Source organism: Lytechinus pictus, chromosome 8, assembly GCF_037042905.1.
Source record: "Lytechinus pictus isolate F3 Inbred chromosome 8, Lp3.0, whole genome shotgun sequence".
NCBI classification, from domain to species: Eukaryota; Metazoa; Echinodermata; class Echinoidea; order Temnopleuroida; family Toxopneustidae; genus Lytechinus; species Lytechinus pictus.
The window spans coordinates 11,879,594-12,023,772 of record NC_087252.1 but is presented as its reverse complement, the minus strand read 5'-3'; the positions used below and the strand labels follow the sequence as shown (position 1 = coordinate 12,023,772).

Sequence of the window (144,179 nt, the reverse complement as noted above, 5' to 3'; positions counted from 1 at the left end):
AAGGCGTTACAGGGGTTGGACATCCACCATCCTTGGGCGAACTAGGATGGCTTGAAGTCTGTCGCACGGACCTCTTTCACGAAAGTTGACCCATTGTGGACTGAGGTGATGAGTTTACCGGACGCTTGTCAGCCCATGAGATGAAGGTTAGCTCCCCCTCCTTCAGGACGAGTGGCTTATCACCCCTTTTCGGCTTGTGGGCCTTGATAGCATCAGGGACCCCTCTCTGGTTTGCTCTCAGTGTACCACAGGCACCAGTCTGGTTGGCAGCTAGTTCTTCGTAGAGGCTTGGTGATCTAGAACAAGGTTTTAGGGAATAAAAAAAAAATCAACTACACTGTAGTGTTCACGCCCTAGCCTCTGACACAAATATATATTTTTTTTTGTCAGAGTGGCAGGCCAACACCGCTAGCCATCTGTCAATCGTAATAGAATTTTCGAGATCGAGATACTGGCGAGAGCCCATGACCTACTTCATATGATTGTAAAAGTTTACGATCTTGCTGTGAATTTGGTATAGCCTATTTGAACTGATTTTTGTATTAATTTTAGCCTTGTCACAAGTGGATATTCAAAATTAACATTTTGTAATCTATTTTCCTCATTTAGCTAAGGGAGCTTAAAATTATTTTCAAGTGATTATTTTAGTAAAGCTGTGAAACCGAGTTCTTTGCAGCGAGCGATCTGTTGTAAATATGCTCCATAGGTTATCACTGGTGTAGAAATCTATTCTGTATGACCGCTTGCCCGTGGTAACGTAAATTACGCAAATGAGTTTGGGGTAAAGGTCAAGAGCCACACCCGTCGCATTAGGTCAGGCAAGGCTACGTGCGTTTGGTTGGGAACCCGCCATTACGTTTCTTGTGTTGATTCGGAAATGTTCAGTTTCAGTTCCTGCCAGCAAGCTTAACAAAAGCTGAGATGTTTTTTTTGTCAATCTTTTTTTGAAGCCAGTGTTTGGTAATGTCTGTTGTCGAAGATGACACAGCTAGACCTACACATCAGTTCCAGTACATGGTTTTGCTTGGAAAACTCACGTGCGGTGAGTTTTCGTTGGGGTTTAAAACTGCTGATAGTATGACGTCAGAAGGACATTCAAAGCACTCACATGCACACGCAACGTAGACGTCAGAGGGCGCTGTCTCCGGTGGGACGCTACGAAATCGCTATTCATTGGATCTCTATGATGTGCTCGAAGGATTAAGACGTGTTTTGTTAGGCCTCTCTCATCCTCATTACATAATACACATAAGCATGGCTCACTATACGAGTAAGGGAGGGAAGACAAGCTCAGCGAAACGTGCAAGGTCGGGCACGCCGCCAAGCCCGGAGACAAACCTGTTGCCATCGATTCGGATACTCCTTGACAGTCAATGGGAAAAAAATGATGTGAGATTGAATACGTTGCAAGAGACTTTTGGCCAACGTTTGAAGAAACTTGAGGAAACGATAATCAATCTCAAGGAGAGTATTGAATTTCAGAGTCACGAAGCTCAGGATATGAAGGCAAAGATGGAAGTAATTGAAGAGGACGTTAAGTCAAAGGAAAAAATGCTCCAGGATGAGATAGATAAGCTTAGTACCTACGTGGCAAGAGAAAATCTAATATACAGCGGGATTGAAGAGAAGCCCAATGAGGATGTTAAGAAAGTTCTTCGGGACCTCCACGTGAATTTTCTTAAAATCCCACCTGCGCTGGCAGACAACTTCGAATATCAACGGTTACATTGACTTTCAGGAAAGCCAGCCGGAGGGAGGCCAAGAGCCATTAAGGCTCGCTTCCTAAGATACTCCGACAGAGTTTTGGTACAAAGGCATGCCAAAAATTTGAAAGGGACCAACATATATATTGCAGAAGGTCTACCGAAGAGGATTAGGGAGGCTAGACACCCCCAAATTGTGGCTTTGAAAGTCGCCAGAAGAATGGGGAAATTGGCATACTTTTCAAGAACAGATCCAGTCAAGCTATTTATCGACAACGTACATATGCCTCGAAATCAACAGGAAGCTTTTGTGCGAGACTTCGAAAGCCAACGAGGGAAAGACGTAGACGAAAGAGTGAGGAAGAATTTGCCTAACATGAGGATTCCGACAACGATGGCGGGAGCTGCATCGACCACCAACATGACCACAGGGATAGCAAAGCCGACAACAGATTTCAACGAGGGTGCTGCAGCGGCTGCTACTGATGGGGAGATGATGGAAGGTGCAAATGTAGCTGCAGATCATAATTTGATGGTATTGTGATTTCATCTGTCATCTTGGTTTTTTTTTCTAATGCATAGATTGAAGGAAATTTGCTTTGGAGAAAGTATCTGAAATTTGTCACAAGTTACCAGCGATCATGGAGGTGACATGTATTTATTTTGTGAAACTCGTTCCCTCTGGTCGGGTCGGGTTGTTCATTTTGTCGATTATTCAAGTGAAATAACGATTCAGTGTGCTTTATTATTATGGAGGTGAATTATTTTCTCTCTCAACTGATTAATGTTTACCGAGTGGAGGATATGTATATTTTACTATGTACGAGCCTGCGAGGTACCAACTCTACAATCAAGCTCAAAAAAGGGAGTGTAACTCGAGAATTGAAGATTTTACTGTCAACTCATCACAAGAACGAGACTTGGCAAGCAACTGCTGAATGAGGAATGATAAATCATAACATAACTGAATGAACAAGAGTAGATGAGGTATATTTCCTTTCTTTTCTATTTGCTATTTATTTTGATAAAAGAAAAACTTTACAACTGGAAAAGATCAATATCTTCAAAGATGCAAAAAATACGTAAAATTGATTATGATATTGCAAGAAATTGATTAGAGTACCGAGTCATAACACACCTTGACTAGATTAGACAGTGATGAATGGAAACAAGATTTCATAGTAACAACATGAGGCTTATGCTTTCCTCCTTTTTTTTATTTATAAGGGAAACAAAAATAAGCTAGATTTAAGCATAGAGCTATAGCTCCATGATTTAAGTTTATATTGTATGTGCCTTAGAGATACCTGTTGCTGTGAATCTTTTTTCTGGAGTCAGTTATGATCAGTTCTGAAGATATTTTTTTTTTGTGTGTGGTCATTTTGTAAAAAAAAGCTCTATGGAATACATCCCAATGGGGTGTATATTTAAGCTGGTTTGGGGAAAAGTTAATTCTTCATAAAACTGCTGTTCAAATTGTAGTTGAAATTATAATAGCTTCATGATATTGGGGAATATTTCATTATATTCTTTTTGGTTTCTACAATACGAAGGAAGATCGAGATGTTTGGGAATTCAAAGCTTTTGTAAGGGTAAAAGGACCATTTCTTTTCATGATTGATTGAAGGTAATGATGCTTAAAAGCTTATTTGTATATGGAATGTTTTAAGAGAAAGAATGCATTTCAACGAATTAGTAAAGATAGATAACAATGCAGGCATAAATCACTGTAATGTTAAGAATGATTACCTTGATTGTATTACGTAACTGAATCATGCTATACAGTTCGTTAAGATAAGAAAAGAAAATAGCTTTGCCAAATACATTTGATGTAGACACTGGAACGTGTGAGGTGTTGAGTAATTCAAAAATAGGAGAATGAAACAATTAAGTCGAATTCGTAAAATGTAGAACCCTGGTTCAGGCGAGGTAATGTGCTATCCACTAGCTATGACGTGACTGTTTTTCATCAACTTACATTGGTCCGCGGAGGCTGGTGGCGAGAGTTTCTCGGGACAATCGGAGCTGACTGGGCGTGGTATTTGAGTGGTCAACTGAATGATTTGGATAATGAATGGGTAATTATCAATTTCTTTTATCATCAATGACGCGGTACGCTTTCTCGTCTCTGATTGGCCCGGGAAGGCTGGAAGGCGAGAGTCAGATATAGCTGGTTGGGGTGGATGTTTGGTCCGACGGCTAGGGAACGAGCTGTACTTTTTAAACAAGGCTCGTCACTAGCTGGTCTCTAGTTATCTTCATGAGCATGATGAGGTTCACAAACGGCAAAAATTATAATTAACTTTTGTAATTGATGTTCTTCCCAAAAGGGATATAAGGAAATTTACTCCTTTTTAAATTGACAGTAAAGTATCTTTAATGTAAGTACCGATAGATTGCATAAAGATTTTGAGATCTTAGGATTTACAGGTACATGACGAGGAATAAAGCCATAATTATAAAGGTATGCTTGATTTTAGACATTATGGAAGAATGGCATAGAATAAAAAAATGCCAATTGTTAAGATAAACAGCTATTATTCAATTCAAAAGGAAAACGGCTATTATTCAATTCTGTCGAATACTTGAAATGTTGTAGTACCCTGGTTTAGGCGAGGTAATTATGACGTGCACTTTTTTTTCTCAGTTATGATTGGTCCGCGGAGGCTGGTGGCGAGAGTTCATGTTTATAGACCTCGTCTCTGGTTTCTCGGGACAATCGGGGCTGACTGGGCATCATTCGCACTTTAGTCAACTGAATGATTTGGATAATGTACCCGGTTATTTCATCAATGACGCGGTGCGTCTGCCTGGCACTGATTGGTCCGGGAGGCCGGAAGGCGAGAGTATATCTTTTTGAGACCTGTCACCAGCTTCTTGTTGGTCAGCGGATGGATTTAGCTGGTCGTCTGTGATCTGGGCGGGGGCTGCGTTTGTGTCTTTGTTGCTGTGATGGTCGCGGGCGATGCGTCTGATCTGGCGGGGCTACGCATTGTGGCTGGCTACGCAGGCACAGTGCGTGGCCTTAGCTGGGTCGGTCGCGTCGCTTGCGTTCGGCGTAGCGGCGGGGACGGTTGCTGCGGCCTCCTCCTGGATTATAGGCTAGTCAGCACGGGGTTGGTGAATGGGCTGACGGCTATATATGGAACGATCTTTTTTTTTAAATAAATAATATGTATATTTAATAGGGCTCGTCACTAGCTGGTCTACGGCCATCCACATGAGCAGGGCGAGGTTCGCCAACAGACAGAAATGATATTTATATCGTGTATTAACTGATGCTCCTTCCCTCTTTTCACGTGAAAGAGGGATCAGGAAATTTCCTTGTTTTTATATATATATAAATGAATTGATAATACAGTAAGTTTGAATATATAAGTAGATTGCATAAATATTTTGAGACTTAAGGAACTATTTTTTGAAGAGGAACAAATCCACAAAGATATTGTGCTTGAGTTTACAAATTTCGGAAGAATGGGTTTTTTTTTTTTTTTTTTCTCTCACACAATACCTAGTTTTTGTATTCTAGGTGCTATTGAATAAAAAACTTTCAGAAAGGCTGGCATATTTATAATGCCATTTGTTAGGATGCAAGAAGGAAAGTTGCTAGTTAGTGAAATAATAGTAGATATATATCAATTTTGTCGAACAAGTACAATGTGGTAGAGTCCTGGTTTAGGTGAGGTTGTTTATGACGTGACTGTTCCGCGAAGGTTGGTGCCGAGAGTTTGTTTTTGTTTAGTAACCCGAGTTGTCTCTGGTTTCTCGGAACCATCGGAGCTGACAGGGCGTGGTTTGCAATTATGAACTGAATACTAGTATGAATATCTTTTAAAGTCATGGCGTGTCACGTCCTCTCGGCTCTGATTGGCCCGGGAGGCTGGAAGGCGAACGTATATCTTTGAGACCTCGTCACCACCTTCCTGTATGTGGTCACCCAGCTGGGCCCCATCTTGCAGGGAAAATTTTTACAGTGTCTTTTTATAAATAGGGAGGGGCATGCTTGTTTGTCAAGACAATGATGAATGCGTGAATATACATATAACTATAGGGAAATTTTGGAACAAGCGTGCATCTAAAGAGTTTGGCGTTGCTGGCCTTCCATATTGTGGTTAGTCAGGTCTGTCGCGGTTCTTTGTAGGACGAGGCCCAAATGTAGTTTATCAATAAGGGGTGGATACGGCAAGGGAACGAATTGTACTTTGAAAGAGGTTTCGTCCCTAGCAGGTCTTCAGCCATCTTTAAGAGGTTCGAAAGCAGATAAAATGTAGGCTAAATCTTGCAAAGGATGCCTTTTCCCCCTTTTCTTTTCCTTTCAATCTTTTTTTTCGCATGAATGGGAGTAATAATTTTATTTTTATTTCTGTTCAAAAGAAAAGAAAAAAGAAAGGATAGTAATTTTTTTTTTTTTTTTTTTTTTTTAAAGAAATCATTAAGATATTGCATAAAGATTTTGAGTTTTTAGATTTTATATGAAGAGGAATAAGAGTCACAAATATTATTATTTTTTTCTTTAAATTAACTGAAAAATATTCAAGTTTGTATATCTATCAATGAAATGTTAAAACCAATTTTTTAAGATAGGAAAAAAAAGGAAAACTGTTGTTATATTTGATATAAGTACTGGGGTGAGTGAGGTAATCTAGGTTTTTTTTTAGAAGGGAGTGATAAATTTTGTGAAAATGATTTTGAATCTTCTTTAATTTTAGTTTTAAAATCACAGAAGTGATGGGAGAGGCCTCAAAATAGGCCTATTCGTAATTTGCATTTTTTTTTTTTTAGGATATGAAGAAAAGTCTTTTTTCTTTGGGTTTCATGGTAGGGACAGTCTATGGGCATGTGTTTGAGTATGTTTGCAGAGGTGTATGTGCTGTGTTTGTTGGGGTGAAGTGGAATGATATGTTTGTGTGTTGTGTTTTCCAGTTCTGGTGTCTATCTGTATTTATCTTATCCCCATTTTAGTTTAACAGGTTATTTTGTCATTTAAAAAAAATCAAGCTACCAATTTGCAGTAATATCATTCTCATTCATATTCTTATTCCAAAGTTTTTGTCAGAGGTTTAGACTTTTTGTGTTAATTGATGTCGGGTAATTTAAAACTACTTTCGGTCAATGTCAGAGGGCTGAGAGATAAAATCAAAAGGAATAAAATATTTCAGTGGTGTCAGATGATGGGGGATATAATATTTCTGCAGGAAACTTTTAGCACAAAAGACACTGAAGGTAGATGGAAGGCTGATTGGAAGGGGGAAATGTTTTTCAGTCATGGGAGTAACCACAGTAGGAAAGGTTATCATTATGTTTAAATCAAAGGTTGATTTTCTCAAAGAAAAAATTATCATTGATAAAGAAGGACGATACGTTATAATTAAAGGGAAGTGTCAAGGTGAAAAGATTATATTGGGTAGTGTATATTTCCCCACAGGGAATAAAGAAAACTTACAATGCAATTTTCTGTCTGATTTGGACAAAATTGTATCTTCTGTTGTTAGTCAAGAATATTCTCTTATTGTTGGAGGAGATTTTAATATTGCTATGAATCGAAACTTAGATTACATGGGTGGAAGTAATATTTCGAAAAATAGATATAAAGATTCATTGGTGGATTTTCTTGATAGGCTAAATCTAATTGATGTGTGGCGGAAGCGGCACCCTAACAAAAAAAAATTTACCTTCAAACAAAATAATCCCTTTGTTCAGAGCAGATTAGATTATATTTTTATCTCCTCGAATTTAGAAAAAGACGTGAAAAGTTCAGACATTTTACCCTCTATCGCTCCTGACCATGCAGGAGTTCAGGTAGAGTTTGATAATTTAGTCGAAAGCTTTGCATATGGGAGATCGTACTGGAAGTTTACCAGCAGTTTATGCGCTGATAAAGATTTTGTAGACGGGGTAAAGATGAAGATTTCTGAAATAGAAAGAATATGGCGGGACCAAATAACAAGCAAGATTAAATTTTGTGATTTTATGAAAATGAAGTTAAGAGAATATATAATGGCATTTTCCCGTGAAAGAGCAAAACTCAGAAAAAATCACATTGAAAAATTACAAAAAGAAATTAAAGATTTAGAATATCGCTTGACGATCACTTTTCATATTGACATCCAAATCGAAATTGAATTTAAAAAAGAGGAACTAGATAAACTTTTCGACTATTCTCGTCAAGGTCTAAAGGTCCGTTCAAGAGCCCAATGGTCTGAAGAAGGAGAAAGAAATTCACAATTCTTTGAACAATTACTTAAATCTAATAAAAGGAGAAGCGCGATTAAGGAGATTTATACTGAAAATCAGGAAACGGTGCGAGATTGCAAAGGTATTATAAAAATCATTCGGGAGTTTTATAAAAATTTATATGCATGTAAAAATCTTGAAACTAGTGATGATATTGAAAATATGTTTTTTAATGATTTACCCAAATTGAGTAAAGAAACTATAGAGTTTTGTGAATATCCAATAACACATGAATAATGTTTTCAGGCTTTAAAGGAAATGAAATGGAATAAATCGCCTGGCAATGATGGTTTCACCGCAAAGTTCTACTTTACATTTTGGCCACTTTTAGGAAGAATCATAGTTGAAGCTTTCAATGAGAGTTTTGAAGTTAAAATGTTGTCAAATTCTCAGAGACAGGGGGTAATTACTCTAATTGAAAAAGAAGGCAAAAATCCTTTGCACATGAAAAACTACAGGCCGATAACTCTTTTGAATGTAGATTATAAAATATTGTCAAAAGTGTTAACGACAAGGGTGAAAGAGGTCTTAGGAGATATTATTCATTGTGATCAAGTGGGTTATGTCAAAGATCGTAATATTGGGGAAGCAGTTCGGTTAATTGATGATATGTTTTTTCAGTCTTTGTATCAACCCTTAGGTTTTTTAATTGCAGTGGATTTTGAAAAGGCATTCGATTGTATCTCTCATAAACTTTTATTCAAAACTTTGGAACATTTTGGGTTTGGGAAAAATCTGTGTTTTTGGGTCAAAACTCTTTATAATAATGTTATTAGTTGCGTGAACGGGGGGCATTCTACGGGATATTTTGAAGTTAATAGAGGAGTAAGGCAGGGGGATCCACTCTCTCCATATTTATTTATTATAGCGATTGAATTATTAGCTCATTATATTAGGAGAGATGTTTATATTAAAGGGATAGGATTTGGGAAACGGGAAATAAAACAAGTGCTGTATGCAGATGACATTACATTGTTTTTAAAAGATATGAATTCGATCCATAGAGTAAAGAAAATATTCTAAGATTTTGAAAATTTAAGTGGATTGAAGATTAATATGGATAAAACAAACTTTTTATGGTTGGGAGAAGAAAGAGATAGACCTGGTTTACCACTTCTTGGACATTGGTTACAACATATTAAAATCTTAGGGGTGTATTTCGCACGAGATTGTAAAGTCAAAGATGATTTGAACTATAAGGAAATCTTGAGTAAAATTAAAAGACTTATTGGTTGGTGGAAACAAAGAGATCTTACAATGTATGGTAAAATAAAACTTTTGAAAATGTATGCTTTTTCAAAAATTAAATTATGTTTCTTCCCTCATGACAGTCCCAAAAGACGTTTTTAAGGAAATAAAAAAAAATTCTTTCAATTTTATTTGGGGAGGAAGAGATAGAATAAAACGCAAGGTTCTATATCAAGACTATTCTGTTGGAGGACTGAGAGCTCCAAATTTTGAGGTCTTTGTTAAGACCCAACGAATAATGTGGATTAAACGTTTACTAGATGGAGGGAAAAGTTCGGGTTGGAAAGCAACTTTCAAATATTTTTTTAGCTCCTTAGGCGGTCGAATCATATTTTTGTGTGATTATGATACTATTAGAATGAATTTGAAAGGTATACCATTATTTTACATAGATATGCTGAAGGCATGGCACGAATTGGATAAGTGTAGACATTTTGGAGGGAAAAGTAATCCCATTATTTTTAATAACAAGCGTATATGCCTCAATAATAAGACCTTTTTTTATATTGAATTATTTCAGAAAGGTATAGTTAAGGTCTCGGATATAATAGTTGGAGGTCAATTAAGACCAGTTTCATACTGGTATAATCAAACATTTTCATCTGAAAACTTGCTCAAAATTCAAAAGATATTTTCAGTAATAGTGTGGAGGAGCCGTGGTGTAGTGGTTCTGACTCTCGCCTTGTAAACAGAGGGTCGTGTGTTCGAATCCCACCGCGGTCTGGCGTCCTTTGGCAAGGCGTTAATCCACACTTTGCCACTCTCGACCCAGGTGCTAAATGGGTACCCGGTAGGATATGAAAGTCATTGTAGCTTGTCCAGTACTGTGTGCGCCTCACCGGCGACTGACTGGAATACTCCCCAGGGAGTGGAGGATGTGCACACATTGTGTGCGGGAATGACTGATTGAATCCGATGACCGGGGTAATAACATATCTGTAAAGCGCTTAGACACGTCGTTCCGATGTATTAAGCGCTATATAAAAAACGGATTATTATTATTATTATTATAATAACAGAAGAGTGGATACAAGGTGATTTTATGGAAATGGATACAGATAACTTTGAAATTCAATTGATGATACGTGGGCATATTCAGAAACTATGTGATATAAAATCTAGACGAATATATGACTACTTCATTGAAAATTTTCAAATTGATTATGTATTTCATGTTACAGATGGGCAATCCGAATATGATTTGGGAATGGGGGAACTGAAATAAGTATTTCTGAGACTGAAATGTGCAATGCTATGCAATAAACACAGAGAATATCAGTACAAACAATTACAAGGGGCTGTGTACACGAAAAGGGAACTTTTTAAATTTGGTTTTGAGACAGATAATTTGTGTTCCTTTTGTAAAAAAGAAGTTGAGTCTTACCAACATGTATTTTGTTATTGTCCTGAAGTTAAGCGATTATGGGATGAGATGAGTAAAATATTTCAACTGAATGAACTTGGCAGTGACAATTGGAAAACAATTTTCATGGGGATATCTGGAAATACTACAAGAGTAACTTTAATAAACTGTATTGTATTCTTAATCAAGTATATTATTTTTAGTTCAAGAAAACAGGGAATATTGCCAACCGTACAGAAAGTGGCACATTTGGTTAAAGAGTATAGAGATACGGAATATCAAATAGCGTTTAAAAAGGGGAAGCTGGGGTGCACTTAAGAAAATGGGAACAAATCAATGCACACCTTTCTTAATACTAATGGATGTATTGGTTGCTTCATTTTGTTTCTGTTTTGTTTTGTTTATTTGTTCAAATACAGATAGTTATACCAGAGCAGGATGCATCGTGTGTGGGTGTACGTGTGTAGATGGATGTGTGAGTTCTGAGATGGGGAAGAGGGGGGGGGGGAGCTGTGGGTGGTTGTGAGTTTGAAGTGAGCTTGTGTGAGTGTCTGGGGAGAGAGATGAGGGGGGAGGGGGGTATGGGGGTAAGGTGAGTGTGTAGTGACGTTTTTAGGATAATAATCTTCCTCTAATTAACCTTATAAAATAATATTTTATCCCTTTTTTTTTAATCTATTTCTTGTACAATTAATATGTGCAAAAGATATTTATTTTCTATTCAGGGAAAAAAGTCATCTTTTGCAAAGTATTTTTTTTATTTTTTTGTCGATTGAGATGGGTTTTTTTTTTCTCTGCTTTCACAATGTTATAGAAGAAAGCTTGGCAGTTTTAATTTTATTTGTAATCATTTCAATAATAGTTGTAATCTCATTGATATTGATATATTTATTTGTTTGATTGTTTATTGATTGTACATTGTATACATGCAAAAAATCTTTATGAATTGTGATTGTAAACTTGATTTGAAAGAGGAAGAAAATAAAATATTATAAAAAAAAAAAAAAAATCGTCGAGGAGTCGTCGGTGGATCAGGACATTGCGCATACATGACATCGATATCGTTGGACTGTTGTGTTTTGGCATGCCACATGTACATCGAGTCCATCCTTGAACTTTTTCAGGTTTTCCCCTTGTATGAATGTGCTTGATTGAGTGAGTGTTTGGGTGATTTATTTAGATTTCATTTCAGATCAACTTGGCCAAAAAGAAATTTATTGTTTAATTTGATATGATTATTTTATTGATTTTGGAATTTCACTGATAATGTGACATCAAAGAATTGAATTTGAATTGAATTAAATGTACTCAAAATAAATTCAAAGTCTTAAAAGTATATTATTTGGTCTCTTGTCCTAAGATCTCCTTCTCTTATGTACTGGTTCTTTAACAGGGCCGTGACAATCCTCGTGAATATTTTTTAACATCTGCTAACGTTGGACGCCCCATAAAAAATCGTCTGTCTTTCTTATTGTATTATAATAACTACGACATGGTCAGAGAAGTTTACTTGAAATGGTAGACTAGGATATGTACCGCCCAGACAATCAGTCAGTCTGCCCTTTGACCTGAGAACATATCGTGTAATAAGGTGAAAAAGCTAACTTATGTGTTTGACTTTCGGCATAGGATATTTCGGCAACAATTAATTCAGGCCAAGTAGGCCATAGTCAGTGCTTACGACGAGGGTCTCATATTAGCTTGATATTGAAAAGGTTAAATTTTTGACCATTACAATTTAACTTCTTCAGCGACCTTCCTGTTGTTTCAGAAACAATGAGCATTAGACTACACAAGAAAAATATAAACCGCACACATCTGTCGATCGTAATATAATTTTTGAGATCGAGATACTGGCGAGACCCCTTGACCTACTTCATATTTTTTGTCAATAATTGTAAGAGTTTACGATATTACTGTCAATTTGGTAGAGCCTATTTGAACTGATTTTTGTATCAACTTTAGCCTCATGAATATTTTTTTAAAATCTGCGAACTTTGGACGACCCATCATATATCATCAGTCTTTCTTATTGTATCGTAATAACTACGACGTGGTCAGGGAAATATACTTGATATGGCTAGACTAAGATATGTACCGCCCAGACAGTTAGTCTGCCCTTTGACTTGAGAACATATCGTGAAATAAGGTGAAAAATCTAATTTCGGCAACGATTTAATTTAGACCAAGGAGGCCCTAGACGAGTCTGTAGTCAGTGCTTACTACTAGTGCTATCATAAACTTGTTCATTGAATGAGTGGTGCTAGGTTCTCATCCTCGTTTGATATTTCAATTTTAATGAACATGTTCTAATTGTTAACCATTGCAAGTAAACTTCTTCACAGTGACCTTCTTGTCGTTGCAGAAACAATTAGCATCAGAACTATAGAAGAAAAAAATATAATTGACTCATTCGAAATGATGAGGCAAAACGAAACTATAATAACAACCTTCACACGAAAATAGAACGCACACGTCACTTTTTTTTCTGGGTTTACGTCACACACACAATAATGAGGTTATGGGTCCAGTGTTACCTCTTGAGCAACTTCGACGAGTACGAGTAGAGATAGAATAATCAGGTTCACAAAATCGAGATCAGTCAATAAATGAATAAATAAATAAATGCTGATACGACGAAAAATTTGTAATAACTGTAAACGTGGAGACGATCTCGCAAAACGGTAGCGTGTTCTGCCAATTGATCGTAAAGCATGCTGAAATTGAAAATAAAGCCGTGCGAAGTCTAGTCGCGTGCCGTAGCTAGGGCTCGCGACGAGAAAAATCACGTGACAATGTCGGCCATGCCTCGATCGAGCGCACGCGTACGCTTGCGTCAATCCATCCCCCCCCCTTCTAATTCCAACGAAAACTTCTGGTAAAGTTGAAATGATATGCTATTTTCGCGATTTTTTTTTTCAACGTAGCTCAATATATCAGCGAGATAGATGTACAAAGTAAATGATGGGAGAATTTAGTACACAATAATTACAAAAACCTGAAAATCTTAATCGAAATATACCCAACAAATCTCGGCTTCTGTAGAAGCCCGTCGTAGCTAAGTGAACTCCCCGCTGGGCTTCTGTGGAAGCCCGTCGCACCCAAAGGGATATAGTTCTTGGTACGGTAGTTGTGAAAACTTTCGGTACGCGTATCTCAGATCATTTAGGCAAAAATCTACATTATTTCTAACATTTTATAATTAAAACCCTTTTTCCCCTCATTTTCCTCATGTATTTTGAAGGAACAAACGATAAAGTGAAGAAATGTATAAACAAAAAGACAAACACATAAAAAGAAGCTTGATTGGTAAAAGCACTAAATGCTTTGATATTATACAATAGAGTGGAGCAAGCACATGATATGCCTGATAACAAGTTTGATCAATAATAGACGTGATCGAGCAAATTATTCCCACTGTCTCAATATAATAATAAGCATTCATAAAACGTACATATGTGAAGGGGGAAAATAATGGCCTTTCTCTATTGTGACAGGTTCAGATTTATAAAAACAAAGACATGAATTATTTAACAAGGATAATTTATTCAATTGGACCATGTGGTCAAATTAACATTCATGTAGTTCTATTCATATTGACCAGCTTTATAGATTATTCGCGATTGACATTGAAATAACGCGTTGACACAACGAAACCATCGGAACCCCCCCCCCCCCATGATTTTAGATCCGACCTTTCTTACAATAGTTAGGTAAAACATGCAATAAATTGTTTTGAGGAAGATATAAATTCATTGTATAAACAAAAAGTTTCTATAACCTTCTAGGTATATTCACGGAAATTATAGCCAAATTCAGCATCGCCGATGTCTTGCCGCGATCGCACGTGCCCTATTTGACTGTAGTTCTCAACGCAGCAGTTGAAGCCTCCTCATTTGTCAATAGTTTCACCTCTTTGGCAAGCGGTTGCTATGGTATTTCGGTTAGCATAGCGATGACAAAGTATATTTTTCTTCCTGGCGAGGAGTCAAAACGGAAGTCAAACGCGTTTTTCTCTTGATTTTGATTTCCAAGAGCCCAATTCTTTTTGCATTCAAAAGTTAATGTCGCCATTTATATTTAGTCTTTCGGGTCGAGTTAATAATTAATAATAAAAGTGGATTTGAGAAATTCCGACTTGTCTCTCATTTCGGTGTGATGCATCACATGTATATTTAAATAAATTGGACATATATCGCGTGAAATTCACTCTGTAGTGTGCTCAAGGCGCTTTTCAAGAAATAGTAAAGGATATTAAGGTGAATTAAAGCAATGTTTTGGGGTTTAGTTAAAACAAAATATTTAAGAAGTTTAATTGCTATACAAAGTCAAATTTAACGTTTAATCAATTCAATTTTGCATCAATTATAATTGGATAAAGCATTGTCTGTGGACCAAATCCATAGGTGGATCCACCTAAATCAATCAGACCATGCCAAGATTGCAGTCCCTGAAGAGCGCCATCTTATTTCGAATCGTTATCTCACGTAGTATTTCATTTTAGATTAATGTATTTATAAGGTTGCGAAACTGAATCACTGAATAGTCGTTCCCGTGCTATAAATTATTGACAGTTTTTCGAAGTAAAGTTCTTTCTATTCATTCTCCTTTTGTGTTTTGCTGAACAATGGAGGTAATTCTTGGAGAGATTTGTCTTTTATTGAGCTTTGCCATTTCGTTTGGTAAGTTTGGAGCAAAAATTGATGTAGCATACAAACATATATTCAATGGATTATTTAGGGCTGAGAACTCTCAGGTATTGAGAGTAAGACTCACTCATTTTGGTCCTTCCTCACTCACTATGCTTAATTTGCATGCCTTTTTATTGATGTTGCTTATTTTGACCCCTAAATCATATAGTTGGTCTATATTATATCAGCATAGAACTTACTCTGAACTAGTAATTCAATACTGGGAACGTGGCAGCCCAGGGATATATACGTTATTATTCATAGTATGTAGAATTTCAGTGAGAATCGGGGCAGGTGTACAATGTATACGGGGCATAATTTGTCGTTAAAGAGAGCGTGTTGCTCTCATGTAGGTGCTATCCCGTCATGCCCGAACAGCTCATAAGATGACATAATAAACGGCATGATCGTCATACCATTTTGTGGACTTCTTATAGTATCCCACTACAAACAATCCTTGCTGGCTTTAACAGGGACGCCATTTGGGTCTCATTCATTATCCTTATTTTTTAATGACTTGGGGGCATAAAATACACCAACTGAGAACCTAGATAATCAATCCATTACAAACGAATCCCCTCATTGTAAAAAAAAAAATTATGCTACAAAACTGCTATACTGACATTGTAAGCGGCGTAGTCCGCATAAGATTTGTAGCCCATAATGACACAACAGGTCATTGTTTTCGTCGACTGGCTTATCATTCTATTCTGCCCAATCAACATCAATATTTTAAGGTCTTCAGGGGAAGAATTCACGCCACCATTGCTAAATTGCATGCAAATCCTGGATTTCGCTTCATCGAATCTCTTTTTCTTAACGCATACAGGACACCATGCATTTGAAGTGTCTATCCAGACTGACGTATCCCTTCCAGTCATCGGTGAAGACTTTACGATGTTCTGTTTGTTCACACCGGAATCAAGAAATCGGCGATTGGTCTGGACCAAGGGTGGCAATTTCGAGGTGGCCTCTCATTCATGTTTACCGTATAGGGATTGCATATTGTCAACCTATCTTGATCCAAAGAAGTTAAGCTTGTCTGCGGATAATTCGAGTGGAAATTTAACCATAAGAAACCTTGTCGAAAATGATAGCGGTACTTATACGTGTTCATTAATCAGTACGTACGGGGATGAGAAACCTGGATCCAGGAGCATACATTTAACGCCATTTTCACCGGGTAAGTTACAACAACCATAGTCTACTTGATATTATGCCTGAAAAGGAGAATTTGTTGTTAGATTGCAGCGGCGGATCTAGCTTTTTGCGACTCAGTGTGGTTTGATCAATAATGTTGGTGCGGCCCAATGACGATGAGCTGCGATTTACTTCGTCCTAAACCCCTCCAATAGATCTGCCACTGCTCTGCTTGCGGGAACCTCGCCAGTAGGGGGATGGGGGTCGGAAATTCCCTTTTTTATCATATCGAGAGTAACGGGGACCCTATAGATCCGCCTCTGGAATTTCATGGATATATTGAAGGTCGTTTTTATGGCCACTGTAGGAAGGGCAGAGGCTTGCACAAATCAAAGCCTTTTACATTTTCCTACCATAATATATCGAATTTAATAGATGGCATATTTGCCCGGTGTTTTGGCTAATTTAATGATAATAACAAATGTGATTTGTAATGCGCCAATTCCACAATGCAGAGTTCTCAAGGCGCAGTAACAGAAAAAAAAAGAGAGAGAGAGAGAACAGTACAAATACAAAGATAAATTATAGTAGACTTGTTAACTGCAAAAAAAGGGTGAACGCTGCATTTTTTAGTACAAATGTCCCACTTGGCACAAATGTTCCTTGAGTCAAAAGAAAAGGATTCATCCAAAGAGACACGCTGTATCTATGCAAATAAGCAAGTAATTTGCATAAATTTGCATATTAGGTCGATATAGTGATAACAAGTATTTGAGAATATGTATTTAACCAGAACTGCCCTAAAATTGGAAATAAAGACTTAGGGTAAGAAAGGGAAGAAAATTGACATAAAATGGTTGGGATATCCTTGTTTATTATTACCTAATTTACATGAATTATGCAAATTATAATTTAAAACAGAGTATTTTTTTCATGAATCCTGAACTGTTTTATAAATAACAGCAATTAATACACAATGTCAACATTCTACATGAAATATAATATATTAGCGAAAACATCGATATGCTTCATGACAGTATGAGTGTCTTAATTTGCTTAGAAAGAGGGCAAATATGTCAAAATGTATGACGTGATATTGCGCTAAAACGAGACCAAAACAACCTCTATGTCACAGTCACATTCACGAATCGGCCAATAAAACGATCAATAGTCTAGGTGATTGGTGAAAAAATGTTAAGAAAATGGTACAAGCATGAAAATCGGCACAAAGGTAGTGAAAGTTATTCTGAACATTTTTAGCAGGAGGTGCCAACGTGAGTTCACCGAACATAGCAATGGTTGATAGGTAACATATTTACCTTAGTAACTGAGCTTAATTGGGCTAAAGTAACATTTTCATAAGCGATATGTCATACAAATTTTAATCTAAAGCATGTTCCTTTGTATCACAACAGTTTTGATCCATTTATTCGTAGCAACGGTTGCTAAGGGACCCTCTTCCGTAGCAACAAGTTCTATATCTTAATTCAGATCATTATAATATACTCAAAATAGCTCAGAAATTAAATCTGGCCCATAGATTCATCATGTGATGAATGTTTCCATAGGTAGACCTAATGAGTACCATAGCAACCGTTGCTAAGTAACATTTCCCGCAATAACAATTATTATAGGGTATCTCTTAATGGTTATATTTTTTTTTCGCATCTTTTCTTTTAAAGCATTAATACATTAATCCCAAAAACCAAAGAACAATGTATGCAAGCCCATGCAAAGTACCAGTTGCTATTACGTTTTCTGTAGCAACCAATGGTTAAAGGCAGTATGGTAAGATTATTGATGTGTAAATCATAGAGGTACTAATAGATGCTTAAAAAGTAAAACCATGCACGTATTAAACTACCTCATGAAATGGTTTATAGTTCCAAAGACGATGTCTATGGGTTCCATATTATTGGTATAATAATACTTATTGCATATTGAAAGAACTTCACCTTTAACACCAATCTTTATCCATTTTGAAACCATATTATGGATTAATCTAAACATATGTAAAATATCGACCCTTGGAATAATTCCACAATAGGTGGTTTCAAACCGCCTCGATCACAAGAATCCCCTTTAAGTTACGAAAACTTTTAAGGCTAAAAAAATACCCATATTCCTGCATTTACACCGCCCCGAAACATACCCTTCAGGGGAGGGGGGGGGCGTCTCATGAAAGGACTTGTCAGACATTTTATCCGACATGTCCCTGTTTATCAAACAGTTACCATAGGAACAGTGCCTCTCAGCCAATCAGAATCAAGGAAAGATGTCAGATCTGACTACTTGTCGGATGAAAATATTGATGAAACGCTCCCCAGGATAAGTTCCTTAAGTTACGAGCATGAGCAGTATGTTCTGATAAGCAGGCAAGGCGCAAGATTCAAAATCACTAGCCCTGCAGCCACCCACGGCACCCGCGCCCAACGACACGCTGGGCTAAAAGTTCCTGTAAATTGCTTTCACATTGCCAAAATACCTGCGACCTTAGAAAAATCCCCACGAAAGTTATCGTTATTTGGCCAAGTACCTACTATATAGCGGGTATTTTCTTTCGGGGAAATTTCGCGTAGTTTGCTTTCACATTACCAAAATACCTGGAACTGACGAACTTTGAGGCGGTCTGAAACCACCTAATATCAACATTTAGCAAGAGGTCACTCTTGTAGAAGAACGGTTACAAGAACTCCCCAGGAAGTCATGGGTACTTACAACCTAAATAGCTCTGATCTTGGAGAGATAACCACGGAGAGATGACCACCAAGAATTGATTGAGTCATATACGTTTAGAATTACATGTATTTCAAACACATAAATCTTGTCAGAAATTAATTTTCAAATGAATGATTGGATACCACTTTATCCCTTGCTAACAGTAGTCGTTCGCTTGAAAGCCAACACACTTTGCCTTGGTTTACCCACTCCCTTCCGTAGCCTGCAATGAAGATCATATTAGTGTTCATGTTGTTCCCAAACCAAATGCCATGGGTAGGAGTTGATTTTGACCAGGCGTTTTGATCAATCCTGCGTAGCTGGGGGAAAGATCTGTTAGAATTGATTGGGACCCTTCAGTTCCGTTTCCTGGCCTGTTGGCCTGGATCCTGCAGCTACATGATCTATCATGAATTCTGCAGAAGTTGATTTGTACCCGTTACTTCTGATTCCAGGTGTTTTGACCTGGAACAATCCTGCAGCTCCACGATCTATCATGACGTGAAAGATCTTGCTAGAGCTAATTTAGATCCGTCAGATCCGTTTCTATATAGGCATGCTGGCCTCGATCCTGGAGCTAAATGACTTGATCCTGCCGAAGTTGATTTTGACCTGTCCGTTTTTTCTCCGGGTGTTTTGACCTGGAACAATCATGCAGCTCCAGGACGTGTCATCACGTAAAAGATCTCGCAACAGTTGATTTGGACCAGCCAGTTCTGTTTTCAGGCGTGGTGGCCTGGATCCTGCAGCTCAGGGCTCTATCATGAGTTGAAAGCTTGTGCAGAAGCTGATTTGGACCTTTCTGATATTTTTCTAGGTGTTTTGACCTGGATCAATCCTGCAGCTCCAGGACTTAGCATCACTTGAAAGATCTGTTAGATTCGATTTAGACCATCAGTTTCGTTTCCTGGGGTGTTGGTCTGGATCCTGCAACTGCATGATCCATTGTGACTTCTGTAAATGTCACAATGGGATCATAATGTAGCTCTGGGATCTATCATGACATGAAAGATCTTGTTAGAGATGATTTTGACATGTCATTTCCGTTTCTAGGCATGTTGACCTGGATTCTGCAGCTATATGATTGATCTATTATGGCTCGATCCTGCAGAAGTTGATTTGGACCTGTCCTTTCTGTATCCAGGTGTTTTGACCTGGATCAATCCTGCAGCTCCAGGATCCATGGCTTGAAAGCACGCGCATAAGTTAGTTTGACCTGTTAGTTCCAATTGCAGGTATTTTGGCCGGGATCTTGCAGCTTCAAGATCGATCATGACTTGATAAATCTTGCAGGACTATGCTTTATCACCTACGTATATGAAGTACTTATGATATCAGGTTGGCTCGACGCGATCCATACTCGGCCACAGAACATTAGCATGAAGTTCTGATATGCTTCTTCCTTCCATATACCTCCGATACTTCTTAGCATGTCCAACTCAGATGGAAATGATTCTGCTGATGGCACTACCACCTTGTCTCGCAATATAATTTCCTTATGAAGAGAAATGTTTCTTACACTTTGATTGATGAACAAGTAATTATCCGACCGAAGAGGATGATGACTGTAACTTTCTTGATATTTCTTTGTTGCATCTGCTATTCTTTGTCGAGCATACTGCATGTTTCACAGTGGTCTTGCTTTTCCGCACTTATGATTAACCAAGACAGTCTTAACTGAATTTTTGGACTAAATATATGCCCTACTCTGAGAAGGCATGTGCGACACATACAATGTATGTTCGATTAATTCGCTAGAAATCTATCCAAAGTCCCAAGCTATTGGAAACTTACAGTGTAAATATAATTGATTTATTTTTCTTCATCTAGAAACTGTTGCAAGATATCACGTAAAGTATGACTCAAGTGCCCAGAATAATGATAAAATAATAGAGATACATACAGTGGCAATTGCTTCTAATAAACTTCGGATTAGAATAATTTTTTTTTTTTTTTTTTTGGGGGGGGGTGTTAAAAGATGCTGAAATATAATGGGCAAGAATGATGAAAGAAGTAATTTCAAGCTGGTTGGAAAGCTCTGTACCAACACCTTTACATTGCTTTCCATTTTCCAACATACAATATCTTGCATATTACCGCTTCATCTTCATAATAGGATGCGACGTTAATGATTAGTGTCAATTACAGAGATAACCATTTATATTAAAATGTGTTGTTGTATTTTAATGTACTGCTTCGTGACGTATTCACAAGTGGTACATGTATATGCAGTCGATGCTTGAAGCTGTTTCAGGTCTACTGTCCATGCTATACAGTGAACATACATTCAATGCTGCTTGGGGGCTGTTTCAGGTCTACTGTGCATGCTATGTACATGTACAGTGCACATACAGTCAATGATGCTCGAGGCTGTTTCATGTCTACTGTACATGCTATACAGTGAACATACAGTCAATGCTCGAGGCCATTTCAGGTCTACTGTACATGCTCTTCAACTTAGTCAAAAATATCAAAACTTTACCGACAATTATAAAGTGCGTGGGCATTAATCGCCATCGCTTCCCAATGATGCTTTGTCATTTGGGAGCGATTAGTTCATACCTATCAAATTTCTGCTTCCCTTTGTCCTAAAAGTTCATGCACTACAATTCCCTGTCTCATTTTCATAACAGGCGAGATCCTATATAATCATTAAATAGTAAGCACATTCAATGACCCAGTGATGATTTTTGTCGGTGTGTTAGCTGTGCCATGGATGAATAAATAATATGAAGGAAAAAAATAAAAAAAAGTCAAATCATGCATATCAAAATTATGTTTGTTTTACCTAAATACCATTATTATTATGCAGATATTATATTATTTGGACTGCTATTTATTTTTCAGATTAATGAGATATTGTTTACTCCAAGGTTTCATACTTTGACCAATTATTTTACCATTTCCATTCAAAAATTATGACCAGATGTTGTATTTAGTAATATTATCTATAGTTGCTATGGAAAATGTGTTGCTTAGCAACTGTTCCTGTATATGGTTGGAACGTTGCTTGATATGTGATTGTAAAATTGGCAATTCGAAGTCAAAATATATTTTTTTAAATGTAGATAACACCCCAAAATGGTGGTTGCTACGGTAAATATGTTACCTAGCAACTGTTGCTATACGAGGAAAGATCAGGTTGGCACCCCCTGCTAAAAATGTTCAGCACTATTTACTCTACCTGTCAGCCAAATGTTATGCTTGAACCATAATTTGAACAATTCTTGCTAATTTTGCACGGATCATCCATACTACAATGGTATGTCAATCGAGATAACACAATCTCAACACAATAGGTTCCATCGGCTTCTCGTATCGCTTTTGTTGGTGTGTCTGCCACACCGTAATCTATGGTATATACGGGCAACATGCATTTTGGTATAAAATCGGTAAAACACTATTAATTTTGTTTTATTTGTTTCTAATTTGTTTCTCTTGGAAAATTGACAGGATACATTGCTTTGCAGGTTACTGCTTTAATGAAGCTCAGGCACATGAATCATGACGAATGTACTCCACCTTAATCCATATTTTAACTTTGTTAAAATATATATCTTTTGGAGACCCCGAAGTGGCAAAACTGCATTCCCCCGCGGCATTCCCGCTACTTTACATAACCAGTTTGACTTGTATTATCGACTTGTAAGCGGGGGCTGAAGCGCCCGCAAGATTTTCCGGAAGGGGGGTGTGCTGCGTGTGTTATTCTCCATAGATAGCACCCCCGGAATTCCGGCAGATGTGAAAAACGAAAAAAAAAAGTTACCAAAAAACTTCATTTTGTAGTGCAATCCTTTTTGTTTATTTGCTTGTTAAATTTCTTGATGAAAATTTGGAAGCAAAAAAGGTTCAATGTAAAATTTTGGTCCCAAGAAATTTAACAAGCTTCAGCCCCCTCTTCCCAGTGCCAGAGCCTCCTCTATATAATGTAGATGCTGCCTTTAATAAGTGCCCTTTTCCAGATGAGGGCTTCATTTAGACAATATTCTAATTATATATTGTCAAAACAAAATAAACGTTTGGGCAACTTCGACAGGCCACCGTCATGTACACGAACTTATTTTATGAGATACAAAACAATGCCTTCTATGTTTGTTTGTTCTTTTTTCAAGAGGAGAACGCAAAGAGGTTTTACTGTGTGTAGTAGAAATGCATCTTTCTTCCGAATGGGCTCTAAACATATTTAAATTTAACATAGAGTGGAATCAATAAAGGGCTGTGTGGCTGTTCTTCAATGTACCACAGCTCCTCTACACATGGGTGTCGATCGGTATTCTTGGTTGGGGGAATGATTGACACAAATGTTCTTGTGGATGGGGATCTTTCAACTTTACCCCCACTAAAATCACAAGTTAGGACATTTGGGAGTGGTTGATATGCATGGTGTTCTTGGAAAATTCTTCATTGTTGCAGTGTACTGTACTTGTATAATTTTTTTGAAAATTCAATTTATGTTACAAGTAAGCCTATTCTAAACTCATACGAAAGAAAAGAAATGACAAAAATGTCTGGACCATGTACAAAGTGATATGTTTATTGAGCATGATGTATACAACTTCTCTCTTAAATCTAACACAACTGGCAATATCTTTTTTCTTCTTAATGCATGATGATAAAATGCAGATTCGGACAAAATTAAGACTAGCACAAATTACAAAGTGTGTGGCTTCTCGCGTGCGCCATCGGGCTTACCGTCATTCCTTAGACGATTTTAACCCTGGATTTTAACATGTTTTAAATGCTTTATAAGTGCATGAAACTAAAACATAAAAAACAATCAACACTCAACTTTCATGTAATAATATTTCTCCAACATTTTCTTGAACCTTCAGTGTGTAATATCAGCTAATATATTTATGTAAAAAGGGAATTGACGTACCGCATGGGTGTGCTCATATAGAATGCAAAACTGTAATCCCTTTCCAAACTTAAAAGAGATTTCTTTTTGCTAAAATAAGAAAACTCAATCAAGTCTAGTTATTTAAGTCCATAACAATAACAATAATAACATGGAAAAAACATCCGATGTTCATTTCCGAAGATACGCTTTTGAGAGAAATGAATGACTATTCTTTCTGAAACCATTAATTGATTTCACCTATTCAAAAAAAAAATAAAAGTATGATCATATTATATTGAGCTCACTAAACCTCAATATTTTCATGAGAGGTATCTAATGCGGTCACATGATAAAATGTTTAATATTAATTGCATCCAACCGCATACAACGAAAACACCATACATATGAGCTACTGATCACCTAACGACCATTATGACTTTTTAAAAGTGATTTTTTGGCATTTGACATGGGCTCACTCTTTCATGACTATAGACACCTCTTTTCCACATAGACAGGTTATGAGGACATCAATGCTCTCCTGCAAAATATCATTGACCAATACTTGTCGTTCATGTCAAGGTATTTGGATATACAAGTAGGGGTGACTTTCGTTTCGTGCACGTCTTCCTTTTGGTACATTTTCTTGTTCAAAAGTTTACTGAATGCCGAACTTGATATATAACAATACTACCATGACATACATCAGTAAAGTGTGTATAACCAGGCAAATTAAGTTATTAGCCTATACTCTATAGAAACGCAAAGGTATTTTTCTTTTTCTTTGAATTTTCTGGGAATGAATAAGAAAAAGGGTGAAATAGAACAACATCTATTTCAGGTAGGCTCAATCATGTCCGAAATCTTTCGCCTCATGTCATACCTCACATGCAAATTCCTCGCAGAATTATTCACCACTGGTGGGATGGAACACCTTATCAACCAAAGTTGTTTTTCGTCGGGGTCCTTTCATGTCATGTGTTAAAAAATGTCATATACATAAACATTTCATTCTTTTTCATCTTGAACCTCCACCCATCTTTTAAATAATCCTGGAAAATAATGTTTTTAATAACAATATACATAAATTGCGAGGGAAACAATCTGATTGATGGCATACTATAATCATCACTATAATCATCAAGATAAAACTTTTAATTTTTTCATCCTCATTATTACAATTTTTTCTACCCTAAATTATTGGGGGGGGGGGGGAATGATAATACAGACCATCCCCCATTCCCCCGTGATCGACACCCATGCCTCTACATGTCAGAGTATTTTCTCTTCAATATATTCCAAGATATCAATACAAACAAGAGTAATATTTTAAGAGTTCTAAAGACACTAAACTATTTTTAATTCATAAAACCAAAAAGGGAAAGGGTATCCTAGGCATGCTCCTGTTGGGTTATAGCCTTTACTGTGCTAGAGCACTATTACAAACGGCAGAACAATAATACTACTACTACTACTACTACTAATAGCAATAATAATAATAATAATAATAATAATACTGATAATAATAATAATAATAATACGAAGTTCCACCACCAGATCCAGCTGCAGCAATTGCCTTCTGGAGCAACATTTGGAGCCAACCACACAATCATAGCAGACAATATCAGAAGGTTCCTCATTACAAGTATTTCGAGATGGAGATCTAAGTTGGAAAGTAATGGTGAAGTGCTTGGAGAGGTTGGTATCAAGAGAGGAATCTTTCAGGGAGATAGTCTATCTCCATTGCTGTTTGTGATGGCAATGACACCATTAACTAAGTACTCAGAAGATCCAGGCTAGGATATGAGTTCAAGAGCAAGGCAAAAATCAAACATCTATTATACATGGACGATTTGAACCTGTTTGGTAAGACACAAAGTGAATTGGAGTCTCTCATCAACACTGTGCGGATCTTCAGCGAAGACATTGGTATGCAGTTTGGGTTGGATAAATGTGCAATGATTACTCTCAAGAGAGGTAAGCCAGCCAATGACAACATCTTCCAAATGCCGAACGGATAAGAGATCAGATCAATCGAAGACGGTGGTAGCTATAAATATCTCGGAATACTAGAGGCAGATCAGTTGAAACACCAAGAAATGAAGAGGAAGATCGAGGCAGAGTATATCAGGAGAATTCGGAAGGTGCTCAAATCCAAACTAAATGCTGGAAACATGGTGAAGGCTGTTTATAACACTTGGGCAGTCGCCCTAGTGAGATATGCTGCTGGCATAGTTGAATGGAACAAGCTTGAACTCGAACACCTGGACAGGAAGACAATGAAGTTGCTAACTATGCATGGTATGTTTCACCCAAAGTCTGATGTAGATAGACTTTATGTGTCAAGAGGGAAGGGAGGACGTTGTCTGGCTGGAATAGAGGAGACTGTAAGATATGAGGAACAAGCCTATACTGCTATATTGAAGGCCAGATGGATACTATCATGACGGCAGTCAAAGAGTCGATGAGGAAAGGAAAGAATATGACAGCGAAACAGCTGAAGGCTTATCAAAGGAAAATGAGACTGGAGGGATGGAAAGAGAAGGTGATGCAAGGGCAGCATTTAAGACAGACAGAGGAGTTTGCTGGACCAGAGAGTTGGCAGTGGCTGAAACGAGGAAGTTTAAAGATGGAGACGGAAAGTATGCTAGTTGCTGCTCAGGACCAAGCAATTAGAACAAATTACCGAAGAGCCAAAGTTGAAAAGGAGCATACATCTCCCTCATGTAGAATGTGTCATGACAAAGACGACGATGTAAAACTTTTATGGGATTTTAATATCCAGACAGACAAGGTCATTGAAGCTAGACGACCAGACATCGTTCTCATAAAGAAGAAGGATAAGGAATGTCTGATCATAGATATTGCGATTCCGGGAGACTGCAGAGCTTGGCGTAAAGAGGAAGAAAAGATACAGAAGTATAACGATCTGGCATGGGAGCTGAAAAGGATATGGAAGGTGAAGACGAAGGTGGTACCAATAGTCGGAGCCCTAGGAACAGTGACAACAAGACACAGAAGCTTTCTGGCTGTTCTAGTAGTCGAGGTGTCCTTTGAAACGATACAGAAGGCAAGCTTGCTTGGAACAGCTCATATCTTACGGAAGGTCTTGAATTAGAAAGAGAGGTGAACAATGAGAAGAGGACCCATTTGATAGAATATAAAACAATAACCCTAGATTTCTGGAAGAAGTCCGGTTGTTGTTTAATATACCTACAGAACATCAAGTTGTGGACAATGGAAATAATAATAATAATGATAATAATAGTAATAATAATAATAATACTATTAATAATAATTATAATAATATCAATAATGATGAATGTAAATATAAAAATATAGATATAAAAGTTGCTTTATTATACCGAAAAACGCAATTTGCCTTGCCGATGGCTTTAAAACACGATATTTTTATTTAAAGTTCGAAATACGGAAAGGGGATGGGGTTAATTCGGAGGGCTCCCGTGGGCGTAGGCTTAAATAAACAAAAAAACTTTCTTCAGGATACATGTTGACTGATGTCTCATACATCTGTCTTTTTCAAGTCAATTATACAAGTCAAACTGGTTTCGTAAAGTGGTGGGAATGCCGGGGGATGCAGTTTTGCCACTTTGGGGTCTCCAAAAGATATATATTTTAATAAAGTTAAAATATGGATTGAGGTAGGACAAATTCGTCATGATTCATGTGCCAGAGCTTCATTAAAGCAGTAACATGCAAAGCAATGTCCCCTGTAAATTTTCCAAGAGAAACAAATAAAAAAAAATTAATAGTGTTTTACCGATACCGAAATGCATTTTGTCCGTATCTATCATAGATTGCGGAGTGGCAGACACACCAACAAAAGCGATACGAGAAGCCGGTGGAAGCTATAGTGTTGGGATGGTGTTATCTCGAATGACATACCATTGATCGCTTTATTGTCCGATTCGTGAGTTTGACTGTGACATAAAGGTTGTTTTGGTCTCGTTTTAGCACAATATTACGTCATACATTTTGACATATTTGCCCTCTTTCTAAGCAAATTAAGACACTAATACTGTCATGAAGCATGTTTTCGCTAATATATTCTCTTTCATGTAGAATCATGACATTGTATATTAGTTGCTGTTTTTTATACAGTTCAGGATTCATGAAAAAATACTCTGATTTAAATTATAATTTGCATAATTTATGTACAATGTAAATTAGGTAATAAAAAACAAGGCTTTCCCAATTATTTTATGACAATTTTCTTCCCTTTCTTACCCTAAGTCTTTATTTCCAATTTTAGGGCAGTTCTGGTTAAATATATATTCTGAAATACTTGTTTTTATTATATCGACATAATATGCAAATTTATGCAAATTACTTGCTTATTTGCATAGATACAGCGTGTCTCTTTGGATGAATCTTTTTCTTTTGACTCAAGGAACATTTGTGCCAAGTGGGACATTTGTACTAAAAAATGCAGCATTCAACCTCTTCACAAGTCTACTATTAAGGAAAAGGAAGCATTGAACAGACGGGTCTTAAGGTAGCGTTGAAATGTGTCAATATAAGTGCAGTCACGGATAACCAGGGGAAGGTTGGTGACTGGGGCCGCGGAACGGTTTTCAAAGTGGGGGGAGGGGGCTGACCATGCAAAAAATCACAATCATATGGTAATTTTTACGTTTTTGCACACATTTTTTGAAAAAAAAGTGTGTGGGGGGGGGGGGGGGCTAAATCCCCCCGCCGTTTCCGCGGCCCCTGAGAGAACAGGGCCATCATGAGCAAAAGCCCGTGCCCCCCATGTCTTAGCAGATTTTGGAACAACTAAGAAACCAGAGTTGGATGAACGAAGGGACCTGGCAGGAATGTATTTGTTAATTAGATTAGTATTGTATAGTGGAGCAAAACCATTAATAGCATGGTATACAAGGAAAAGGATTTTGAAAATGATGCGATCATTGGCCTTTAACCAATGTATAGATTTCAGAATGGGTGTGATATGACAGGGGCCGCGGAACGGTTTTCAAAGAGGGGGGGGGGGCTGACCATGCTAAAAACCACAATCATATGGTCATCTTAACGTTTTTGTACACGGTTTTGGAAAAAAAAGTGGGGAAGCGGCTGAAGCCCCCCCCCCCCCCCCGGTTCCGCGGCCCCTGTATGAACATGTTTTTTTTGGAAAGGGTGACTATGCGTGCTGCAGTGTTTTGGAGTTTTTGGAGTTTAGACAACTGGCTGTTGGGTAAATTGTAAAGCAAGACACTCCCGAAATCTAGTTGAAGAAATCAGTGCATGAACTAATTTTTCAGTTGCAGATTTTGACAAGTATTTATTTATTTATTTATTTATTTCTGATATTTTGACAGGGTAGCCCATTCACCAATAAGTAGTGGTCTTCCATGGGACCCTGAATAACAATAAACATATTTACAAAATGCATAACGTATGTACAGAATGTTACATCATTAAGATTCACATTAGGATTTGAATGTAAAACGAAACATTAACAAACTTAGCAGCAAACAAAAACGCAGACGGGCACTCGTTTGACGTTAAATAAAATATCAATAATTCAAATTAACTAAGGACATCTTGAAAATACTGATAATATACACCAAATCATCAAGGTCATGCTAACACAAAATAAGCACAACAGTGGATGTTCCGCAAGTTATTTATAAATTACAAGTTCTTTTAAACATTCTCTTAAATGAAATGACAGAAGGAGCTGTTCTAATTGAATTATCAAGCTTATTCCATTAAAATATTGAAGATACGATTGGACTACACTTATAACAATCAGTGCGAAACTTGGGCACGCGTAAATATCCACTGTCTCTCTGTCTGGTATGATGTTCATGTACATCATTTGGATTGGTTAAGTTTACCTGAAGGTAAGAAGGTGCTAAATTATGAACACATTTATATATCATCAAAACGCGACTGAGCTCAAATCGTTTGTCTAGTGTCATTCATTTAAGACTTGAGAACAAATCAGCCGACGGTGTGTCGTATGACTTGTTCAATATAATTCTGACTAACGTACCCAATGTTATGGAGCTGATTCCTTACAGATCTACAGATGTTGGTTATTTGCTGTGACAGACATTTCACAATCTAACATGACCCCCAGGTTACGATACGTCTGGGACACATTTACAGTACATCCCGAAAAAAGAGACGGATGACAATTTGACCTTTCTAAGTTAAGCCCGTGAACCAACTAGTCCAGGATAGAAGGGGTCGAACCTTGTTTTTTTAGATATACAATGTTTTTTTATGGTTTCTTGTCAATTCGAGGGTGCTGATTCCGAATCTGAATGATGCCACTCGTGTAACCTTGAGCATTTTCTGCAAATTGGCAAAATCCAAAATGGCCGCCAAAATATTCAAATTACCCGTGAAAATCATAAAATTGTCCACACATTGGCTATAAAATACATTCAATTGTGCTGCCGGAGTGATATAATAACTGAAAAAATGATTTTTGGCAAAATATTTAATGTCTTGATATTCAAAATGGCCGCCACAGATCCCTGTACAATACAAATTGGGAAAATTAATTTTCACAAATGTGAGCACTGAAATGCAAGTAATAATGATATATGAGTGAAGTAATGCCTGAAAACATGATTGCTAAAGATATATCTAACTTTGTATGTCATGTATGTGATAAATCCTGTATTTTTATATTAAAAATGGCCTCCAAAAGCCATAACACTATTATGTACAATGTGAATAGTGACAAAAAAAATCACAATAGTGAGCACTAAAATGCAATTTGTTAAGATAAACAAGTAGAATACTGACTAAAAACATTATTGTTTTAAAACGAAATTTATTATTGAACACGTCATGTATGTGATAAATCCTGCATTTTGAAATTTAAAATGGCCGCCTAAGGCCCTAAAATTATGATGTACGATGTGAGCGCTAAAACGCATGTTTTTGTGGTAAATTGGTAGAATACTGTCTTAAAATATAATTTTCAACGAAATACATTATTCGGGTATCATGTTTGTGTTAAATATCGTATTTTGACTTTCAAAATGGCCGCCAAAGACATTGACTGTATGATGTACAATCGATCTGGGAAACCAATTTTCACAGGAGTCAGCACCATAAAATACATATAAGTGTGATTTAAGAGTAAAATATTGTCTGAAAACATAATTTTTAACAAGATATATCATTTATTCTGCCAGGTAGGTGATAAATAATTTATTTTGAAAGTCAAAATGGCCGCTACAGGCCCTAACGGTGGACCTATTATGTACTATGTGAATGGGAACATACAATTTTAACAGAATTTGGCTTTGCCTGACTAAATGGTGTTGCATGTATGAGTGAAATATCGTCTGAAAATATGATTTCTAACGAAATAGATCATTTCTTATGTTATTTAGGTGACAAATGCTATATTCTAAAATTCAAAATGGCTGTGATATGGTTTTTTTTGTGGAAATTATCTTTCCCCATTAGAATTTTACATATTAAGATAAGGGACTATGGCGGCCATTTTCAATCTTAAAATGCAGCATTCATCACCTTTTTGACACAAGCTATGATATATTTCGTTAGAAATCATTGGGTTTAGACAATACTTAACACTTACATAAAAATGAAGCAATTTTCATATAAGAATTGTCAAAATTATCTGTCCCCATTTACAATGTACATACTGCTGTAGGCTATGGCAGCCATTTTGAATTTCAAAGTAAGGCCTTTATTACCTTCTCGACCAATATGTGATGAATTTAGTTAGAAATCATGTTCAAGACCACATTTTACCTATACATCACATAGTTATGTGCGTTTTTGGTTCTCATTCTGGTGATAATTAGTTTCCCTATATACGCATGTTACATAATTTAGTAAGGGCTTGTAGCGGCCATTTTGAAAGTCAAAATACAGTATTTATCACCTACATGGGAGAGGAAATACTATATTTCATTAAAAAATCACGTTTTTAAACAATATATTCCTTATACAACAGAATTATATGGAATTCATAGTCAGGCAAATCCTAATTCTTTCAAAAGTATTTGTCCCCATTTATATTGTAGATAATACTGTAATGGCCCATAGGGGCCATTTTGAATTTAACAATACAGCATTTATCTCATTCATGAAAAAGGAAATGATATGTTTCGCTAGAAAACATGTTTTTAGACAATATTTCACTCGTAGATTACAATTACATTCATTTTATTGTTCTTACTCTTGTGAAAATTAGTTTCTTCATTCGCTTTGTTCATAATACAGATAGGGCCTATGGCAGCCATTTTGAATGTCAAAATGCAGCATAATTACCAAAATTGCAAGGGAAATTATATGTTTTGTTAGAAATCATTGTTGTCAGACAGTGTTACACCAATATTTCGCAGTTATTGGCATTTTATAGTCAAGCAAATTCAAATATTGTGAAAATTATTTGTCCCCTTTAATATATTGAACACAGTATAAGGAGTCTATGACACCCATTTTGAATATCATAATACAGCATTTATCACATTAGATAGTATACAAATGACATAGTTTTGTTAATAATCATGTTTTCAGACAGTAGTCTACTCGTAGGTCACAATCACATGCAATAATAGTGCTCTTGTTTAAAATTTATTTTTCCCCATTCATATTCTACATAATAAAGTATACAGGGGTTATGGCGGCCATTTAGAATATCAATAAAATAAACATTTTGTCAAATATCGCTTTTCCAACGAGTATTTCACTTCTGCACAACAACTACATGCATTTTATAGTTAATGTGTGTGCAATTTTATGATTTTCATGGGTATAATTTGCATATTTTGGCGGCCATATTGGATTTTGCCAATTTGCGGAAAATGCTCAAGGTTACAAGAGTGGCATCATTCAGATTCGGAATCAGCACCCTCGAATTGACAAAAAAACATAAAAAAACATTGTATATCTAAAAAAACAAGGTTCGACCCCTTCTCTATGGGGCCTATCCTGGACTAAAATGAAAGGAACTCAGTTTTGGAGGGATTCAATTTTAAAGATTCAATTTTAAAGACAAATTCCAGTTCTGGTAACGATCTCAAAATGACTTTTTACAGAATCTAATATAATGACCACCCAGGTGTCTGTTTGTATGAGAAAAAAATATGTGCCAAAGGATTCTGGAAGAAATTGTGTAATTGCTGAGAAATAAGCAAAATAAGCGCGGATTCGGTCACTTCCTTCGGGTCTCTATTCCAGCATTGATAATACACTGTCCCACGTGTGCCTATCTGTGTTGGTGATCTTCAGTGTGAACATTTTTCAGCGTAGATTTCAAGATTTCACAAAGTTAAGTTTATGTAACTGTACCAGATCTAGATCATCGATGATATACTGACAATTAAGCTTGGTTTTACAGGCTTTCTCATGAAATCAGTGTTTACTGCAACTACTGGCATTTCTCTTTAATTCCAACAAGGAATGAATGTCAGATAGACAATTTCTCCAGAAGGGTGATTGCATTTATTGCATCAGCTTTGTTTGGTTTGATTGATAGATAGATGTGGATGTCATTGGCATATATGGGATACTTGATGTTACATGTATATGGCGTCGTAAGATATGTCCCCAACCAATCAAGTAAATCAAAAATAAAGTCGGCCCTCCAACGGAATCCTGCGGTACACCGTGAGTGTCATACTAGTAGATTTACAGTTGTTAATACAGACAATCGGTGAGTGACAGGAAAGATAAGAATGAAACCATTCATATGCCTGACCCCTAACACCAAAGGAACTGAGTGTATTAAGCAGAACAATATGACCGTTTGGCGTATTTGACAGTTAGGCTTATTTGACAGTTATTCCCTACAAACAATGTAGTTGTTACATGACCCAAAAGGTAATTACTTTTGTATGAGTAGGGGGCTGCTCTACGACGGTTTTATATTTTTTCCTCGAAAATATGATATCGATTAGATGGACAGCAGGGAAACGATTGAATAAACTAAGCAATAGCAATAAATATCCTTAGTGTCATTAATCTTAGAATGGCGATATAATTTAAAAATAGATATTCCATCCAAAAGAAGTAAACTTTCATTATTTTCAGACCAATGTAATTCAGCAATACAAAAATTAAGTAGAGATACATGACATTTATTACCTTGTATTTATTCTTCTGTCACCAGCTCCCCCCTTCGGGATTCGTGTAACAGACGAGAGATTGAATCATCCTTACTTTCATAACACGACTATAACCGTAACGGCTGGACATAAAGTTAACATCATATGTGAAGCATACTGGGCGAGGCCTCCTGCAGTATTGCAATGGCATATGCCCGACGATATAGTAACATTATCCCGTGATCAGTCTAATGCCATACGAGAAAACCATTATATCTCTCAGAAAACTGTAACAATCAAACCCTCTAGGAATGACCGAGGAAGGATATTGGAGTGCATTGCATCACATCCACTACTTCAAAACAATCTTCAACTATCAGTACATTTGAATGTTCACGGTATGTATCACCTAGGAAGGAAAGATTTGTTTCTCTAGATATTCAAACCATCCTCTACTTTCATTGGCTTTAGTCATTGTTTACTGATATAGCTTTCATTGCGGGTCTAAGTTAAGTGTGTTTTTTTTATATCTCTGTCTCTCGTATTTTCTAATTTTCAAAACATTTTCATTTGATTGCACTAAAGAAATAATTACTTTGAGTTGATTTTACGTGATATCAATAAGCATCGTGTGTCAATCCGCTTTCTTGCAGTTCTACCATCTAGTATGCTGCTCTTTGTTCCTAACGCTGAAGGCCATCAGGAACATGGAACTCGGTCAAGAAGTCTATACATTAACGAAAATGCAACAACTTCAATCACATGTAAGGCACTTGGATCATTCCCAGCGACTAAATTACAATGGTATTTTCCCGATGGCAACATTACCATTATTAACAACACAGAGACTCGTAGTGTCGTTTCCGATGATAATTTGTTTGACACAGAGAGTACTATCACAATACTAACAGGGAAGAATGACCATGGACAGTACATTCAATGCAACGCATATATGGATGTCAACATTGTTGATCAAGCGGTATCCAGGTTGATGGTGCTAGGTGAGTTCCGATGTATCTTGAATCATTTATTAGATATCATAGCCAAATATGTTCTTCCTTTGTGAATGATATTCCTCAGAAAATTAAACCCTATCAGGCGAACAATTTGCCTATCAGATGAACCCCATGTCAACATCGTCAAAACGAACGGCTTGACCGCACAATTTACTGGAAATATCACTGGTCATGTTGGGCATATTGAAGTTATTGGAATTGCGTGAGGTTATAGTAAAAATAAGAGCATCCCAACGTTTTATGACATCACACGAGTCAAGATCATTGCTTAGTTCCTGACAATGTGTTACTGATGATACTATTTAGGCCAACAAGACACTGTGTACTGTTTCCACGTGCATCAACGTCATATAATTTTTTTTTTTTGGTCTCGTAAAGATGATCTTCATGTACCACAACTTCACCTTATGCGAAATTTGTTCCCCTTATAATCATGTCTACAGAATATGCACCATGTCCCTTTTTTTCGCACCCTCCTTTTCTTTCTCTTTCTCACATTTATTTCCTTCTCTTTTGTAGTTTGGCCTAAAAATGTGTTACTCTTTCCAACTGGAAGTAACCAGTCCCAGTCAACGGCCATATACGTTCAAGAAGATTTACCGACATCAATCACGTGTAAAAGTGTCGGATCCTTCCCAGCAGTTGATCTGTCTTTTCCTCACGGCTCTGACATTATTCCCATCACAAATTCTTCAAAGACTTCAAGCCTTTCCCATGAGAAGTTGTTCGACACAGAGACTACCATCAAAATACGTCCGACGAAAACTGACCACGGAAAAAACGTTCAGTGTAACGCTTTCATGGACAACGAAGTTGTTGGCCTAAATATTTCTAAATTAAGGGTTTACGGTGAGTATCACAATAAAAAAAAATATGTTATCCAAAATTGCAATGATAGGCCTACATGGACACCTCTCGTCAAAGTGGTCAACTAAGAAGCAGAGTGTGTCTACTAAGATTCTGAATTTCATGAACTGCAAAATTAAGTCTACCAACAATCAATTCAATGCCGTCTGTTTTACTTCATTTGAACGTAGAACTTTTGTTGTTCATGGCGACACTTGAAAAATATATATTCTGCATTATCATTTTTCATAATGCTTCACCTTAAACAATTGTTCTTTATCTTCTCAAGGCCTACCAGATGACGTCAATATTACCATTCCAGTGGATCTGCAAGATGGTATTGAAACACTTGTAACATGCAGAACCTCTAATGGATACCCAGCTCCTCTCATTCATTGGTATATTGGATCAAGAAACTTGACAGATAGTTCATCGCTAAAGTCATCTTTGAATAGAGCTAATCGATATGATTCTGTAAGCACTCTGATCTTCGTACCAAAGAGGTTTGATGATGGAAAACGTCTTCTCTGCCAGGCAGTTCAACCTGAAACATTCCTGGGTCGCTTAGTGAATGAGAGCATGGTACTAAACGTATCATGTAAGTATTCAATAGTGCTAAACGTAGAATAGAATAGGATAAAATGTGTGAAGTTTTGATAATAGTCTGTATTATTTTGTATGTTAAAATATATTCGTGTCCTTTTTACTTTCAAATGAGTGGAGATGAATGACGACCATTTAGGTCCACTGGTAGATAAGGTATTATTCATATCTATTAAAACAGATTCGTTAATTTCAAATTGTTCTTCCTGTAACAGAAATGAGAAAAATTACTCTTAGTTAAATCTTTATGTGTATCTGATACTACCTAGTAATGTTTCTATACTATATATTTGTATTATGATAGATATGTTAGAATAGGTTGAGAGCTTCGAAATATTATTCAGTCGACTTACTGTGTCATGTACCCATTTCAACATAATCGATTACAACATGAAATGGTATGAAATTATAAATAATGATAAATAGTTTCATCGCATATGTCTCATCAACCCTCACGATAAATTCAGCCATCCCTGATCCACCTTCTTGGCTCATCGTCGAGCAAACCCAGACGACATCTTCAACTCTCTTCGTTGCCTGGCAACCAGGGTTCGATGGTGGGTTTCAACAGACGTTCAATCTGGAATACTGTCCAAACGACACACTGGCGAAGGAGGAAGAGTGTGGTGTTATTACCAACCTGACACAACCATTATTCAGACTGGATGACCTGAATCCATTCACCTGGTACCGGTTGACGATGTGGTCAGAAAACAGTGCGGGAAATAGTAGTATGGAGACAACAGTGGTTTCCACAGCTCGTAAGTTATTCTGTTTTTTCCAACTACTTGATAATTAAACATAAATAAATTTTAGCTTCAAATTTTTCATTCACCTGCTGTTAGTTTGACACGTACATATTTACAAAGAATCACTTTTCCTTGTATGCCTTAGGTGATAAATTATGTTAAGTTCGGACTCTGTTAATAATGTTTATTCTGTATTAACTCAGACAAAATTTTCCAAATTAATTGGATGACCCGTGAAATCTGTCTAAAGACTGTCACTCGAGAAGTTAATATATATCCATATGTATTAAAAAAAATAATCATCCCAAAGTGCATTCAGAACGGAAGCTTGTGTTTTCTTATGGGTTCCCTTTGCTCCTAAAATGTATCAATAATTATGCTGTACAGTAGGCCAATCTTTTTTATACATTACAATTTCTGCAATTTCTACCTCTATTTTGTATATTATCTATGCATTGCCTTTGATAGACTTAATTCATGTGTGATTAATAATAAAGAGAAAGATATACAGGTGTAGTTTCAGTTGAAAAAAAAAAAATGTGTCCACTTGATACTTCAATTTCTTTTTTGCATTGTAATTGAAACAAAACAGGTCATAATCTTGCCAGATTGAAAGCTACTTATGGATTGGCATTGAATTATTTTTCTGTTTCTTTTTCTCTGCTGCGCTTCCTTGTTTGGTTATTTACAGCTTTACAACCAGAGAACTATGGTAAGGGTATGTTTATTTGTACTAGTTACAAGTCTTTATTATTTTCTTCTTACCAGGAAACCATCCGCTTTCCCAGTACACAATGATTCAACGTGGCCTAAGTAATTTATTGAGAAAACATGATCACTTTTCATTTCCTACCATAATGTGCCACTTTTCAACATGTATCAAATACATTACTTTTATTTTGATTCTTTTTTTTTTCAGAATCATTTTTTCCTTTTGTGTTGGAGGACTTTGCTTTGCAAGAACCTCTTTATTGCTTATTTAAATCTTTTAATTAACAACAAAAAAATCTAAAAGTAAATACTCAAGTAAAAATTGACATTTTGCTACTTTGTGAAGAGTTTATTTTGACATGTTTTATGATCATTGACAATCCCTTTAGATTTTGATAATAATAATAATAATAATATGCAACATTTATATAACGCTTAATACAAATGTTTCTAAGCGCTGCATACTATTACCCCGGCTTTAGCACGGCTACCCTGATCGGGCGCATCGAGCATTCAAGGAATTCCTTCCTACCGGGTACCCATTTACTACACCTGGGTCGAGAGTGGCAAATGTATCATGTATCATGTTTGATCATGTATGCGAGGTGCTTGTAGCAAAAACAGACATGTATCTCGATTCTCATTGAGATGGAAAGGGAAATTTGTAGTTTTTTTTAAATATAATTTGATCCAATCCTTCTTTGATAAGTGCATAACAATACAAAAACTTATATTTTCTCTTTTCGTGATGACACATTCGGTCTGACATTAATTTCGACGCAATTCGACTAAAAGATGTTAATCATACATTTACTTTGTAAACATTGTTTTCCAAGTATTCGTCTTCTGCTTTGTTTTCATTGTCTTTTGTTTAAATAAATGTCTTAAGTAATAATGTATGTTTCTAAAATAAAACATGCACAACTGAACTCAAATTCTGGCTTGTATTTCTGTTTTTACTTAGCTCGACTGAAATTTTCTAAGAAATACATGCGTGCCCCCTTCCAAATGAAACACAGTGGCCAATACTTGATATCAAATTGAAATGTTAGTATTGAAGTATGACTGGGTTTCTAACAAAAACAAGTAACTGTTCCTACGTCTTACAGGTGTAACAGTCACTCGAGTAAAAGAGTGGCGAGTCCTTCAATTGTCAAAGGCAAATCAGTCGTTGGATGAAATCTGCTTCATTCTCCTGAAGACGTTCCAAACATCAGACTGTCCCCTTGTGAATGAGACAAAGTGCAATGACCCCGGTACAGAGATCAGAATTGACCCGGATGATGACGTAGTTGTGGTGACTTATGGAAGAGGGTTGTGTAGTGAACCAGCCGATATACAAGGTGAAGACCTGTAATCATATTTATACATTTATAATTTTTTTTTTAAGTACCTTAAACCCTCAGATTAGATTTAAGGAATTAAGGACTACTTGAATGATAGGTCTAATTAAATAAAAAATGAAAGGGTAGCCAGGTTCACCATGTTTATTTTTGAGCCTTTGCCCGTTTTTTTTTTCTTTTGGAGAAATTGAAAATTATATTGTTTTGGAAAGGTTTTTGTACAAATTATTAGAATAACAATATTTCCATTTGCAGCGATGCTTTTATAGCCACCATCTTGGATTTTAAAAAATGGCCGCCAAAAATTTGTGTTTTTTGCCAATATAGCGGCTTCTATAAGTAACCAGGAATCATGATTATAACAGCTAAACTACCATTCATGAGGTCCAGAAATATGTTGGTATTGAAAATCAAACGGCCTCAACATACCTTCAAGTGGAGGAAATTATAAACCAGTGTGTCATACAATGCTTTTATAAATCATTTGGCATGTGCTTCAGGTCACATGTTAAGGCATCAACTCCTTAGAAATCTTAACCAAGGTTAAGTTTTGGAAAACAAAATCATCATAACTTAGAGGATGTGTGTAATAAAGTATCACTGATCATCTTGCATGAGTTTAAGGTCACATTATCAAGACGAAGGGTCATTGAGGATTATTGCACTTTAACCATGTTGTGATTTTACTAATCAAAACTTAATGAATACTAAGACTTTTCATTTTCAAGATAGGCCTAATGTAGCAAGTCACTATTCTATAAATCGTTCATATAATGTTCATCAATACGTATCAGCAAACAGATAAGCGAATTTAAGATCTTCATGTGAATGGCAAAAAAAAAGAAGAAAAAAATATTAGGTTAGATCTTAAAATTTTCACAATTTTAAAATTATCAATCAGTATTATGTTAAACATGGATAAAGATTAATAGGCATCATGAATTAGTGTGATTCCAGAACACTGGGTCACCGTTAAGGTCATTTCAGATATATCAAATTGGATTAAAATGTATATTTTGTTCCTAATCTAACACATACTCATCAATGATCGTTGCATGAGATGGTTCTTGGATATCACAAATGATGTGTGATATTTTTTTTTAGTCATGGTTAAAGGTCATTTAAGGTGAATGAACTTTTGATTTTAGATGAATGGTATCTATTAATTGTTTTTTCAACCTTTCATTTTGCGAGAATGGTAATTGTTTTCAAAGTCAGTCTGCAGTGGCGTTTTCTTGAATTATGCAGTGCAGATGAAGCTACCAGCGGCGTTCCACGTTGTTTAAGTTGAAAACAGTTGACCCTCAAATAACCTTTGACCTAGTGACCTCAATATTTCATTCATCAGTGTGCCAATACTTGATAACCTTTTTTTTTCTATATGTCCTTACACTTTCAAAGTTATGACGACACGTTAGAACATCACCTAGGTTAAGATTTTAATATTGATACCACGAACATAGTCAAAATTCATTCACCCTAAAATGATATTTTACCTTGATCATTTGACCTTCTGAAACTCGTGGATGATCAGTGACACTTTATTACCCATATCATATTGTGGTATCAACATTACAATCTTAGCCAAGATTTACTTTTTGAAATGTCACCGTATAAACACTGAGAGTAAAATGACCCTTTTCATGAATATAATAGTTATCAAGTATCAGCAAAACGAATGGAATATCAGGTCACTTAGCAAATACCAATTGTCATTTATGGTCAATAAATTGTCAACTTGAAACTAGTTGAATTCTTAAAGAGAAATTCCAGTAGTTGCAGTAAACACTGAGTTCATGAGAAAGTCTGTAAGACCAGGCTTAATTGTCAGTATATCATCGAGAATCTACATGTAGATCTGGTACAGTTACATAAACTGAACTTTGTGAAATCTTGAAATCTACGCTGAAAAATGTTCACACTGAAGATCACCAACACAGATAGGCACACGTGGGGCAGTGTATTATTATTGCTGGAATAAAGACCCGACGGAAGTGACCGAATCCGCGCTTATTTTGCTTATTTCTCAGCAATTACACCATTTCTTCCAGAATCCTTTGGCACATATTTTTTATTCATACAAACAGGCAATTGGGTGGTCATTATATTAGATTCTGTAAAAAGTGATTTTGAGATCGTTACCAGAATTCGAATTTATATTTAAGGATTGCCTGCACTTCTTAATTCAAAATAGCAGCAACACTGGCTATGAAAACAGCTACAGCACTTGTAAGATGAATATGTTTAAGGAGGAGACCCACCTTCATTTGGTTAAATAAAGTTTATTGACTTCAAAATACTTTTGAACTTCATCTAAAACATGACATGTTTTTATTTCATTTCAGATATCCGATAACCATCTCATATAAGTTTAATTTATCGTGATTAAAGGAATGCACCAGGCTCAAGATGTTCATACTTCAATAAATAGAGTGACATTTACAGAGCAAAATGCTAAAAATTTGAAAAAATAGGACAACATATAATGAAGTTATTGAATTTTTAAGATTTGCATTATTCCGGTGAAGCAGACCTAGACACGTTTTCATAATATTCATCAGGTCGGATGATGATGTCATATTCCCACCTGCCATTTAGTATTTTATTATATGCAATTAGGTGTATTCAACATTTTTTTTTTACCAGCAATTAGAACAATTGGATTGACAACTGATTAAGTGCATTAGTTATTTAATGCTGCAACTTATTTCATCTTAATGGAGACACATTATTACACATGTATGAGAAAAGTTATGACTTCATGTAATAAAATATGAAAAAAGAAATGTGGCGATGTGACATCATCTGTCCACCTAATGAATATTCATGACCACGTGCATATAACTGTTTTTACAAAATATTGCCAAACTTTAAAATTCAAGTACTTCGTTATTTGATGAAATTTTTACTCTATTTATTTAGATATAAATATTCTCAACCCGGCCCATCAATTTAAGTATTTTTTAGATTAAAAAGAAAATTATTTCACATCCAAGTATATTGATCTGAAGTAACCTTCGACCTTGTACCAGTAACCTGAAATTATACTCATCTTATTTATGATATATCCTTACCGTTATATGCACGTTTATCCTGACTGATCTAAAATCTAGAAACCTGTCCATTTTTAGAAACTTTTAACAGACATTGAGTTGACCCCCGATTGACCTTAACCATATGACTTGACATTAATGCCAGATGATCATTTATTACCCATATCCTGTCATTTTACGTTGATACCTTTACATAGTCAAAGTTCATTGACCCTGAGGGATATTTGACCTTAATCACGTGGCCTGAAACACATGCTAAATGGTTAGTAGAAACATGTATGACAAACTGATTTAACATTTCCCTTACTGAACAGTATGTTCAGGTCGCTTAATTTGCACGACTTTATTTGAACTTTAATGTGAGTTCGAGTCTGAAAATACGTTAAAAATTATAAAGTATATCATGAAAAATATATGTTATTTCATGAATAAAGTTGTTATTATGATACCAATATAGTCATTGACCTAAGATATGATGGTTTGGGTGACAAAAACCCCTTTTTCTTGACTATTTTTGTAAAGAAAAGTGCAAATGAAAACATTGTTGTTGTGATTCATTATACAATAACCTTTGAAAAATGCATATTTTTAATATCTGCAAAAGAAATCCGGCAAAATTGCTCAGTAAAAATAAGAGTGGGCTATACATGGGTCAAAAATACTTTTTTTGTAATTTCAATATGACAACAGTTTTTTTTTTATTCCTTGTAATGTATCTCAACATGAAATGACAATATTTTTTGTCTCGGGTCCGAGAAAAATATGTGCCGGGCCAAAATCCAAATTGGCCGCCAAAACCCCCCAAAATCACAGTTTTGGCCACAACTTTTTTATTTGGTGGTCAATTTCTCTGGTTTTGGTGTCTATTCATATGTTTTGGGGGGCAGGCAATTTGTTTTCCTAAAATTAGTACTTTTAAACCATTATTTGTAGAGTTAAAAGGTAATTATACCTAAATTTTCTCTTTTTTGTAGCCCTTTTTCAGCAAAAAAGTAGGTTTAATCATCGTGGGGTTTTGGGATATTAGATGGTAGGAGGTCAACAATAGCAAGCAGCTTAGTATAGCTATATTGCTTTTATTTCTCCACTTTGGGTTTTTACGGATATTTGTGAAATATATCTTACTAAATTAAAAAAATGTCAATTATCCATTGGGGCTATACAGTATACAATGTACTGTACATGTGTATACATACTGCACTGCATAAATGCATTGGCCACCATGGCAGATAACAAGGCTTGTATAAACTATAGTGTCATAGAAATGAGCTCTCAGGTTTAGAATTAGATGCCTCAGAAATTGTCTCAGAAATTGAGTCCTGTTTTGTCAAATATGCTAATTCAGGGGCCGGAGAGAGGTAATTTACACTGTAGCTATTCTGGGCCCCGTTGCATGAAAATTTACCATTATGTTAACTAAACTGTAATGGTAACTTGCATGCAATCCTTTATTCTGATTGGCTATCGATCAGCGTTACCATGATACTAGTAGTTACCTGACCGCATAAACATAGGCCAGTTTATAGACACCAGAACCAGGTAAAAAAAAAAGCCTCCAAATGAAGAAGATATGGCTAAAAATGTGATGTACGTATATGATATATACATGTATGTGATATTTAAGTGCAATTTACGTTGCTGGTTTCATCGTGTACATCAGCTGACAAGGAGTCAAATTCACAATCTAATTCTAAACCTTTGAAGCTCATTTCTATGACACTATAGTTTAAATACAGGCCTTGTCATATGCCATGGTGGTCAATGCATGGATATATGAGGTGTAGTATGTACAGTGCATTGTACACCGTATAGCCCCTATGGATAAATGAAATTTTATTTTATTTGATAAGAAATATTTCACAAATATCCGTTAAAAAAAAAAGTGGAGGAATAAAAGCAAGATAGCTATACATTGCATGAAGCTACTTGCTATTGTTGACCTCGTGCCATTTAATATCCCAGAACCCCAGGATGATAAAACCCACTTTTTGGCTGAAAAAAGGCTACAAAAATTGGAAAATTTAGGTATAATTACCTTTTAACTCTACAAATAATGGTTTAAAAGTACTAATTATAGGAAAAACAAATTTCCTGCCCCCAAAAACATATGAATAGACACCAAAACCAGAGAAATTGACCACCAAATAAAAAAGTTGTGGCCAAAACTGTGATTTTGGGGGGTTTTGGCGGCCATTTTGGATTTTGGCCCGGCACACTTTTTTCTCGGACCCGAGACAAAAAATATCGTCATTTCATAGTGAGATAAGGTAAAAGGAACACAAAAAACTGTTCCCACAGTAAAACCAAAAATCACCCATTTATAGCCCACTCCTAGTAAAAATGACAAAGGCGAGGGGAAGATTTGAAAGGACTATCGCATAACATCTGTTGCAAATTTTAGGTAAATGCATGTCAATAGAATGAATGATATAAATAGATGGACAATGGACAAAACAATGAACGATGATTATGTAAGTTATCCCAATGGGTACATATATTTATACAAGATGTGGGTGGATGTGTGTGAATGAGATATGTAGGCATATGTGAGTGTAGGCGATTTGTGAAATAAGTATCGTCTCCCTTGTAAGTTTTCTAAATTTCGTTTGAACATTATTTTGCACTATTGGATAAAAGAGTTAGAATTCTTAACTTCATGACCAAATTTTTTTTTTAAAATCGGCATTTCTCTTATTTGTTTAAGATCGCTATGCTAGATCTGTAATGAACATCATAAGTCAGAAAGTCGATCTTAAACAATTAGGAGTATTTCCGAAAAATCTGTTAACAAATGGTTATTTCCTCCTATTAAAGCCTCTTCATTTTCTTTTATGACTAAAATGTGGAAAAGGGTATCATTAAACACCCTGGTACTTCAAAGTCGATAACTGAAAATGTTATTTTTGTAATGAATATTGTATTGTTAGTGGGTATAGGGTTACTATCAATAAACTGAATATTATGTATAGGTTATTATTTTGTCTTTCACACTTTTATGTTTTACTTTCTGATTTTAGATCAACCGGGTCAGAAAGTTCAACCAAGAAAGCAAAGCACTCCTTACATGATAATAGCTCATGGTGTAATTGCCTCACTTGGTTTCGTCATAGTAATCTCACTTGGTTTGGTGTACTTTTACGGATTGATATGCTGTACCAAACAAAAGAAAGGTATGTTTTAGAGTAATAATGATGTACTCCTTATAACATATATAACTGAAGAAGCAAAATACATTATTCACGATTTGCATTTCTTATTCTGGGGATTCCAACATCTGTCGGAAAGTTCATTTCCTCACTTCCATTAAATATCTCGTGTCTCCCAAGGTTTGAAATGATTCGTGTGATCGTGTTTGTGTGTTTTTCGTAATTTAGGGTATGTTTTCCTCCAGTTCTTCACATGTATACCTTCATCACAAGAGTGAGTTTTATCAACATGTGTGTGTTTGTTTTCATAATCGTGTAGGTTCATTTCAACAAATCCGTGACATAGCAAAACTTTTATATTATTACGTAACTAGGATGAACAATTTTTCAATACATACGATAAATACATGCATAATTAACAAACATTCTGAATTAATAAAAGACATGAATGAAGTATGTTGATAATAAATTGAGAAGATGCGTGTTTCTCTAAACGTTGAGAGTGCACGCACGTTTTTGGTTTAAAACATTGATTGTGTGTGTTCTCTGAATACCCAGTTTTCTAGATTTTTCTTTTTCTCTGCCCCATCCTATTTCATTTCGAAGTCGTAGATGACCTTTGGATAATTTAGGATACCTCTTTTCTATATTCTCAAATTTCGAACACAAACTTATCCATATATTGCATTATTATTTCTCGAAAGGAACGAGTAAAAGTTTGAAGCCCCGTCGAAAGAGACACTTTTTACTGCCCTGCCCTGACGAAGGCAGGTTGAAAAAAAAAACCTCTCTTCCTATTAACAATAAAATATGTAGTTGAGTGGTAATTTAGGGTTGCAAACTATTCGTCAGAAATATAAATACAATAAGTAGTCGAGATTTAAGCTACATGTGAAGAGAATATCTAAGTGCGATTTAATCGACCCTTTCCATTTGATTATTATTGTACTTATGATTTAATGTCTTGCTTTTTTATACAATCCAATACAGCTATCGGAAAAGAAACTCAACATTCATACAATAAGGTATTTTCATCATTATCTCCTTTTTTTTTTGTTCTAGGTAAACAGAAATCATGGGGAATGGAAATCATTTGAAAGTAATCTGACCTAATCTGACATATACAATGTATAATGATTTTTAAACTTTTAAAAAGTTTATTCTGTAATACAAAATGACGTGTTCCCAAACTGTTTAATCATCCTGCGTCCAATGGTTTTCTTTATTATGTTCATTGGGTATTTCGATACGTCAATTACCTGATAATCATTTAATCATTAGCATAGCAAATACTTTACTTTAATCAGTGTTGTATTAGCGTTATGACGATTTACCAAAATTGTAGAATCATATTTACTTGCAGATCCAGGAGGGTGGGGGGCACAGCCGGCCCGTGCCCCCCTTTTTGAGAGGCACAAAGAAAATTTGTAATTTTTAAGATGCCGATATAACACAAGTGTGTCCCTTTTTTATTCATGGACGATATTGTCCTTAATTAGTGGGTTAAAACAAAAAATAGGTTTTTCTTGCCGGCAAATACTTCGGGAAAAATAATGTGCAATGTGCCTTCCCCCTCAAGAAAATCCTTCATCTCCTTCATCCGCCCCTGATCATATTATTTATTTTTTATAATTTCACACGTTTTTTTTTTTTTTTTTTTGGGGGGGGCGTTATTTCTTATTTTTCCCCCGCAGGATTAGAAAAATTCGTGATTGGACAAGTACTTGAAAACAGACACTCAATAGATTTATCTAACACAGGCTTATCTGAAGCATTGTTATGAATACCACGCAGCTTTCCACAATTTATTCATTTGCAGGAAGGGGAGGGAATCTATTCCAAACTTACGAGGAACCAGCCATCGCACTCTTCATGGCCAGGTGCAAGCGACTGCATGGACCTTAAGCCTACCAATCCAGCATCCATCGCCGAAACGACCGGTCAAGACACAGGAGACCATGACTGTGGTACTCCCAAGGGTTCTGATGCTACATATTCGAATACAGAGATTGAAAAGGGATCAGTCCTCCAGGACGAACCTGACAATGATTACCTAATCCCTATTTCTTCTCCAAAAGGGTCTGAATGTCACTACGCGAATGACAATGGGATGGTGTCTGGAAGCGAGTCTGATGACCATCAATATATCAACCATGCCCCCTCCGAAGGAGAAGATGGGGATGAGATTGTCGCTCACATCTATATGGATATGAAACCTGTCTAGATGTCGTCAACTTCTCTTGATGTGTCTTCCATGGAAGATGACATACCGGATAAAGCTGAGGTTGTGTATGCCAACACATGAAAAACGATAAGAATTTGCGATTTTATGAAGTTGAGAATGTTTTGTTCTTTCGTACGAATTAAGAAAGTGCTACTCACCTAAGATTTCCTTTGGGTGGAAGTAGAAACTAAAGGTAAAAACATATAGGTAGAAGTGGGCTATAAATATGTGATTTTTTTTTTTTACTAAGCCATAGTTTTTTGTGCTCCTTTTACCCTATCTCAACATGAAATGACAATATTTTGGTCTCTGGTCCGAAAAAAGTGTGCCAATTCAAAATCCAAAATGGCCGCCAAACCCCCCAAAATCACATTTTTAGCCACAACTTTTTTTTTTTCGGTGGTCCTTTTTCTCTGTTTTTGGTGTCTACTCATGTATTTTTTTTTTATGGGGGGGGGGGGGGCGAGTAATTTGTTTTTCCAAAAATTAGTGATTTTAAAAATCATTAGTTGTAGAGTTGTACAGCGATTTTACTTAAATATGCCATTTTTAATGCTCCATTTTAACCCCACACAGTGGTTTAATCGATTTGTGGTTCTTAGATATTAGAGGACAGTAGCATGCATCTCATATAGCTGTATCATTTTATTCCTCTAAATTTGGGTTTACACTGTTTAATGTAAAGTCCCAATGGATAATTGACCTTTTTTTAATTTAATTAGATATATTTCGCAAATAGTAAAACCAAAAGTAGAGGAATAACAAACATTAAAGCTATATGAATTTGCTTGCTATTTTTCAACTCGTGTCCTCTAATATCCAAGAACCCAAGCACGATGAAAACTACTTCATGGGTGAAAAAATACACTAAAAATTGGTTTATTTAGTTAATATTACCTTTCAACTCTACAAATAATTGTTTATAAGTACTAATTATAAAAAAAATATAATTGCCTGCCCCCAAAAAAACATTTGAATAGACACCAAAGCCAAAGAAATAGAACACCCAATAAAAAAATTTGTGGCCAAAGCTTTGAATTTTTTTTTTTTGGGGGGGGGGGGGTGGCGGCCATTTTCTCGGACCCGAGACAAAAAAATATCGTGTGGAGATACGTTACAAGGGATTATGAATAAACTGTTGCCATATTGAAATGACGAAAAAAAAAGTAGTTTTGACCCATGTATAGCTCACTCCTAATATAAGGAAAAATTACATAAATGAAAGGCAAACCAACATACTTGCCAATAAAACTAATAAATTTGATTTTTAAAAAATGCAAAATTTTGAAAGATTATTGATCTTTAGAAGGCTTGTTTATTTTTTTTCCAAATTAGTCTCATTTGGTATACTACATTTATTGTTTATCCTGTTTATAATCTCAGTTTTTAATATGTACTACAAGATTATTATAATCACTCCGTATGATTTCAGTTTAAGCTTTTGTGTTTAATGTTAATGGATTATTAATTATGTTATTTGCGTTGATATGTTGTAACTACATTGTATGAATCTCTTTATGAAATTAATCTTATTGGCAATTTAATAACCATACGGGGGTCAGTAAAAATGTCTTTTTAAGAAATGAAAAAAAAAATGATTTCTATTAATCAGACTAGATGCCCCACTTATCCAAAAAGAAAAAAAAAACTTTGGCATTTGTATTGGTGGCAATGTTTGATAATATTCCTTTCAGAGATTCAAAATATTCCATCTGATGCTACATATTTTTACCTTTGGAACAAGTACAGCGCTTCCCAAAAAAATCCCTCTGACATAGGGCTGAAGTAATTCTATAATGTGGTAGTATTCTCAAATAAATGGTCATGAGTAGATAGCTCATTTCATGATCCAACTTCTATGAAAATTTCATTGGTTGCGCTTCAGCTGTTTTGAATACACACTTTGTTACGTAACAGTCATGACAGTGGTGCATTTTAGCCCATGCCAAGTTTGCAGCATTGATGCATTTTTGCATTGTCCATGGCATATTAACCCCCCATTTTTACATCCAGGATCTGAACAGGGATATTTCACCAATCATATCCAGGCTCATCAAATCATAAACCTTGGCATGTTTAGAAGGACAAGAAACATATCAGTTTGTTAGATGATTGATAAGGGGAATCAATGCACCAACTTAAAAGAAAATGTGAATGATGGATGAGTAAAATAAGCTGAAAAATAAAGGAAAATCCACAAGTTAATCGACCTTTGCGAAAAAGAACTTTACAAGAGAATTTTCTGACTTTTTTTCTTTTAAAAAGTTACATTGAATTAAACTGGCGTCAGTAGCTTGTTAACAAAAAAAAAATGCATTATTGTTGGACTTAGGCATGAAACAGACATGACCCGTTTTCTCAATCATTGTGCACCTCCCGTTATCAAACATGACATGAATTGTCAAATACAGTTTTTGCCCTTCTGAACATGCTCAAGGTTATGATCTGATGAGGCTGGTTAGATCATGGAGATTTCCCTGGTCAGATCAGGAAATTCCTTGATCAGATTGGTCAAAGGGGGTTGATATGCTAAAAAGTGCAGAACACACGGTAGTGCTGCATTCATGCAAACTTGGAATGGCAAAAAAGCACCACTGTTATGTAATAGACTGTGTATTCAAAACCACTGAAGCGAGACCAATGAATTTTGTATATAGAAGTTAGAACATGAAATGAGCTTTCCAGTTCCATACTTTTCTTTCAGAATAATTGTCATTTTTCAAAGTAATTATAGCTGCATATTTCTTTTTTTTTTTTTGGGGGGGGGGACGCGCTGTATATAAATACATCTTAAGTCTGATTTTAAAAATTATGTCGTCACTTTTAATCTATTTCTACACCTAATTATTCCCATGATTGAATCACATGCACTTTATGAAACGTTATTAAGTTAACGATGAGGAACGAATTCCATCTGTATTAATCTTATCAGTAGTGTCAGACACTTTTTCTACGAATTTGCTGATAAGAAAATATAGATTATGACATTGTTTCATTTGTTTTAAACACACCTGTTTTTTGTATAGAAATCATTCGATTGTACATCTTAGGTCGTTCACTTAAGGGTAAGGTACGATATGCAGAATACAATTATTTATTTTGACGCATCCGTTTAAACATGTACTTATTAAGCACACACACACTCACACACACAATTATTGTCTAAATAAAGACGCATTGGGAATCTGATGTGGTTTCAAAGGAAACTGATACTCGCATAGAAGAGGTTATTATAAACTGCGTCGATTATTTTGGGATGAATTTAAGATACCATGGAAATAGCAACTCAATTACGAGTATCAGTAATATTGCTTGATATTACTTTAACGGATGAGTTTTCCTCACAATGTCCTGTCTTGCAAGTCAGATATACATTTACGTAATATAATGATGTATTGTAATATCATACTACTGTTCTTCTATGGGTTCATAAGACAAAACAAATATTTTATACCAACCTACACAATCTAGTTCAAGTTGACTATGAATATTATTCTGAAGTATGATTTATGTAGATCAGTTCACATTTTACATGAATCTATTGTAGATAAATTTCATTACAGAAATAATATTTGTTATAATTAGCTTATGCAAAAATGATTCACTGTATTACATTAGTCAATATGGTTACACTTCACAATTCCGAAGGTTCGTAATTCTGAAGGTTCTTTATTCCGAAGGTTCGTAATTCCGAAACACGCAAATTGCCTATACCTCGATATTCGTTAATCCGAAAACGTAAAAGGGTTCGTTAATCCGAACATTTGTGGCGTTATTCCGAAGGTTCGATAATCCGAAAACGAAATAAGGTTCGATGTTTCGAAGGTTCGTTAATCCGAAAACGAAATAAGGTGCGTTGTTCCGAAGGTTCGTTAGTCCGAAAACGAAATAAGGTTGGTTAATCATTTAGTTTTCGGACTAACGAACCTTCGGAATTACGAACCTCACTTCGTTTTCGGAGTAACGAACCTTCGGAATTACGAACCTTCGGAAATACGAACCTTCGGAATAACGAACCTTCGGAATATCCGAACCTTCGGAATATCCGAACCTTCGGAATAACGAAGCTTCGGAATTACGAATGTATGCGAATCAATATAGGCATACTGACAAAGAGGATAACTACAAATCTGTTTTTAATGAAAACAACAATTCAAATAAACATATTGAATTATTGTAAACACCACCATGCAAATAGATAAGATAAAAAACTTATAACGCACTAAAGTTTTAACTTTTAGATTATTTATTGCTATTTGATATTACATGATACATTCCCTGTTCAGACTAATATGTCTCTATCGTACTGGAGGGGTGAAATTTCGATCAATAATTCGTATAAGGATAATGATATAAGGTGACAATCGTTGTTTGTCTAAGAATGCCCAGTGTCAGATTCATTGTTTTCCTCCTATCGGATGGGAAAGGAATCACGCTTTCTACCATTATTCTGTAATTATTTTTTTTCGAAATGCATCTAATTTTCCAGTAGTGATTCTGAATATCGGAACACGAATAAAATTGCCAATTAGAAATAATTATCATTGACTACTGCCCAGTCATAAATGAGCTATGAGCCAGATGCAAATATTTCATTAGCTTATAACAAATAGTCGGTAAAAATCACCTAGTATATGTATCAGTTTCATGAAATGTTCCCCGTTCCCCAGCAGGCATGTCCGAGACGTCCATTAACTACTAATGACTTAACATTTGATAATACGCATGCGTTGTAACCATATTAGTATGATCCATGTTTTTTACTGCATCAGTATCACCTAAGATATTTAACATTTTTTTAAAGATAATACCATTATCATGTGTGACGTACACGTAGGTCTAGGTAAAACAGTCAAATGCACTAATAAAAATTACAAAATTTCACCTTAGAAATATCCAAAGAACTGTTTATTTGTGTTGACTGATCCAATTAATTAGTTCCCTTCGTATATTTAATAATAATTAACATACTTTGTTTACCATGAGAAGAGATTCCCAATTTTGATTGGAAATGATAAAAAAAAATTGAATAGATAGTAAAACTGACCGTAAAGATAAACCCAAATGCACTTCTGTTGAGAAAAGAAGATGGCTGGGATAGATGAGCGACCTGGAAATAATGAAAAAAAAAATACAAGATATTAATTTTCGTTTTAAGGGAATATATATATATAACAACAAGAGAAGCAAGAAGAGAGTGAGTAATCGGAAAATAATGATAGATAGAGAGAGGGGGAGAATAAGAGAGAAAGAGAGGGCGTAAGCTCTTAAATCAGAAAGCGAAGTTTATGAAAGATTGAAAAAAATGGACCAAACAAATCAAGTTTGATTTGTTCAGGTAAGCAATTTAAAAAGGTTATTGTTATACAGTGCGTATGAAGAAAAAAATGCACTTTGAAAAAGCCCTGGGAATTAAGAAATATACAACATGTGGAAAATGTTGTCACATATAATCTTGGGTTTGGGTCTCATCTATCCAATGAAAGTAAACGTTTCGACAGAATGTTACACTTGAGTGAGCACTGTCCATTTTTGTAAAGCTCGCAGAGATATGTTTGCGCAGAAATACTCGTTTGTACGCTGTGTCAAGGGGAAAGGGCGAAATCAAACTTACCCTGCGAAACATTTCTTATACATTCCCCTTGCACTTTCAATCAATTGAAATAAAACGAATACATTTAAAGGGGAATCCAACCCAAATAAAAACTTGTTTTTATAAGAAAAAGAAAAATCAGACAAGTTGATAGGTGAAAGTTTGAACAATATTGGACAAACAACAAGAAAGTTATGATTTTTTTAAAGTTGTAAAGATTGGTAATCACTATACCCATGGAGACTTCAAATTGGCCGCATATGAAATGTCATAGTGATGTAAGGCAAGGACTACTCTTCCATGTACTCCAATACATATAATGGCTACAATGTCATTTTTCCCAAAAGTTTTATTTGAAATTATATTTTTCTTTCATGAGGACATAAAACAATATCCTACCTGGGTTATATTTAGATTACTGCCCCAGGGGAATTGTTACTTAGGAGAAAACCACAAATCCCTGATAATAAGTACATGGCCTATGGGAAAGTAGTCCTTGCCTCTTGTCATAATTTACTTACCCAGTTGCCAATTTGAAATCTACATAGTATTAGTGATCTCAATCTTAAAGCAGCTATAACTTTCTTATTGCTTGTCCGATTTCTTTCAAACTTTTACCATTCTGTTTAATTTATTTTTCTCCTTCCCAACACAACATTTTATGGCCAAGGCTGGATTCCCCTTTAAGCATTTTTTTAACAATTTGGCCACCCAAATTGAAATTTTAACACTTAGTAAACACAACATTTACCCTTTTTGTGCCAGCTGGATCTGATGACATAACTGAATCTGAACAAAAGTTTATATCAGACATCTCTAGCATTTTTTTCACTAAATTGTTATCATTTAAAGTGGGTTTACAATTCATTTTTCATTTAAAAATTTTTTCTCCAAACTTTCCCAACCTTGAAAACGATTAACAAAATGAAAATCAAGCCATGTCCTTACAAAAAAGGTTTTTTTTTATGTTAAAGCACAACTTTGTATGAGAGCCATTAGTTTTTAATCAAGAACAAAATATAGAAATAAATATATAAATGTATGGTGGCTGCTTGCTTGGGAGTATTAGTAAACAAGATCGTAAAGGACTTCAACACCTTCAGAACAAATTTGCACGATTAATCTGTCAAAAACCAAAATGGTGTCATGCTACCCCTCTTCTAAAACAAACTTCTTTGGCTACCTGATTCTGATAGAATTCATTTTCGAATACTTGTTCAAGCCTATAAATCTCTGTCAACCACACTTCCTTCTTACATTTCTTCATTATTTCAGCAACAAATATCTACATACTCTTTGTTCTGCAGCTGCTCCTACATAAATCATTCCAAAATCCAGAAAACAGGCCGGTTTAAATTCTTTTCAATCTCTTGCCCCCCGTCGTTGGAACAAACTCCCTCCATCTCCCCGAAACCTTAACCTGTCTTATGCCATCAACAGCGCTTTGCATCCTCTGGAAAAATTGCTATATAATTCCAATTATTATCATTATTTATTTATTCATGCATGTTCACAATGCACAATGTCAAAGAATACACAGATATATATATATGAAACACAAGTAAATAATGAACATACAAAGGTGTTGCAACATAAGCTAAAAGCTTGATTGCTTGAGGCACCTTTAAACTGGTTTTCCATCCAAAAAAACAAAATAAAAATGTAAGAATAAGGAAGAGAGGAAAGACAGAGAAGAATGTAAAAGTGATAGACTGCCGAGATACAACAATTAAGTTTCAAATTGTTGTGAATATATGGTAGAGTAATTCAACAAAGTTAAATTCTTAATCTTCAGTTACGCATAAGAGAAAGAAAGAAGACTTAATTACTTACATGTATACGTTACTAGCAGTTTACACATTCTGTAATTTTGAAAGGAGATTGTGTTTTACAGCCAAGTTAAAAGAATGTGAGGTTTTCAAATTTCAAATATTATGTGAAAGAGAATTCCAAACATCTGAACCACGTTGTCTGATTGATTTATGAGCTAATGCGGTGCGGGGATTAACCAAATGTATGTTCGATGACTGTCTTGTGCTATTTGAATGGACACTGTTAGACTGAAACATTGAGTCAGGCAGCATATTGGCATTAAAACGGAACATAAATAAGGCAGTTTGCAAAAAAATTTATATCTTCTACCTTCAAGCACTTCAGCTTTACAAAGGGATTTGTATGGTCTCTGTAACCAGACCCAGTACATATGCGAACTGCTTTTTTTTGCAGGAGAAATATATTGGTAGTTGTCACTTCAGATGTAGCCCAAAGAACACTGCAATATGAAATATGTGGCAGTACAAGAGTATTGTATATCATCAATAATATCCTATCATTAACAAATTTTTTACCCTATATAATAAACCAATATTTCTTGAAATGTTGGTAACAATATGAGTGACATGATCACTCCAGTCTAGATTCTGATTAACATACACACCTAGAAACTGTGTACACTTCCTTTGTTCTAGTTCAACTCCATCTACTTTAATGCTTATTTGTTTGTAACCAGCATATTTCCTCCCCTGAAAATGAACAATTTTATTTTTTCCTAAATACAGGGATAATAGGTTACTCCTGAACCATAATGTCAGCTCCGGAAGTTCTGAATTCAGTTTGTGCTCTAGAACATTTACATCACGATGTGAAATGAAAACATTAGTATCATCTGCAAATAAGGTGTAATGCAAAGCAGCTGAAACATCACAAATATCATTACTGTAAATGAGAAATAGGAGTGGGCCTAGAATAGACCCCTGTGGGACACCACATGTTACAGAAGAAACATCTGAGTCAGTACCCTTGTAATGAGTATATTGTCTTCTAAGAGATAAATAACTTGAAAACCATTGTTGTGCGACACCTCGTATTCCATAGTGGTCCAATTTACAAAGTAGAATCGAGTGATCAAGTGTATCAAAAGCTTTGCTGAGATCCATGAATACACCAACAACATGCTCGCGAGCTGCTAAGGCAGTTGAAACACTATCATAAAAATTCAATAGTGCAAGGTCAGTGGAATTGGATCGTCTAAATCCATATTGTTCATAATTCAAATTATTATGATCATCTAGAAATTTATAAAGCCTGTTATAAAAAAATTCTCTCTAAAACTTTGGATAAACTGGGTAGTATTGAGATTGGTCTATAATTAGATACGGTCGCTGTATTGTATTTTTGTGTGAATCGTAACCACTTTGGCAAGTTTGAAACTAGAAGAAAATACTCCTGTTGACAAAGATAGGTTACAGATGTGTACCACTATTATTACTACATGTGAATCTTGATGTGTCTTATATCAATCTAAATCATAAAAATTACATAACCTCTAATGCAGTTATCGTAAAAAGTATTGTTATGATATAAGAAGTACCGCAACAAATAGCACACCAATATAATAAGGTTGTTGTTTTTTACAGTAAAAAATATTCATTGCATAAACTTCCGTTGGAATGTAAGGAGAGTTCCTGTTAATCTAACATAGTGTAGTCCTAAAGGTCCAAATACTGATCCAAATTTGCTGGCAAAGAGTTTAGTTAAAGTCCACGATGCCGATGATGATGAAATTGATGTTGAGTTACGATGGGCGATCATAGTCACGAACCGAGTTAAAGTGTCCATGAAGACAAGTTCGAAGACAATAAACAGTCGATTTTTGCAACCAATGGGTTAAAAAATAAATAAATCTAACAAGGTTAAAAAACCTCAATGCGGTCCGAGAATTCCTCTCTTGAAATTGGTCGATGATGTTGTGAAAATAATTCCACGAGTTAATGTCGTATTACTTATAGACGTGAACTATGCACTGACGTACGATCTTGACACTGAATTCTTAGTTCTACTATCATTGAAGCATTTCCCAGCCTTTATACCACAATCTTCCAGAGAGGTACAAATTAAAATCCCATGTGACCATTCAGTTTATTTCATTTTATTACAGTCCACTTTGCATGTTCTAGAAGAATCCTGAATGACCTAAGTGAAATTGAAAATGTAAACGACATGCTTAATCCTATTTTCTTTTATTCCTACCAGCAATTCACATTGCCTACTAGGAGAAGCAATTCTAAAATTGCAACATACTGGACGTTCCATTGCCTCATTAAATATACCCGCTATCACATACCATCGATTGGGATATTGTTGAGTTCACCGAGGATCTTACCTACCATCTCAAAAATTGTGAAAAAATGACATCTTGATAATAAACGTGACTAAAGTATTTGATAACATTGACCATAGCCTATTACATACTAAGCTACAATGCTATGTAGTCCATGGCTGTACACATTCCTGGATAGCCAGTTCCCTTCACAAAATGTGCCAAGTCATGCTAGATGATGTAAAGTGTCGTCCCTCATCAATGTCAAATCAGGCGTACCGCAAGGGTCTGTGCTCGGAACAATGTAATCTGGATTCATCTTTTTATTTTACAGCAGTAACAGAAGAGGATGTTTCAAAAGAGATTAATTTATTAAAAAATAAACCTTCATCTGGTATAGATGGTATTACTGCTCAAATACTAAAAATGTCTGCACCAGTAATACTTCCATCACTTACTTATTTGATCTATAAATCACTACTAGATAGTACGTTCCCACATTAATACAAGACAGCAAAAGTTATTCCAATTTATAAATCAGGTGATAAAAATGGACCTTGTAACTATAGACCAATCTCCATTTAATCTTCTATTTCAAAAATTATGGAAAGACTTGTATCCAACCAACTTAAATTGAACATGAAAGAAAATGAAATACTCTGTGTGGAACAGCCCGGATTTAGAAAGAAACACTCAAGGCAATGGACGAGGGTCTTTATACGGGGGCAGTATTCATCGACCTGAAAAAGGCCTTCGACACTGTGGATGTTAAAATACTTGTGAAGAAGCTAGCAAAGATTGGTGTTTCAGATGATGCTTTGCACTGGTTTGAGAGTTATTTATGCAACCGGAATATATGTACATGTCTAGAGAATATTACATCAAACGTCTCGAGTATAGAGTATGGGATTCCACAGGGTTCAACCCTAGGGCCAATTCTCCTTACGTTATACATAAACGATATCAATAAACATGTAAAATATTGTAAACTGCATCTGTATGCAGACGACACAATTATTTATTTTCCTGGAAAAAATATCAGTGAGATAGAACACTACATAAACATTGATCTACATAACATATATAATTGGCTCTGCCACAACAAACTAAGTCTTAATGTTGATAAAACGAATTCTGTGCTTTTTGGAACTAATATTATGTTATCAAAATGTGCATATATAAATGTTAAAATATCTGATAAAACTATTAAGCAATCTAACTCTGTTAAATATTTAGGCTTGTATCTCGATCCAAAATTGAAGTTGGATACTCATATTGAAGAACTGTGTAAGAAAACTAATAAGCTTGTTAAATATTTAGCACGTCTAAGACATTTCGTAACTGAAAGTAATCTAAAGTTATTGTATAGTTCAGTTATACTTCCCTTATTTGATTATGCTGATATTGTATATGAATCCACAAATAAGAAATATACTGAACGTCTTCAAAAAAATCAGAACAGAGCTGGCCGTATCATTTTGAATGTTAAACCGCAAAATCGAATATCAAAGAGAGAAATACACCAACGACTCGAATGGAGGTCATTACAATCACGAAGAAATATCCATGTATATACAATGGTGTTCAGAGCATTGAACGGCCTGGCTCCATTTTACTTAGCAGATTCATTTAAATATTGTAATTACTCATATAATTTAAGAACCGTAGGTAATGTAATTATGCCCAAACCAAATACAGAAAATTGCCGTAGAATGTTTGTATATAGAGGTTCAAGCCTATACAGTGCGTCCCACAAAAACGAAACCGAGATTTATCGATGATTTATCATAACTAAATCACAAATACAATAGACAAATGACCTACCATTTTAAAGCTTAGAATCTCCTCTTTCATCTGAAATTACTTAGATTATTTTTCATTCATGCATGAGTGAGCAAAAACAATTTGAAAAGGGGATACCAAAAAGTCACTTGGCGGGCCGTATCTGGGTTTTAAAAAGAAAACCACATTTTTAAAAAGTTCAATATCTGTTCTTTGATTTGATACCTCAATTACAGAAAATGGTCAAGAAATAACAAAGTTCTGGTTATTTGAAATAAGGCTTGAATTTCAATAATTTCAGAAAATGAAGAGGTTTTACAGGCTAGCGTTCAAACTCACTCGACACTCCGTTTTGTTGACGATCAGCCATGCATGAAGTCTTTTGTCACCGTGCGATAGCTTCTGTGGGAAACCGGTGAAAACACGTTCATTTAATGAAATTATGGAAATACAAGCATTGTTTCGAGGGATCATAACTTTTTTACTTCTTGACCATTTTCTGTGATTAAGGTATCAAAGAAAAGAGCAGATATTGAACTTTTTAGTCATGTGATTTTCTTTTTGAAATTCAGATACCCCCCGCCAAATGAGTTTTTGGCATCCTTTCTTCGAATTGGTTTTGCTCACTCATGCGTGAATGAGGAATAATCTAAGTAATACCAGATGAAAGAAGTGACTCTAAGCTATACATTGATAGGTCATTTGTCTGTTTTATTTATGATGAAGTTATGATAAATCATCGCTAAATCTCGGTTTCGTTTTTTCTGGGACGCACTGTATAATGGTTTACCTTTAGATATGAAATTTATCAAAAACTTAACTACATTTAATACTTCTTTGAGCTCTATGGTTTCGAATTACATTAATCTCTGAGCAACGCGTTGTTTTGCCGGAAAGAGGGGGGGGGGGGGTGTATTTGTTTGTAGCTAAAATCGTAACTTTATATTTTGTTTTATGTCTACTGACTAGTTTTCATTACTTTATATTCTGTTTAAGGTCGTTCTTTTGTTTTGTTAATGTGTATAATATAATCTGATCTATTTCATTATGTTCTGGACCCCTAGGCAGAACAGAGTGGTAATAATTACCACTCTGAATGGGCAATCCAGCCATTCATATGTATTTATTTCATTTTGTAATTATATCACATGAATTTTGTTTTTTTTTTTGCATGTTTTTATGAATGGTAAATAAATACAATACAATACAATACAATCTCAGTATCTCCCACGAAACAACTAATTAACGTGAAACAAGTAAATAACGTGAAAAAGGTTGTTTGTTAAAAAAGTGATTGAATCAAATGTAATTAAGAAATTGGAAACTCAAATCGCCCAAAACTTGTTGATCGAAAGCCTATGCACGGAACTAAATAGTAAAACGGGGTCAAAATACTTTTCCTGTTTCATGTTCATGGTCACAACTGAGGCATGATCTAATAATTGTTTACAGGTATGTGTTGTTAGATACCTCTATTATAACATCTTTCCTGAAGAAGTCACCACTTGACAGGAACGACTTCAAGAATTACAGACTGATCGTCATCCTCCCATTCATTGGCAATGTTCTAGAGAGGATTGTGGTTATGCAGCTTAGGTATCACCTGGAGTCCAATTACTTGTTTCCAGCAAACCAGTCGGCATACCGGCACTATCATTCGACTCAAACATCCTTGTTAAAGGTTGCAAACGATCTCCTGTTGACAGTGCACTTGAAGCATGTCTGGTACTATTATACCTCTCATCTATATACGACTGCCTTGACCTCACAACACTCTTCAAGCGACTTGAAACCACTTACGGTACATCACGCTATGTATGCTGATGATACCCAACTGTATCTTGTTGTGAAAGCTGATGACGACAGAAATTGTGCGATATATGTACACACAGAGTGTTTACGTGATATCAAGTCTTGGTCCGTAATCAACAACTTGAAGGTCAACGAAGCAAAGAGTGAAGTGGTGCATATATCATCCCGGTTGAAGGCAGCAGTGTGATGATCTCTCTCCCCAAGATCTGTCTGGAACGTGCGTTAAGAAATCGGATTTTGTCTGTGATCTCGGTGTGATCTTAGACAACCATTTTCTCTTGCACAACACATCCACAACAAGTGCAGGACGGCTTCTTGGGGGTAAAGCTAGAATTGGCCGAATCCACAAGTACCTCAACACTACATCTACTTAAAAGCTCATCCATGCATTTGTTCCTTCCCATCTGGATTACTGTAATAGCCTCCTAGCTGGTCTTTCCCACTCCCAAATTGTTCCCCTCCAACGAATCCAGAATACAGCAGCCAGATTGATTACCCGAACTAAAAACATGAACACATCACCCCAATCATCAAGTCTTTACATTGGTTACCAAATCAGCAACGCGCTGTCTACAAAACTCTCCTTCTAGTATATAAGACAACGTATCCATAATCAAGCATCCTCTTATTTACAGAACTTCTTCTCCCTCCGATCCTCATCAGTTTAATCTGCATCCAGACTTCTCCGCTCCCACACCACTGCACATCTTCAACTGCTGCCCGGACCAAGAACTAAAAACAGACAGATCCATCTCAGTTATTTCCCCGAAGATCTGGAATAATCTCCCCATTAATGTACGCGAGGCAACATTGTTAGAACTGTTTCAGTCCCTCCTTCAAATCCACCCAGTCAGTCGGCAGGTCTCAAGAAAGTGGCCTTTTTTCATCCAAGTGATATTCATGACTTGACATGTTTTGCATATTTAATGAGCTTGATGCGGACCAACACACCTCTTTTCATTCGGTGATTGCTGCTCTAATTGTGCATCGAATTTCATGATTTTGGTATCATTGAAAGGTAAAATAATCATTCTTTTACGTCATGTGTTTGAATCTATTCAAATAATTTGAAATATAGGTTGAAATTTTGATCTAAATTATGTTACAAAATAATTATTTTCACCTTACAAAAGCTGCTATTTTCACACTCTATTTTTGTTTGAGCCCAAATATTTTTAAATCATGGTAAAGCTGAATATATATGCTTTAAAATGGTATAGGTTGCAAAATAAGAATTGGTTTAATCGGGTCAAGATCACACTTTTTATTTGCCAAGTACATAAAGCAGCTTGAAAAAATAATACTGCACTCCGATTGGTCAAAGAGACCGCACACTGGCAAATTCCAATGGTTCCAGTGCCTGGGTTCATGGGAAGGTCATACACTTCCCATATGGCAATCTCCTCAAATTACCCGCGCCTGTTGTTCTGTGAACCTTATCCAGCCAATCAGAACTCTGGATTTCATGCAAATACAACATTTCAGAAATCTCGTTTTGTACCTTGGTGGGAAAAGTGTGATCTTGACCCGATTAAAAGGTGCCGCTTGTCAAGAGTGGCACTGTGAGAAAGTACAGAAGTTCAGCTATATGGTGATATACATGTATATATCAAAATAAAAAGTTTTGAACAATTTGAAAAAGAAAAAAGAAGAAGAAAATTCAGTTTTGAGGCACATTTTCAGGCCAGAGATGTACTTATTTATCAAAATACTGTATAGAAATAAATGACCAATATGAAAGAATAACATTTACTCTATCTGTTTGTGCAATGATAATTCATTTAACTTGAGGTTAAAACAGGTAATTTTTTAGAAAAAGAAAATCTCACGAATCACGATATTTTGCAAGGAGGAGGATTCAGCCACGAGATGATTTGGATGAGTCTGGCCTGTTTGCTCTTTAGCGTAAGGACATGCGGTCTGACTGCACCTCTTTTAATAAATTTCGTTTTCATTTCATTTCAAATAAACATTTATTTTCCTCAATTTTACAAAGTTTCTTCATTTTTGTTAACAAGAATTCATATGAAATCAATTTCCATAAAGAATATAAATATATACAACTCATTTGTACAGAGGAAGGCGTATGTCCCTAGAAGCACATGCTTGTGGCGGGATACGCCTGTGGACATAAAACTATATACAATACAAAGATAAGAAGGGTTAGAAAAAGAGAAGAAGGGAAGAAAACGAGAGAGGGAGAAGTTAGCAGGAAGGCGGGCATGTGTTACCGAGTACCGAGCAAATAGAGCGTACAACAATGTATAATGGAGAAGAGAGAGGGAGAGATAAAGAAAAAAATAATGCCGCAGCAACAGTTGCACTTTATTCATGTTGTCATGTTAACTTGAGATCAAAAGGAATATGAGGTATGAAGATATTCTAGCAAAGGATGACAAAATCATTTTTTTTTTCCTTAATCTTAAATTTTACGCTAGTTGCTGACAAGGATTTTTTATGTAGTCCGGAAGATCATTCCATATTTTCGGGCAACTTTCCTATATTTCGTTTCCATTGTATTCTGTATAAAATCATATCCCTCAGATAATTTGCATTATCATATTGTCTTCAGACATTTTAAGTCGGATTGTGTTCTTAGTTATTATGATTATTTCAATTTACATACATTATTATCGACCTGTTATATTCAAGTTGTATATTCGCTCATTATCTAGTTATTTGCCTATATATTCTTGAATTTTAGTAATGGTGTTTTCACTTTTAGTTTCTTTGTTGTTCTTTCACTGAGCTTTTGTGTTCTTATTTTCTTTTTTCCCTTATTTCTTCGCGCTTTGAAACTTCGTATAAAGCGCTATATAAATTTTGTATATCATTATTCGTATTTGTTCTTCAAGGACGCGTCTCTTCGCTTATAACGTCAGACGCGTCTTTATCGTTCCATACTCGTTCATCGTCTTCGTCGTCGATCATCGGCATACATGTTTTTAGCCATAACCGTCCATCTTCATAGTCGTCGTGGATCGTTGATGTGCTCCGTCTTCGAACTCTACAATTATCCGATTGAGGTTTGGTCGAATAGTTTATAGACTTTAACAGGACTTTCGGAAACATAATTTAAAAGGCCTTTTAGATCGATCTACTCCCTTACTTGGACAATCGATTGTGCTTGTACTCCTACTTATATGCATATATACTCCATTTTATATGAATGAGTATTCATTGGTCGATATACTTATGTTTCCAAAGAAATTATGATAACTAATAAGTCTATTTTGTGACATTGAATTGATCACTTCATTTATATCTTGAATATCCTTTGGTCTTTTATTCAAGGTGGTTAAGTAGCCTGCACATTAACAAGTTAACTAGAGCAGTTTCGCTCGTGGCAGGACGAAATCCCTTCCCTTCATAAATTTCCTTGATCCGCAGCTGACACATACAACATTAATAGAGATCTGTTTTGATCTCATTACCTCTCTCCTGACCTTATTTAATAGCGTTGAAAGAATATTTGTCGTAAGCTTTGGACCAGAGTTGAAGAATCGAAGAATTAGACCCTACAGAAGAACAAAGCTGTCAAATCGAATATCTCTGGAATGAGCCACATATCTAATCGCATCACTTTATTATTATTAGGTAATGTATATAGTTTATGTATACAGTTTAAGGTGATTCCATGATTTCAGAAATAATACAAAGTACAAATAAGCATCTGATTTAATTTGATTTAGCATCACATTCCGCTTTGTTCTCCCCGATATTTTCCTTTTATCAGCAATGGTTAACATTGAAATGTCATTAGAATACTACTCTTCGTCATCTTTCTTTGGAAATAATTATTTCGGTATTTTATTTAATTTGATGATTTGAATCTATAAATTGTCATCACAATAGATGTAACCCTGAAAATGTGTTTTCTTGCGATTTACTTTAAGAATTTTAATGTGTAAATATCATAATATCATGTGAAGTCTTTGTCCACTTTCTTAATAACTAGTCAGATTGTTTCCTTATCAATATCGTACTTTGATTATTAATCGTCATAGAACTGTGTAAAGTAATATTTTTATCAGTAAATTACTCTCCTTTGGTTGTTTAATTTCTTCATTTATAAAGTATTATATCGACACAGTCAATTCTTAGTGTAGATAAATGGGCAGTGTTTTTATGAGTGTATTTTCCTAATTAAGCATGCTTAATGATGTTCATATGTTGCATATATGTGTTTTTATTAAGTGTGACCAAATGACTATGGACATTTAGATTGAAATTTAAATGAATAATGTAGCCTGGGGCTTTACCAATTTATATTACTTGACATATACGAAAGGATTATGTTAAGAAAAAGTCACGGACAGCACCATCAATCACCCGTTTATAGACAATAATTGCTTTCATTTTCGCTGTGACCACAAGAGCCCTTCAACATGCACGTAAGTATTAAATTTATCCTTAAAATGCAATAAACTGCTTCCTCTTTTAGCATCTTTTCCAGATATCTCGGTAAATTGCTCATAATATTGATTAATGCTACAAAATCAATATTCTTCCTGAAACCAAGAAGAAAAACCCATTAACTGCACACTATTACAGGTATTAGAAGAGGGATTCTTCGAGGGTTCTATGCTTGACCCATTGGTGGAACATCTCAAGGTTCCCTAAAGGGTTCTACAAACAGCGACTTCTAAAGGTTCTTATATAAAACCATTTCGGTTTCTTGAGCAGGTAAAAATATCTCGATGGTTCCAATTTGCACCTGTCCTTTAAGAGTGCAGGCAGTATGAATATTGACTTCGCTCTTCTGATTGTAACCTTCGTCGTCTTCCAAGCTTCTAAGATTCATGGGGTGAATGTGTCTACCTGTCTGCAAAACCCAGATATTCTTCCAGTTGTTGGGGATGATATTACACTTGTTTGTAGGTTCAACCCTCTATCTACGCATCGTGTGTTAACCTGGCTATATCAGAAACGTATGGTGATGGAAATAGCTACTGATAAAGAAAATGGCATGAAATCGAAAAATGAACAACACATCTCAGATACGTCCAAATACAGTTTGATAGCCGACTCTGTAAGCGGAAACCTTACTATTCAGGGTTTGCAACAGGATGACAGTGGTTTATATATCTGCTCGGTACGCATATCTAAAGATGTCGAAGGAAGTTCAGTCAGATTGGAGGCCCTCTTACCAGGTAAATTCTTGATTCAATTCAATTTAATTAAATGCAATTCAATTTCACTTTGTATTAGTCTATGGTGTAGAATATGTATATTGGTTTTATTTCCTCAAATGGGATTTCCTAAGGAAATTGAGATGAAAACTGCACAAGTGGAAATAAATACACACACTCCCACACCCACCCACACACACACACTCACCCACACCCACACACCCACACACACACATATATATATATATATATATATATATATATATAAACGCATTATATAAGAAGTAATGAGGCAGTATACAACTTGAAAAGTACATAACGTGAATAAAGCTACAAATAGTTAATAATCCATCCAAGTTTCCAAGGTAAAACAAAGATATGTATATGTTATGTTTAATGTTTGTTTGTTGTGGAGGAGCCGTGGTGAGGTAGTCGTGTGTACGAATTCAACCGCGGTCTGGCGTCCTTTGGCAAAGCGTTAATCTACACTTTGCTACTCTCGACCCAGTTGCTAAATGGGTACCCGGTAGGGTGTAAAAGTCATTTTAGTTTGCCAAGTACTGTGTGCATCTCACTGACGACTGACTAGAATACTCCCCAGGGAGTGAAAGATGTGCATACATTGTGTACAGGAATGACTGATTGATCTGATGACCAGGGTAAAGATATATCTGTAAAGCGCTTTGACGCGTCGTTTCGATGCACTAAGAACAATATAAAAGCGGCTTATTATTATTATTGTTTAGTATACTTTAATTGTTTATTGTAATTGTATTTTTATGGATTTTGTATACTTTTTCTGATAGAATTAAGAAAAAATGTTTATATATTCAATACCTTTATTAGTTATTTTAATGTATATTTGATGCAAAAAATCTACAGAACGTGTACATTCGAAGAAAAGGTCCCAATTAAGATTGTGTAACCATGATAACATTTTCATTTACATACCATGGTCCCATCGTACATGTAACTGCTGAATATTTGAATAAAACTGCATGAGCTTGATTCTAAGATGTAATTAAGAGAATGGAAACTTAAATCGCCCAAAACTTGTTGATGGTCACAACTGAGGCATGATCAAATAGTTTTTACAGGTATGTGTTGTTAGATACTTCATAATTTTCGAATACAGTAGATTAAAAAAAGAACTATGTGATGACCACGTTCATGGATATTAATGAACCGTTCGATCCGATTAAAAGTCAATAATCTGTTTTAATTACTTCTAGCTAGACCGAGATCTTTGTCTATTTCTGACAATCAATCTGAAACCGATCACAACGGGGAGTCAATAAGCATCACGTTGGGGCAAACCCACACAATACTTTGTGTTGTTCAAGAGATCAGACCACCTGCTACACTGCAATGGATAAATCCTGGATGGGCAAGGATTCGTCAAGATGATCAGTATAATACCATCCATGGTGTCACCTACACATCTATTAGAACCGTATTTGTTACCCCATCAAGGCATGATGATGGGAAGATTTTACGTTGTATCGCTTCACATCGGGAGCTTGATCACGATATGAATTCAACCGTTCGACTTTCTGTTCAATGTAAGTATTGGGATTACCAGTAATGGGCCTAGGTGCGGTGATTTTAATGAAGATTTCACTTGTTGGGTACAGTGATAATGTCTTTAAAAATCGATAATATGATTAATATTTCAAACATCACATATGGACAGGTGCGTGTTTTTTATATAGATATTTGTTCACGTCCAGGGGGGGGGGGGCGATCATCACCAATTGGTTGATATACAAAATTGAAAATTAATGTGATGGGCATGATCCATTTCCCTGGCATCCCGGCTCATATTAATGCATTGCCTAATCACGCTGATTATTGTCTACACTTAACTTCTTAATGGCTCATAATTAATAAAAATCTTGATATCGAAGTGAAACTTTATCATCATTTTAAATATTATTTTTCCAAGCGTTCTCTGTGTCAGCTTTCCGAGCCTGACACCCCCCCCCCCTACCACCCCAAAATGATAATGCTGAATAAATCTCACAATTACTTTTTTCCTTGTGATGTATGTTCATGAGTAATATGAAAGAAAATTAAGAATAATTAATTTCAAGCATTATTTTTCGTTCTTATAGTGCCAATCAGCAAAATTTCATTTGTGGAAAATGTCTTTCTTTTGAATTTTATTTTCATCCCGATTATAGACTCTCCTGTCATCGTGGATTTCTCAGTTCGTCGTGTATTCAATATCAGACCAAAAGTTGACGCCATTCTCACATGTAGATCAGATAGTAGACCAATAGCATCGATAACCTGGCTCTGGAATGGTACTAAACACAAGAACAGCACTCGTCATCAAAAACACCCTAAACCTCCTACTTCATTCCTAATAGAGACCTTCCGCATTTACTCCGGAACCGCTATCTACAACGCACAAAGTTTTTTGAAAATGCAAGTCAAATCACAATGGAGAGCTGTGTGACATTTGTCGAAAATTGGTGGACCAGGGCAGGAGATCATCCGAAGAGTTACACCGGACGATCAATTGCAAATTATAGCTGTTCAGAGTCAAGACACTCCGTTGTTGTCCTAGCCTATAATCAAGGCGGATGCTGCAGTTATTGTCTTTGCGGTTATGCTGAACGCAAGATATACGTCTGATCAGGCGAAGGATTTCAAGTCGTTGGCACACGACAGCAATTACAGGTACAAGTACGGATACCGGTACCTCTACACGTCCAACGATGAGATGAATACATGAATATTGATTGGGCAGACGGGAGTGTATAGGCGGTGGCCAGAGGCGTCGATCCTGGGGGGGGGGGGGGGGCATCGCCCAACCAATGAAAATATTTGGGGGCAAACGTATCGTTTTGCCCCCCCCCCCCAATAATTCCGCTGGTGCAAAAATGAAATAATATTGTAATGTTACACAGAAATAAGCAAGCGAGATTGAGATACCCAACTCGTTCTTTTTTTAAATCGTGCTCAAAATATCCTCTGTTCAGATTAAAAAAGAAATATAACAATTTTTAGCTTGCGCTTTGCGCTCGCATCATTTCTGTCGAAAAAACCCATACTTTTCATGATCAAAGAGGAGAAAAGAATGTCCTGTTTTCAGTTCTAAACCTCAAAGGAACACCCGCTTCGATAATGCAATAATCTTTTGTTGGATATATATCTTGTTTTTTTTTTTATAAAAACGTACATTAAACTGTCATTTTTTTCAGATCGAAATATCAAAATTTTCACCTCGCGATTCGCGGTCGCATCTATTGTTCTTTTAGATACCCATCTTAATCATTGGTACCAAAACTGCTTAGAATATGAAGCTTTCAGGTCAGAATATAAAAAAAAAAAAAAATAAACAAACGAAACAATAACTGCAGCCTCCGCCTAGATTATTGGCTATTGCTGTCCCGGTCCTCCAACTTTCGACAAAAGCCTCTCAGCTCTCGACAAGATGTCAGAAATGTCAGATCTGACAACCTGTCAAGCGCAGATTTTGTCGAATAAACGTCCATCATAAAACGTTGAGGAAGACGCTTTCCATTTGCCTGTTTTGCTGGTTCATGAAGGAAAGGAGGGCGATGATTCAAGGGGGTCAGAATATATTTTATGAATAATTTGTACTGTACAATTGATTTGAGAAAAATATGTATATAGGCCTACAAATATTCAGAAACCACCTCTAGAACAGATAATACGGCCGATATTGCTGGAAATTCCAGCAGAATATGCTATTAAAATGGTAAATATACATACATATTGTTGATTCATACAAATACTTTGGTATTTGGTTGACGATCTTTTTTTATGTTTCAAAAGTGTACCAAAATGCTGGCTTAATTAGCTTCCCGAGTTTTGAGTCTTATTATCGGTATTTTTAAACATTTGGGTGGTTCGGTTTATTGTTTGACTGTATATGCAAGTAATCTTTGGAGCACAGAGGAGTTTTCTTCTATCAACAGTGGATTTTTCTCAGCGTTTAGGTTTTATTTGTGGAGGGGGTGGTAAATACACACCTAAAAATGATGTTATGGGTGAAATGGGTTGGGATCCCCCTTTTTATCACCAAAAAAAAAACAACTGTAGCAAGGTTGAGGAGTACTTTTCGTAAAGTCAATTATGTGCGCTATCCAAGTAAACTCTTTGTTTGGTCTAAGTTACTTGGCAAATAATGGAATTGAAAACTGGTGTTATAGAGTAAGAGAGTTTGATGTAAAGCTACAATGTACTCATATTAAACCTTTGGCTTATGTTGCGAGTACTGACAGCTTTGTGAAGTCAAGGGTGTGATTTTCAATAAAGAATAAAGTACTACAACTACTACATAAACATACAATGCGAAGTGATAGAAGTCAAAACCAGGTTTTTCGTTATTCAATTTTAATTACATGTATATTTGTAGAGACATGCAAACAACCACAAACATGATTTCCCCCCCCCCCCCCGTCTACCTCTCTAAAAAAAATATTGGATGATTCCAGGATAAATGTGGATTGCTATTTGATATCTCAGTTTTTGATCCACTTTTAGAACTCTAGAACAACTTCAGTCTACATAATTATTTTCTTAAGTTTTCGCCATTTGAATAAGGCGGCGTGTCAGTATATTGCAGAATTAGGAACGGACCCTTCTCGATCTTTCACAAGTTAAGGGATATATTACGCTTATTTAATAAAAAAAAGTTACATTTATCTTGAAGACAATGGTAGTCAGATTGGAAGTTGCGACGGTTCTATCTATCATTCGAGATAGGATAGAATAGACGCAGCATGCAACGGGTTCCGTAACAGGAACAGGTCTCTTATTTCTTAGATATATTTGGTTGTGTTACCACTGACCATCAATTTGTACTGTAAGTGAGTACATGTATCTCTAGATTAAGTTGAATTCAAATCATCCGATACGCCATAATGTTTTCCAGCCACATCAGGTCCTGTAGAGTATGATTGGCGGCGGAGATTGTTTTGTTTTAGAAGAAAAAATTGAGCCACTTGACTGTCCTCACTCGTCTCCACTTTTCTCTAAATTAAAAAGTATACACAAGCAATGTGACAAATGTATTACAGATTTACAAAATTTAGACTTGAATTCAATTGTAGCATAAAACAAAGTAATGAAAAACAAATGCAGTGGCAAACTTAACCAAAATTAATGATTGAGTATTAATAGTAGCCAAAAGGCTAAATTTCTTTCAAAATATTAAATAAAAAACATTGTGTCAACAGCGCAGTAAGACATCGCAAACCAGTCAACTTTTTTCAACTTTACCATGATAATTAAAACTTTCATTGTGAGAATAAACAGAAAGACAAGACAACATAACGAAATTGAGACATTCCAGAATATCCTAGTCTAATTTGAACTTGTCATTTCTTACATTAGAAATTATAATTTATCATATGCAATCTCTCTTTGGAGTTATGAATAATCAAATGAAAAACAATAATTTTCATACAATTCTTCTTTTTATTAAATTATTAAAATTTTGGTACAATATGAATCCCCTTCATAAAGTTCATTGATCCGCGGCTGAAACATACATATTTAAAGTAATGATTGTATTATCTCTTTCTCTCTTGTCACTATGGAAATTAAAGAAATGTTGATAGAAATTTAATTTAATACGGTAGGGCTATATCAATACATATTATTTGACATGTGCGAGATAATAATGTCACGAAAAATTTATGGACAACACCATCAATCACCTCTTAATAGACAATAATAACTTTCATTTTCGCTGTGACAAAATAACCCACAACGTTTACATCTGTATTAGTTGTATCATTAAAATGCAATAAACTGCTTCCTCTTTGAACATCTTCTCTAGATATATCGGTAAACTGCTTGAAACCAAGAAGAAGAACCCATAACCGCACTCTATTAGAAAAGGTTTTCTTCGAGGGTTCTATGCTCGACCCTCAAAAAGTTACGTAAAAGGTTCTAAAACAGCAACCTTGGAGCCTTTTAGGTTATTTATACAACCATTTAAATTTCTTATAAAGGAAACGTAAAGAAAATCTTCTTTCTCGGGGGTTCCTATTTGCGCCTGTTTTTCTAAGAGTACAGGCAGTATGAATTTTGGCTTCGCTCTTCTGATTGTAACCTTCATCGTCTTCCTAGCTTCTTAGATACATGGGATGAATGTGTCTACCTGTCTGCAAAACCCTGATATCCACCCAGTCGTTAGGGGTGGAGAGGTGATATTACCCTTGTTTGTACATTTAACCCACCATCTACTAATCGTGTGTTAACTTGGTTATATCAGAAACGTATGGAGATGCTTTACTGATAAAGGTATGGAAACCAGAAACGAACAAAGCAACAACCTTTCTATTCATGGTACGCAATAGGAAGACAGAGGTTTATATTGCTCCTTAGGCACATCTGTTCAATAAATTGAAATTGAAATTGAATTGTTAAATCGAAGGAAGTTCAGTCGCTTTGGAAGTCCTCTTACCAGGTAAATTAAGAATTTAATTCTTAATTCAATTCAATGTAAACCAATGCAATTCAATTTCAATGTGTATTCGTCGATGGTGCAGAATATGCATAAGATTTCCAATGGAAATTAGTATAAGAAATACGCACGTGAATATGACTATACATATAATCTATATAAAAAAACAGTCGTAGACATGAGAAGCAATGAGACAGTACGTAAAACACGATTGCGTTGGGCAAAAGAGTCCTACTGCCCCCTACTGCTCAGCACGCGACCAGTGAAGTGACGGTGTGGTGTGGCATAGACGGAAATCGAAGGGTGAGAAAGAGGCAAGGAAGCTTCTCCCACGACACAACTTGAATTCCATAACGGGTCCAATTCTAAAGATTCTACCGTAATTTATTATGTGTTCAATTCCATGACGACTACATGATGATGTATCTTTGATGCAAAATCAATATAACATGTAATATTCGAATAAAGAGGGCAAAAAAGCAGTGCCATCCGCTAAGCAAGGCTCTATCTTACAGAGAGTTGCTGATTTTTTTTTTTCAATCGGTTGACTTTAAGCTGTAATCAAAAGATCAGAATCTTTAATAGATCATTCAAAATTTTACTTCTATTTAAAGCCAACCACGTAACCGAATAGCAATTCGAGGTCGAGCTGCTATTTTTGTTCATCTATTATGTTCACAGTCACAACTAAAAGTATGATTCAAAAATTGTACAGGTATATGTTGTTAGGTTATTTGATGTTTTTAAACACTGGAGATAAATAGGCCTACGAGATGACCACTAATGGACATTTAGTCTAAAAGTCAATATTTTCTGTTTTCATTCACTTCTAGCTAAACCAAGAACTTTGTCTATTTCTGACAATCAATCTCAAACTGACTACAACGGGGAGTCAAAACGAATCGCTTTGGTTCAAACCCACAAAATAAGTTGAACTGTTCGGGATATCAGGCCTCCTGCAACACTGCATGCACTGGCCAAATCCTGGAGAGTTAACGATCCTTCAATATGTTCAATTCTGTCCATGTTGCAGCATACACATCTAATAGAGGCGTATTTGTTACCCCATCAATGAATGATGATGGAAAAGTTTACATTGTTTCGCTTCACACCGGGAGCTTGATCACGATATCAATTCATCGGTTATGCTTTATGGTCGTTGTAAGTATGGGTATGAGGGGCCTTGTGGTGGTGATTTTATGGTTATTAAATTGTTGATAGGTAGTGATAGGACCTTCAAAATTTAGAAGATGAGTACTTGAAACTCATATCAGAGGAATCAGCGTTGAGATTTATTATTATTATTATTTTTTTTTTTTGGTCACGAGCAGGGGGGGGGGTTGGGGCTGGTTACCATTACCGAGTGGTTGATATACAACATGCAAACTTGCAATCACCTTCAATCGGTTGATATACACAATTCAAAGAGGCAATCATCGCCAATCGGTAGGTATACAAAATTCAAAGTGGCAATCATCGCCAATCGGTTGATATACAAAATTTAAATTGGCAATCATCTCCAATTTGTTGATTTATAAACAATCAACGTGGCAATTATCTCCGATTGGTTGTATACAAATTCAAAAGTAGCAACAATCTCCAATTGGTGGATGTACAACATTGAAAATGCATGAGATGCGCATGATCCATTTCCCCGGCTTCATCATGTTCATGGGTCATACCAATGCATACACCTAATAACTTTAAAGGGTGTCCTCACTTACCTTCTGAATATCTCACAGTAAACCCAATATTTTTCATTAAAAAACTATTGGTATCGAAGTGAAAATTATAATAATTTTTTGTAGTATTTTCCCATGCATTTTCTATGTTAATGTGCCGAGCGTTCTGGTAATATTATCAGTTGGAGACTGCCTTTTCCCCATTTCTGCCCCACAATAATAATGCTGAATAAGACTATGTTCCCTTTTGTATAAGATTACTATGAAAACAAAAATTAATAGCATTATACATCTCTAGCAAGTTTGTTTTTCTTTAGCGCTAATAAGCAAAATCATATCTTAAAAAACGGTTTTCTTCTGATTTTTCTTTTCCTCCCGATTTTAGACTCTCCCGTAATAATATTGTTGACTCCTCATCCGTCATGCATTAAATATCCGACAGTTGATGCCGTTCTCACATGTAGATCAGACAGTATATAGACCAGTAAGCCTCAGTAACCTGGTTCATGAATGGTATACTGAACTCAACATCACTCGTCATCAAAGACACCCTGAACCTGTACTTCATTCTTAATATCAATTTTAACCCTATAAGTAGTGTCGCGCACAGGATGAAGTTCTTGTAATTTCTCAATTTGTTGTGATACTGTTTTTGTTTCATCTTGTAAATCGATTTTTATTTTATAAGATTTGAATTTACCGACTGAGGGCGTATTGCTATTTTGTCTGGTCATGGAAAGCGTGTCGCTTGTCCATAGTTGTTGTTAAATTTCTTTAGTTTGGTGAGACGAGCCCAATGACGTGAGTATTATTTGTTTATCTTAAAGTTTATTAGTTATGCTATCATTTAAGACAAGTGGCAAGGTGAAATACGTATGGTTTTTAAGTTTAGGAATTAATGTGTCAAAGTTATGTAGGCCGAGTGAATTTGTTCAAATGAAAACGCCGCATACGTGTACATGCATGCATTACGTATTAAAAAGCGTACAGCTGTACGTGGCGGCAGTTGTGTATGAAAGGCAAGCAACTTGAATTTGGCGCCTTTGGGCACGTGATGAATGCATTGTTATCAAATTACCATTATAACATATGAAGGAAGTAAACTGACGCTTTTTAAAGACGTATTTAATATATTTGCAGTTAAGAAAGTTATTTGACAAAAAAGGTGAATTTTAGGTACATAATTAGTGCATTACATGTACATGTCATTAAGTATAGTAGTATATGACCTAGTCTTGAGGACTCCATGATGTTTTTTTTAAATATATTTTGACATATATTCATCATTTATGTCAAAATATAAAAACAAATCATGGAGTCCTCAATACTAGATATGGCCTTGAAGCATGTCAAGGTCCGGTGGCGTAACAGGCGGTGGGCAGGGGGGGGGGCACACTGCCCCCTGGCTGATTTCGCCAGGAAAATAAAAGAAAAACGGGGAAACGAAAAAAAGGAGGGATAAAAAAAGGGAAAAGGGGGAGGAAAGGGGAAAGGGAAAGAAGGAAAGGGAAAAGGAAAAGAGAAAATAAAACGAAGAGAAAACATTTTTTAATGGAAAGGGAAGTAAAGAGGGAAAATGTACGAAAGAAGAACATTTGAGAAAGAACAAATCATTCCGAAATAGGCCTATGTTAAGCAATTCTAATAGCACGGTGGGAAATTAAAAAAAAAATTACAAAATGGCAAACAATAACGGGAAACGAAGGTAGAATGTAATTAAACAAAAGATGAATTGGAAAAAAGAAAACGAACAAGAAAGAAAATAATAACACGACCGGGCTGCCGATGATTTAAATTAAAAAGCGGGAAGAAAGATGGACTGCATACAATATTGTGCTACATGTATAAGCTAGCTAAATTTTATGCAAATAAGCTACCGGGGCTTTGCCCCAGACCCCACGCAGTAGGGACTCTTCGACCATTTATAACCTTCAAATGGCTATATAACGCCCCCATTCAATCACGTTAAATCACTGGCATATACAGGCGCGCGGAGCGAGTGTGTGTGTGTGTGTATTTGAGTTTTGTCAGACGTGTATCAATCAGATATGATTATTTACGTCTGGGACCGACCTTTAACGTCACCATCCGAAAGACGTGACCAGGGCTCGAACCTCTGCATCAATTTGTAACTTCCCCGCATAGCTTGGATTACAGGCGCACGCCACAACGCCCAGTTAGGTTGGGGGGTAGGGTGGTCTTGGTTCCACACCCAAGAGGAAATGAAATAAATTGTAGGAGACAACGTATAATGATATGAATGGAAACAATGAATTTTTTTGCTGAAAACAATGTAAACAATCTATCACATAATTAGAATTTAATTCCAACAGGAAATTTCTTTTTTCCAGCTCACTTTGCACGCTGGCGTCTTTTTTCAATTTTTCCCACATTGCTATGTTTTGCCCCCTCAAAATATTTGGTTCATTACGCAACTGGGTTGAATGAATGTGTTGTGTAAAAGCTATATTCTGTATATGCCCGCGATTTGATTAAAATAGCGGAAATCTGCGAGGTTTAATATGGCTTTGATATTAAGAAGTTCCGGGGGCTCCGCCCCGGACCCCAACCGCACAGCACTGCGTATGGAAGGGTTAAGCCATGGCTCCAAAAAATTCTACAAAAAAGAAAAAATAGGAGGAAAGAAAAGCAAAGGAAAAGTGTATGATATGATTTTATTTACTGAATTTAATGACAATAATACACTGATTTTTCTCGCTCGCTTCTCTCGCTCGGGACTTATATAAAGCAGCCTTCTAGCACATGTGCTATACTGCGCCCCTCGTTTTTTATTCTTTTTTAATCTTCACGTTACTGCCGCAAAGAATCCTGTTCACAGTGGCGTACAGACCACACAAAAAGGAATCTAAAGACAAAAGAGTAAAATTAATATTTTCTGGATATCATGTCAAAATCTATCGCAAAATTTGATTTTTGTATTAAAAAGGTCAAAATGTTTGCTTGCTCGCAATTCTTTTTTAAAGTCGCCTCATTACACTATTATGCCTGTTCATACCATGATATTACCGGGATTTTGGGGGCTCTTGCCCCCCCCCCCCCCCTGTCCACCGACCCCTGTTAAGCCTCTGCCAATGTCGCTTTTAGATTTGGAATTTAGATCAGGAGTGTCGACCCATGTCCATCGAACAACACAAACCCATTTTCTGATAACCACCCCCCCCCCCCCCCTTTATCGTTAAATGCTCTCATCTACATCTACATGTATAACACCATCAGGCCCTGATGCATATTATACTTGAAAAAGTCATAACCATTCTAAAAAAAAATTTATGTGTGTGTGTGTGTTTTCCCCGGCGCTATACGCTCCCTCGCATGATATGAATTTTCAGGGGGATTGGGGCAAGCTGCTGGTCAGTATAAGGATAACCACAGTAGGTAATGTTCATTGTATTGAATAAACCAACGTCGAACATTTCTAAAGCCCCCAGAAGTCCCACCCCCCCCCCTGAAAATTCTAGTCTAAAATCGATCCTGCCTAACAGGCTGCTAAAAGGCTATGAATCCACCGACCGGGTAATATAATAATTGTGAAGAGCTTTGAGCAGTCGTAGATTGATAAAAAGCTAGATTACAGCCAATTATTATCATTATGCACTAAACCTTTGTTCATTATTTGAAATCGTTGTCAGTGCTTATGTTGAAAGTCGTTTTTTTTTTGGGGGGGGGTGGGAGGATTAAGTTAGACATTTTATCATTTTTGGAAAACACTTCATGACCGCGTGATATCAATCATTTCTCGGGAAAAAACATTAATAAAGAATATTTTTATTGCATTTTCTGAAAAAAAAACATGTAAAATGGAAGCTGCACATAATAAAGCGATATATATATATATATATATATATATTTATTATTTTTTTTTTTTAATTCAATAATGAATTGTTTTTAGTGAATTGTAGTAATATATGGATAAATAGATGAATAAATTGGACTTAAATTTACTTTGCAGTGTGTTCAAGGCGATATTCAAGAATTCATTATGGAAATTAAGAAGAATTAGAATTATAATAATGATAAGAATTATTTTTGGGGGAGGGGGAAGGGCGGGTGTTAAAGCAAACCATAGATTATGAAGATTTATTGTTGTATAAAACCGAATATAACACTTCTTCAATTCAATTCTAGACCAATTGTGATTTGATAAAACATTGTCTGTAGACCAAATACACACAGGTGGATCCAGAGATATAATCGAATCACACTTTACCACGATTAAAGCCCCAGGCCTGAAGAGCGCCCTCTTATTCCGAATCACCACCTTACGTATCATTTCATTTAAAATTAATGTCTTTATGAGGTTCTGAAACTGAATCAAAATTATGAATTCTCCTAAATATTCTTTCCCCGTGCAATAAATTATTGGCCATTTTTCAAAGCAGTGATCCTTCTTCTCAATCTCTCGTTGTGTTTTGCTGAGCAATGGAGGTAATTCTTGAAGAGATTTGTCTATTACTGAGCCTTGCCATTTCGTTTGGTAAGTTTTTAGCAAATATTGATATAGCATACAATCTTGTTAAAGATGATTCAGGGCTGAGAACTTTCCGGGTAATGAGAATGAGACACACCCATTTTGATCTTTTTCCTCTCTACAATTATGCTTACTTTGCATGCAGTTCGATTCATGTCACTTATTTTGACCCTTAAATAATACCATTGCCCTAGGTTATATCAGTATATCAGAACTCACTCTCAACTAGTAATCCAACCTTGCAGCCCTATGATATATATCCATGCTATTCTTCATAGAACTACATTGGATATGTAAAATTTAAGAGAAAACTTAAACAAGTGACCATCTCAGTGCTTCACTTGACTTTTTTTTTATCTCCCGTACTCTGTATATATTTTGCAATTTTAATGACATCTCAATTATAGCAAAGCAAACATAAATCCCTATATGGGTGCATCATTTTATCGGATTTTACGTGATCCTGATAATTATTCCGATCCACTGTTTTTATCTTGCAGTTCTACCATCTAGTATGATGCTCTTTATTCATCACGATGAAGGCTACGAGGTTCATGGGACTCGGTCAAGAAGCATAAACGTCGAAGAAGATTCACCTACTTCAGTCACGTGTAAAGCAATTGGAACATTCCCAGCGACTGAATTACAATGGTATCTTTATAATGGTAACATTATCATTCTTAAAATCACAAAGACTCGTAGTGTCGTTTCACATGATAATTTGGTTGACACTAAAACTTCCATCACAATATTACCAGGGAAGAAGGACCATGGAAAGTACATTCAATGCAACGTATATATTGATGGCAAGTTTGTTGATCAAGCGGTAGCCAGATTGATGGTGTACGGTGAGTTACGATGTATCTTGGATCATTTATTTCAGGGGTTTTCAAACATTTTTCTTTGAAGAGCCATATGAGACTCGAAATAAACCTGAAAGGGCCAGGGTGAAGTGGATACTTAGATGCTGTGTGGTGCCATCTGGCCCTTACATTGGGAGAATTTAATCAAACAAATTCATAACAGTTTCATATGGAACACAAGCAAAATTTTAAAAAAGATTTAAAATACAACGAGAGTCAATGGTAATGACAACAAAATTTAAGTACTTTGTTTAAAGAAATGTACCTATGCCAATTTTAACACATACCTAGAATTGAATAGACAGATAATGTTTTGTAGTAGGTCTATCAATATGTTTTGTAGTCAAAGTAAATTGGCCAACACAATGGCCTGTGTTCGATTGCGGCAAAATGAATGGATACTTGTCTGTCCATTCTTCATGGAAAACACAATTTTCAGCATCCACCTTTCTTTCCTTTGCAGAATTTGATGCCATTTTGACCTGGCTAACAATTAATGATGACTAATGTACCCCGGTGAAAATCCGCAGAACTGAACCGGCGATGAAGTTTACGTTTTAAAGTGATTGGTTAACATTGGTTTGACTTTTTAAAAATCTGAGCTAGAAGGTCACACTTGTCACCTGTGTCTGTCATATGTTTCAAAAATGAAGCCCAGAAAAAATTGCGTTCGAAAATCATTATTTAGTGCTTCAAAAATTGAAATATAAAGTGACCGGAAACACCATCTTAATTTCATCCCATACACTTATGTATACTATTTAGGCGTCTATAAGACGCCTATTTACAAAATCGGGGTTTGCCTTGTAGTTTTAGCTTTTCATTCTCAATAATGGTTGTTTTCAGGGTTTATTAGTTCTAATACATGCACTTGTACACATGTTTCATCTTGGTTTGATAATTTTTTTAAATCGGCTGCTCACAAAGTTAAACAATACCTTTAACCAAATTGATCGCGTGTTGGAATGTGTGCGCACGTGCGTGTTTTAAATGCAACGTGTTATCAACAATTGACGTGAAACTACCCTTTTTCAATGTAGCGCCGCGCTGGTCATCTAATAAGAAAGTAGAACAGACAGAAAAGACCCCACTAAACTTTTTTCTTAAAATCAAATTAATTTGACTGCCATTACTTTTATTACGGTTTCATGGATATACAATTTAATACATGTAATATTGAGCTATATTTCATATTGGGACTTACATGTAAAAGTGATTAAAAAAACAGCATAGTCTAGCGGGCCGGATAAAGAAGCTCCGCGGGCCGTAGTTTGAGAACTCCTGATCTATTTGATATCAAGGCAAATATGTTCTTGCATTGGGACATGGGCGGAAATCCAATGAGGGACATGGAGGACGTGCCTCTCTACTCAAAATAGTAGGGGGGACACAATATCAAATGTCCCCCTACTATTTCTGGTCTTTTATGATGGTAAAAATTCATCATTCAAAATCGAAATAAAACATGTATTTTAGGACGAGATGACCCAACTTTTGGGATGATGAACTTTTTTTTTTGGTCAAATTTTACTCCCCCACCTTTTGGGATAGATTTCCGCACCTGCATTGGGAATGCATTCTTTATAATAAATAAACCCTGTTTGGGTTTATTCAATATGCATATCAAATAACCCCATGTCAATATCGTCAAAACTAATGGCATGTTAGCACCTTGTGCTGGGAATTTCACTAGTCATGTTGGCATTTCATTTGAGTTAAAGGGTTTGTACGTTTTGTATTCTCATTATTATTAACATTACCTGTTAAGGTTATGCTCGTCGGTAACCAAATTTATTTTTACGTCAAATATTGGCTATCTTGTATTTCACTATTTCCTTTGTTTTCCTAAAGGTCCACTGGAAGATGTTAAAATGATGATCCCAGAGGATCTCAAAGACGGTATACACACCAACATAACCTGCATAGCTTTCAATGTATACCCTGTTCCTGTCATCCATTGGTTCATCGGATCAAGAAACGTCACAGGCAAATCAACCCTGAGGACATCCATCAACAGCGCTCATCGATATGATGCTGAAAGCACTCTGATCCTCATACCAAGTAGGTTTGACCATGGGAAACGTCTTCTTTGCCAGGCAGTTCAAACTACAGCACCTTTGGTACCCTCAGTAAATGCAAGCGTAATTTTAAACATTTCATGTAAGTATCAATAACTACTGCTTTAGTAATGAATAGTGAAATGGAATGTCATAAAAATTAGCAAAAATGTGCAACTCTCATTTCTACTTTATTCAGATTTTGACAGGTATTTTTCTCTATTTCGACATCCCTCGAAAACAATTTGTATTTGGCTTTGGTCCCAATATTTTTTTTTTTACCTCTATGTTTTTGTAACTTGTCACAGTGACTATACAATCCTCCCCATTTTACCTGAAATTTCAGCCACCCCAAATCAAACTTCTTGGCCCTTTGTAGACCGAAATCAGACTAAAACTTCAACCCTCTTCGTTGCCTGGCAACATGTATTAAAACCGGTTAATAACTAAAATAATATATGATTTGATCATTTTTAATAGCTTTTTAATGCATTTCAATTGTTAATTTATACGTTTCTTTCAAATTAAAATCATTTAAAATTCTTTCTATCATTTTTGTTAATGTTGTCGAGTACAAAATCGATTCATTGTACACGAGAAAGTTAAAATGATTTTTAAAAGATAGATGTAAGGGCTGTCATTGTATCAAATGACAACTTCCTAAAATTCTTGCTTTATTGCATTTGCCGATTAGAGCACCTTTTAAAACAATATCATGGAATAGAAATTCAATCAATGCAAGAGCAATCAATTATTTATTCGTCTTTTGCATGAAGCTTAATTGCTTTCATTTTCACTGTGACTGAAAAGGGTCAATCCATAGCTTGACAGTCTATAGTTCATCGAAAGCAAACACCTCTTCCTGCTCATTTCAAGTCTTGGGATAGCTCAGAAGGTGGTATATTGTTTAGATACATTCAGTAATAAAACATCTGGACTCGATATACGGGAAGCAGAATGAATTTGTCCGTTCATATAATGGTATTCATCATCTTCACAGTTTCTAAAGCATATGGCGTGAATGTGTCTACCTTTCTGCAGAACTCAGATATTATCCAGGTTATTGGCGAGAATATAACCCTTGTTTGCGCCTTCACACCTCCATCCAGACATCGAACGTTGTATTGGCTGCACGTGGATAACAATAGGCTGATCACAACCAGCGATAAAGGTGAAGGAATAGAACCTACACACGAGAAAGACATTTCAGATGAGTCCAAGTACAGTCTAATGTCTGATTCTTCAAGTGGAAACCTGACAATACGTCGTTTAGGGGTAGATGATAGCGGCATATATCGTTGCTTCGTTGCCACGTATGTTGATACATTTTCAAGTTTAATTGAACTGAACGTACTGCCACCAGGTAAATATTGTGCAACATATTCTTAATTAATTTGATTTTCCGATTTCTTGAAAATGCAAATTAGTTTAAAAGAAATAATAGGTCTATCCGTATATATAGATCAAAAGAAAGCAAAGAAATAGAACAACGTAATATTCCCCAAACCATCGAAATATTTAGAATAAATTATCACGACAATGGTGTCGAAGGTGGGATCGTTATAAAGCGCTTTGAGTCTTGCATATTATTGCATGTAGAGTTTGAAACACGACTGAAAATAATTTAAAGAAAAAATATTTTTAAACGAAAATTCTGATTAAGTGACACTTTATTTGGTAATGAACACGAATTTGTACATCTAGATTAACATTTCCATGAATATTCTCTTTAACATTCAGTCGCAGCAAGTTCGGTGTCAATTACAGACAACCGCTCTGACTACACTGATGGAGAATCAGTTACCCTTACCCTTGGCCAAACCTGCAACCTAACATGTACAGTCCAAGGTGCTAGACCACTTCCAGAACTGGAGTGGCGAAATCCTGGAGGAGTAAATATTGGTCTCGGGGATCAATTCAACACTGTTGAGGGTGATGCCTTTACTTCTCGAAGAGGTATCTTTATAACTCCGTCAAGACACGATGATGGAAAGGTTTTAACTTGTGTTGCTTTACATCGAGAGCTTGATCGCAATTTAAGTTCAACTGTTTATGTAAAAGTGCAGGGTGAGTACAATTACCATCAAAGGGCTTTCTCTTGGTCCACACACGCACACACACACACACACCCTTACACACACACACATCTTTTTTTTTTTTTTTTTTTTAACAAGTTCACACCTAGTTACCATTAATGCATATAGCATTTCCATTTATTTGAAAGCAGAAAAGAACGTTGTAGATTAAATGCCTTGCTCATGGACATAGCTGCCGCGGCCGTGGATTGAACCCCGGACTTTTTTGATGTACAGCCAGGCGCCTTAGACCACTCAGCCACGACACCTCCACATACACACTCTCTCTCTCTCACTCGCACACACACACTATCCACTTTTGCGTTTGATAATACTATGTGTTGACATTGTGGATATAAACAGAACATCCAGATTGTTTAACTACATAAAAAAATTATCCATTTCAATTGACAGATGACTGCCTTTATGTTAGAAATGTACGATAGTATTTCACTCAACTTCACTCTTCGTACAGCCAAACTAAAATGTAAAACATTTATTTTGCCAGAAGTAGAAATTGCACCTTTCCTTTGTATCCCTGTATTACCACAAGCCTAAATCTTGAAGCATAGCATAACGTAAAATGTCCATGTTGTATATGGCTGTCTTACCATTCCACACTATTTTAAAAATACATACAAATAGCATTCAACGAAAATAGTGGTAGAACACGGCAACACAGACATTGTATGAATCTAAAGGAATTATATAAGTAAAACAAATGAACAAGAAAAACAGAGAGATTAACGTTTTCCATATGCATCCCTAAATTTCAGGGGAAAACAAAGTAATGAAATTTAGTCCTACGGTGTGCGATTTCAAGTGGGTTAAAACTATTTTCCTTTCTTGTGCCATTTATAGTTTCCCCTACTGATCTACTGCTTACAACATCTAATGAAATTACGATCTCCAAGGCTGGAACAAGAAGCGTGACTATCCCTGAAGACACAGTGACATCATTCATCTGCACAAGTCTAGGATCTCGGCCGACAGCAGTAATATCATGGTATGTTGGATTAGATGGAGATCCCGGAAGGACGGCCTCTACGACTAGACCAAACCAGGATGACCAAAACTTACGCGACACAGAGTCTTCGCTTCAGCTGAATCCAAAGAGGAGTCACCACCATCATTATCTTCGGTGTGTGGCCACTGCTGGTATTAACCAACGTCATACAGAATTAATGGTCCTGGTCAACGGTAGGTATCGGTATTGTCTTAAGCAATGCACAGATTTAGTGCACATTATTAGTCAACACTTATCGGAGAGCCTGTGACAGTATCATTTTTTATAATTGGGTAGCATTTGCAAGGCGTTTTGATACATCTCCAACATGGACGCATGGCTTTCTATTCAGATAATAATTGTTATTTTTGGGAAAATAGAAATTATACTGCAAGCATTGCTAAGCGTTCCGGATTTCTTTCGATCATAATCTAAAGTAATTTAATCAAATTTCATTTCATAATTTGCTCTCGATTTCTTATTACTTTTATCTTTCTTTACAAAAAAATGAGATAAAGAATTATGCACAGTTCTTGCCGAACGTATTTGATACTAACAATTTCCCCAGGACCACCTGATCCTCCTATACTCGATGGAACACAAAGCTTACAGGATGGTGTGTCATCTAATGTAACTTGTACAGCAAACAATGGTTACCCAGAACCAACCTTCCGGTGGTATCTTGGAAGAAAGAACGTCACCAGCACCTCTAAAAGACAGTCCACCTTGAATACTTATAATCGATTTGATGCTAGAAGTGTTCTCACACTCGCCCCGATGAAGGATGATCATGGGAAACCTATAGTTTGTCAGGTTTCTCAACCGAACGATGCATCTATGAAGCCTCAGAGTGTTAATACAGTTCTTCATGTTCTTTGTAAGTTTCATTCGTAAAACTTGACCAACTCATTTTAGAATTGTTTTTGAACTTGTAATTGTTATTTTCATTATTCGCGTTTGCATTATATTCTGGGATGGGGGCGGGGCAATGAGTACATTAGGTTCTTGCCTCGTTTTCATTTCGTATAATCAGGAATGTTACATCACTTATACATCCAATTCCAATTAGGCCTAATAAAATATCAAGACTTGTCAATTATTTAAAGCTAATAATCTAAACCCCTATTGAATGTAAGGACAAGCATAACTGCCTCGTGTAAAAAGGATGGCATTGATAATGTTGTCGTCTTTATTCATGCATCTTAATTATAGCCGTAGAATTTGGAAAATGTATATTCCTATAAAAGTGGTATCCGAAAGATTATTTCAAAATATCGTCTTTGACTGCATATGATGACCCCACGATCTTTTATCAAACCAATTGCATTTATTTTCTTTAATTTGTAGATCCTCCTGTCATTGTGGACTACTCTATTCGTCGGGTATTTAATATTCAAGACAGCGTTGATGCCATTCTCACATGTAGATCAGATAGTAGACCAAAAGCCGCAATAACGTGGTTCTCGAATGGTACTGAACTCAAGAACAGCGCCCTTCATCAGATCCAATACAGGATTCGAATGCACTGTTAAATTGTAAAACTGTTGGAAGATCCTTGTGGATCGTTGGAAAAATCCTTTTTTTTTTTCTGGAATGAAGTAAATCTATCTACAAACAAGAGAAACAGTTTTATGTGAAAATAGTTCAATCTGTATTTTGTGACATCATGTTAAAATGTATCTATTAAATACCAATTATTCTAAAAATAATTGTCAGGATCATGAATACGACAAAACTATAAATAGTTGTATTGATATATATTTATATATATAGTGCATGATTAAAATTGATGACATCACTGTTCACAGAAATAACATGAAGGCCCGTTCCTATTATTATAATGAAGATGTTTTACAAAAGGATGAAGCAATGTAATTAAGATAAACAAATCGTCAGTCGGAGCGTATTGTGAGTATATGCGGATTACTGCCAAACGTCACATTATTTGCTTGTTGATTTACCATGTTATTACGAAAGAGCACAAAACATTATTTTCAAAATATCACTCAACGTCAAGCTTCTAATCCTTAAAACTTAAAACAATTTGTCGTCTAAACTTGCCATATTTTTTTTTAACTAGGTGAAGGTAAGGTGCAATACAGGTTTTTAAAAGTATTGAAGAAGTGTCTTCCACATCATTCAAAAAGAAGATGAATATATATATTTTTTCGAATAATGAGCTAATGGCCTCTAAACAGACATCACTTATTTCTGAACATGTAGTGCAGTATGTTACTCTCTTGAACGCAGTCTGCATACACAGCTGATCTACGGTAGATATGAAATAAGCGAATCAGTGTTCTTGACTTTTTTTTACTTTGTTTCAATCTTTTCTTGAAAGATTTTGATCCTATCAGTGAAATGAAGATATGTAAATGTTTGATGCTCTGGGCAACAATACAATACAAATAATGCACATTACTAAATGTGTGGGTGGAAATACAATGTCCGCGATGTTTATTTAAGGGTCTGTCACATCGTTTCATGCAGCAACTTCCGTGCAAGCCTTGCGGGTGATTGCCCGCAGCTCACCCGCAAAATGTTTTGAGCATGTTCAAAACTTTTCTGCGTGCAAATCAGACATGTGTGCGCTTCTGAGTGTGAGCTGCGCGGGAAATACTCTCAACGCGTGTGACCTGCGGGTAGCAAAAATAGTTACCCGCGAGTCTTACGCAAGGCTTGTGACTGGGCCTTTTGATATGGTCCGCACTGTGCGCGATCTTTTAGATGAGTGCTCAGTGTCAACCATCGAAAGTGACTTGCTGTTTTTTATTTGTAATTTTACTATTTTCGTTTTTTTTTTTTAATACATCCCTTCTAGTTGATGTTTATTCTCCGTCTTCCTCGTCATTTGCCTTATGCCTACACAGACAGTGCCTATTACACTGCATTACTATGCACATGAAGGAGGTGGGTTTGCAGATAGTGACAAGTGTTACGTTCGAATCGCCTTTTTACAAGAAAATAACATATTTCAAGGTTGCATCAAATTTACTAACAACAATACAAGTCAAATCCATACATTGTGATACAATCTTTGAATGTCTTTCAAATCAAACGTGTCACATTCTGCTGTTTTCTGAGTACCCATAGCATTGCAATAAATAAAATGATTGGAAGTATAATACTTTCATGATTATTATTCACCATCTTTGCACGGAACCTTATGTACCAGGTCTGTACCAAGTACTTGTCAGTGTTTACTATACAATATTATTGGCTCTTTATTTCAACAGTAGCCTATGTATACTTTGTAAATGTATAATTGGTGTGATGTCACGATGTTTCTTTCTCACAAAGCTCGATTGATATATTAGAAAAAAAGTTAAATAAAAATAAATAATATTGAAATCAAACCTGTTCCATAATTTTTAGTATGATGTGGTATATGGGCTGGGTTCATTTGACTCAATACTATGAAGCGATTGCGCGATAATGTGTCAAAACATATAACAGAACGTTAAGTACGGTTTTCAAAATATACATAGAAAATAATAATGCGAACACACTTGTGAACAATCTTGATGATGATCTTTCTGCAGCTGACAAATGAATAGCAAACAATATATTGACGTTGATTGTAGATAAATGCTAGTTTTTGTTGGTTCGAAATAGGCATCAGATTGAAAAGATAGAAGCACCCAATGTTTTTACAGTCTCAATGTAATAAATATAGTAACTCCAATTAAATACCTACAGATTATGACTATACGTTGACAAAAAGAAAAACTCAAACAAGACATCACTAAAAATCTGTGCCTACTCAAAAGAATCCGACCATTCATTAATAAACAAAACAAACAGCGCTGGTATTTTATAAGAGTTGGATACAAACCAACTTTGATGACTGTGAAGGAATTTGGGGGAAACTTAGGAAAGTGCTTAGTGATAAAATTAAGGAAACTTCCAAACAAGCCCTTTGTTGCATTTTATTGACGACTGGATTATCCATTTAAACTTATATTTAATCAATTAGATGTTAAAGACATTGACATTATTGGACATTGGAAGCGGATCCCTATGAATGTATTCGGCATATAATCATGTATCACACAAGTAAATTTTGATTTCACACAAGCCAGCTTACGATAGTTGTCGTTGTACATTAGGCTGTAGGGGTGGATTGGTGATTATGTCGCATCGTTATAATAGACCTTATGCATTTGACATCACAATCTCATAGCGCCTACCCTCAGAGAATATATGAATACACGTAAACGGAGTTGTCAGAGATGGAACAGCTGTAGAATATCAACGCATGGAAGGCAAACGCAGCATCAGCCTCTAAGATGGCGACGACCAATGGAGTCAATGCATAAGGTCTTAAGTTAATAGACAGACAGTGTTATTAGTCATATGGAAGTTTGGGCGGGGGGGGGGGGCGGGGCGATTAGTATTACCGTAATTCTCAACTTGTCAGATTGGTTGCAACTCAGGTTTTTTTTTGGTAGTATTTAGTCCCGATTGGCCACAGTAGAATGTTTCATTTCATTTTATTTTCACACACACACCCACACCCAATATAATTTTTTTTTTATGATAACTTGAGCATAAAAACAGTTAAAACAAAAAATTGGGTAAAATAAAAAAGAAAGATAAAATGCTAAAGAGAGAGAGAGAAAAAAAAATTAATGAAAGAGTTAACGGTGTTGATTGGGATCAATATAAATTCTAAACACACAAAATGCGTTGAGGTTCAGTATGTTTTCTGGGATTGATTTTGTGTTGGAGCCCAATCCGAAGAGTATGTGTCATGACAGTCACCTGGAAGCTATCCCAGTCCATTGTTTGCTATTCGTACATGTAGGTAAATCAAGTCTCAACCTCAAATCGGATAGGAGAAAGAGCACACTCTCTTGCCAGATCACTGAAATGCTATTATATACTTAATATTATTCACATACATAACATTGTACTTTCATTTTCGATCATTGACAACTAAAGACAATTATTCGTACTTTGAAATGTGGTAGCATCATATTCGTTCAATGATTTGGGGACACATTGAGGATGTCTTCTAGAAACGAAACTTGTCTCACCTACTACAACGCTCTTATATTTTAATATTAAAAGTTTCTTTATGACCAGGTTTATTGGATTGGTCTAAAATGGCGTGCTCTATTTGGTGCTTACTTGGTATTTTATTCATCGGTGAAGGTAAGTCGAATTTACTATCAATGATAACACTGAATCTATATACCGGCTCGCACCAATTCCCTTTTTAGTAAGCAGGCCACATGTATGAAGACAACAGTCTATATTACACGTAGACTTCATCCGTTACACTGTAAGATAATATGAAGGAAGGTTATTGCCCACTACATTAAAAATGTCTGTAAGTAGTTATCTCATCATAAAAATGCTTTCTTTCATTCTTAATTGCGGTGTCTAAATTCGTCTCAGTGTGCGCTTTATGGGCTTAGGCATGTATGGATGACGCATTAAATCCGTTATATGTTTATCAGGTTCACAAAGGGTGCAAAAACAAAAATTGCGATGAACACACATATGATCAATATAATAATATATATATGATTTAATGAAAAGTGCCCAATCGTATACCAGTTTCTAAACTGTTCATTATTAATCGGATTGGTTGCTATGTATAAAAGCCTAAAATAAATGATTAAATCTATCTGCAGCAAAACTCGAAAGAGTGCAATTTTTGCACCCGTTTGGGTTAGATATCATGAAGGGTGCAACTTTGCACCTCATGATAGTCTAAAATGGATGCCCTTCTTGAGAAGTGATATGAATTAGAAATACGTATATCATTACCACTAACTGACAATATTCCCACCCAATTCATTTGCAGGCTCCCCCGCTACCATGTCTATCGCCACGATATCTTTTCAACCAAGGCAGTCCCTACCCGTCATAGGACAAGATTTTACGATGAAGTGCACCTATTCACCTCCTTCGCATCTTCGCACTGTCAAGTGGAAACACGAAGAAACACCAATTGCGTCTGAATCGTGCACAACTGCGAGTGAATGTACACCTAATAATTCTAATCCTACAAAGTACAAGTTATTGGGAGATGACCGCAGCACATCCCTTACAATAATCAATTTGACCACTGGTGACAATGGGAGATACACATGCGCTTTTCTAAACAAAAGTGGATTAAGGTCGGCGTATGAACAGTTGGAAGTACTAAGCCCAGGTAAGTAATAAGGAAGGCTGGACAGATATGGGCGACATTCAATTAAATTTGATTGGGATAAGACAAACGAAAGTACATAAAATACAACGTGAAATGCATGCATCATCTTAACATTAACAATTATAACTACAGTCAATTGTCAGACAGCAAATAATGCTTGTATTTTCTTTATGGAATAAAAAAAAAACAGTTCCATTTATTTTCGTTTGTGTGTATACCATTCTGACAAAGTAACAACAGAAAATATTGTGATGCACATGACATAAATGTCATATCATACAATGGCCCTGCTTCCTCTCTGCGAGTTATAAGAGGTAAATGAAGATATGACTTTATGTTTATCGCTGATTATACATCCCTTTTGAGCAGTAGGTTTATTTTTGAAAATTATCAGATTCGCCATAAGTTAAGTAACAAGACACTCCACTATTTTAACATAGAAGTAAACCTCACTCTGTCTAAATAAATTATTCCTGTCTGTGGAAAAATACTTTTTTGTTAAGTATGGACATGGAAAATAAAAGAGAAGATAGAAATCAAATAGTGCAGTGTTTTTACAGGTCCACTGATTTTTATTTTTTCAAAAGTAAACACAGTTTGTGATAAAAGGCAGTCAAGTGGACATTCTTGTAGCTTTACTGCTGCCAATTAATAGCGCCAGTGCAGTGCAGTACATGGATCAGTTATCCACAATCTACTGAAGATATTTTTAGGGCTCTAGGCGTTGAACTGCTAGATTTCCCTAGCGTTAGAAAAAAATTCGTTACCTAACTATACTTTGTACCATGCTGTAAATGTTATAAAGATTGCAAGAAAATCATTCAATTGTATCAATAACTCAAGCATAAGGATCGGAAAGTTAGAAGAACTGTTCCACTTGGATTTTAATCCTGAATTAAATGTCTTCTTTTCCTCCAGTTCCACCAACAAGAGTCTTTGTGTCTGATGCCCAGTCGGGCTGGCAATACTTGAACTACGCTAACATAAGTATAACTGCTGGAGATCCGTATATTATCACCTGTGAAGCAAATAGGGCAAGGCCTCCTGCAGTGCTGCAATGGCTAATACCAGAAGGTGTGACCGTTGTTCATCAGGATCAATCTGATGTTATTCAAGACGGATCTTACATCTCCAGGAAAACTTTGACAATCACACCCACCAGAGATCACCACGGAAAGATTCTTAGCTGCATCGCATCACACCCAGAACTACAAAAGAATATTAGATGCTTAGTTAGTCTAAATGTTCATGGTATGTATTTTTCATGGAAAATTTCCATACATATACGATATGTTCCCATTCAGAGACTTTTAGTAGTTGCAATTCTTTGTAAAAATCGGTCAATCCCAAATAGCCTAAATATTGGACAAATATGCTGAAAGTGTATGTCGATTTAAGTTCAATTTACTTGCACATCTACATATTGCAAATCAGTTGTTTCTATGCGTTATTTAGCACTTCAATGACACTGAATACATTCCACTTTATTCACTGATAAATATATAGTTTCCTGTTGATTTACACAGAGTTAAGTTACAAAACTGCTTTCCAGAAAAGGTCATGTCTGCAACAAACACAAGACTTACTTCCTCATATACCCCTCTTTCCCTTATGCTTATTTTCTATTTTGCCTATTTACAGTTCTGCCAACCAGTGTGCTGCTCTTTCTAACTGGAGGTAACCAGTCACAATCAACAGTCCTATACGTTCAAGGAGATTCACCGACTTCAATCACTTGTAAAAGTATTGGGTCATTCCCAGCAACTGAGCTATCGTTTGGGTTATTTGGTGACTCTGACAGGACTCGGATCCATGCAAATGTCTCAAGCACTAGGAGTATTTTAGACGACACTTTGTTTGACACTGAAAGTACCATTACCATTAGGCCAGATGCCACGAACCATGGAATGCACATTTTATGTTCCTCGTATATGGAGGACGGCTTCTTTGGTAAAATACTGACAGTTAGACTAATTGTGTACGGTGAGTTGTCATTCGTTAATGATTTTAGAACCAAGAATCAATATTGGCTATGGCAAAGCCGATGGAAGAAAAAGAGTATCATACAATGTTAATTCATGGAGTGTAATTTACAGAACCTGGAAACAATTTCAAGGCTGTTAAGCCCCAGTCACATTCAGCATCCGTATCTTCCAGATCTGTCCCGGGGTGGGCCGGGGAAAGATCCGTGTTGGCGCCTTGGGCATTCCGTGTAGGTCCGTGTTCGTCCTTGAACGCCTGAGAGGTCAACGCGGCAGTTTTTGGCTGTCAAAAAGTGGCATCATCCATGTAGTGCCGTGTTGACAAAGCGATCCGGGACGGTCCGTGAAGCTGCCGTGTGGCTGCCGTGTAGATCCCTGTTGCTGTCTCGAATATCCTTGGGAGTTCATGACCTCTTAACATCAATTTTATACAACGCTATTTACTTTATGTACTTTACAGTAGTTGTTTAAACAGTGGGCATAAACATCATTAATTCATTGAAGATTAGTATTCAAAATGAAACTTTGTTTTTATTTAGATTTCAAGCACTTACGAACTGTTACGCTACAAGGATGACATAAAGAATGAAGTAAATAAAAATCAGTTCATTTCTATAGCAGACTTTGTATGCCTTGCTGGTTAGTATAGCCGCAGCGTTGGTGTGTGTAGCTGACGTGTTGGTCCGTGTAGCTGCCGTGTTGACGCCCGGATGATCTTTGTAGACGACGTGCTCTGCCGGAATAGTCCGTGTAGATCCGTGTGAAGATGCCGTGTAGTTGCCTTGTGTACAGTCATTAACGATTGTCGACGGGGCAAAACTATCCGGACCATCCCGGATCATGCTTCCATTGCCGTGTTGATCCTTGATGATCCGTGTCTCTATGTGACTGGGGCTTTACCTCTGTACTTTTGTAAAACGAATTTAACCCTTAAGTTATTTGATTCCCCAATATACACCAAGGTACTGCGTAGTTTAACACCATGCATTTGTCTTCATCTGAAAGTTTGTTTTTATATCTGTATAGGGATACCAGACGAAGTTGTAATGACTGTCCCGGATGATATGCTCAATTTTACCTGCAGAGCTTTCAATGGATACCCTAGTCATCTTATCCATTGGTATATCGGATCAAGGAATGTCACAGGTCAATCATCTCTCAATATATCAGTCAATGGCGCTGATCGATATGATGCTGAAAGCACTCTAATCTTCTTGCCAAATAGGTTTGATCACGGCAAACGTCTTCTCTGCCAAGCAGCTCAACCTACCTCATCCTGTTCCCGGTTTGCAAATAACACAGGAGTTCTGATTATATCTTGTCAGATTAAAAGGCCGGTGGCAGTAATATATTTGAAATAGTCAGCAGATTAGTCAGCTATTCCAAAAATTGAGAATGGAAATAAAATTCAAGATCAAAATCCAAATGAATTACAACCGTTCCAATAGACAAAGCATCATTGCGATAATTGAAGCACAATAATGTCATTCCAGCGGAAGGGGACAAGATGCATAACAATTTCCGAAGGAAAAAAATCGAAAGCAAGGGGACCTAGGGTGTACTGAAAACGTCTTTGCATAATTTTAAAGATGAATCGAAGGATTTCATGCCAAATTTGGTGAACTTTCTGAAATATTTAGAAAGTGTAAGTTGTCAAATTTTCTTGGGAACACCCCCCCCCCCGCTGCTGCATCCAGCCATGCGCTTAATAATCATGCAAATGTTTAAACATTTAATGTAGTAAAAATAATCGTCATTGTTACTGAGGAATCATTACTATCATATTGAAGGGGTGGGTTAGGAAAGTTATTCGAAAAGTCCAAAACTCAATTTTTTTTTCGAGGATTCTTTTACTATTTCGTAGTGTTTAAATTTCGTGTCAAGACTCACGACTGGAAAACCCGAATAAATACTACTGCTACTCTACTCTAATGACCTAAATAGATTTGTGAAGAGATAATTTTTAGCTGTGGGTCAGAAAATTTAAATACCTGACACTTAGATATTCGAAGGGTTTATCATTTTCTATTTCACGTAGGTAGACAAAATTAAACATAATTTTGAACTTTTTAATCATATCACTATTAATATTTTGGAGTCTAAGCATGTATTTCCAATACATTAATTTTTGTTTCAAAGTTCATGCTGATAATTTTTTGTCAATATCTTTCAAATCAAACATTGGACTTCTTGCCCTTTTATGTTTACCCCCAGTAGTCCAGTCACACATAAATAGGGAATATGACACTCCGATAAAGTATTCATCATCTATATCTCATGCATATTATTATATGTAGTAGATTAAATGCCAAGTATGTACAAAGTATCAACAAATCGGTATTCACAATAAAATTGTGTCTATTTAGTTGAACCGTGGCCTGTATATCTATGTGGTTTTATATAATGTTTATTGTTTCTCATATTGCTGGATTGACGTATTAACAAAAATGTAAAAACAAAAAGAATATTAAAATCAAACCTGTTTATACCTCATGTTAAGTATGATATCGTGAATGAGTAGAATTGATATGAATGACTCAAGTACTATAACGCGATTGCATGGGAATATGTTAATAGAAGTAACAATACATACTAAGGTTCTAATATTTCACGTCTTACCGGTAACCGGTATTTTCAAATTTAATCAAATAACAAAATGTCAAGACACTGTTTAGATTCGATATACTGTATAGGGCATATTGTAACATTTCTTCAAAACGTAAGAAGAACACACATTGAGTGACAGCAATAAATTGAGAAAAAACCTGATAAGTTTATCAGATTTTTCTGTGTGTTGGTTGGTTTCCTTTTCTATGTTTAAAATCTAAGCTAAACAGAGTACATATTACATCCAACAATTTTAGAAGTGCAATAATTCAGTCTATCATCAATATACGTTACAAAGTCACCAACAACCAATTTGAATAAGTATTGAATTCTAGGTCCATTTTTTTTAACAAAGGGAACTCGAAAAATGTAATTTCAAAAACTCAAGTAATAAAAGCGTTTGTGTATTGATGAAATCAATAATAACAGCTACCATTTTTTATGCTTCAGAAAAGAACTAAACGAAGTGAATATATATTCATCTCCTAGTTTTACGTTCAAACCGTCCCTGGGCAAACTAAAGTGCACACTCTGTTGGTTTGATCTGGACAAGCTGATAACCATAGATTACACAGTAAATATTAACAAATGGAAACTAAGTAGGGTATAGCGACATTACTCTCGATTTTCGTGAATGTACATAAGTGTACGACCTCATAACCAATAGTGTCATTTGTACAATGCAGTATCGGACACCTTGGGAATGTCCATGCAATTCTTCTCTTACACTGCAATTGTTAAGGAAGTTCTTGTTGATATGACAGTAAGAATGTGAGCATTCTATCGCCTTATCTGGAAATGGCATCTTATTTGCAGTTCTGCTTTGTCATTCTCTTGTGCAGAAAAGGTATGTAGTTTATGCATTTCATAAAGTTTCACAACGTCTTTTTTATGTCAAGAACGTCGAAGACAAATTTACACGAACAGATAATACAAAGCTCGAAAATTTCACTGAATGGTTTATTTTCCCCCCTTAAATTTACTTATGTTCATCCAATTCTTGCAAAATAATATTCGACACGTTATTACAATTAATAGTTCTAGAACCAATGTATTAACTGGCTTTCCTCTAAATACCTGATTGAAATTTGATGAGAGATTATCAAAATTTCATCCTTGAAATGTGATGTTTACATATTATCACAAAATGACTTTGTTTTTCATATTGAACTTACAGGATCCCCATCTGCAAATACGATTTCTTTTCAACAACAGACCCTACCAGTCACCGGAGAAGATTTTACAACTGAATGCAGTTATTCACCTTCTTCATATCCTCGCTTAGTACAGTGGAAACACGACGGCATCGAGGTCGCTAATGAATCGTGCCCATATGCGAATGAATGTACACCTAATATTTCTAATCCTACAAAGTACAAGATATTGGTAGATGACCGCAGCACATCGCTAACAATAATCAATTTGACCACTGGTGACAATGGGAGATACACATGCGATTTAATAAACAAGAGTGGAACATGGTCAGCGGTTGAGACAATACAAGTACTAAATCCAGGTAAAAAAAGAAGAAAAAACGGACAGCGTTGCAACATACCATTCAAATTGCCCTACGCTGTTTGGTAAAACAAAATCAGATGTAAAAGACAACGTCAATGAAAGACTGTTCAACTTTGTTTAAAGATAAAGGCCCGACACCGTGATTTCAAGAGCGTATACTTTATTTTAATGCCTTTTTTTTTTTTCAATATTTCAGTCTTTAGCTTTGTAAAATTACATTCCATTTTGACCCAGACAAGAAAAAAAGTTCGTATGAATCAAAACAAACTGTAACAGCTGCTACACCGAGGATGATTATGTTCCATTATTATTAGACGTCTAATTTACTAAATGATGAGATCCATTTGATAAAGGAATGTATAAAATTAGCCATCATCGTCATCCTACATTTCATTATCAGTGATTTGGGTAATGCCAGGTAACCAAAGGCCAAGAACAAGGTCGGACCAAGGACATAGTTTGCATGTCCGCTACCTAGACCAATGACGACTCCTCTAAGGCCAAGCCCGAGTGCATTGCCTTAGTGAATGCGTCAAATACCAAGGGTAAAACATGTCCGTCATTTAAATTTCTTAAAAGTTGCTCATCTTGTACGACAATGGACCCCCTTCCCCGCCAAAAAATGTAATTATCGGATTATTGATACCCCATTTTCCAGTGTATTTTGAAACCTATATATTAAAAGAGCTATGTATTTGATGGTTGATTTTTTCCCGTCTATATTTGAGGTTACTTGGATGAAAAATGGTATGTAAATTGAAAATTAGTCCTAAAAGAATGAAATATCTGAGCAAGCAGGAACTTTTCCATACTGTCTTTATAATTATTTCATAAATTCCCTCTTCTACATTCGCAGCTCCGCCATCGCAGGTCTCTATCGATAGTGCACAACCAGACGGTCCGATTTCGAACTCCGCAACTATAACAGTAACTTCTGGAGAACCGTATAACATTACATGCAATACTTTCCCAGCAAGGCCTCCTGTCGTACTGACTTGGCTAATACCAGATGATGTGATCTTTTATGTCCACGGCCAGTCTGATACAATTCAAGGGAACAAGTACGTGTCAAGGAAAACAGCTACCATCACGCCCTCTACGAACGACCAAGGAAAGGTTCTGCGCTGTGAGGCATCACATCCCAAACTATTCACCAACTTACAAAGTTCAGTGTACCTGAATGTTCATGGTATGTGTAGACTATAGATCAACCTTGCGCAGTATAATAATTATAATGCTAATAGGTCATTCCGTGCCGTTCAGTCCATCTCAAGAGTCGAGTCTAGGGACTTGCTTTTATTCTTTATTCAGGCTGTCTATCTTAAAAACAATATATATATATGTAAAAAATAAATTCATAATTATGTTAAGCCAATATTGCAGAAATGTATCACCTTTATTTTTATTCAAGTTAATTTCAATTTATGTTAATAGGAGAAAAAAAAATCTAAATCATGTAACAATTATTGTCACAAGATTAACGTCTGGTTATTCTTTTTCCTTTTCTTTCGATTTATAAAGTTTTACCGTCGAGCATGACCCTCTTCCAAAAAGGAATTGGCAAGGACAAAGATTTGGGATCAGCAGTCATGTACGTTCAAGAGGATTCACCCTCATCAATAACCTGCAAATGCATTGGATCATTCCCAGCGGTTGAATTTGTTTGGATGCTTGGTAGTTCCACCAGTCTTCAAAATAATACTAGTCTTCAGAAGCTTAACAGTGCGTTAGACTACAGTTTGTTCGATACCGAAAGTGTCATCACGATTCTTCCAGAGAGAAAGCACCATGGAAAATTCCTTAAATGTTTTGCGAGTTTGGGAAGCCATGTTAAACGAAGGATTGCCAAATTATTGGTTTACGGTGAGTTGTTTTATCCCTATGTATACATAACATATTCCATTATAATTCTGTGACATCTGTGCCTTCTTCTGAAATTAAAAGCATAATACACTAAATACCACCAAAAAAATATTTCACATGTGGTTTATGTTATAAAACATCGTCGATTAATACTAAGTTTTTTATTTAGACAATACATATTTTCCGAACTTTTCGAAATGTTTAAGGTGAAACTACATGTACAGGCTAATATAAATATATCACGTTTGATAGGTAAATGTGTTATTCTATTATACTTCTGTCATGTATTTGCTATACCAAATTTGATTATCAGATGATCCAAATAGATCTCCAAATATATTTTTACTAGAACGGGTAGAAGGCTGCTTAATGTTCTTTTACGAAAAAGGCATTCTAGTTAGATTTGTGGGGGTAATATTGTGTTTTAGGAATATTGAACAACACTTTTAACCCAAGGGCAATTCTGTTTCTTAAGGTATATTTTCGCATTTGGATTTATTTACCATATCCATCGTAAAGGTCCACCTGACAGTGTAGAAATTGCTTCCATTGGAGATGCTAACTTGGAAGATGGAATAGAAACAACCGTAACCTGCAGGGCTCGAAATGGATACCCCAATTTCCTCATCCATTGGTACATTGGCTTAAAGAACGTCACAGAAGACTCATCTCTTAAGAATACAGTCAATGCTGCTGACCGATACGATGCTGAAAGCTCTCTGATAGTAATACCGAATTGGCTTGACCATGGGAAGCGGCTCATTTGTGAGGCAGTCCAAACTACAACATTCTCAATCATGGCATTGAACGAGAGTATTGTTCTGAACATATCATGTAAGCACTAACTCATTTCATATTTTGGTACAAGTTAGGACCAATGGTCCCTAACAAATTAACCAAATCCCCACACAGACTTCTGAATTATTTTTTATGTATATATATATATATATACATATATATATATATGAAAATAAAGTGATACCTGTAGTAGAGATGTTGGGTACACTATCATTCCCTTTTTAAATTCCGTTTCCTGTTCTTTCTGTTGTAAACCTTCGTTTTTATCACTTAGTGCTCTCGCTGATTTATAAGGTTTCCGCATTTGCTTCCAGACGTACCAGTTGTTTCTATTTCTGCTCGACGTCTTACTTCACGTAAGTCAAATACAACATATGGGGCTATGGAATTTGCGCTGACATGTAGAGCAGATTCCAATCCACCTGCCGTTGTCTTTGAATGGTTCAGTGATGAAGCTATTGTCTTCAATGACACCAGTAACATGAATCTCCACGAGAATAGCCCAGAACATGCAGAAAGAGAGACCGTAACCACTAGTGACCTGATGATTCGAAGCCGACCATCTGAACATCCATCTATTTACAATTGCACTGCTGTATCCAGATACGGGTTAGGATCAGCAGTTTTCAATTCTTCGTTATTTCGTGAGTTGAACTGTGATATTATTTTTGATTTTGGATATTCTGTTTTCTAAAGTAATACTAATTGAATTATTATAATAACTATATACGTTAGTTTAAAAATACAGACTGTCACATCTGAATGATATTTCGTCACATTTGATTAAAATAGTAAATATAAAAACAAGACAATGAATTATGGTTAAAGAAAATAAGAATTGTACTATTAAACTCTTACTCTATCATTTGATGGTTTTTGTTTCCGCCTTTTATATACATGTAGTTATCCCAGATGTACCTGCCTGGCTCATCGTTGACCAAAACCAGACAAAATCTTCATCTATTGTCGTTGCCTGGCAACCAGGTTATGTCATGAAGTCATGTTAAATATTGTTCATACTGCATCGGAAATGACTTTAAAGGATGCATTGAACCAGATGAAGTTTCCAAAAAGTCGAATAAACGTATTTAATGTTTAATGTGTGAATTTGTGCATATCAAACTTCGTTGCAGCTTCAATTGCATTTTGGTAAATCAATTCCATTAGTATTTGCAGTATGTAATAACTACATTATATGTGAATATCAATATGTATTTGTAAGGTGAAAATCATAATGTATATTAACGACTTGCGACTGTTTTCCTCGTATATACTCTGTCGGTGGCTGAAACTGATTTTTTGAGGATGTTATGTGGCTATTAGCGTGCAGGTTATTTCTGTTCAACTTTTCTTGCTAACCACCTCTCAAGGTAAAAAACAATGAAATTGCAATAAATTGGCAAAATCTAGTGTTCATCACACATTCAAAATGTCTACTTTTAAACATTATCACTTTTCCGTAGTTTTCGGTACGTCAGTGATTTGTTTAAATACGAAAATATAATTCTTCCATGTTTTATTCTTTGTTGGAAAGTAAGTTTACACACAGACAATCTACATCTTCTGTTCTTCTTTTATCTATTTATTTTTTTAATAATAAGATACTTTTTATTAATCCCTACATTCATGCGTGGTAATTTATTCTGGACCTATTATTCTGACAACCTCACGAAAGGATAACCATACCAACCTTTCTGACGAAAGGGCGCCCGCTATCCGTCTTACAAGCTTTTAGCATTCTACCTGAAATGTTGATTGGTGTATGCGAAACTAAATCCCTGTAAGGAGGAAAAACAAGGAAGTGCCATTGTTAAATGTCTAAAGCATTTCAACTCTTGTATTTTGTGTTCTGATAGTTTGTGTTGGAATCTATGTCGGCTGAAACAAAGAGATCGTTGTCGCATTGCCTACGATCACTGAAAGATGGCGTCCATTTCTGTGCAAGTACCTCTTGTTCTATTCGTTATTACCATCTCAAAAAGCTGTAAGTATGAAGCGTTGTGTAATTTCTTTCATTAAGAGTAGTTTGTAGTAAATAGATACTGGCGATCTGTCGTATACGGACCTATGATTATTACCCATCGAAATCTTTAATTTGTTGAAAGATAAAAAAAATAATAATTCAAGTGACATCATAATTTTTTCAGAGACTTTCAAAACTTCATAATAAATTCCATTTCGAATAGATTATTATGTATGACATGAACTGACAAAAACGTGATTGACTATTTACACTGATTATTTCATTATATCACCAGCTCCACCCAGCATAATTTCAATCACGGATGGAAAGGGAATCCTACACTATTGTTCTAACAACCTTTCTTTAACTGCTGGGAAGAAAAATGAGATCACATGTGAAGCACATGGTGCAAGGCCCCCTGCAGTACTTACATGGCAAATACCTGGTGATACAGAGATATATTTACATGATCAGTTTGATGTTATTGAAGACGGATCTTACATCTCTCGGAAAGCTGTGACAATCACACCCTCCAGGAACGACCACGGAAAGATTCTTAGCTGCACTGCATCACACCAAGAACTACAGTATGAACCTCGGTGCTCAGTTCATCTCAATGTTTACGGTGTGTATGTCATAGAGGTTATTTTTGTTTGTAGATGTCATTCTTAGTCTTTTGAGAGCCTTTTATTGCCTCCACTGTAATGTATAAAATAACCAAATGTCTGAGCGAATCTATTCCTTTGCAGATGGATTTACATTATATGTGCATTTTACTTTCTTGTCCACATAACATGCGTATACAGGAAAGTATGTCATGTATGTGCTAAAAGCTTTCAGTCTCCTCAATATCATTTATCAAAGTGCTAATTCAGTACCATCCATAATCATCCCTGTCAGTTTAGTTCCTCATTTTACTCACTCAATATGTCTCTTTCTCTTTTAATTTGAAGTTCTGCCAAGGGACGTACTGCTCTTTCCAACTGGAGGTAACCATTCACAATCAAAACTCCTACACGTTCAAGAAGATTCACCGACTTATATCACTTGTAAAAGCATTGAGTCATTCCCAGCTACCAAACTATCATTTCAGTTAGCAGGTAGTGCTGGTCATGCTGGCAATATCCTCATCCATGAAAATGCCTCAAGCAAAATAAGTGTTCTAGACGATACTTTGTTTGACACCGAAGCCACCTTACCCATACGCCCAAATATTGAGCATCATGAGAAGTACATTAAATGCTACGCAATACTTGAAGGATCCAGATTCGACGTAGGGTTTGCCAAATTGATCGTTTACGGTGAGTTTGTCTTAATATTCCTTTTGGTTAGTATTTTTCCAGAAATAAATAATAATGTAGTTCAATCTATTGTCCTATTAAGTTTTATTTGATAATAATCGTCATCATTTACATGATAAAGTATATTCTCTATAGTTGTGTATTGTTTTGGATTTCTTACAAAATCCAAGGCTGAAAAGGGCCACGGCATCATCACTTTATTAGGGAATTTACATATTCTAAGAAAATAGAGAATGCAAGAGGTGTCTTTCATCTCTTTCATCAATTATATAAATCATTAGGATGTTAAGTAGGTTATATTAAAAACAAAATTTCATTATTCATCTTAGGGCATTTTTATATGAATATTATTTTTACGTTTTGTTCAAAGGCCTACCAAAAGGGATCAAAATTATTTCCCCTGTGGACCTATACGAGGGCATAGAAATAAATGCAACCTGCAAATCTGTTAATGGATACCCTGCACCGCATATCCATTGGTTCATCGGATCAAGAAATCTTACAGAGGATTCATTTTTAAACATAAGTGAAAATAAAGCTGGTCGATACGATGCTGAAAGCACTCTGACTCTAATACCGACGAGGTTTGATCATGGAAAACATCTTTTCTGTGAGGCAGTTCAACCTACAACACTCCCAGCTCGATCGGTGAATCAAAGCTTGGTTCTGAATATAACATGTAAGTACTGATTTTTGTAATGCTGTTGATAAGACTATTGGGCAGGTTGGACAGATAGGAAAGCTTTTTTAATTCTAACTCATCTTGTTTGTTTGCATGTTTTCCTCGTTGACTCATTTGCTATTACAATTTTTTTTTCTGCTTGTCCTGCTCGCTTGTTTTTTAGATTTTGTGACAAAATTTTAAAAGAAAACTTGAGCCTTTTAAATTTCTTTCTTACATTCACAGACTAGAAACATGACGAAGGCTGCAATGAGAAAAAATGGCACTGCTTCCTCATTTTAGCAAAATAGTTGGACAGTGTTTTGTTTCCTCTTCCGAGTTTTTCAAAACCGACTGTCTCTGCTAATCATTATGCCTCTCCCTTTTTATATCAACTTATAGCGAATTTTTATTTTGAATCTGTAATGTAGATCATCCCGTTTTGTCAATCACTGTTCGACGTCTTACATCAAACAAAGCAAATGGGACTACTGAGCTCGTGTTGATATGTAAAGCGGACGCAAATCCTCCTGTCATTACTTTCGTTTGGCTTTGCAACAAAACTATAGTGTCCAATGACACCAATAACATCACACTCCTTGAGACTATATATGAAGATGCAACACTAAGGTCCAGCGTACTTGAGATTCAAAACCCACTCTCCAAATACCATTCTGTTTATAAATGCACCGCAGTATCAGCATATGGGTCGGGAAGTGCAAACTTCGATTCCCTGAATTCGTGTACGTTTACCTTTTGTTTCTTTTCTAATAATCAAATAACAATTAAAATAACGTCATCAAAAAACTTTTAATCACTCTATGCATTTTTTGTTACATAGTTGATGTTTTCATATTTTTATACTAGAAGAATCATCTTTTTTATGCATGTGGCTTTTAATGACTCCTCCACACTGTAAATAGTTGAATTTGATATGTTTTATCCTAAATTGAATAAATAAATAAAAAGGAATAAATAAATTAATACAAATTAATTTTGTTTGAAAATGAAATATTCATGCTATCCTACCAATTGATTTACTATTTCATTTATATTTATAAACGTACCATGTTAGATTTATGTTTACTGTTTATATCATCTTCTATTTTTTACAGATTTTATCCTGAATCCACCTTCTGGGTTCACCCTGTACCAAAACCAGACAAGATCTTCATCTCTGTTCGTTGCGTGGTAACCTAGATTCACTATTAGGGTATCCGACAAAAACATCACTCTATATATTAATTATACACGTTGTCATTGAAAATTACCCTCATTTATTATCAAACGTTGTTCTTTATTTCCAAAGTTATAAAATAGTTCCAAGAACCAAAAAGAGATTGTTTGTAATTAGTACGAAGTTAAACGATCACTTTGCCAAGAATATAATTGCAAGAAACGTAACAGTGTGAAACAAATCTAGGAGTATCTGTTTCCGTCCTTTAGTCATGTGCATCGCTTCCCCCTACTTTTAGCGCTGTTGAGCTTACTCTTACAAAATACAAATACATTCTTAAAAAATAATATACAGTTTTTATCTATGTTCGTTGTTTGAGTGTGAATTCAATGAAAAACGGGCTTGTTTATTTTGATATTTACTTCGAAAAAAAGTATACAGTCACACAAAACCCCATGTTATTCTATATAGTGGATACTATTTTGGCACCATTACGTCTGTGTCTTAACATCATAATATTTTACTTATGCCCACTGGCGAAAGAGCGCCTGCTTTCCACTTAACAAGCTTTAACATCATTACCTGTTATGTTGAGGGGTGTCTTAGAAAGTATGCCAAACCGAAACCATGTAAGGAGGGAATATGAGGAAGTGTCATTGTATAATTGCCCAAGCATTTCATATTTCGTAATTTTAGGATATCATATTGTGATATCACTTTGTTGGAATTTAGAATCAACTGTCGGTCGTAACAGAACATCCACGCATTGCCATAGATAATTACTGAATGACAATGTCCATTTCTAGACAAGTAGCTCTTCAACTTTTCCTTGGGGTTATCATCTCACAAAGCGGTAAGTAGTCATATGTTGCATTTGATTCATCAAAGCATGATGAGAAGGTTTGCATAGCAAATAGATACTGATCGTATGAATTGGCATGAACACTGTGTATGAACCAATTAACGATTAGTGATAATCGAAATATGTAGGGCCTACGCAATTAGAGAGAGAATCCACTATTTAAACGAAATCATAACATTAAGGGAGAATATCTTGATGTTCCAAATATGTTCCATAGTTTACATCATAACACGTAAAATTATTTTGAAATTGAAAGAAAAATATATTTATCAACTGACTTTACTGCTGAAAACATCTTATTTTTTTATCGCTAGCTCCACCCACTTGGATCTACATCATTGATGGAACAGGGGTCCGTTATTCCTTTAACAACCTCTCTGTAACGGTAATAGCTGGTCAACAGCATGACATCACATGTGAAGCATACGGAGCAAATCCCCATGCAGTGTTGGAATGGCATGTACCGGATGATATGGCTGTTGTTCACCAGGATCAGTCGGAAGCTCTTCAAGGCGGATCTTACATCTCCCGAAAAGCGGTAGCCATCACACCCTCCATGAATGACCACGGAAAGATTCTTAGCTGCATCACGTCACACCCAGAACTAAAAAATGAACGTCTACGCTCAGTTCATCTCAATGTTCATGGTATGTATGCAATACAGGTCATTTCTGTTTCAAAATGTCAGTATCAGTCTTTAGTGAGCCTTTTATTGCCGCCTCTGTAATATTTTACCTTTAAAAATTTGTAAGCGATGTTATTCCTTCGCAGATGGATTTACGCTATCATTTCACTTTTATGTCGACAGAATATACATAAAAAAATATATCATGTATGTAATAAAACATAAAACATATCTCTTCAGTCTCCTCAATATCATTTACCAAAGTTTAAATTCGATGCCATCCATAATACCCCCCCCCCCCTCCTTAGCTCTCTATCTCTCTCACTCACTCAAAATGTCTCCTTTTGTTTTTATTTTAAGTTCTGCCAAGGGATGTGGTGCTCTTTCGAACTGGAGGAAACCAGTCCAATTCAACCGTACTTAACGTTCAAGAAGATTCACCGACTTCAATTACTTGTAAAAGTATTCGGTCATTCCCAGCGACCAAACTATCATTTCAGTTGACAAGTGGTACTGGTCATACTGACAGAATCCCCATCCATGAAAATTCCTCAATCAAAAGGAATGTTTTAGACGATGCTTTGTTTGACACCGAGAGCACTGTAACAATACATCCAAATATTAAACATCATGGGAAGACCGTTCAATGCTACGCATCACTTGAAAAACACGTAGTCGGATTTACGTCCGCCACAGTGATCGTTTACGGTGAGGTATTCTTCTTCTTCCCTTTCGGTTACTAATTTTTGAAAGGACATGTTTATTCAAACAAAAAAAATCAATTCATTGCTTTAATAGTCGTGATCCAACTGCCATGATTTACATGATAACACATATTCTTAATAGTTCTGTGTGGTTTAACATTTCTTACATTTTTCCTTGCTAAAAGGGCCAATTCGTCATCGCTAATATTGATAATTTCACGTAATCTAAAAAAAAGGGAAGGTTTGCAAGAGGAGTTTTTTAACCCTTTTTACAAATTACATAATACATTAAGCAGGTTGACTTTGAACTGAAATTTATATCCTATATTCAAGGCATTTAAAAATGTTTATCGATTTATGTTTCGTCTAAAGGCCCACCAGAACGCGTAATTATGAGCTCTACTGTGGACCTATACGATGGCATAGAAATAAATGTAACCTGCAGATCTCTTAATGGATACCCTGCACCGCATATCCATTGGTACATCGGGTCAAGAAATCTTACAGAGGATTCATCTTTAAAAATAAGTGAAAATAATGCCGGTCGATATGACACTGAAAGCACTCTGACTCTAATACCGACGAGGTTTGACCATGGGAAACGTCTTCTCTGCCTGGCAGTTCAACCTACACGTTCAGTGAATCAAAGCTTGGTTCTGAACGTAACATGTAAGTACCGTTTCTTGCAATGCTTTTGATAAGACTACTAAGCTGGTTTTATAGAAAGGGAAGCCTTTTGATTTCTAACTGATCCGGTCTGTTTACACGTTTACCAAGTTGACTCGTTGCTATTTTTTGTTCTTGTTTTGCTTGTCTGTTCATAAGATTGACAATATTGTACAAGAAAACTTTAGCATTTTAAGTTTCTTTTAACCTTCAGAGACTATAAACATGATAAAGGTCGCGATGAGACAAATTTTCAAAATGACATTTTTACAAAATGATTGCATGTTTTGTTTCCTGCTTTGCTTCTTCCTAAACAAATTTGATAATTTGTCTCTGCCAGACCTTATGCCTCTCCCATTTCATATTAACTTATAGCAAATTTGTATTTTGTATCTGTAATGTAGATAATCCTGCTGTGTCAATCACTGCTCGACGTCTTACCTCACACAAAGCAAGTGGGACTACTGAGCTCGTGTTGATATGTGAAGCGGACGCCAATCCTCCTGTCAATACCTTCGTTTGGCTTTGCAACGAGACTGTAGTGCCCTGGGACACCAATAACATTACTCTCCCCCAGACTATATCTGAAGATGCAACACTAAGGTCCAGCGTATTTGCGATTCAAAACCAACTCTCGAAAAATCATTGTGTTTTTAACTGCACCGCTGAATCAGAATACGGCTCGGGAAGTGCAACCTTCGATTCCCTTTATTCGTGTACGTTTAACGGTTATTTTCTGTTTGTCTGATAATTAACAAATAAAGTGATGTCATCAAAATATTTCTAAACACATTGTATAACTTTTATTACATAATTGATGTTGTCTTTATATTTTTTACACCGGAAGAATCATAATTGTTTAAGACTGTGGCTTTTAATGAATCCTCCACAATGTAAAATAATTGAATTTGCTATGTTCATTTTGAACTGAATAAATATAAATGGGTAAATATTGTTTAAAAAATTGTCTCAAAATTATCCATATATTCACGTAATCCTATCAATAATGCTTTAACACAGAACATTATAAAAGTATTAATTTTGACATTTCAGTGATACTCATAACATTTCCTCTTAAATTTATATTTACAGTTTATGTTATCTTTTTTTTACAGATGTTATCCCGAATCCACCTTCTGTCTTCATCATCTACCAACACCAGACGAGATCTTCATCTCTTTTCGTTGCCTGGCAGCTAGGATTCATCATTGGACAAAAGTATCAATCAGAAAGTATCGACAATGTGATCAACAAACATGAAATCGGTAAAATGTAGAATTTTATTGTAGATAAGATAACCCATCGCACATTTCATTTCTTTATACAGTATAAACACTCGGAAATGCGATGTTTTCAGATACATTCGGTGGATTAGTTATTTCATATTTAATATTCAACACAACTTTTAATTAATGTCTATTCTGTAATTATGTTATATAAATGATATATCGCTATGTAATCGAGCGGCCCTGACGTGCAGATTATATATTGTGTGCGCGCGTGTATGCGCGCGTGTTTGTGAGAGAGCTAAAGATATCGGGGCTGCCTCCTCAGAAAAATGAGTAAATTAATCAATAAATGAATTGACAATGATTTTTTGAATGGAGATGAAAAAATATTGAAAGTAAAGAAATTCAATGAAAGCGAAAAGGGTAAAATTCGAAACTTTTGCTGCATATAAAAAAATAAACATTTGTTACTATTATTGTTTGCTTCCCACCCCCCCCCCCCCCCGAAAATCATGGGGGAACGCCATACCTATTTTGATTGATGACCTCTTTTGTTACGTTGGGCGATCCAATAACTAGTTCTCCAGTATTTGCGAAAAAAATTTAAACTGAAAAATGTGGCATAGCGTGGAATAAACTGAGGGGTATGAATTTTGATTCCCATTATCCAAATTACTGCTTAAACCACCAGTATTAATTCATTGTTTGAACATTAAAAAATCATTAGTTCAATAACAAGACAGATTGGTTGAATTGTACTATACCTGAATTTTGTTATTACATTAGTAGGCTTCAATATGCTTATACTAAATTTCCACTTTTAGGTTAATCACATTTTCTGCAGGAAGAGCGCCCACTTTACAAAAAAAATAAAGATAAAACAAAATATCAACATGATTGCATTAGACCTATACCTGTCATAGTGATGGATGTTTGAAGTATGTGAAACCGAATCCGTGTATCGAAGTAGGAGATGATACAACAAAGTGCCATACATGTATGTAGCTTTTCAAAACGGTATAGTTCTTATTAGATCATGGACTGATGATCTACTTGCAATGATAATTGACCACCGTGTAAAATGTCTAAGACTTCAGTAAGACTTTATGGTATTTCCATATTTGTAATATCTGGACGACGATGGCCATCTATATTCAAACAATTCTTGTTTTATCACTGTGTGTAATCATCTCACCAAGCAGTAAGTCTTTAGTTGTATTTGCATTATACTAGTAAGTTTATCGTAGCGAATTAAGACGATGGATATTTAAGGGTGATATATTATGTGAGCCGTTCGAATGGTTTATATTTAAACTTGTTTATTTTCAATTTTACCAATTATCAAAATTTATCTTTAACTGATTGATAATGCTAATTAAGGAATAAAATCACAATTTCGCCGTAAATATTATAATATAGTTCCAAAAATTTGGAAACTGTGGCTCGGACACTTTACGATTATCATGACAATGTCATTAACGTATGTTTACAAAAAAAATATATATATATTTTTTTACCAATTTTGTATATGTTTTATATGTACATGTATATTGCCCCTATTGATATTAGCATATTGCTGAAAGAGAATCCTAGTGAAGTATAGTATTTTATTTTCGTAAGAACAAACAACAAAACCAAAATTATTGTTGTATTAAAGTTCATGTAAATAAACTACACGGAAAACCCTCATCATTACCATTGCGGACAAAATACTTGTATTTATTTCTTTCAAATTGGTCGCCTTCACATTGCTAGTCGCAAAATAAGTATTGAAAGCTGATTTATGCAATTGTATTTTCTTATTCTACGTCTGACATAATTTTTTTTGCCTTTCTGCTTATCAGCAGATGTTTTCATGGAATGTCTAACAAGTAAAAAAATCTCACCAGAAATGATTACGGATAGCGGCATGAGCAATAGATATTGGGGAAAAAAATGTGGAGCTATATACATTCGATTTGACATCAAAACCATACATGTAGTTCATAATAGATATGTGTAGCGAAAATAAATATAATCTGACAATATTTTACACTAGGTATCCAAATGACCGCAAGTGGCATTTGGTTGCGAACTTAACAGTCGCTGTCGTAGGGTGGCTCATATACCTCATATATCATAAACGTAAAATGTTCAACCCTTGTAAGGCATTATGTTTTGAGCTTGTCAAACATTATATGGTCCTATGTCAGGTCTACATGTACGTTATATCGATTTTTAACTGATTCTATTCTAACTAGGTTCAACATTAAAATGAAAATGAAAAAAATATCCAAGTAGCTCTAAATGTCAAATACCACTACCATTTTTAATCCTTGTAAACCATTATGTTTTGAGTACGTTGAACGTGATTGTTCTACGTTAGGCCTATGTTATTATAAAAAAAAATAACTAAAAGGTTTTATTCTAGTGAGGTACATCATTAATATGAAAAGTACAAAGGCATTCATTAAAATAAAAATATTGAGTGTATTCATTACTTCTATCATCAGATCCACCGAATGTGATCGTTATTATTGATGACACGGGGATCCGCTACTGCTTCAATAACCTTTCAGTGACTGTCATAGCTGGAGATCAATACAACATCACATGTGAAGTATATGGAGCAATGCCTCCTGCACTACTGAAATGGCGTTTACCAGATGATATGGCTGTTGTTCATCAGGATCAGTCGGATGCTCTTCAAGGCGGATTTTACATCTCCCGAAAAGCGGTGACTATCACACCCTCCAGGGAAGACCACGAAACGATTCTTAACTGCATCGCGTCACACCCAGGACTACAAAATAAACTTCTATGCTCAGTTCATCTCATTGTTCATGGTATGGATTTTCTCTTTGTTATATTTTTCAGGGAATATCAGTAAGTTAATAGGTATATCATCTCTATATATCATTTTAACGTGAAAATTAGGGTAAAGCATTATGATAATGTCCAATGAAAAGGCATTTTAAGTTTATAATGATTTGGCATTCGCTAGTGCATGGATAACTAATTTACATATTCCTTCCTGTTTATCTCTCTTTTTATTTTTATTTTCTTTTTGGAGTTCTGCCTACAAGTGTGCTGCTCTTTCAATCTGGAGGTTACCAGTCCCATTCAACCGTCCTATACGTTCATGAAAATTCACCGACTTCAATCACATGTAAAAGTATTGGATCATTCCCGGCAACTGAACTGTCATTCTGGTTATATGGCGGTGGTGACGATACTCAAATTTACGCAAACCTTTCAACGACTCGCAGTGTTTTAGACGGAACTTTGTTTGACACTGAAAGTACCATAACTATACATCCAGATAAAAAGAACCATGGAATGCACATTGTATGCTACCCATCTATAGAGGGCGTCTTTATTAAGCCGTGCGTAGCTAGACTTGTTGTTCTTGGTGAGATTTTATTCCTTAAACGTTGTATTAACAATTTTTTCTGTGTGTAGAACGTTAATGATAAATAATAATGCTTACTCAGAATAGAATGAACCATATATTTTTACTACAAAATACACATAATTACAACTAGCTTGCTACTGTATTCGTTATAATATTCATAGTTATATTGAATCCATATCGTCATTATTGGTGATCATGGTGATTCGACGCCTCACTATTGGTGATTTGACGTCATCTAAGACTACAACGGTGCGCAAATAACACTGGACGGGCTATGCTTTGATGCTATATCTAATATTTAGCTTTCAATTTTACTATGATAATCGTCTGCTTTATGTTTCTTTGAAGGACCACCAGACGAGATCGGAATAGCTCTCCCAGAAGACGGTATCTTTGAAGGAGCAGAGACCAACGTAACCTGCAGAGTGTTTAATGGGAACCCGGCCCCCCTCGTTCACTGGTACCTAGGATCAACCAATGTGACGTCTAACTCATCCCTGCGGATAAGTAAAACCAGAGCTGATATCTATGATGCTGAAAGTACACTTTTCTTCACTCCCAAGAGATCCGATCATGGAAAGTGTCTTATCTGTGTGGCTGTTCAACCTGGAGTACCATTTCCTCGTTTTGTGAATGACAGTACGGTCCTGACCATATCGTGTAAGTGCAATGTCAGAATAAGAATGGTAAAGACTACGGCATGATGAATATGCTGTTGAAATCCGTCAGATTATTGTTTACATTAAAAAAAAATCGTATTTAATTGTTCAAAACATATATCAGAAAAAGAAAAACCTCTGAAAATTCACTATGCCCAATTGAGCGTGGTCCCGGCAGCTGCCAACTGAGCCAACAAATTGGTATGCTCCTTTGCTATATAATAATGGATAAATAATATGGGACAATGACAATGAGTAAGTGCTTTGCCAAGTAACCTTTCTAAAAAGAAATAAATTATCTACCACCAATCTTAACCAATTTTTGTCAACCTGTCTCATATTTCACGTCTATTTCATTTCCAATTTTCTTGTATACCTTTTTCATTCTAGATCACCCCATTGTGTCTATTGCTCTTCGACGTCTTACAACGAAAGAAACAAGCGGGACTGCTGGATTCTTGTTGATATGTACAGCAGATGCAAATCCCCTCGTCATTGCCTTCGAATGGCTCTGCAACGAAACTCTGATTTTAAACGTTACCGGTCGCACCTCGCTCACCGACACCTCACCAGAACGCGGACCCCTGAGCTCTTCAAAACTGGCAATTCAAACCCCAGTTCCTGAATATCCATGTATTTACCGCTGCACTGCTAAATCAAGATACGGTGAAGGCAGCGTGGTCTTCAACCCCTCCACTCCCAGTAAGTTTGAATGTGCTACGCGTGCGTATGTATTAAAAAATAATCGGGCCTACTTCAAAGACTAATATCAATGGCACAAATGTTCACAGCTGAATGATATGCTACGTGTAACCTAAGATAACATCATACAACAGCAATCGGTAATATGCCACAATTTTTACATGTTAAAGGATCGGAAACATAAACAAAGAACTAAACAAAATAGCTACAATAACAAAAGGATCCTTACAGGTATTGAAATAATGATAAAGTTTTTCGTTTTTCCTCGGCATATTCAAAGCCACACCAGATTCACCTTCTCCACTCATCATCCATCAAAACCAGACGACATCTTCAGCTCTCGTCGTTGCCTGGCAACCAGGATTCATCTCCGGGCTGCTTTTCACATATAATTTCAATTAAGGTAACTTCACGATCATTGTAACTATCACACAAACGTTGATTATGATTAGCTGCTGAGCCTTGTTGCTAATTACAAACTTGCCATATGTTTTTTCATGAAAACGGTCTCCTGGTTAAAAGACAACAAACTATATTGACAATATTGTTTAAAGCTTCAGTCTAACCCAAAATAAAATGTTCACTTGAATCAAAGGAGAAAAACAAAATGCCAAGCAGAACGCTGAAATTTCATCAAAATTGGATGTAAAATAAGAAAGTTAGGACATTTCAAAGTTTCGCCTTTTCCACCATGCACAACTGAGTGACATGCCCATGAAAGTCGATGATATGTTTCTCCATTTGAGGAAAAACCATACCTTGATTATTAGTTGAAAGTCCATTTCTAACTAATTTCTTCATTTTTTCTGGTACACAAGGTGTATGAATGCAAATGACTGTGTTTATGATTTTAGACTGGAGATGAAATGTGAACCTTGAAAAATGTTCAGTTTATCAAAATGTTGTGTTCTTTTCATTACGTTTGTCTTTGATATCGTGTTGTTCTTTGAGAAATAATGGGCATACACTGTACAGATAGCCATAACCATTTCATAAACAAATAATAAGGTATCAGCCTTTCAAACAGGTCACGTCGATATTCCCACCAAGAACTGTAGTTTGAATGACGGGTGGGTATTCATGTGAGGAGTGGCGGACCTTTTCAGATTTTCGAAGATTGATTTCGGAGAGGATAGTCTTTTTCCCTTTCTTCTTCTTTCTTAATTATTTTCAGATTTTGGGGATAAAAGTGTGGAACCCTTTTATGCTCATTGTTTACTATCTTTTTAAAATACTTGTTTATAAGTATTTTATTCAATTTTAATTACTTTGATTAGTTCCTTTGTTTCATTTGTATTATCAATTTATACATTTATTCATTAAATAGAACAATTCAACCCCCTATTTATTTTTTTATTTATTTATTATCATTATCATTATTATTATTATTTTTTTTTTTTTTGGGGGGGGGGGTATTATCGCCATCGCATTCATGAAGTGTAAGTTTGTTTAATATGTGTGTGTCTGCGTGTATTCGTATTCGACCGGCTGGCTCGTAAAGTCATGGAATATTTTTATGTTATAGAAACTAAAACCAGGAAAAGTGCAAACCTCTTAGGAAAATACACAATTATGTACAAAGTAATTTGCCCTGAATCGATAAGTTCTTTTTTATTGTCAACGTACTTTTTAAAAGACACAGTATTCTTCATTGGCATAAGACAAATGAATGACGCACTCATCTATACATTTGCATGCTCTCCGATAATCGGGCTTTGGACTGGATATTTGCCGTTATTATTTAAGTACCAATTCGATTTATATTACAAACTTCAATGGGGAATTATATTCTACTATGGTTCGTGCTTGTCGTCTTTGGAAAAGGTAGGATTGTGGATAGTGATTATCTAAAATCGGAATTTCGTTTTGAATATAGCCCCAATTCAGGGTCACACATTTTCTTAACTGACGAAGATATTGGAATTGACGGATGTTTATATGTTACTGCAGGAGATTGACGACAATGATTTGGCTTTAGTACTATGTGGAGAAAAAACCCTCAAAGATTTCAACCTGGAAATTATTGTATTTCAAGCGTTGTACTAAGCCTAACATTTCATTTTCAATGGTTTTAGGAGTGCCGAGCTAATCGGTCAATATAAACAATAATATGGACTGCTATGAGATGCAAAGTTGTTTATATAGGTTCAACGCGATTATGTTCGATGGCTTTGCCAGAGGGCATGGTCTGGCCGGTGCGGTACCCGAGAGTCGAAAGAAGAACAACCCTGTCTCGAATATCAAATGAGTCCATATATATTGTATGAACCGAATTGTAAGTCTAACTTCTCCAATAGACTAGATCGAGATCTAAATCTAGAGTCTAACATTTCTAGATTAGACTAGACTCTAGGCCCTAGAGCAAGTTGGGCCTAACATTTGTCGTGTGGAACTTTAGATCTAACGTTTAATGTATAGGAGTATATTTGCAATTATTGTTGGATTTCGTGTCGTCTTGAAAGCAAGTCTCCGTACAGCCAGATTCGATATGATGACTAGCGCTTTTGAATATGCTGTGTTTTTTTTTGTCCTAACCCTCCTCAGTTGTGGTAGGTTTACGTATATATATTTTGACCCACTTTCTGTTATAGTCAGGTCCAGATTTGAGAAAAGTAGACTGCCTTAGGCAAATTGTGTAAATGTTGAATTGAGAATTGATTTAACATAATCTGAGGTCGCTGAGTCCAGATTTGCTGTTTGCCAACCATGATTTTGATGTTAAAATCCTCAAATTGGCAAACACAATATGGCCGCCATTCTACACCCTTTTTTGCTCTATTCTGAACCCCAATTTTTTTGTTAACCTTTTTTCGTACTATTTGCTCTCGAAAAAAAAAACATACTAAACATCTACCGAAATCCGTATCCGGAAAAGTGGTTATTTTCAAGATGGCGTCTAAGATGGCTGCTACATGTATTAAATGAAAAAAAAAAAATCTACACTTTATCATACATGTATTCAATGGTGTAGGGCGTAAAAGGAAAGAGTGAACATTTGCACTCCAGGTACCTGAAAATCCAAAGATTGCGAAAAGAAAAGGCTGCCATGGCCTAAAATTTCACAATTCATGTATTACCTATTTTAGTGTCTTTTATTTTGGGTTTTATTCATTGGTGATTTTAAGGTTCAGGAAGTAAACTGGGACAAAGGTCAAGGACATTCAACGGTCCACTATGTCCAAAAGTCCAAGATGACTTTCAAAATTGGAGTCTAATTAGCTGCTGTTATCTAAAAACCCTACAACCAAACATAGTTTGTTTTATATCTGCATTGACGATATGATGATGGTGTCTAACCCATGTTTTTCATGGGTCAAGAAATACCTTGGGACAAGTAAGAAGGACAGTATTGTCCTCCATGTCCAGAAATCCTAGATGGTTTGCAAAAAAAAATGGAGTATAAAATGACTGTCGATAATTACAAACCAACACAGTTTGTTTAATAACCGCCTGGAGAATATGATGTTTTTAGTAGAACCCATGGTAATGATGGTTGAAAGGCTCAAATATTACATTGCGATAAGTGACAATGACAATGATGAGAGCTAGTGGTTCCAGTATGTCCTAATTCCATAATGGCTTCCAAAAATGGAGTCTATATCATGTATATAATGGCAGTTCTTACAAAGTTTGTCTAATATCAGCCTGAGGTATACGATTTTGGTGTTTAACCCATGGTTTAAAGGGCCAAGTAATAAATTAGGACATTACAAGGATAGTCAGAGGTCCATCGTGTCCAAAAATCCAAAAAGGCTTTCGAATTGGAATCTTAAATGGATATAAAAGCTGACTTGGTTTGTTTAATATCCGCCTGGTGTATACAATTATGTTGTCTAACCCTTGGTTTAAATGGTCAAGTATTACATTAGGATAAGTTACAAGGCAATTACATGTAATGGTCCTGTATGTCTAAAGATCAAAGATGGCTTCCAATAAGGAGTCTAAAAGGGCTGTTGATACATAAAAATTGTTATAATCCATTTAGAATCCATCTGGGAGATAATATTTTGGTGTCTACACTATGGTTTCAAGGGTTAGATAATACCTGTGGATAAGTTACAATGATACGAAGCTTTTTTATTTTGCCTATTATTCGGAGATGGCTTTCAAAATAAGTCTAAAAAGACTTCCATCACCTAAACATAGTAATATTTAGGTGAACAAAATCTACACTATTGTGGTTTGAAGGCTAAAATAATAAATAGCGGCAAATAAGGATGGTCAGTTGTCCTTTTCATTGTAAAAAGTCTAAAGCGACTTGTAAAATTGACTAAAAATGACTGCTGTCCCCTAATCACGAAACCATAGGATAGTCCTAATCACTAAATTGACCTGTCTTGAAATACTTCTTAGTAATTCATGGATTTTTTTTTTAAATGAAAGTGTACCTTATTGTTGAAAGTTTCTTTTTCGGATATGAATTTGAATTTATTGACAAACTTCATTCACATGGCATGAATATATTGTTTGAAAATATATACAATGGTAACATAAACAAAACATTCATAACTGTATGTCGTGTAAATCAGTAATATATCAATACATAGATTTCCCATTATTATAAAGATATACATCTATATACAAAGAGAAATGACAAATTTAACATAAAGAAGGTGTAGCATAATAATCAGAGAGTAAATAAATGTATAACGTTAGAGATATATCTTTGGTAATGGTGGCTTTGATGGATTTTTGTTAGCTTGAATGGAATTTAAAAAGAAAAATGTGCTTGATGTTAAAACTCACCCCTTTTATTTATAGTCGCTTTGAAGAACTTACAAAAATTATCAATTATGTTTTCATTATCAAGTTTCATTATGAATATAAATTTGTCTTCATTGCTAAGGTTCTCATGGTTCTTAAACTGTTTATACTTTTCAGCTATTTTGTCAAAAAACACCACCCTTTCAGTTGTATGTACATTACATTCTATTATCGTGTGATACTCATCCCCAACCCTTCCTGAATTACAATTATTGCATGTTCTCAATTGTGAGGGTATTTTATTTGGACGTCTATGTCTTCCAGTTTCAATGGGTAAATTATGGGAACTTATTCTAAATCGACAGATGTTTTTCCGTATTTTCTGATTTTTACAGTTAATACATATTTCTCTGTTTGTATATTCTGTTTAAAAAGTTTATAAGTTCTTAATTTATTTTTTCCAGCATCATTTGCTCGATCATTACGTAAATACAATAAGAACTGGCGATTGAAAATGTCTTCAACTTTATTTTTTATTTCTTCTTCTACTACTCTATCACTATCAACTATCTTGCCTAGTTCTAAACAATTCTTATTCACATCCAAATATATGTTAAATCCCTTAAGAAGATGTTGCAGATTTCCTAGCCAGCATTCGCAATTATTCTCAATTATCTTTTTGTTTTCTTCAAAGGAGTGATGTAGCTAAGAATCTTCATCTATACTTCTCATTCGAGCATAATGTTTTCCCAAGTTTCCGCTAATTTGTGTTATCAACGGATACATTCCGACTTGTGCAAGTATTGCTAAGTGGCTACTCCTTTTGTCAATTCCTTTGACATTTCTCAGCCATTGAAACTGGACACACTGAATTTCATTTCTCAAATACAACTTTGAATTATCATTTGCAAGCTCCGCTAACTTTTTAAAGTTGACGGTGAAAACGCCCCATACCTCCGAACCATATAAGAGTATTTGCTTTATTAAAGAGTCAAATATTCGTAATGCGGTTTTTATATTTGGAAGATTGTAGCCATAAGGATTGAAATAATTTGAATAATACTCTCTTGGCTTTATCTGCCAGATTAACTCTTGTATTTTTAAATGAACCGCAGTTATTGAAAACCAAACCTAAATATGTTGCATGTTCAACAAATTCAATGTTCTGACCGTTTACCTCGAAAGCCTGATCTTTCAAATTTTTTCCATTCTTGTTACAAATCATCATTTTTGTTTTGTCAGTATAAACACTCAATAGCCATTTATCACAGTAAATACTAAGTCTATCTAACATTGTTTGCATTCCACACCTTGATTTTGATATCAATACAATGTCATCTGCATACATTAAACAGTTGACTAACTTTCCATTCAACTCAACTGGATCAGTGTCAGTAATTCCTTACTCATGAGGCAAGTCATTTAGATAGAGGTTGAAAAGGGTGGGACTTAATGTACACCCTTGTTTGACACCACAATTGCTTCCAAAAGTTTCAGTAATCCCTTCATTCAGCTTTACACTCAAATTTAGTTTTTTATACATATTAGTTACAATCTCATAAAAATTGCCTCCTATTCCATAGTTCAGCATTTTATAAAACAGACCATTCCTCCATATACTGTCGAATGCTTTTCGCAGGTCGACAAAACACAAATATATATGACACTTGTCATCCATCTTATGCGTTCTCACGTATTTGTCTAAGATGGTCTTTAATGTAAATATGTGATCTGATGTTCGATGGCCTTCCTTGAAACATATTTGATTATTAACATAATTATTATTATCCATGATATATTTCACAAGGCGTTTATCATGTTTATTGAGAATACTACAAAATAATTTTCCAATGGAGCTTGAAAGGGATATTCCTCGATAGTTTGCAGGGTTGGTTTTAGACCCTGCTTTGTACAATGGTATAAAATAACTTTCTGACAATTTTTTAGGAAAGTTTCCACTGACGAGGATCAAGTTGAAAATGTTTGCTAACACTGGTGAAAAATTGTATATACCTGCTTTTAACATTTCATTTAGAATGCTTTCTTTGGTTTACGTTTTTTAATACATGCCATGACTTCGGAAGATGATATAGAAAAATCCAACGAACTAAAGGTTCTTTTCAGATGTTCGTTTAGTTGACCCTCAATCACCCGTTGATTCTCAGTAAGTGAGTAGTCCTTAATTATTAATTTGCGGAAGTAAGTATACCACTCTATATGTGAAATCTTTCCAGAAATATCCCTTCTTTCAGTATGCAGTTCATTAAAATCATTTATTATACTCCACCATTCTTTTGTGTTAGTGCTTTGCATGTTTTCTAACCTTGTTAACATATTTTCTCTGCTTTCTCTAATATTTGTTTTGAGTTTTTTCTTGAATAACTTCCTACACGTATGATACGTATTTCTCAATTGACAATCGAATGGTTTCTTACATACTTCCCGACACAATTTCTTAACCCTTTTCCTAAGTACTTCTGTTTCTCTATCACTTTGAAACTGTTTACATTTTCTTCGAAAATTATGTTTCTTCCTTGGTATTTTCCTTGGTATTTCAGCTGAACCAGCCACGTGTAAAATACAGTCAGTCAGCTCGTTCACCGCAGTATCTATTCCGTTTTCATCTAACATTTAATTATTTTCATACAAAGCATTAATCATGTCCTTGTTTTGAGGCTCTTTCGGGGCCCTTTCAATCTGTTCCCTGCTAAACCGACCCTGCCATTTAAAAATTTATAGGGGTTGCTTTAACTCTTTAACATTGCTTTCACATTGATCTTTATGCATATCTCTGTAATGATTTGCCCTAATCTTTACCTCTATGGGGCAGTGGTCTGAATGAGTCGTTATAAGTAATACATGGAAGAATGTGATTAGACCATATGAATCTCTATCTGCCAGTGTAAAGTCAATAACGCTCGGTGTAGCACCATTAGCACCATAACATGTAAAATTTCCATCCGTGTCTCCAAACGTACGACCATTTAGAATTCGGAGATCACACATTTTACATAACTCCATAATATCTTTTCCCCTATTGGTTGGGGGTCTACAATCCTGGTTTCTTCTATCCATCATATTAAAATCATTTTCTATTCTATATTGTGGTATTAATCGACCTATGTTGTCTTTTTGTGGTGTATTCTGATCAGACACATTGCTGGTGTAACCATTAAAATTTCCCATCAGTAGGCATTTGCCTTGCCTCTTGTGTACTGCAATATCTTGCTTGATTTTTTCTAACACATCAATTTCCGAGGAATAAGTCGAATTTTCTGGGTTAATGTATAGAAAACAAATAAACAGATCCTCATTTAAGTTGAATGCCTCTCTTTCAACTTTTAACCATAGATACTCACTACATGTTATGTTAAGAATTTTAATATTCGATTTTATCTCATTTCTTATGTAAACTGCTAAACCGCCAGAGTCTTGAGTGGCTCTTTTATTTCGTTTTCTGTAGACTGCATTCAAAGTAAATCCATCGATTTGTAGATCTGCCTTTGCAGGACAGGTCTTGATTTCTGAAATACAAATGATGTCATGACTATCAGACAAACTCTCAAATTCCAGAGTGTTCAATTTTGAGATCGATCTTATACCATCATATCTACTTTTAATACCATTTACATTCCAATAACATATATCTAAACTCTTCTTTAATAACCTCTTCTTTGTAAACACCATCGTGAGAATAAAGATTCCAGGGCAAGGGCCTTTATCGCCCTGTTTGATAATAATTTTTCTTCTCGCACGCCTGTTCATCATTTCTGTGTATTTTCTTTCAACGGCGTGTCTTAAATTAGACGCTAAAGATGATACCTGTCAAATTTATACAGGTCCTGGTTTATTATTCCATTATGCAACAGGTTTTGGTGATGCACGAGTTATACACGACTATTGTTCCTAAACTCATTTCTTAATATGGTGTTCACAACTTGAACTCTATTATCGAACATTACGTTATCATCTCTCGGCGTCCCCAGAGATACCACAATCGTCCATACCATCATCATACAACAAAAATATTGAATGTTAAAAGGAAAAATGACCTGTCCATAGTCTCGAAACGTTGATCATTTCCTGATTGCAACCAATCTTCTACTTTATCAATTGTATACTTAATAACTTTCTGTAGATTGACATTCTTCGAAAATTTGGCAGGATCTATAAGTTTAATCTGAAAGTTTCCTATGATTAATATGTTCTGTGAAAGCTCGTTGCTCTGTCGGCCGTAAACACTGCCCGTATATCTTTGTTTTTATCTTTTGTCATAGCGTTCATTGGTGGAATATTCATTGCGTATTATTTCGTTTGCGGTTTCTTTCTTTTGATATCTGTTGCGTGCTCTCTGAATCTGCACGCTGGTTTCGTTGAGGGACGTGATCGTTGTTATCTGGGTGCCGAAGATGCACATAGTTTCCTTTATTTGGGTCATGTTCTGGTACAATATGTTTATGTGGAACTGGGGAATGACTCTTTCTTCCTTCATCTGAGGAGTGAGACTGAGTTCTAGTGGGGTTCTCTTGACGACTATTGAAAGATGGCGATTTCGTCTTGTCGGGGGTTGTTATCGGGGCAATCTTGCCTGATACTACATCACTATACTTTCTGCCGGCTACTCTCCATTCTTTCCTCTCCTCATCAGTTGTATTCGACTCTAATTTAATGTTAAGATTTTCGTGCTTTAGTTTCTCATTTTCTTTTCTTACTCTCTTCAAATATGTTTTAACTTGTTCGATTTCTTTCCGAAGGCGTTCACTATTGTCATCAGCTATTTGCTGATAGCGGCGAGATTGTTTAGCTTCCAGCTCTATGTTTCTACTCATCAGTTGCTGCTCCCTCATTTTAATATCGTTTTCACTTTCTTTCAATCTAAGCTCTACTTTCATCATTTGGATATTGTCTCTCAGTGTTTTGTTATCTTGCTTTAAGCTGCTGATGGTGTTCTGAAGTTGATCTCTACTAGTAGTGTCATCATTCTGTTGTGAATAAAAGCTTTTGATACATTGTACGACTTGCTTTTCCATGTTGGTAATTAAGGGCACAATTGACGCTACTCCATCCGATTGTGATTGTGATACATGATCTGCTCTTCTCCGGGAATGCTTCTCAATTGCACGAACAACGTTTTCATCAGCCTTTTCGCAGTTAGGGCATATGAACTTTGCAGCAGTTACCCGTTGAATATATGATAATATGTATGCTGGAAGATTTGTACATGCCAAATGATACCTTGGTTGACATTTCTTGTGGTTACACTTTATCATGTATTCGTCTTCAGGTTCATTGCATATTGGGCAGTTTACTTGTGGGTTCTGAGTCTGAGAAGTATCCACTCCATCTGTACCATCATGAGATGTGTCATCCATTATTTATCTTTGTTACGTCATAAAGAGTGCATTGGAGACAGATTGATGTCCGCGTAGCCCAAGAGGATGACGCGTATCTATGGTCTGCGTAGGCCTAAAGTTGAAACTGGTTCCATGGCAACTTGTTTTTTTTGTGCGCGTCTAATAACAAAATCCTCAGATTTTTGCTAAAAAAGGTTGAATATTTTTTTCCGAAATTCGTCAATTTCTCCAAAGATAATTCTTAAAGAGTATATAATAAGCACCGTCCAAGTCAGCACACTGTCCGCTATCTGGTGGTGTAAAATTTATTGGCAGAAATATGATATTTCCCGAAATAAGTATCCAAAAGTAGGAGCAAACAAAAACATGTCTGCTTCCTTCAAACGATGTTATTATTGTATTCATTATTGTATTTATTGTTGAACCGCCATCTAATTATGTCGCTGACTCTTATAAATCATATTTTTATGAGTCTTAAAAACATGAGTATTAAAAATAGAGACATCAAAATAGTGGTACTAGATGGGATATTATGTGTTGTCATTTTGTGTAAATGGTGGCCAATTCGAATGTAATTTTTGTATTGTTCTTCAATTTTTTGACAACATAGATAACAGCGTGTCCCTGTAATTCGTCTTCACCTTTTTTTTTTGCCCCTTAAAATCATGAGAAAGACCCCAAAATGTCTCGAGGTAGATAGTATAATGCACTTTGCAGCCATTATTTTAAAGAAATATCAACTATTTTATAAGCCATCATTTTTTTTTTTGGCAAAACTGCACCACTGATAAGCCTTACAACGTTTTCAATTTAATTGTTCCCCTTGTAAACCATGATTTTTTCATACGTTTTATTTTTTCTCGATGGACCCCAAAATAATTTCTAACAGGTGGATATTATATGAATTTGGACCTTTTCAAAGTTACAACGTCCATTATAGACGCCAGTTTGAAAGGTCATCTTGGATTCTCTGACACACTATCTTTTAAACATGATCTGATTCAATATTTGCCTTTCCATTTTTTTGATGATTTTGATTTTGATAATTTACTTTAATTTTTTGGAGTTGATGGTACAACGACTGCCGTTTTGTACACACTATTGGATTTCCAGGTACCCTTGACGACATTTTGTAACTATAACCTGTCTCAATAGACTTTGTTTAATCCTAAATTTCATAGAATAGACATGTATAACCTAAAAGTTATGACATTTCAAAAACTTAACCTTGGTTAAGATTTGATGTTGACTGCGCCGCCATGGTCATCGCCGCCGTCGAAAAAGCGACGTTCATGTCTTGCATCTGCTATGCAGGCGAGGAAAAAAATGGAGAAACTTTAAAGATATCACAATGTGATTATTTCAGCATCGCTCCTAAATTATCGAACATTTTGCCATATTATTTATCAATCACCAGCTATGAATCATGGCAGCCATATTCGAATTGAAGATGGCTGACGAATCAATCGGACACATTATTTTTGCAACCCTGGGTATTAAAAAGTAATACATAGATCCCTATTTCTGAAATATAATCACCCATAAAAAAAACACTTTAATATGCGAAACTGAAATCAAAATGCCACCATTTTGCTTTTGCCGATTTGAGGATAAAAACTTCAGAATCAAGTTTGGCAAACAATATATTTGGATTCAGTACCCCTGAATTACCAAATGATAAACCAGCATAAACATAAAGTGCCTAAAGCACATTTTCTGAGCACATTTTGTTTTAAATCTGGACCTGACTATTAACGAAAATGATCTCCGTCATCTATATATCTATATATTTATGTCGTTATGAAACGGTGGTTATCTGGTGATATACACAACTCCCCTTTGAGCATGCTCTTCCCAGCTTGAAACTCGTGGGGGATTTAACCAATGACCCAATTGATCAATAATTGATGTATTATATCAGTTATTAATTGAATAGCTAGTTAAACAAATTGATATGTGCATTATTTTTTATATATAAAATAAAAGACTGAATAGTAAAATATAATACATGCATAATTCATAATGATGCCCATCTCAAACTCGCTGAAATCAAATTGGTTCATTGCATTAATTCGGGAGAAATGATGCCGACTGATTTACCTTCGTTGTCAAAGTATTTTCTACCAATCTTGCAGAAACCAAAGGATTTACAGTGTCGATCAACAGCGGCGAATATCTTCCAGTCATTGGAGAGGATTTTATACTGGTCTGCAGGTCCACACTCCCGCCCATAGATAGGGCGATCACATGGCGGAAGGATGGTGAATCACTCGCAACATTCGACTGTCAGGAATATCGGTCCTGTAGGTTTACTGTTCTAGACCAAAGGAAGTTCAGCTTATTGGCAAACTACTCCAGTGCTAATCTTACGATAAAACAACTGGTTGGTGATGCTGGCGGCCATTACAAATGTTCTGTTCGCCAAACGGTATTTCCCTTTACTGCAGTATCAACGAGTATGCACGTAACACCATTACTACCAGGTGCAGTAATTGTAAAAAAAAATAATCAAATTCAAGTCAACCAATTTTAACAAAAAATTCAAAATACCACACAATACGATTTCATCATGTCTGTATTAAGAAAAAGAAACACATATGCCGATTTTGGAACTTTTTGAAGTGCGATTATTTTCGATTCAACTGATCGCGGAGAAAGAGGAAAAATCAAACAATCGCAGAAAATGTTATCAGCACACAACCATGAAATAAGAAAAACAAGTAAATCACTAGATTTATTAATACATTTTTTTCATATAAGTTGTCGATCTTATTTTTTAACTGGTAACCAATGGAAGTTTATTTATAATTCTATTGCTTATTATTGATATTATGAGAGCAATACTATTTTATCCTACAATATTAGGAAATTGATATGGAAGCTTTGTCGGCATCCACAAAATATACGTAACTTTATTCAACGTAAAATAATCAACATCAATGTATAATTATATACACATACATTGGACTTGATAGCCATTTCATAATCGAAAACTAACGTACAATGAAATGTCAATTGATAAAAATAGTCAAATCACTGTAATCCTCAAGAATTTTCTATTGTCTTTCACAGCTTCACCTACTTTCGTTGCCGTTGCCGATAGATGGAGCCGTCAATTCTTCAATAACACCCTTATTACAATAACGGCAGGAGAGCCAAATGACTTTACATGTATAGCATTGCAAGCAAGGCCTCCTGCCGTTCTTAACTGGGTTGTACCAGATGATATATTTTCCAATCAACAAGATCAGACTAATGTCATCGTAAACAACAGCTACATGTCTCTGAAGGTTCTTACCATCACGCCCTCTGCGAGTGATCAAGGAAAGCATATCAGCTGCTTTGCGTCACATCAAACACTCCAGAGTGATCGTCAGTGTATTGTTTTCCTAAATATCCAGGGTATGTTAACGCCATTGATGAAAAGGAAAACCAAAGTCTGATTTTTGTTTGTGCCGGTATATACAATGACTAAAAATCAAAATGAAACTATAAAACAATTGTCTGACCTTTTCATAAATTTGGTGGAGGATTTCCTGTAATTAGTTGAGTATGTGCGTTTGCAATCCACTAATTGTTATGCCTCAAGATCTAACGCATAACATTTCCCTTGCTTTGTTTCAGGTCCAAGTTCAGGTTTGATATCCATCATTACACAATACATAGTTTGCTATTTGTAGCCAGCTTCAAACACAATTTTTTCTTATATCGACATATATCATTCCGTCTTTCATATTTATTTCACCTTTCATATAAAGTTCCATTTAGCACGACAATCTTTCAATCTGGAAATGATAAGGACCACCGTACATTCAGGGGCGTCCTTTTTTTCAGTGGGGGGGGGGGGGTGGAGGCCCGGATTACTGGTGATTACCGACCTCCAGCTAACCGTGAATTTTGGAAATGTTCCACATTTTACTTAGTCATATTCTTCGTCATTCCCATGATCAGTTCCAGCTTTTATCAATGGGGAGTGTATTTTCATCCACATTTCCCGTCGCGGTCGCCAAAATTGGATTTTCTTTTCTTTTTGAGGCATTACTATTAACTTTATATTCAATTTTAGAAGCAAAATAAGGTATTTGATGTGGCATTGATATAAATTACAATGCGAGCACGAAGCGCGAGCTCAAAGTTATGTACACACAAAAATAAGAGCTTGCACGTATTAGTAATCACACTCGAATGCCAAGTATTTTTTTACACTATAGTGACATACATGGATGAGTGCTTTCACTCAACGAAGTTACTTGGAAAACGCAACTAATGGAGTATTCTTGATTTGACACTATAGTGACATACACAATGAGTTTTATTTAATTAACTCAATTAATTGAGTAACTTAACTAAATGTTTTGAGTGCTTTGCATAAGCTCATCTAGTGAGTAACGCTTACAAACTCAGAGAGTCAGTAAGTTAACGTTGCACAAACTCATCACAAGCAAATTCTTCTCACATCATTGCATCAATTCACTCAAACTGTGTACATGACTGACAAAGTAATGGGAAATCCATGGGATCAACATTGGTTTTTTGCTATATGAATAGGCTAACACCAAGATGCCGGATTCAAGGCTCAAGCTATATAGAGCAAACAAAACAAACAAGAATAGACACGTAAAACTCACCACCCCCCCCCCAAAAAAAAAAAATTGTTAGGGGTAGGCCTATATATTTTTATAAAGATACATCTCATACACCGTACCTCTTCGCATGTCCGCATCCGACCAATATCCCGCGGCGCGCTCGATTGACCGGGTGCAGATTGTACTCGTGATCTGAGTAGGCGTACCAAATGCAACATGTAAAATTACGCATATCCAATTAAATTACTCGCAAATACTTTCATGAGACCCCGAGACTGTCGTGGTTTACTCATCTAGTGAATTACAGTATTTCTCAGCAATTCTCACTTTACTCGATTGTTAGTGTTTTCACCCGTTTGAAGAGAAACTCACTTTGCACATTTGTTTTACGAAATTATTTGTGTAAGGGATACTCAAGAAAAAAATGAGTATACTGGAAGAGCGGATGTAACTTTTAAAGAGAAAAAAAGATTTGAAAAATACGTAATATACGAATAAAAGGCACTCGGTTCCATGAGTGGCCGTGAGTAGCAAACGATTTTACTTATGGAAACTAGTTCTCATTTTTTGTGTGTATATTTAGCCCTGAAAATTGATTGTTGTGAGCAGCTATTGCCATGCATGTGTATCTAACTAACTATATATGCGAGCGAAAAGCGCGGGCTGAATTTTTTCTTACATACTGGCCAGCAACAAGTCATGTGAAAGCCTGTTCACAATGATACATGAAATAATCAATTTCTCTCCATTCAAGAAATTCGAGAGCCAAGCGCAAGCTCAATCATTTTTAATTTCGACCTGAAAACTCGATTGTAACAACGAGGATGATGGATACATAAACTAAACAATAGCTGACGCTAGCGCGAAGTGCGAGCTGAAAATTTTGATTTGCGAAATTTAGTAAGAACTTTTTGTATGAACAATATGCATAATATGTAAGTAAGCAATTCATGCTAGCGCGAGCTGAAAGTATCAATTAAATGTTCTGAGAAGGACATGTTAATCAACTGTCTGCAGTGAAATATTAATAGAATACACTTCTCACAGATCAAGTAGAGTGAGCGCAAAGCGCGAGCTGAAAAAATGCATATTCCGACCTAAAAACTGAACCATTTATGAACCAAACAATTTGTGCGGTAGAGAATCGCTAGCTGAAATTTTGATTCCTGACAAGAAAACAGGGCATTTTAAGCACCCTTTTCATGAATAATATGCGTATGAACAGTGCATCTGATACTCTTAATTAACCTTTTTGAAAAAAAGAATGTTAAAAAACTGTTTGCAGTGACTTATGAATATAATACATTTCTCACTAATCAAATAGAGCGAGCACAAAGCGCGGGCTGATATTTTTGACATATTGGACCTAAAAACTTTACTGGTTAAGCACATTCTAAAACGAATACAGTAAACAAGCAATGTAACCTTGAAGAATGCGGGCATAGAGCTAAGCAACTATTGCAAGCGCAAACTAAATTTGTTTTATTTCACAACCTGAGCATTTGACATTCTTAAAGACCCAGACCGGACCCAAAAATGAAAATGACAAATCATTACTAATCGAAAGTTTATAGACTACTAAATACAGCAATGCATTTTCACAGCTGAACAGTTGAGTATTTTGCTTAAAAACAGCTCCATTTACCGGCCTCGAGACCGCGACGTCACGTTGTGTGAGAAGCGTTGTGATTCCATAGGTTTGTACACAGAAAAACTGGGTGATTTTTTTTTCCAGATTACGCATTTCATTTTCTTCACTTCTATCACAGAGTGATATCACATATATTTTTCCTGCACGCTTGAATTTATGAAATCTACAGTTTTGGACTAGTTTTTGCCATAATTTATTTGTTGCTTATATGGCGCAGATTTCAATTCTATCTGCATTCAGATAATAGTCCGGGAGCAAGGACCTGTGGAAAATGAGTTCGTACAACCCACACCACAGAAAAGGTTTGATACCATAGGTAGTTAGTATGGACCCTCTAGATAAATGCTAGGTAGGTAGTAGTCTCAAATTGTGGTAGGCTTCGATTTCCTAGCACTTCCTTATATGAAGAGTTTAGTTGCAAAAGGGCTTAGGTCCACTTTGGACCATTCTGAGAAAAACCATGTTTTTTATTCTCACTTACTGCAATATTCTTATGAGAAACTAAATTGTCATGATGTACTACCCTATCATGTGAACATAAAATTGGGTATAAAAGAAATCTACCTGTCTTCAATTTTTTTTCTATAAATTATTTTAAAAATTATCATTGTGGACCTAAGCCCTTTTGCAAGTAAACTGAAATGAATCCAACCTATTTTGATAAAAAAAAGTGATTTTTCTTTGCCACTTTTTTCACGTTTTCATGTAAATTTCGAATTTTCTTTGTTTTCATCAAAGCGATTAAAAATTTAGAGATTTGAGACAGAAAACAATAAAATGGACCTAACCCCTGTTGACAAATGAGCTCTTCAGAAGAGTTTGTTTGCAAAAGGGTTAGATCCACTCCAAGAAAATCATTTTTTTTTAATTCTCCTGTATTGCATATTCTTATGCGAAACTAAATTTTCAAGATTCCCTACCATGACAACATAAAATTGGGTATAAAAGAAATCTACCTTTATTCATATTTTTTAAAATATTCTTTTCCAAAAAAATTCGGTGTGGACCTAATCCCTTTTGCAACTAAACTGAAATGGACCTAACCCCTTTTGAAAAAAAAAGTGATTTTTCTTTGCCATTTTAGATCACTTTTAAATAGGAATTTCAACTTTTCTTTGGTATCATCTTATAGAGCTACTAAAAATCTATACATTGAGACCAAAACAAATTTGATGAAAAATGGACCTAACCCCTTTTGCTAGTGAGCTCTTCATATGTAGCTGATAGAGAAATAACTACTCCTTTGTCTTCAAGTAGTTAAAAGACGATTTACGTGGCTTGCTTTACAGCGGAAACAACATTTTGCCTCATAGGGGCTCCAAAATGGCAGAGTTTCCCATAAATAGGCAAAATACGGAACAGGGGTGAGTAATTTCCGCAGCCCCTTGAGGGGGGTAGGCCCCAGTTTCCTAGCCCTTCTTTATATGTAGCTGATAGACAAAAATATAGTTTTCCATCTCCATATAGTTTTAAAGCGATTTATGTGGCTTGCTTCCAACAGAAATAGCCTTTTGCCTCAATGGGGGGCTCCGAAATGGAAGATTTTCCCATAAATATACAAAATACGAAAAAAGGGTAGGTAACTTCGGCAGGCCCCTGATGGGGTAGGCTTCGATTTCCTAGCACTTCCTTATATGTTAACTGATAGAGAAAGAATTAATTTTGGCTCTCCAAGTAGTTAAAATACGATTTAAGTGGCTTGCTTTACAGCGGAAACAGCTTTTTACCTCAATAGGGGCTCCAAAACGGCAGATTTTCCCATAAATAGGCAAAATTCGGAAAAGGGGTGAGTAATTTCGGCAGCACCCTAAGGCGATTGGCTCCAGTTTCCAAGCTCTTTCTCATATGTAGCTGATAGAAAAATGTACTCTTTTATCTCCAGGTAGTTTTTAAAGATGATTTAGATGGCCTGAATTACAGCGGAAGCAGCCTTTTGCCTCAATGGGGGCTCCAAAGTGGAAGATCTTCTCCTAAAAAGGCATAATACGAAAAAGGGGTGGGTAACTTCGGCAGGCCCCTGAGGGAGAAAAGCTTCGATTTCCTAACACTTCGTTATATGCAGCTGATAGAGAAATAACTACTCTTGTGTCTCCAAGTAGTTAAAAGACGATTTAAGTGGCTTGCTTTACAGCGGAAACAGCTTTTTACCTCAATGGGGGCTCCAAAACGGCATATTTTTTACTAAATAGGCATAATACGAAAAAGGGGTGGGTAACTTCGGCAGGCCCCTGAGGGAGATAAGCTTCGATTTCCTAACACTTCGTTATATGCAGCTGATAGAGAAATGAAAATGAAAATCCATAATCTATTGTTCGAAATAGACATGAAATGAAATACTCCGAAAATTTGCTTTGCCCAATTGATCGTGGGCCCGGCAGCCACTGTGCAACGCCAGATCGACGAGGCTCTATCCCTTTAATCGTTGAACGCCAAACAGGGTAGCAGCAACTCCAATCTTTTAACGTCTTTTGGTCTGACGCGGCCGGGGTTTGAACCCCCGACCTCCCGGTTGTGAGACGGACGCTCTACCAACTGAGCCAACACACCGGTTAGATAATAACTACTCTTGTGTCTCCAAGTAGTTAAAAGACAATTTAAGTTGCTTGCTTTACAGCGGAAACAGCTTTTTACCTCAATGGGGGCTCCAAAACGGCATATTTTTCACTAAATAGGCATAATACGAAAAAGGGGTGGGTAACTTCGGCAGGCCCCTGAGGGAGATAAGTTTCGATTTCCTAACACTTCGTTATATGCAGCTGATAGAGAAATGAAAATGAAAATCCATAATTTATTGTTCGAAATAGACATGAAATGAAATACTCCGAAATTTTGCTTTGCCCAATTGATCATGGGCCCGGCAGCCACTGTGCAACGCCAGATCGACGAGGCTCTATCCCTTTAATCGTTGAACGCCAAACAGGGGAGCAGCAACTCCCATCTTTCAACGTCTTTTGGTCTGACGCGGCCGGGGTTTGAACCCCCCGACCTCCCGGTTGTGAGACGGACGCTCTACCAACTGAGCCAACACACCGGTTAGATAATAACTACTCTTGTGTCTCCAAGTAGTTAAAAGACGATTTAAGTGGCTTGCTTTACAGCGGAAACAGCTTTTTACCTTAATGGGGGCTCCAAAACGGCAGATTTTTCACTAAATAGGCAAAATACGAAAAAGGGGTTGGTAACTTCGGCAGGCTCCTGACGGAGGTAAGCTTCAATTTTCTAACACTTCGTTATATGCAGCTGATAGAGAAAGAAGTACTCTGTTGTCTCCAAGTAGTTTTAAGACGCTTTATGTTGCTTGCTTTACAGCGGAAACAGCTTTTGCCTGAATTGGGGCTCCAAAATGACAGATTTTCCCATAATTAGGCAAAATACGGAAAAAATGGTGTGTAATGTGTGGTAGAGGCTTCGATGTCCCAGCACTTCATTATATGTACCTTATAGAGAAAAGCCTACTATTTTGTCCCAAAGTGATTTCATGACAATAAAAATACTTTACTACTTAGCAGAAATGTTCTTTTTGCCTGTCAATGGGGGCTTCAGAATAGTAGATTTTTACTTTAAAAGATATAATGCTGAAAATGGCTGGGTGACTTTGGCAGCCCCCCCCCCCCCCTCAGTGAGAAGGTTGCCAGCACCTCTTTATTTATAGAAGATAGATAAAAGGTATCTCTTTTGTCTTAAAGTGGTTTCAAATGAATTGAAAAGGGTTTACTATATAGTAGAATCGTATCTGCCTCAAAAAGGACTTAAAATTACAAATTTAACAAGAAATGGACAAACTTCGGAAAAGGGATGGGATGACGTTGACAGCCCCCCCCCCCCCTTGGGGAGGCCTTTCGGCCATTGAACCCTATAAAAGAATTAACAATTTAAGGAAATTAGAAGAAAAAAGGAATTTGAAGAAAGAAAATGGAATATGGTAATGATGGTTGGGATCAGATTATATCCCCAGTGAACAAGAAATGCTACTTGATTCATGCAGCGTTGGATCTCAAACTAACGGCACTACAAGATTGTGAAAAATAGCCCATATATGGTAGTTAAAACATATCTGAAATGGCTAAAAATATTGCCAAAATATTCAATATGTTATGAATAACGCATATTTAGTCCTACTGTAGTTATTTAGAGCGTCTCATGTTTAACAACACAAAATCACTTTATCGTATCAATTTTTTCATATCTACTTGAGATGGAAGTGGATATTGGCCATGAATGTATTCCTATTTTTAAGGTTTGATATCTAAATTTCACTTTTAAATGTTTTGTAACGTTAAAGCTGTCACCCAGCAACATTTTGATACATGAATGGCGTTTTTATGGCATATACAAGCGTTGATATGGCAACTTACATTTCACCTTACCCTTAAAGGTTATTGATTTTTTCCATTTTTTTTTTGCTATTTTACATCGCTCTTTAAATTCGACTGTAGAAAAATAGTGATACCACAATTTGAGACTACTACCTACCTAGCAGTAATCTAGAGGGTCTATACTACCCCCCTATGGTGTCAAACTTTTTTTGTGGTGTGGGTTGTACGAACTCCTTAAATAGAGCCCCCATGAGATATTGCTCCCGGACTATTATGTGTAACGACTTTTACTGACATAGCAAATCAGGACCAATAAGAGCCAAACAAAGAAATCACTAAAAAGGTCGTGAATAGTTGTTTCCCTCTATTTCAACACTGAATAATTGTGAGGGCCATTTTCATCTGAAAATGAAAAAAAATGAATTCATAATCTGAAAATCAGAAAAATCACCCAGTGTTTTTGTACACAAACATATTGAACCTCCATACACAACATGACGTCATCATTTACATGTGACGTGGGGGTGCTCAATCAAAGCGAGTTCAGGAGGAGCGATTTCTTTGATTTCTATCTTATTTTTTAACTAATGGAAGGAGATATATGTAATATTTTTTGGTATATTTGGATTCTATGAATCATTACCTTTCTGTTGATGTATGGTTGTCTTTATCCCGACATAATGGCTATCTAATCCAATTTAGATTTAGAATAGGACATTCCATGCCTTTTTTATATGAAAAAGGAAGGGTATCAGTGACTGATGCGAGCGCGAAAGGTTTGGATATTTTTACTAAAAAAATCAAACATTTTCGTAGATGTTTTTAAATTAAAACAAACTCAGTTTCTGCATCTGTACTTATTTATTTTTATTTTATTTATTTATTTATTTAAAACCCCGGGGGGGGCACTTCCATTGACGAGTGGATACCATGCGCGACCATGGGGTCTCGAAAAGCACCCTAAACACGTAATTTCCATATTCTGAAAATGCACCCCTTAACAAGTATTGGCGTGTGCCGGGCGTGTGAAACCCTACCCTTAACAAGTATTGGAAACAAAACGATAGTTTTGGCAAATACTCCTTGAAATGAACCCCTAAAGTACAGGAATGTTTTATTATGTCACGGGTCCTTCGGTCGTCGGTTTTACCTTTTATATACACATCATTTGGTTTAGTACGACCCCACCTTCTACACCTCGCGCAAATCGGACTCTAAACACGTAGTGTTGGGGCAAAAAGGACATCCTTTATAAGACATTTTAATTTTGTTTTATCATCCCCGCAAATTTGACCCTAAACACGTTATTCTCCTAGCGAAATAGATACCCTTTTTTCAATATTTTTGTGTTTTTGACACCCTTATCACGTTACGTACGTAACGTGCCCTATCTTGAAAAAGACATCCTTTTTACGTGTTTTTTAGGTCGCGTATGGTATCCACTCGTCAATGTAAGTGGCCCCCCGGGATTTAAAAACAGGGAAGCCCATTTAACAAAGTGTTGGTCTCCCATGGGGCCCTGTGAAAGTGTACATAGCATAACACAACAATTGTGACAATTCATTTACAAAGCATCATCATAAGAGATCCATAAATAAATAAGTAAGTACATGTGAAGGAAATAAGGAAATATACAATTAATAATATAAGTACAATTATTTAAAAAGCAGATGAGGTGAAAGTAATAAGACGTGTATTGTTACAATAACAATGAGCCAAAATCTGTAAAATGAAGAAAGTAAGCTGAAGTTGTGAGTCGAACAATATCAAAATAGAGCTATGGCCATATGTTAATTAAGTAAATGATTGAGGTACAGCTTGAAAAGAAGAATGATTATGGGTCATGATTAGATAATGCTAAATGCTTCTTCAAATGAAATTTAAATGATGGAAGGCTAGTTTGAGATCTTATTTCAGTTGGTAGGTTGTTATATAGGGAAGGGCCGTCATAGCATAATGCGTTTTATGGTATCCTGGGCGACATTTCGGGAGTACTAGGTCGCCTCTTGCTGATTGGCGGGTGCTAATTTGGTAAAAAAAACTTCCCAAAGTAGTCAGCAGATGAGTTGTGAATGCATTTATACATGAAGATACATCTGAAGTATTTGACACGTTGATTAAATGGTATTCCATTTTAACTATGTAAACATCTCTTGAGAACGAGTGTACATGTTGCAATCTAGAATAAGTCTCGCAGCCCGTTTTTGAAGTTTAATGATTTTGTTGGTCTGCGTTTTTGAACGGTTTCCCAAATCTCGCAACAATAGTCCATTTGCGATTGGATTAAACAATTGTATGATAATTTCATAGTGTGGTTGTCGATAAATGGACGGATTTTTTTATCATTGCCAGACCCGCAAATACTTTTTTTGCAGACAGAGTTAACATGATCATTCCACATGAGGTTCTGGTCAATAACAATTCCAAGACATTTTAGACTGGAGCAATGCTCTATCTCTGTCCCATCATAGGTTAAAGAGACGCCTTCAACTCTAAAATAATTTATTTTTGGTTTACTTCCAATAAGGATAAATTTTGTTTTGTCTGCATTTAAACCTAATTTATTATTAACTATCCAATTATGGATGTTATTTTATGTCTTCCTGTAATTTTATTTAAATTTCATTCAGAGAAGAACCAGTACAATACGAAGTAGTATCATCGGCGTACATTATAAGACTCCCATTCTTTACCACTTTTACCATGTGATTGATGTATATCAAAATAAGAGGGGTCCCAGTATCGACCCTTGAGGCACACCCTGATTTAAAATGAGTTGATCAGAATTAGATTGTCTAATTACAACATGTTGCTTTGAATCTGATAGGTATGAATTAAACCACGAAAATGCAGTAGGGGACAATCCTATAAGCTGTAGTTTATTTAACATTATAGATGTATCTACAGTGTCGAATGCACGCCCCAGATCTATTAAAAGAGCACCAACTACTAATCCTTCATCGATGGCTTTTAGCCATGACTCAGTAAGTGCGCCAAGTGCTGAGGTCGTCGAGTGACATGGTCTGAACTCGAACTTCACTATTGTTAAAACTTCATTTGCAATTAAAAAGTCATAAAGTTTTTTTGTGTACTATTCGTATCGATGTACTTAAACAAGTATCGATGTACTTAAACAAGTATCTCAATTAACATTATACGAGCGCAAAGCGCGAGCTAAAATTTGTGATTTACTGACCCGAAAAGGATCCTCTTAAGCAAAGTGGTTCACTGTCGATACTGAAGTGCAAGCTGGCAACTATTGATATTTTGACTTGAAATGTAACAATTTCATACGTCTTTGAATAAAGAACAAACTCGGATCCGGCACATGTAATTTAACAGTCTGTGTATCCAAGTGCGAGCACCCCCCCCCCCCCCCCCTTCAGTGACGGCCCTGGTTCTTGCTCAGGTTGGTAAACAGCAAAGCGTCGGATGACGTTTGTAAAGCGAAAATAATTTGTTTTAGAAACTAAATCATAACAACCAAAGGGACAGGAGTGACATAGTGAGCGGCCAATTGGCGTCCCTGCATGGTAACACTGTCCTTGTGAAAGTCTCTATCGATTATTAATGATCGTAAGAGCATTAATATCATCCTCACATGTAGATCAGATAGTAGACCAACAGCCTCGATGTCATGGCAATGAAATGGTACAGAACTAAAAGAAAAAACAGCACCCGCCATCAGAACCATCAAAGTCCATCACAAAAAGATACCCTGACTTCGAGTGTTCTGATCATTTCTAATATTTCATCAGAAGACGATGGCAACTATACATGTTTTGCTGAGACTAAGATTGGGAATGACAGCGCGAGTATGGTCCTCTTATATTCTGGTAAATCTAGTGATATCAGACCGAGACACATTTTTATTAATGAACCATGATTGTCTTCTTCCGCAGACTCATTGGAGGAATACACACTTTTTATCACAAATGTCATATAATTGGTGTACTTTCCTTGTGTAGTTAATAATCGCTTTACACTATTGTCTTATTGTCCCACAACCGTTAAAATCAAGTATTTCATAACTCCATTCAGCCATCCCAGATCCTCCTCGGCTCATCGTCGACCAAAACCAGACGACGTCTTCAACTCTCTTCGTTGCCTGGCAACAAGGGTTCGATGGCGGGTTTCAACAGACGTTCAATCTGGAATACTGTCCAAACACACTGGCGAAGATAGAGTGCTTGGTTATCTTCAACCTGACAGGGACGTCCAAAAGATTGCATGGGCTGAATTCATTCACCTGGTACCGCTTGAAACTGTGGGCAGAGAACAACTTAGGGAATAGTACCACTGTGACTGCAATGGCTTCAACAGCTCGTATGTTCTTTTGTTTTGTTTCTTGTTTTAAGCATGGACCTATAGGTCCGTGTTTTTAGTAATGGAATTGTCTCATCAAGTTCAAATTTGAACTGAAATCATTTAATATAAAAGCTATTTAATTAACATCTGCCCTTCCGAAGAATACACCCATTTAAACAAAAAAAAAATCATCTTCAATACGAGACTACACAAGTATACTCTTTATTTGTTTTTACGATGGGAAACATTGTAATTTTCGTATACTTTTTACTTGTCTTTTAATATCATAGTAGGTTTTCAATTTAAATATTGTAATCAGAAGTAAAGATTTTTTTGTTTTTTAGGCTTCCAGAACAAGTCATTGTCTCTAAAATAATTATAGAATATAAAATTTAATTTAAACATGCATGAATTTGGTCGCAATACGATTTCCATCATGTTCATTGTATCATGATAACTGTCTTGTATTCCAAGTTTGAATAAAGATCGTGATCAAGTCATAGTTTTAGTTTATGGAAAGGCTTGTCCACTTGATATTTTTATCTATGATTGAATTAAAACTGAAAAATCACAAACCACAATTTGTGGAAATAAAGTACCACTTATGAAATGTCATTGAGTCGTATTTCTGTTTTTTTTTTCTTCTCTATTATGCTTCCTTGTTGGGCTATATACAGCACTGCAACCAGAGAACTATGGTAAGAATAAGGCTTCAAATTAATTACATTTTTCCCCCTTTTTCTTCTCCCATTAAAGCATTCCCTTTCTAAGCATATATGTATATGTATTGGTAAAAGTCGGTACTTGCAAATCCATCCACAATGATAATTTGGAAAACCCTGCTAGTCTGTATTAAAGAAAGTAAAAAAAACAAATTGATTTTTTGTTTAATATTTGGCTAATAAAAATAAAACACTTTAAAGTAGACGATAAACTAACCTTTGATTAAAATAAAGCCTTTGGCAGTTGTAATACTTGTTTGTTTAAATACGTGAAAAGTATGAAATAAAACCAAAATCTTAATTAAAATTAAGGTCTCTTGCAGTAGTAATGACTGTATTGTGTAATTGAATATTTTAAATATTTGAATAATGAAAAACACTTTAAAGAAGAAAAATAAAGCAAAGATTTCAATAAAAAACAATGACTTTTGCAGAAGTAATAATTGTATTGTTTAATTGAATATTTGAATAATGAAGAACACTTTAAATTAGATAATAGATTTACATTTATTTAGAACAATGCCTTTAAGCAATAGTAATAATTTAGGCATTTCTATAATCCTTGATGATTATCTTCTTTCTTGATAAAAAAAGAATATTCATGATTTCACAAGGAGAGTAAAACGATGACGAATATATAAATTAATAAACATCTTCACGTATCGTATTGCATTTATTGCAGTAAACAGTGTGCCTTTTTATACGGAGGTTATTTCTTTCATGTAGTTAGGGGCATACAGACAAAAGATTGTGTTCCCTCTTTTATTGAAAACCCTTTAACATTACAACTCAATCATATTTCTGTCAAGGGTAAGATCTTATTCATGTTTTTCTTTGTAAATGTCGCTCAGACACTCAGACACCTTTCTTCCATTATTGTCTCTTTCAGTTTTCCAAAGGAAATGTAAACCAATATTTTATATCTCAATAACACAGGTTATGTTTAGAAATGTACAGTAATCAGGTTGCATTGTGAGGTACAGTTAATATAATTTATTCATTTTTTTTCATTTATTCTTTTTCTTTTTTTTTGATAGGCGTAAGCGTTACTCGAGTCAAGGAGGGACAAGTGCTTCAATTATCAAAAGCAAATCAGTCGTTGGGTGAAGTCTGCTTTGTTTTCAAGACCTCCTTAGAGAGTTGTGTTTTCCTGGATGAATCAAAGTGCATTTACCCCGGGACAGAGATCAGCATTGACCCGGATAATGACGTAGTTGTGGTGACCTATGGGAGAGGGTTGTGTAGTAAACCAGACGATATGGAAGGTAACCATTTGTATTTTTAGTGGCGTAACTACGGGAGGGGCATGGAGGGCACGTGCCCCCCTCCCCCATTGGCTGGCCAAAAAACGGGGAAAAGAGAAAAAGAGGGAGAAAGGAAGAGGAATGTAGTGAAAATAAGAAATTATTGTTCATTATAACTTATATTATATTATGATTATGTAATGTTATATTGCATAAGAAACTTTTTTTATAACTTTATAAAACATAATTTGCTCAGGGCCTACGTCTTCATTGTTCCTGATGCTCGCATTGTCTATTTAACGAGAAATATAATCCTGTTACACTAAAACCTCCCGTTTTCAAGTCATTATACACCAAATATAGTTCCTTGCACTTCGAGTTATTATTGTTTTATGTAGTGACATATCACAGTAAAAACAAAATTATACAACCTGTAAAAATTTTTATACAACCAATGTTTACTATATGAACCTTACAACTGTTGTTTGAAAATTATACAACCCTCGGTTGTTTAAAGTTTAAACAGAAGGTTGTATACATTTTCTATACAAATTATGTTTAAAACTTGGTTTTATACAGCGGGTTATAAAAAGATTGTTATGCAATTCTGATTAAATTTTGTGCAACTGTATAAACTATGGTTGTATAAAAAAAACTATTCAAAAATGATTATATAAAAGAAGAAGAAGGAGGAGGCAAAGAAGAAAAAGGCAAAGAAGAGGAAGGAGGCAAAGGATATGTACATTAGAAGACAAATTCAATCATCCCACATTCAATAACAAAATAAATGTTCGACAAGTGTAACTGACAATCAAATAAAACTGTTATGCTTTCGGTTTCATTCAAGATATTTATTCTTGCATTTCACACCTGCACAGTATGCATGTTTTACATTACATATATAGGAGGCAATACTCCCCAATCTTTCTTATAAGGTATCACTTAAAAACACTATGTAACACTGTGGAAGACTCTGACATACTATATAGGAACACGGACGAGTAGATTCAATCCTGCACGGGGAAAAGTAGAAAATTTTGAAATGTGTACAAAATATATGAAGAAATGTCCATAACTTATCATTGATGTATTGCTGCCCTCTTGTTATCAATATATATTTTTAAAATTATTATCCCTTGTTTCAGTAACAGTAATTTAATCTATTCCCCCCCCCCCCTCTTTTCACAAGAAAATCAGACACCTGTGTGCTTTCACAAATGCAGAAGATTAACGTTATCCTAAAAAGATGGGGATCCTTGCAGTGATCTTCAATATGCAGAAAATCTCAATCAAGGCATTATATTTCATAAGTACTCTGATAAATAACTTGCAACAGTGAAGAATTAACATTTTTTCATATTTCAATTAGCTATTTGATACATGAATAAATGAAAATTACATTGAATATTGGCATGATAACTTTAGACAAAAAATTTGTCTTTAAAACATTTTCATGAAACATTGCAAATAACAAGACTCATAAACATTAAATATATTTTTAGCCACTGAATACAATATGAGCAAAGCACATATGAAATATATGTCCTATTACAGACCCAAGGTCAGCATTACCGCAGGCCAAAGTGAAATAAGTGTGCAATGGATGAAAAATAAGAGGGTGGTATCCAGTTATGGTACAAAAGATCATTCAGTTTTAATGCATTGAGCAAATGTTCAGTTGCTGAATATTTAAATAAAATCAACGATGGAACATTCATAATTAGCATTGAGAAAGTATCGAAATGAGTCAAATTTATCCTGGCACAACAAATTGGAATAAAAGCCTTGGCAGAGATATTTGGGTTCAATCACAATCTCCTATTGCAATAAAGATTGTCATCCAAATGTTTCAGACATGCCTTTGAAGATTCTTTCTTGTGTTTGCATGAAATCTGGAAAGATGGTGTGTACTGGACTTATAGTTCTTACAACAAAGATAATAACAAAGAGAACTGTTCTCCTGCACCAAAAGGTGAAATTATTCAAACAACTCTTCAAATTAGCCAACTGTCATAAAAAATGCAATTTGACAAAAATGTTAAAACAGGTATATTCTTAGAGAAAGAACATCTCACGAATCACGAGATTTTGCAAGGAGGAGGATTCAGCCACGAGATGATTTGGATGAATCTGGCCTTTTTGCTCATTAGCACAGGGACCTGCGGTCTGACTGTGAAGTACGGAACATTCGCCTCTCTCCCCTTGCGTTCTGCCGATCAAAATCACAGGAAGTACACTGAAAGCCAAATTTTATTGTTGACCTGTACAAATGAAAATATGGTTTTAGCGAAGAAGTGACCGGTGAAGGAAGGGAAAACAAAATAAGAATGGGAGCAAAGAAAATAGGAAAGAAGGATGAAGGCGAGGAGGGAATTTCAGCATTTTCAAACTAAATGTGTTTGCCTGCAAGTGAGATTCAAGCTTACAAGTACAATGGGTACAAGTATATAATTGAGAAATTATAAGAATTGAAGGTGATAAAGGGATTCACCAAGGTAATTTTAGCCAAAATGTGTATCACCCATTAATATACAACAAAATCATTTTATATTCAAAATGCTTGTTGACCCCTGCCTGTGACCTTAAGCTTGGAACTGGAGGTGACCTTCAAATCTCTGAAGAACATCATCCCTCTTAGATTAATAACAAGTTATCAGTGATAATAGAAATTTAAACAAACAAACCAAAAACTTAACATTGAGCTCCGAAAGTTCTTCAACCTCTGCTGTAACAGTTGACCTGGAGGTGACCTTCACCCCCCCCCCCCCGGGACATCTACCATCCACGTTTGGTAAATAAAAAAAAAATGGGCATGCACTGTACATGGATCAAAAGTTATGAGCCGTAATACAAAACTTGCCCTAAAAGGCTTAACTTTGACCCATGCTCATCATCACCTTGACCCATGAGGTGACCCTCATGTTTGGTAAAATGTGAAATAAATTTGCATATAACCATGCTTCCCTCCAAGTTTGATCAAAAGAGTACAAAGTTATTCAAGTTTTGTCAGTGTTCCCATTTGAAATTCCTGCAATGCATTACTGCTACACAATAATGGTGAATAATGCTGTGCACAGTGTTCAGCTGGTATTATGTTGAGAGTCAATTATCTCTCGTTAACGGCTTGTGCAACACGACAGTAAAACAAAATAGGGGTCTGTGTTACTTCTTCATCAGAAATCATTACTCTGAATTGGTGTATGTTACTGTAGAACATCATTTGCTTGTTTCGATGAGGTCCATCAACTATTACAATTATGTTGGACAGGATTTTGTGTACATAAGAACACTGATTTCACTTTAAATTGTAAGCATTGTTATTCTTTCACCTGAAGAGGAAATGTCCTCTTTTGCAGTTTAAATGCTAATTGATGCAGCTTTGTAAAAGTCTTCGCACTGCTACTGTAAGTTTGAATTGAGTATAAGACTAAAACTTACTCTGCGACATTTTCTGGTCCACTCCAGTCCCTGGGATCTTTCTATAGCCTGGATTAATCTTCTCCGCAAATTCTATAATCTGCCCGGACAACTTTGGCCACATCGTGAAAAGGGCACCATGAGCTGCATCATCAATTGCTAAATCAAAGTCTTGATCAATCTGAAAATGAAATAAGTATTTATATATAAACTGCATTACACATAATACAATTACCAGCATACAATGTTTTCATACATCACATTGTCATTAAA

At 35.7% G+C, this 144,179-nt stretch overlaps 6 protein-coding genes across 6 annotated transcripts; all 6 read left to right on the top strand.

Moving 5' to 3' along the window:
- The first annotated feature begins 34,062 nt into the window (after positions 1–34,062).
- On the top strand, positions 34,063–49,321 carry LOC129267188 (uncharacterized). The gene is made up of 10 exons (XM_064103582.1): positions 34,063–34,396; positions 34,652–34,999; positions 35,534–35,863; positions 36,150–36,458; positions 36,931–37,224; positions 37,904–37,924; positions 39,033–39,266; positions 45,337–45,489; positions 46,456–46,490; positions 47,285–49,321. The coding sequence occupies exons 1-10, from the start codon at positions 34,210–34,212 to the stop codon at positions 47,687–47,689; spliced, it is 2,316 nt and encodes a 771-aa protein (XP_063959652.1). The 5' UTR covers positions 34,063–34,209; the 3' UTR covers positions 47,690–49,321.
- A 25,627-nt stretch (positions 49,322–74,948) lies between these two features.
- LOC129267196 (hemicentin-2-like) lies at positions 74,949–88,044 on the top strand. Its single transcript, XM_064103089.1, has 9 exons — positions 74,949–75,038; positions 78,638–78,732; positions 79,227–79,574; positions 81,441–81,718; positions 82,688–83,009; positions 83,387–83,713; positions 84,583–84,921; positions 85,296–85,604; positions 86,075–88,044. The coding sequence occupies exons 2-9, from the start codon at positions 78,678–78,680 to the stop codon at positions 86,257–86,259; spliced, it is 2,163 nt and encodes a 720-aa protein (XP_063959159.1). The 5' UTR covers positions 74,949–75,038; positions 78,638–78,677; the 3' UTR covers positions 86,260–88,044.
- Positions 88,045–90,547: 2,503 nt separating this feature from the next.
- LOC135154865 (kin of IRRE-like protein 3) lies at positions 90,548–95,315 on the top strand. The gene is made up of 4 exons (XM_064103088.1): positions 90,548–90,893; positions 91,812–92,144; positions 92,535–92,876; positions 93,902–95,315. The coding sequence occupies exons 1-4, from the start codon at positions 90,557–90,559 to the stop codon at positions 94,234–94,236; spliced, it is 1,347 nt and encodes a 448-aa protein (XP_063959158.1). The 5' UTR covers positions 90,548–90,556; the 3' UTR covers positions 94,237–95,315.
- Positions 95,316–97,411: 2,096 nt separating this feature from the next.
- Positions 97,412–99,708, top strand: LOC135155005 (nephrin-like). The gene is made up of 4 exons (XM_064103280.1): positions 97,412–97,418; positions 97,857–98,189; positions 98,522–98,674; positions 99,383–99,708. Exons 1-4 carry the CDS (start codon positions 97,412–97,414, stop codon positions 99,706–99,708), a joined length of 819 nt encoding a protein of 272 aa, XP_063959350.1.
- A 5,605-nt stretch (positions 99,709–105,313) lies between these two features.
- Positions 105,314–111,718, top strand: LOC135155004 (uncharacterized). The gene is made up of 7 exons (XM_064103279.1): positions 105,314–105,616; positions 105,940–106,272; positions 106,611–106,958; positions 107,327–107,623; positions 108,025–108,336; positions 108,736–108,885; positions 111,342–111,718. Exons 1-7 carry the CDS (start codon positions 105,550–105,552, stop codon positions 111,716–111,718), a joined length of 1,884 nt encoding a protein of 627 aa, XP_063959349.1. The 5' UTR covers positions 105,314–105,549.
- Positions 111,719–111,919: 201 nt separating this feature from the next.
- LOC129267195 (kin of IRRE-like protein 2) lies at positions 111,920–113,825 on the top strand. The gene is made up of 3 exons (XM_064103087.1): positions 111,920–112,240; positions 112,592–112,903; positions 113,293–113,825. The coding sequence occupies exons 1-3, from the start codon at positions 112,168–112,170 to the stop codon at positions 113,667–113,669; spliced, it is 762 nt and encodes a 253-aa protein (XP_063959157.1). The 5' UTR covers positions 111,920–112,167; the 3' UTR covers positions 113,670–113,825.
- The last annotated feature ends 30,354 nt before the right edge of the window (positions 113,826–144,179 follow it).

Bases quoted from the DNA above. Each gene is read 5' to 3' on its own strand.
- LOC135154865 (XM_064103088.1), top strand. From the start codon at position 90,557: ATGTCTATCGCCACGATATCTTTTCAACCAAGGCAGTCCCTACCCGTC. The intron at 90,894-91,811 runs GTAAGTAATAAG...CTTTTCCTCCAG, and splicing joins GTTGGAAGTACTAAGCCCAG to TTCCACCAACAAGAGTCTTT. The intron at 92,145-92,534 runs GTATGTATTTTT...GCCTATTTACAG, and splicing joins AGTTAGTCTAAATGTTCATG to TTCTGCCAACCAGTGTGCTG.
- LOC135155004 (XM_064103279.1), top strand. From the start codon at position 105,550: ATGACAATGTCCATTTCTAGACAAGTAGCTCTTCAACTTTTCCTTGGG. The intron at 108,337-108,735 runs GTACGTTTAACG...TTTTTTTTACAG, and splicing joins CTTCGATTCCCTTTATTCGT to ATGTTATCCCGAATCCACCT. The intron at 108,886-111,341 runs GTAAAATGTAGA...TTCTATCATCAG, and splicing joins GATCAACAAACATGAAATCG to ATCCACCGAATGTGATCGTT.
- LOC135155005 (XM_064103280.1), top strand. The intron at 98,190-98,521 runs GTATGTGTAGAC...CGATTTATAAAG, and splicing joins AGTGTACCTGAATGTTCATG to TTTTACCGTCGAGCATGACC. The intron at 98,675-99,382 runs GTAGTTCCACCA...TCCATCGTAAAG, and splicing joins TGAATTTGTTTGGATGCTTG to GTCCACCTGACAGTGTAGAA.
- LOC129267188 (XM_064103582.1), top strand. From the start codon at position 34,210: ATGCCCGACGATATAGTAACATTATCCCGTGATCAGTCTAATGCCATA. The intron at 39,267-45,336 runs GTGAAGACCTGT...TTCTGATTTTAG, and splicing joins TGAACCAGCCGATATACAAG to ATCAACCGGGTCAGAAAGTT. The intron at 46,491-47,284 runs GTATTTTCATCA...ATTCATTTGCAG, and splicing joins CTCAACATTCATACAATAAG to GAAGGGGAGGGAATCTATTC.
- LOC129267195 (XM_064103087.1), top strand. From the start codon at position 112,168: ATGCACATTGTATGCTACCCATCTATAGAGGGCGTCTTTATTAAGCCG. The intron at 112,241-112,591 runs GTGAGATTTTAT...GTTTCTTTGAAG, and splicing joins AGCTAGACTTGTTGTTCTTG to GACCACCAGACGAGATCGGA. The intron at 112,904-113,292 runs GTAAGTGCAATG...TTTTCATTCTAG, and splicing joins TACGGTCCTGACCATATCGT to ATCACCCCATTGTGTCTATT.
- LOC129267196 (XM_064103089.1), top strand. From the start codon at position 78,678: ATGGAGGTAATTCTTGAAGAGATTTGTCTATTACTGAGCCTTGCCATT. The intron at 78,733-79,226 runs GTAAGTTTTTAG...TTTATCTTGCAG, and splicing joins GAGCCTTGCCATTTCGTTTG to TTCTACCATCTAGTATGATG. The intron at 83,010-83,386 runs GTAAATATTGTG...TTTAACATTCAG, and splicing joins ACTGAACGTACTGCCACCAG to TCGCAGCAAGTTCGGTGTCA.